This window comes from Melopsittacus undulatus, chromosome Z (assembly GCF_012275295.1).
Source record: "Melopsittacus undulatus isolate bMelUnd1 chromosome Z, bMelUnd1.mat.Z, whole genome shotgun sequence".
Classification (NCBI taxonomy): domain Eukaryota; kingdom Metazoa; phylum Chordata; class Aves; order Psittaciformes; family Psittaculidae; genus Melopsittacus; species Melopsittacus undulatus.
The window spans coordinates 100,225,345-100,367,342 of NC_047557.1; the positions used below are offsets into that span (position 1 = coordinate 100,225,345).

A 141,998-nucleotide genomic window follows, 5' to 3' on the forward strand; every position below is an offset into this window, starting at 1 on the left:
GGGGTGGACTTGCGGTTGACTGCAGCTTGGAAACTGGCCTCAAGGGGAAATGTGCTCAGCGTGCATTTGTGAGCTCGGCTTCTCCATTGTGTTTTAATTCAGCTCCTGGAGCAGAGCTCGGTCGCCCACTGTGTCCAGTATTAGCTGGGCTGTATTGGGGCTGGCCAGGCTGGGCAAGCTGCTTCCTTCCCATCCATCCCAGTCTCTGCTATTCCCATCTTGAGTTAAACATCTCCAGACATCACACTCCTGCACTGCAAACTCCTCTTTTGCTTCACCAATCACCCTGCAACCAGTTCTGCATCAGGAAGCAACCTCACTGAGCCCAAGTATCTGCTGAAGTCTTGATCGATCTATTCTCCTTCTTCCTGTCGCTTTTAGACCACATTTTCACTCAGCCTCCTCATCCCAAAGTGCACCCTGGCTGCATATATCCCTTTGGGTTTCAGCTGGGCAGCAGATGCGGATCCGGAGAGGACGGAGTCAGTTTGCTGCTCCCATAACGGGAACGGTGAAAGCAGTCCGTGATCCAAGCAGCCTGCTGGAGCCATGCTGAGGGAGACAGGGAATGCTGCTCTTAAGAACACCCGGTAGGTGGGCTGGGGGTAACGGGTAGCTCCGTGAGTGCTTCCAGGCAGCGCCGCACCGGCTGCAGCATGGCAGCACTTTAGCTGGATGCGGGCAGGATCGGTGCCAGGCATGTCCTGCTCTGCGCAGCATCAGCCCATGAGGGCCAAGAGAAACAGCACATCCCTTCCTAGAAATGTGCTCTGGAGCTTAAAGGATGCACCTAATTGAAAAACTGTACTGAGGTTGTACCAGGGGATAAAAGGGGAAAGCTGGGCTGAGATTAACCTGGAGCTCAGTGAGCCGAGAAGCACGGCAGCCACAGCCAGGTCCCTAAGCCAATTCCCAGATCCATGCCCGGCAGGGAGGTGGTTTCCTCTGGATGCAGGTCTGGCAGGAGGGCCCGGCACGCTCTGGTTTTGTGCTTCAGGTATGTGCTCGCTTCCTGCTTCGCTTCCTACTCCCTGCCACAGCAGCTCCTGCCTCGCTCTTGGGGCTGCTGACACAGCCTGATGGATTCTCTTTGGGGGTGTTTTCTAGCACAGTTCCTGCTGGTTTTCACTCTCCTGGTCCTGCCAAGAGCCTGTGCTTGGGAAATGTTGGAGCTGCTCCAGTTTCCCCACAGCCTGCATCTTCAGCTGCTTCCTCGTGACATCCTCCTCCCTTCCCACGCCTGGCAGCCCCTCTGGGTACCACTTGCCTGTCCTGGATGGCAGTGCAGCTCCATGCAGGGATGGGAGGGAGTTCCTTTGCCTCTCCCAGCACCCACTGCTTTGTTGCCACCTCCGGTTTCCACAAGGCCCATCAGTGGCCCTGCAGCCCCTTTTCAGGGTGATTTCTAAGCCAGGATGGGACTGGAAAACACCCAGTGCAGGAGTGGGGATCAGTGGCCTCATTGTGCTGTTAGCACACAGCCAGGCTGACGTGTCACCTGCATGAGCAGACCCTGGGACTCTGTGACCCAGAAAGCTGCTTCCCCTCCTTCCTTTCTAACACAAGCCCAGCTGGTGCGTGCAGGAGCAGCTCCTTTGGAGGCAGCCAACAGAGCAGCTCCAGTGCTCTCCAGCCAAAGCTTCTCTTGTGGCCAGTGTCTGCAAAACACATCCCTGTCCCTGTGGTTCTGCTGGCGTATGGGAAGCCTTGAGCTCACCCTTCCCCTTCCAGTGAAGTCACGAGCTGCCCTCCATCCTCACCCCATCACCACTGCTTCAGCCTCATACACCAGCGCAGGAAGGGGCTGGTGGGCTGGGAAGCACTGACCTTGGGAGAAGAACTGGGAACCAGTCACCAAAGGACAGTGCAGGGCTGGGGGCACTGGCTCCATACTGACCATCCAAGGAAGCTTTATGACCCCATCCTCTTCCTCCCCATGGCCAGCTGGCTGTTGGTGGTGCTTGGCCAGTGATCCCAATGTGATGCTCAGCAATCACCTCCTGGTAAGGATGTGAACCAGAGGGAGAACTGCATCCATGGAAAGGAGATATCTGACCCACTGTGATGCATCCAAGTTTGGGGCTTGGACCTGCCTGGTGCTGGTCAACTGCTAGCAAACAGGGCTGCACAGTGGAGGGGCCCTGGGCCATAACTTACCACCTTGAGGTGTCCAAACCTCATGCTATGAACCTGCCAAAGGGTTTCTTTGCTTCCCAGCCCATAGGGAGGACAGGAAGGGGTGTGTGATGCTGTGCTTGTGCCTATCTGTCACCACACTGTGCTGCAGCCCGCAGAGCTAACCACAGTTATTTTAGCAGGCTGATGTTTGTGTTTACCTCCCCTGCTGCAGCAAAGCGTCACTTTTGGTTGCTAATGGTTTCAGCAACAACTGCTCCTCCAGGTCAGGCTAATTCCAGCCCTCCTGTGTTTTGGAGCCGTTTGTTCTCACCCAAAAGCAGTAAACAGGTTGTTTTGGAGAGAGGCATCAAAATAGTTCATGTGAAGGGAGGGTTTCTGCTGCTCAGACTGGATTTGTGCTGCTGGTGAGGGGGTCCCTGGCCTCATGGGATGCTGCATGCTGTTGTGATGGGGTCTGGGAGGACCAGGCTTGCCAGGCTCTGTCTCAGACTTTATCCTTTAGCTATTTGCAGATGAACAGGCAAAACAAAGCAACACTTGAACCAATTTGTCTGTTTTCTGGGGCAAAACCGGAGCCTCAGGTTGCAAGTGTCTCTGCATCTGGGGCCTGGGGCTGCAGCCTTTCCCCTGTGCTGTTTGCCCAGCTCTCCACCCTGAAGCTTTGCAGTACTTGGTGAATCAGAGGAGCCAGACCAGGAACGAAATCAGCCCTTTGTGTGTTTTCCACCGAACACAACAGGACCAGACCAGCACAAACTGGAGCAAAACCACTTCCCCTCCCTGCTCCCCTCTATGCCCATCCCAGCAGGGCTTGGTCTCATCCATGATGCTCTGATCCCTCCGGAGACCTCCCAGGCTCCTGGGATCGGTTCTCTCCTATCTCCGGGTGAAGTTCAAAGCCTTCCCCTCGGTTCCTGTGCCCGCAGGCTCCGGGTGTTTGATGCTCGCTGGCATTCCCCACACGCCGGCGCCCTGCATGTGAACTGCTGCTTTTCAGCTCCGTCTGAAAAGGAACCGTCTCGGGGCCTCGCCTCTTAATTGCGGAGGAGGTGAACATGAAAAAGCCTCTGGCTCCTTTTAATGCAGGCAAAGGCGGCTGCTCCGGAGGCAGAGCCTTTGCCCGGGCATCCTGGCAGCGGGGTGGTACCCAACCCATTGGGATGCACTGGTCCCAGTGCTGGGCTGGTTCTGGGCATGGCAGGTTGGACTGGAAGGGGGACAGGCGCTTTCTGGAAGCTGGAGGAGGTGAGGATGCTCCCAGAGGCTGGAGCATCATTCCTCTCTTGACATTAGGATCTCAGGGATGCCGGAGCTGGGCACCTCACCCCAAACTGGTGCTTGCCTTTCTAAGCACTTAGTTGCCCCTCTGACTGTTTGTAGGGATGCTCAGTGGTCCAGGCAGTTCAGCTGCAGGCAAGGGGCACTCCTGCTCCTCCTTCTCTTGGCACCAGGCTGGATTGTGCAGCGGGGTGAGAGTAAAGCAGTGTTTCCTCATCACCCAAGGGCTTTGCTGGGCTTGGATGGGGCTGGAGCAGGGGATGGATGGGAGGAGCCGGGGCTCTGCTAACCTGATTAACCAGGTTAGAAACCAACCTTACAACAACCCCAAGCTGTCTCGCTGCAACCTGCTCCTGCCTCACTGGTCCTGAGTGGGAACCTCCCCACCCAGCCTCACGCTCCTGCATCCCAGAGCAGCCGGATGCTGTGGGAGGTGGGATGCAACTGTGGGCATCGTGTTTCCAGCTCCCAGGACCGGGTAAGTGTCATCCCCTCGGAGCACCATGGCTGGTTTTGGTCCCACTCCTCTTCCCGGTGCATCCCCAACCCTATATGTTGGGTGAGCATCCCACATCCATGCCTGAGCAGCGCGGCCACCGCTCAGTGATGCTTGTGATGAGCGTCTGGGGGTTTTTGGAGCGTGAACTCATCGGGAAAGCAAATACTCCTTGGCCTGATGCCGACACGAGAGTGATGCTGAAGCCATCAGCCACCAGCAATCCTGCTGGAATGCTGGCGGGTTGGGTTTCTCTATCCGAGCATCTCTCCCAGTGCCGTGGTGCGGATGCAGGGCTAAGAGCATGGGGAAGGGGATGCTTTGTCATGCAAGGGGGGTCTGGTCCAAGAGGAGACCCCTGGTGCCATGGGGCTGTGTCTCCTCAGCACAACCCTCCTCCAACCCTGAGCAGATGGGGATGGCTGGTTTTGATGGTGTCAAAAACTAGAGAATTCACCTCAAAACAGGTTTACTGATACTCGGGCTATAGCTACAAAGTGGGAGGCCCATGGGGGGCTTTATTTCCAGCCCTGGTGCAGCTCCTTGGCCAAAGGGGTGCCAAGACTCAGTGTGATTGTGGGGAGCTGATAAAAGAAGCAGAATTAATCCCAGTAATGATGAGCTCCCACTTCCTCTTGCTGTCTGCTGCCAGGCCACATCAGGCTGCTTGGAAAGGTGAAGTGAAGCTGTGGGTTAGGTCATGCAGAGGGAGCAGAGGGTTTGCTTGTGTCTATGAGGGCCATGGAGCTTGGAAGAACCAACTTGAGTGTCTGACCCTCATCCCAAGGAGCTTTTCCCAGCAGCTGTGGGCAGGAGGATGCAGATTTCCCATTAAAGGAGTTTTTGCACAGAATAGGTTTCAGCATCTGAAAGTGATGTCCCACAGTGGGAATTACCCACTTGAAAGCTCTTGGAGCATCAGTGATGCCAAGAGAGAGCAGGATGAAGCTCTCCTTGAAGCATCCCCACTGCTGCCCACTGCTTTGGCTCAGCACCAATGGATGCAATGCCACAGATCAGCATCCTCTGCACCAGTTACCTTCACAAATAACCTGATTCCATCATTCACCACCTTGTCACCTGCAGATGTTTGCAGCATTGATCCCAGGAGCAGAAAAGCCAGGATGGGACCGGATGGGATCCGTCCCTGCCTGGAAACAGGCTCCTTCTCTGCCCTCCCAAAACTCAGTGATTGAGTCACTGAGTCACTGTGACAACATTGGTGGTTTTGCTGCCATGCACCCATGCTTCCTGTTCTGCCCAGGCTCCTATAGATGCATACATACACACATACACACACACGCTGCATGCTTTTAGTGCACAACCCAGCTCACTCCTTCCTCCCAGCATCACTTCCAGCATCTCTCTTGCAGCTCCAGCAGCGAGGACCAGCGGCAGGGCTGGAGATCTGGGTCCTGCTGAGAGGATGAAAACATGGGGCTCAAGTTATCCTGCCTCAAAGGTAGGTTTGGGAGCGGGCTGGGGTCCCTCCTGCTCCATGAAGGCATCTGGGGATGGTTATACATGGAGGAGCTTAAAGTGGGCAGGACTGGTGTGGTTTAGTGTGCTGGTGGCATTTAAGGAGTCCCATGGGTGACATGATGCTCAGGCATCACCCTGATGTCCCCATCTGCTATCCCAGCCCTATAACAATATAAAGGTCTGGTCCTGTGCTCCATCCTGCATCCTTTACTCTGGAGCATCCTTAGCTGATGGCATCCCACAGTGGGTTTCCCTAGAGGTGGGAAACAACCAGCATGAATGAGATGCTCTGGGTACGGATGTGATGCTCGAGGTCAGCCCGGAGCATCCTTCATTGCTCTGCTCTCCCCAGGGATATTCCACCCTAGGAGCTTTCTACCCATCTGCTTTCCCCCTAACTTCAATTCTCTTAATGGAGTTAGGCTGGGGATGGCAGAAGTGATGTCTGCAGAGAGGGAGGTGGGAGCTTTTAATGCTCCTGGCCTCGCTGCGCTGGGTGAGCAGGGTAAAGGCTGGATATTGTCTCTCCCATTAGTGCTGCATCCCAGCTCTGACCCCTGAGCAGCTCATATTAATCATCCTATGGGTGGTTAGGGATGGGAGCTAATGAGCATCCCTCTCTAAGGAGCAGAGCTGCCTCTGCCCAAGCTCAAACCCCATGTGTGATGCTGGCTGTGATGGGATGCACTGCCCAAAGATGAGCTCTGCACCCATACACACTCTCCCTGTGTCGAGGATGCTGCAGCTTGAGGTTAAGGGATTAGTGTGTCCCACAGACCCTCCCTCAGCCCAATATGAGGTGACTGAAGAGGTAAAACTGAGGCATCCAGGGAGTCCCTGTCCAAATCCCCATATCCAGGGCAGAGCCTGGAAACATCCCCCTGTGCCTCCAGGTCCCTCGGATGAGCTTGGAGCCTGCAGTAAGAGACAAGACACCCCCTTCTTCAGCTGCCTTATGTAAGGCAGGGCTTTATCCTTAATTAAAAAGAGATTTAAAATATCAGTGTCTGTCCCCTCCGGGCATTTTCCTGCTTGGGAAGAGCAGAAACCTCCCCGGCCGCTGCCTGCTCCGCACGGGGCTTTTCTCATGATTAAAAAGGCAGATTAAAGTGATCCCTTTACCCAGCGGCAGGAGATCGGGGTGGGGGCTGGATGCTGCATCCACCCCTATGGGGCACCCCAAAACCAGGAGGTGCGAGGCGGAACCTGGCTGCTGGTGGTGGGTTCTCTGGTGGCTCGTAAGGGGGTTGAGCCATGGGGATAGGGAGGGAGGTGAGGGAACCGCATCCCCTTAAACCTGATCTTCCCTTTGGTTATCCCTTCAGGCTTGAAGATGTGTGTGAGCAGTGGGAATGGCAGCGACGAGGCAGGAGCAGCATCCCCAGGAGAGAAGCACTTACATGTGCCCTCCATCATCGTCACACCACCAACACCGACGGGGACCATGCTGGCCAGAGAGGCCCGGCGGGGCGGGGGGTCACCATCGTGCAGCCAATGCTGACCATGAGCATCCTGGGGATACCATCCCTGCTCCACAGGGATGCACGGAGCTCGGGTTCAGCTCCTTAGGGACACACGGGGTGAGTTTGGACACCGGTGACTGCGGTTTGGCTCTCCTAAAAGCACAGGGAATGGGGTGCACCGTGCGGGGCCCCCATGGTGAATAAAGCCCCCGAGGCTCCGCACCCCCAAACCAACCCTTGTCAGCATCACCCCGTGCAGCACAAAGGGATCTGCCCCCTACATTGTCCAAGCGGATCGGAGGAACCGGTTGCGGATGAGCTCGGACATCGCCTGCATCCGGCCCCGCCGGTCCCTCGGCATCGGCCGCATCCCGGAGGGAGCCGGGGGCGCTGGTTCCTGAGATGCGGAGGGAGTGTGAAAGCAGATGGAAATCTCGTTCCTTAATGACAGCAGCAGATGGCAAAAGACACGCGAGTGGAGCCGGTTACAGCGCGCCCGGTGGAGCTGCGGAGCCGTGGGGGCTGCTCCGTTAACGGGGGGGGGGAGGAGGGACACCCCCCCACACACACCCCAAAAACCCCTTCCTGCAGCCCCCCGTGTGGGGCAGCACCGAGGTTTAGCCCCATAGCCCAGGCTGGGGGTACCCCCGGGGTGATTTCACCCCAAGGGCTGGGGTTGAGCCCATGGGTGTCCTAAGGCTGAGCCTAAGGCAGCTGGGGAGGAGGATTGGGGGGAGCTGGAAGCATTTGGGGGGGGGGGGGGTGTTCGGTTTCCATGGCGACCTGCAGGGCAGATGGAGGGAGGGAGGAGGGGATGGATGGAGGGAAGGATGGGGGGAGGAATGGGTGAAGGGATGAAGGGGGGGGTAGATGGAGGGATGAATGGGGGATAGAGGGGGGGGATGGATGGTTGAATGGAGGGAGGGATGGAGGAATAGGGGAGGAGGATGAGTGGAGGAAGGGAAGGAGGGATGGACAATGTGGTGCATGGAAAGAGAGCCAGAGGGCTCATTGGTAAATAGAGGATGAATGGATAGATGGATAGATGGATGGATGGATGGATGGATGGATGGAAGAGAAAGGAATGGAGGTGGAATGGAGAGAAAGGAATGGAGGGATGGATGGATGCATGGATGGATGCATGGATGGATGAATGGATGGATGGATGGATGGGTGGGAGAGAAAGGAATGGAGGCATGGACGGATTGGTGCCCAGGTGGGTGCATGGATGTATGGATGGAGGTGGGCACGGAGGGGCTGGTGCATGGATGGTGTCTGCACAGGGACACCTGCTCTGATGGAGGCTGATGGGGGCGCGCACCCCCCCCCCCCCCCCGGTACCCCATGGTAACGGCCCCATGCGCGTCCCCGTGGGGCACTGCTCCTCCCGGCCGCCAGGGGGCGGCAGTGTCGGGGGCCGCGCACACGCTCAGAGGATGGGGGCGGGGCCTCCGCAGGCCCCGCAGCGCTCTGGCAACAAGTGCTGAGCGCTGATTGGTCAAGCGCCACCCGGAGGGCATCGCGATTGGTCCAACCGCGCAGACCCAGCCCTCCCCCCGCGGGGCCTTAGCGCGGAGCGAGCGCGCGCACGGTCTCTGTGTTAACCAATCACCGACCACCTACTGTCTGGGAGAGACCAATCAGCGTGCGCCGAGCTCCTCCAGGCTCCGCCCCTACGCTAAAACCGCGAAACGCATCGGGCGGCGGGAAACGGCGTTTAGTGGGCGGGGCCTCGGCGGCGCGCAGCCAATAGGGAGGGCGGGCGCGGAAGACGGTCGGGTCCTGGTCCTAGCGCCGGTTCTGTCCCGATCCCGGTCCCGATCCTGATCCTGATCCCGGTCCTTATCCCGATCCCGGTCCCGTCCCTGCTGCCCCCTCCATGGAGCCGGCCGAGGTGGAATTCTTGGCCGAGAAGGAGCTGGTGACGATCGTGCCCAACTTCAGCCTTGACCGGATCCATCTCATTGGGGTCTGTGGGGTCATGGACGGGGGGGCGGGCAGGGGCTGTGGGGCTGCAGACGGACCTATGGGGCTGGTTGGGGGGGGGGATTGGGGGTTGAGGGGATTGAGGACAGGACTTGGGGGTTGGGGATGGGGGGGAGGTTGGGGCAGGGTTTGGGGCGCTGATGGACGGGGGTTGGATGTGGGATAGGGTTTTGGGGTTGGGATTGAGGGGCAGGAGGTTGGGGACAGGGTTTGGGGTGTTTGGGAGCAGGGAGAGGGGTTGGGGGTCTGGGATGGAGGGATCGAGGGTTGGGATGAAGGGAGGAGCAGAGGGATGATGCACTGTGCCCATGTCTGGTGGGGGGCAGCACCCCCTGAGCCTTGGCTGGGGGTCACATCCTTGGGTGCTGAGCTCTGGCACTGGGTGCTCAGCCTGAGCCCAGGGGCTGTGTGCCAAGGGTGGCTATGGCCAAGGCCACGTTACCGGGTGAGTTCTGCCATGTCCGAGCCCTTATCGTTGTCTTTGGTTCATCTTACAGGGGGATCTGGGTCCTTTCAATCCCGGATTGCCGGTGGAAGTGCCTGTCTGGCTCGCCATCAACCTGAAGCAGAGGCAGAAGTGCCGGGTGATAGCTCCGGAATGGATGGATGTTGGTAAGGATGGGGCTTCGGGGCTGGGCTCCATTGGGTGCAGTGGAAAGAAGTTCAATGGGAATCTCTTTATCACCATTATAGAATCATGGAATGGTTTGGGTTGGAAAAGGGCCTTAAGATCACCCAGTTCCATGGGCAGTGCCATGGGCAGGGATGCCTCCCACTAGAGCAGGTTGACCCAAGCCCTGTCCAACACTGCCGGGGATGGGGCAGCCACAGCTCCTCTGGGTACCCTGTGCCATAGTAAAGAACATCTTCCTTATATCCAACCTGAGCTTCCCCTGTTTCATTGGGAAGCTGAATTCCACAAACACCAAGTAAGTCTGAGGGAGGATCTGATTCCCCACTGCTGGAATTCTTTATCCTGAGAGGAGATTTAATCTTCCCTGTAAAGTCATGTATTTACCTTCTGTTCCTCTGGTGCGGAGGAAGAACAGATTGGATCCCCATCCCTGACACTTGGCATTCCCCAGTGGTGACGGGGTGTTCTGAGCAGCACTTACAGATCCCACAGAGCTTCGGGGACCTCAGATGACCCTGTGTGAGGAGGGAGGCCCAAGAGAGCACACTTGTGTGTTAATCACCAGCTCATTCACTCCATGGAATGATCTTCCATCGGAAATGGGAGGTTCTCACTCTTAAAAGTGAGAATGATGACACCTTCCCTTTTGTAGTCTCAAGGGAAGCTGAAGGAGAAGTAAACACTCAACAGAGCTGCAGGAAGAGGGGGACTTGCATCAGGTGTTCCTGCTGTATTCATTTAAGGGTAGAAACACTCATTACTGACAGTGCCTTGTGGCTGTAGGGGACATCTCCTGACAGGCTCGGGGATGGAGCTGAGACAGATCCAGCCTTCTGGCATGGTGTGCGCTATGCACAGCTTCAACATCCGTGTCAGCATCCCTGTGTGCTTCATTCCAGAAGCCTTTTCCTGTCATCAGCGTCCTGCAGAAACAACACATGGGTTTGATGGGGCTAAAAACGAGCGTTGAAGCTGTGTCAGTGCCTGACCATTCCTGCTTGTATTGTTAGGGAAACTGGAGGAAATCCGGGACCAGGAACGCAAGGAGGACACCTTCACTCGCATGCCCAGCCCCTACTACATGGAGCTCACAAAGCTGCTGTTGAACTAGTGAGTAGGAAACGTCTTGTCACAGTTTCCACCCCAGCACACGCTCAGCACAGGCTTTGGTTGGCAGCAGCCCCAGAGGGCGGTGGGGAAGTGAGAGTTAATGGGGTTTCATTCCATGGTGTGCCAAGATCTCTCCGCAGCAGTTCTCTCCCGTGCCTCATGGATTTGCTTGTTCCCTGGCCTGATAATTGGGGTTGTGCCGCGCTATTGAGCGGCAGCTGAGCGTAGAGGCCTTGAGGATCAGCAACACGTTCCATGGCTGCAATCTGTTCGGCAGCCTCAAGCACACAGGCTTCTTGCTTGGCTCTCCTGCAGGAGGAAAGCTCTTTTGCTCAGCCTCAGAAGCAGGAGACCGAGGGCTATTCAGAGCCTGCACTCCTGCCTGCTGAGGCATTTCACTTGTGAAATGTGCTGGCTCCTATTCGCTCAGCGCAGGCTCTTCTGACTTTAAGCCCTCGATTATGGCAGGGTGGTCATTTAAGCACTGGCTTTTCCTCTGGAGATGACACTCTTGGCACGCAGCTCCTTCACTCACGCTACAATAACCCTGACAGCTCTGCCCGTGCGGATTGAGCTGATCTCTCAAGGTCCTTATGGCGGCGCTGAATTGCCTCGATGGGAGGATGTGGCACAACTCATAGAGCCCTTTCAACTTAATACTCCCTGATAGAGCCACGAGAGCACAGAGCCGGGGCTCTAACCACAGCTGAGTCCTTCCAGTTCCCCGTTGCTGGTGACTTTGGCCGGGTTATTGGCCCTCCTTGCACCTCGTACCAGCTGGGCAATTAAAGAGCAGAAGGATTCTAGTGAGAACCAGATGCTGCGTTAGAGCTGAGCATTCCTGGGTAAATAAACCATCCCGAAATCCCAGCAGCACAAGCACCAGGCTGGATTTGAGTGTTGACTTGCAGGGTGGTGTGTTCCCCCCCCCATAGCAAACTGTTCTGCTTATGCCTCAGAGGGCTGAAGAGCTGCCAACATCTCTTATACCGGTGACATAACATACGAGTCCCTCGCCTGTTCTGATGCTTCCCCTCCCTTCCTGTAGTGCCTCAGACAACATCCCCAAGGCCGACGAGATCCGCACGCTGGTGAAGGATACCTGGGACACCCGGATAGCCAAGCTGCGGCTGTCTGCAGACAGCTTCGTCAGGCAGCAGGAGGTTCATGCCAAGGTGCGGTGGGGACGCGCGGCGAAGGCTTTGCCAAGCGCGGTGCTTGGGAGCGTTCCAGATGCCGTGTGATTGTGTGGGCTTGTGACTGATGAGAGCTGCTCCTGGAAACGCTGGTTGGGGCATGTTTTTCCTTCTCCCTGGGCTGTGGGTATGGCAGTTGGGAGCTCAAGCCATATGCTGAAGCCTCCTTTATGGGCTGCTTGCAGCTCGCGGTGCCGTATGGAAACGGTGCTCTTGTACCCCGTGTGCTTGTGTTTGATGGGTTGGGGGGTGGCAGGTTGGAATAACCCAAATAACCAAAGGGAAAGCACAGGCTGTGGAGCTGCTGTGTGAGTTCCTTGTCCTCCCTTGTTGCCACAGATACCACTGTTCTTCCCTTCTAGCTGGACAACTTAACCTTAATGGAGATCAACACAACTGGTACCTTCCTCACACAAGCCTTAGATCGCATGTACAAGCTCCGGACTAACCTTCAGCCTGGCGAGGCTGCCCATTCCCAGGATTTCTGAGGTACCAGCCAGGCCATCCCCAAAACCCTGCAGGAGAGGGCAGAGGAAGGGAGCAGGCTCCACATCTTGCCCTTGGTCCTTCACCTGGCCAAGCCTCCATCTCCCTACACACATCCGAAGCCACCCGTCTCCATACAGCAGCCTGAACCCTCTTTGCAGGCAGCATTCCAGGTGGCTGGGAATGGCTCCAGAGCTGCCGATGGAACGGGAGCATCCCTGCACGGGAGCTCCTTGCTCAGAGGTGGGCCTCCTGGGGTTAAGAGATGTGCTTTAATGCAGGTGGTGGCTTGCCAGCACTACCCTGCTGCTGCCTAATGGGGCCGGGCGGATCTGTGCGCCCTCAAGAGTGGGTGTACTTCATAGAGGGAACTTCTGAGGGCAGCACAGGCCACACACTGGCTTGAAAGCAGTACATTTCCAGGCGTTGCTTTGCCATGGATCTTTCTCAGAGCCTTGGAAAAGGGGAAGAGATGGACAGGGCAATGAGAGGTGCCTGCTGGGGAGATCAGCTGGGAAGCAGACCCAGCTGCTCTTTGGAGGAGGACAAAAGAACAGGGTTTTCCCCTCTCCATACCTTGTAATACATCACTCCTGCCTTGTTTTAACCTGAAACCGTGTGTGTGTATGTGAAAAAAGGAATAAAAACGGTGATTTCAGCCAAGTGAATGGCATCATTCTGCGCACAGAGCATCCATGGGTTAACCCATGGAAAAACCCACGGCTCTCCTCCTTTGGCTCCAGCCCCATTCCCCCTGCGGCAGACCGACAGGCAAGGGCAGGATCCTCCCTGGCGTCAGGCTGTGTTGATGGCAGATGTAATTATTCCGGACGAAGGGGAAATGCCGGCTCCAACCCAAAGGGTGGCGAGCACTGCCCTTCCCCGAGCATCTGGGCAGCTCCTGCCTGCCATCTGTGCCCTGCCTGCAGCCAGGGCTGCCAGCAAAGGGCTACGATGACAAGGTGAGGATGCTCAGAGCTTCCCCATGGTGTAGATGGGAGTGAGGGAGAGAGAATCCTTTTGCCGTTGTTGTGGAAGAGTTTATTTTCTTTGTTTCTTTTGGATGTTTTCAGAAATTACAGCAATATATTCATAAATACCTAATTACTACATTCAACAAATAATATATTACATTACAATTAAGTCAAACAAGTACACTTAGAAACATGTTTAGGGGTTGTTTCTTTCTTTTTTTTCCTCCTTTTTTGGGTTTTTGTTTTCTTTCACAGCATCTGAACTGCCCCCAGCGGGCTCTGCCTTGCCTTTCCCTCCTCGCAGCCCTCCTGGGCTCTGGCACATCTGCTTGAGATCAATTCTGCATAGGGTAGGTACAAACACGACCGCTCACCATGGCCCTGGGGGAGTAATACTGAGGAATTGCTCCAAAAAACGTGATTTTTGGGCTGGTAAATGGTGTGTGTGGGGGGGAAAAAGCCTCAGTATGGGATCTGCTACGAATACAGGAGCTGCGATGCAGTGATGCTACAGCCCAGCCAGGCTCCTCGGTGGAGGAGAGGGATACATCGCCGATGGTTTCCCATCCCTGGCTTCCTCCCCATCGCAGCGCAGGGGAAAGGGAAGAAGCGAGTCGAGCAGCAGCGTTATTTTGCTGTGTTAAAATTCATTGTGAAGCCCGGAGTTGGCAGCAGCGAGGCCAGAGGCTGGCGACGCAACCGGGGGTTTAAGAAAGATTAAACTAATTTCTGTCACAAGGGCTTTTTATGTATTTTTTTCCTTTTTTTTTGCTTTTTAATCTCGCACAGCTTTCTTTTATTTGGTGAAGCCAATGGCAGACCAGGGAGCAGGGAGAGGGGGAATAAAAGCGGGGGGTGTTTTAATGCTTTCTTTGCGAGTGCAACAAGGGAATTTAAAGCAGAAAGCAGAGGTCACCTTTTTCCCGTCGACGTGAGCTTGTCTCGTGGTGAATTAAGAGAAAAAAATAATAAATAACTATTATTATATCTTACAAAAAGCCTCCTTGGGGAGCTGGGGCATGCGACGATGAGCAAGTGGCTGCAAATGGTGACAAAGGCTGAGCCTGCTGCCCCAGCCTGAGGAGGTTGGTGGTGCCACCAACACCATGGCAAGCCATAAGCCCCTATGGGCAAACCCCATCTCCCCATGGCCAAACTGCCTACTGATTGTCTTGGTGTTCTGGGGGGGATAAAGACACCCCAGTATCACCTATCCCCAACAATCCTCTTGGCGCAATTGATTTGTGTTATTGGTTTGATAAATGGAGCCTGCACCCGGAGCTGTGATACCCACAATGGAGCTATGACCAGAAACAGACCCAGGAAACAAAGAAAATGGGTAAAAAGACAAAGAAGCTAAACAAAAAAAGGTAAAAATATCCCCAAAATCAGGTGGGAGAAGGCATTGGAAGGGCTCAGCTCTGATTCCAGAGGGGCAGAACCTGCCCCCACTGGAAAAGGTGATTTGTTTTGCCTGCTTTTTAAATGCTTTTAAAACACTTCAGCATCTTTTCTGTCCTGACCAGCAGCAGTACAAACACTAAAAGCGGTTCAATCCTTTTGCAAAATAGAAAGATAATAAAAAGGGGCAAGGAAAAAAGCAAAAAGAAAAAAAAAAGGCAAAAACATTAAAAAAAAACCAAAAAGGCAAGCTTTTTATAACAATAATTAAAGTAATAAAAACATACAAAACTTTTCTTTAATATATATACACAGTATGAGGCTGAAGCACCTTTTTCCTCGGCTTCTAAACTCGGGGGGGGGGGGGTGATGGCTCGGACAAGGTTTAACCCCACCTTGGTGCCCCATTCCCCGCCAGACAGGAACAAAAAGGTACCTTCAACCAGTTTATTGACTTTATTGTTTGATAGCCAAGTGCATTTCCAATGGGAAGCCCCAGGAAAGGGGGGGGCTCTGGGGAATGGGGGGGGCCATCCCGCACCCAGCCCCATGGGGCTCCTCCGGCTTTAGTGTTGTCGGTGGAGTCTTGGAATTGTCATTTGGAAAAGGAAAACAACAAAAAATGAGCGCTATAAAGTGTGGGGTGGGTGGAAAAATAAAGGGGGGGGGGCTTGCAGTGCCCTGGCCCCCAAGAGGAGAGCCCGGTTCTTGCAGAGGGCAAGGGATGGGATGGGATCTGCTCTGCATCGGGTGGGCTCCCCGTGCTCCTTTGCTTCATGCATGGCACATTCTCCATTTTAGTTCTTTTTTTTTTATTATTGTTCTTTTTTTTTCTTTTTTAGTTTTTTTTTTTTAATTTTTTTTGCTTTTTTTTTTTTAGCTTCAAACCTCCCAGTGAAAAATATTAAATATTCAAGGTAATAAAATAGATTATTATTTCTAGACTATATGTTCGGTTTATCCCCAAAGGAGCGTCACCTGGGATACCCCTTGAAATAACCCCTAGACCACTGCATTGCAGGCAAGGCAAGGCACTTCCGCAGGTGATCCAGCTCAGCTTGCAGGCGCTCGCGCTCCGAGACCATCTTCTGCTTCTGGGTCCTTAATTCCTGCAGGAATTAAGGAGAATAAGGAGTCAGGGCAGGAAGGCACAGGAATGGGATCATTCATGAGGCGCTGGGCCCGCCTGGCTGCCCCGTGGGGGTGCTGGGTGCCGGCATGGGGATGTAGGGTGCCTATATGAGGATGCAGGGTGCCTGTATGGGGATGAAGGGTGCCTGTATGGGGATACTGGGTGCCTGCATCGAGATGCTGGGTGCCTGTATGGAGATGTAGGGTGCCTGTATGAGGATGCAGGGTGCCTGTATGGGGATGAAGGGTGCCTGTATGGTGATACTGGGTGCCTGTATGGGGATGCTGGGTGTCTGTATGGAGATGTAGGGTGCCTATGTGAGGATGCAGGGTGCCTGTATGGGGATGAAGAGTGCCTGTATGAGGATACTGGGTGCCTGTAGGGGGATGCTGGGTATCTGTATGGAGATGTAGGGTGCCTACATGAGGATGCAAGGTGCCTTTACGGGGATGAAGGGTGCCTGTATGGGGATACTCGGTGCCTGCATGGGGATGCTGGGTGCCTGTATAGGGATAGTTGGTGCCTGCATGGGGATGCTGGTGCCTGTATGGGGATGAAGGGTGCCTGTATGGGGATACTGGGTGCCTGTATGGGGATGCTGGGTGTCTGTATGGAGATGTAGGGTGCCTATATGAGGATGCAGGGTGCCTTCATGGGGATGAAGGGTGCCTGCATGGGGATGAAGGGTGCCTGCATGAGGATGCTGGGTACCTAAACGTGGATGTAGGATGCCTATATGAGGATGCAGAATGCCTGTATGGGGATGCTGGGTGTCTGTATGGAGATGTAGGGTGCCTATATGAGGATGCAAGGTGCCTGTATGGGGATGAAGGGTGCCTGCATGGGGACGAAGGGTGCCTGTATGGGGATGCTGGGTGTCTCTATGGGGACACAGAATGGTGGCACTGGAGAGAGGATACCACTGTGCTATGGGAGCTCCACTCACCGCCATGCTGTGCGAAAGCTGCTCTGCCGTCAGGCTCAGGCTGTAGTGCTGGGCCTCCAGCCGCCGGCACTGGGTCTGCAGCACTTGGCGCTCCAGGTTTTGTTCTGCAAAGCCCAAAGGACAAGGGGTGAGCGCTGATTCCTCTGGCTCCATGCACAGCACAGGACCAGGGTACCACAGAGGATGCCTCCAGCATCCCAGAGCATCCCTTGTCCTCACACAGCCCACAGGGAGCCTCAAGGTCCTGCAGGGAGGACGCTGGGCAGTGTGAATACATGAATTTTTCACATATATACATCAATTTTCAACAGTGCCTCATGTTTTCATGCTGCTCCTGCACTGCTGGGAGCCACCAGTGCTTCCCAGCCCATCCCAGCAGGAGCCGGAGCTGCCTGCTATGGGCATGGAATGATTTCACCCAAGGGGAAACTGAGGCACAAAGTGGGGTTTTACCCCCTATTCCCATGCCCTACCTTCTATATGTTCCTGGTAAGCTTCAAAAATTGCCTCGATCCCTTGCCACTTGGGCCTGGGGTACTCTTCCTCCTCTTCTTCCTGCTCCTCCTCCTCCTCCTCCTCCTCTTCCTCGGATGCTGAGTCATGGGGCAGCGGGGGCAATGCCCGGTGGGGCAGCAGCCCCTCTGCTGTGCCATTGTGTGAGGGAGCAGCCAGGCGGCTGGAGGCCTGCAGCTCAGGGATGTTGTAGTGGATGGAGGCATCGAGCTTGTGGTTCTGCTCCGCTGTTCCCCCTGTGGGTACCAAGGGTCAGCTCCAACCCATTCCCGGTATTCCCAACCTGATCCCTGTGTGTATCCCCCATTCCAGAGCTGTCCTCCACTGAGAAAGATGCTCCCCTCAGGGCTGCAGCATCTTCCATGGGTTTCCATCACCCCCTGCACACTGGAATAACTTTGACCAAAATGCATGATTTTGGGGCATGGAGCTGTATTACAGAACCATCAACTTGTTTGGGTTGGAAGGGACCTTAAAGCTCATCTCAGTCTCCCCTCTGGCAGGTTAAAGCCATTCCCCTTGTCCTGTCCCTAGTATAAAGTCCCCCTCCAGCTTTCCTGCAGGCCCCCTTCAGGCACTGGAAGCATACTGTCCTGCTGGGATCCCACTGCCTTATCCTTGGCTTCATCAGTGAGCTCCGGGGATGCTCCAGCAATGAGATTCCCAATGGATTTTGTGCCCTCAGCAGCGCCAAACCCCATCGGGAGGACAAAGCAGATCTCCCACCCCATAGGGATGTAACCCCAATGGTACCCAACCAGCTTCCCGCATCCCTGCCCTTACCTTTGTGCTTCTGCAACGCCTTCTGGGTGGACTGCAGCACGGATTCATGGAACTGATGGGCAAACTCCTCAGCAATGAATGGCTCCCAGGGCTTGCTCTTGCCATTCATGCTGTGGGACAGCGGCACCGGGATGTCCTTGGGTAGTGGACCCCTGACATAGCTGAGGATGCTCAGTCCCTTCTTCCCAGGGTGCCCATCACTCAGCCGCGGCTTCTCTGCCGGCACGGCACCCGTCTCCTTAGCCCTTGGTAGCTCCTGTGGTCTCAGCTGGTCTAACCTGCCCAGCTCTGCTGCCTTCTGCCCCTCCGGCACGGACACGGCGATGCCCACGGGTTTATCCGGATCCAGCAGCAGCGGCGGCACCGGCAGCTCTATGGGTACAGAAGGAGCAGTCAGAGCTCTGTGTCCCTCAACAAGGCAAAGCTGTGCCCATAGGGATGCTCCCATCCAGCCCAGACCCAGGGATAACACCAAGGATGCTCACCGGTGGCAGGGCCGCTGGGGCTGTCCCTTGGGGAGCTCTTCACCACCACCGCAGCCGGTGTCGTCTTCTGCTTCATGGCCTGGAGCATCTCCACCAGCTTCTCTTTGTCTGCGGCATGGGAGGCTGAGGTTTAGTGTAGCCTCTGCTCAGCAGAGCAAGCTCAAAGCCCCAGGTAGGACCCCCACCAACAGCACCCAACACCAGGCAATGGGGACCCCCTCAATCAGAATCGGTCCCCAGCATGCGCGGGGCATGGCTGTTACCTTTCCTCTTCTCGGCACTGATGTGCGTGAGGTTGAAGATGGTGAGGAAACGCTTCTTCTCCTCGAAGTTGGGGCTGTTGTTCATCTCGTCGGGGCTGTACCGGGTGGACAGCGGCAGGCGCGGTGAGGGTGTGCGGCGCTTGTTCTGCACCGTCGGAGGCGAGGGGCTCCTCTCCCGCAGCATCCGACGCCGTTTGCGCCGCTTCTGGCTCAGCAATTCCTCCTTCTGCTGCTGTGTGGTCAGCCCGAAGAGCTGCAGGAACTCCAGCTTCTGGGGCGCCGAGGGGGACAGCACAGCAGGGTCACCGCTGGAGCGGTACCCAGCCTCATCCCCACCTCCATCCCTGTCCTCATCCCTGTTCCCATCCCCATCCTCATCCCCATCCTTATCCCTGCCTCCATTCCTGTCCTCTTCTCCATCCTCATTCATGTCCTCATCCTCATCTCCATTCCTGTCTCCATTCCCATCCTCATCTTCATCCCTATCCTTATCCCCACCTCCATTCCTCTGCCCATCCTGATTCCTGTCCCCTTTCCCATCTCCATTCCTGTCTCCACTCCCATCCTCATCCTTATCCCCACCTCCATTTCTGTACCAGTCCTCATTCCTGTCCCTTTCCCATACTCATCCCTGTCCTGACTGCCATTCTCAACTCCATCCTCATTCCCATCCCCATCCCTGTCCCTATCCCCACCTCCATTTCTGCCCTCTTCCCCATCCTCATCCCTGTCCCTGTCCACATGTGCATTCCCAACTCCACCCTCATCCTCATCTCCATCCTCATCTTCATCCCCATCCTTGTCCCCACCTACATTCCTGTCTCCATCCTCATCCCTGTCCCCATTGCCATCCTCATCCCCATCTCCATTCCAGTCTCCATCCTCACCTCCATCCCTACCCTTATCCCCATCCCCACTCCCATCCCTATCCCCATCCTCATCCATAACCCCCTGCAGCCTCTGCAGCCGGCTGGGGATGGTGGCAGCACCACAGCACTGGTCAGTGATGCCCGAGGAGGGGCTGCCCCATGGGGGTCAGGAAGTGCCATCAGTACCTCGGAGGACGTGTCCAGCTTCAATGGGGGCTGCTCGGCCACACAGCGGAGATGGGCCCGCACCTCCTCCTCATCACTGTCATCACAGGAGTCATCCAGATCATAGTAGTAACCTGGGGATGGGGAGAGGCTGGTTTGAGACCACAGCATCCTGCCAGGACCCCGGGGAACCTACTGGGATCATGGGAACACATTGGGACCCCACTGGTGGGGCGGCACTACAGGATGCTGGGTGCATACAATGGGTTCCAATGTGGGTCCCGCAGGGCAGGGGGTGTAACCCAACAGACCCTGTCCCCCCTCCATCAGCTGTGGTACCCTGGAGGGCATCACCCACCCCTGTATCCCCACTCAGCATCGCTTTGGGACGGCTGCTGGGGTGCTCAACAGGCAGGTTAATGGGGCACAGCCGGAGGGATGCTCATCTTCCATCTCTTCCTCACCGCTGTTCTTATCCCCGCTCACACATTCCCATTAATATTTAAAGGCTGCTTATTAGCCTCAGTTCATCATTTATTAATTGGGCATGTCTAGAGCGGAGGATTTACCGCACCGCCCAGCTTGCCGGAGCATTCACATTGCGGGATGACGGCATTCCCGGGAGACCCCCCGGCTGCCCCATCACCACCACCAGATCCCAGTGCTGGTGGAGGGGGGTTCCCAGCATAATTCCAACCCGGCACACCTCACCTTTCTCCCTGGCCTCCCTCCGCCGGCGCTCCTCCAGGTCCAGTTTGCTGACCAGCCTGCGGTGCTGCTGCACGAACTCGTCATAGATGTACATGGGGTCCTGGGCACGGGGCTGGGGGGGTCTGTAGGGTGAGCTGGGCTTGGTGGCATCGGTGAAGGGGGTGGCCGGGGGTCTTTGCTGGCTCAGGATGCTCTGTGTGGACTTCTCCAGCTCAGCTAGGAAAGGGGCATGGGTGAAGCTCCCATGCTCTGCAGTGACAGGCTCCCGTCCTGGAGGGTACTTCTCCAGAGCATCCCTCTTCCTCGTTGCCTCCTCCAGTTTATCCGGGCAGAAAACCCTCTCCACCTTCACCAGTGGGATGCCCTGACGACTGGGCTCGAATGGGGCCGGGTGGCCATGGAGGGTGTGAGGCTCCGGGAGGCGCCGGGGGGGATCAGGGGGGCTCTCCATCAGTGAGACGGGATTCCAGAGGGATGTGGTGACCGGATGGTGCTGGGGCTTGGGAGAGATGAGTGGTGGGGGCCCACCGAAGTGCTGCCCTGGCTCCCGGCTGCTTGGCTCATGGCGGCTGGATCCTGACCTGTGGGGAGAGGAGAGGATGAGAGAGGTGATGGAGAGGCAGCCATACACCAACACTGAGCTGCTTTATGGGGGGGGAACATAAGTTAGGGCCACCCAAGAGGGGTTTGTGCATTGGAGCTGCCACACACATCCCCCTCCTGTGCCAGCTCCCAGAAGGATGGGGAACAGAGTTATGGCTGTGTGCGTTGAGCAGGGATGCGGCTGCATCCCCAGGATGCTGAGTGAGAGACCACAGGGCTGCCCACCATGGGGACAAGAGAGCCATAGGGGCCAGCACAGCCCTGTGCAGTGGCAGTGCCCTGGTGCAGCTGTCCTCCCACAGCCAGGATGGAGCCAGCCCATGAAGAGGATAAATATTTCATGTGCCCAAGCTGTGCATTTAACGCCTTTCCGCTCCAGCGCCCCGGACCTCTGTGCAGGGAGCAGCGGGATCAGCTCCATGCTGCCATCCGGCACCTTGTCACTGTGGTGGGAAGCATCGCCTGCCCTGCTGGGAATGGTCCTCATCAGCCCCAGGATGGGGATGGGGATGTGGGGATGGAGATAAGGATGAGGATGGGAATGAGGATGGGAATGGGGGTGGGGACATCCTCATGAGGATGGGGATGGGATGAGGATAAGGATGCAGTAACCCCATCTGCAGGTGTTTCAGGGTGACCTTACTCTCTCCTCTCCAATTTGGGATGAAAGGAGTGTATGGGGAAGGGATGCTGTGACAGGCACTCGCCTTTGTGCCGCCCCATGATCCGCTCCTTATTATCCTCCATGAGCCGCGCTAATCCCCTGGATACCCAAAAATAACAAAAGGAGCCAGTGACAGAGCTGGCTGGATGAGCCTGCACTGCTTAACAGTGCAGCCAACCAGGGGGTGCAGCCACATCACTCTGCCCCCCAACAACACCACATGGCTATGGGGCATGTCGTCCCCCCCCCAAAAACAGGGCATCCCATTGCCTGGGTCCACCACACAGTGGGGAGCTGCAATTAGCAGTGCCGGTGCCTGGGCAGCTCCTGGCCACTCGCTGCTGGCCCATGGCCACCTCCCGGGCTCGGTGCCTGCCGCCGCGCAGATGTCGGGCACCGGTGATGCCCGGTGCTGCCAGCACAGCCGGCCTGGCTGGCACCGTGCGGCAGGGACCTGCTGGCACCGGCTGAGCACAGCGGGGATGTGTGGGGGGCATGGCGATGGATGCTGGGTACTTAATGGTGGGGGGAGCTGGCTAATGGGGCAGGCACAGCAATGGGGTAACAGCAAAATACCCTATAGGTGTTATATAGATATGTTTGTAGATGTATAGGTTTTACAGAGGGTGGGAAAACACAGCTACGGTTTGGGGTTGGGAAGCTCCATCCCTGGTGCAGCATCCCTACCTGGGATGCTCGGGACGATGCTCGGGCTCAGGCTGGCTCGGTGCACGCCCCATGTCGAGGTGCTGCTCCAGCACTTGTTGCCGGAACTCTGAGACTTGGGATTGCCGATCTTCCTTCTCCTGGCGCAGCCGGCGCTGCCGCGCCAGCCACTTCTCCTCCTCGTTGGTGCGGTGGATGAGCAGCGCCGTGGCCGCGCTGCTTCCTGGTAGTGGGAACACGTTGTGGTTGGGGATGAGGCTGGGCACGGGGTGGTGTGAGGCTGGTGGTGGGTGCAGCGGGTGCTGGATAGGCTTTGGTGTCGGCAGCACCGAGTCCTTCAGTTTCTCTGTGTTGGAAAGGGGGTACCAGAAAGTCAGGGCATGGAAAGGGGGGACCACGCTGTTGGTTATCAGGGTGTTATGGGGTGTGCAGAGCATCCCCTGAGCATCAATATGGGCAGAGCTGTGGGGCAGGACCAGCCAAAGCCCAGTACTCCCTCCTGCCATCCCTGCTGCCGGGCATGCCCGGCACTGGGCTCACATCCACACCGGACCGAGTCAGATGGCACCGGCACCGCGCCGCCTGAGAGCCGCGGCAGCTGGGCTGTTGGCACAGGGAGCTGCCAGCCCGGCTCCATCCCCAGCCACCTCCCGGGGCCACCGACCCCCTCGGCTTTGCCATCTGGAGGGGAAGGAGCTGTGCCGATGTGGCATCCCCCCCAGTGTCACCCATAGGGATGCTGTACCTGGCCTGATGGGTACCAGTGGCTCTGCTGGCTTGCCCCGCTCCTCGGCCGGGTGTCCCCGCAGCCCATGCAGCTCAGCCACGGGGAGGAACGGCCCTTCCATGGCTTTCACCATGCTCAGCTCCTTCTCCCGGGCACGCTCCCGCTGCCTCTCCAGCTCCCGTTCTCGCTCCTTCTCCCGCTCCCTCTCCAGCTCCTTCTCACGTTCCCGTTCCCGTTCCCGTTCCTTCTCCCGTTCCCGGTCTGCTTCTCGCTCCCGCTCCTTCTCCCGCTCCCGTTCGCGCTCCCGCTCCCTCTGCCGCAGCTCCTCATCCATCTGCAGCCTGCAAACAGAAGCCCAACAGGGAAATCCCAACCCCAAACACCCCCCGATGGATGTCAGCATCCCTTGGAGCGCCCCATCCATCCCATCCCATCCATCACCCCTCCGTACCTCTCTGCGGCCAGGCTGGAGATGCGCTCGGACTGCAGGGCAGAGAGGGAAGAGTGCGAGAGCTCGGGGGGGTACCGTACCCCCGAGAGGTGCAGGTGCATGGCTGAGGGGTGCAGGGGGGGCAGCGAGCCCGGCGCTGGCAGTGGGTAGAAGGGGGACCTCAGCGCTGATAGGCAGTAGGACTCATCCATCCTGGGGAGACAGGGATGCTCAGAGGGATGCAGCACACAGGGGTAGGAAGAAACCCTCAATTCCCTTCCCATCAAGCCGGATGCCGCGCTAACCCTAACCCTAACCATTGTGCTTGGAGGAGAGCCCCAAGACACCCTTAAGTGCAACCCAACCATCCTTCCCAGAGCTGGCTCCAGCCTTCCCCAGTGATGCCCACCTGAAGGCAGGGTGAGGGAAGGGGTGATGTGTCAGGTAACTGGGGTGGTAGTAAGCAGCAGCAGCAGCCGGGTCCAGGCCGAGGGGCGGCAGGGAGGACATGCGGAGGTCCTCGGCGGTGTGGTAGGGACGGAAGCTGCGCAGGTAATCCTCGGTGACCGCGCTCGGAGGCACCACATGGTGGACCGGCCGCTGTAGGCTGGGGGGAGCAGGGAGATGGTCACATCCCAGCCTGTCCCCTATGGGGATGTGACCCCTTCAGGGTGCTCCATAGGGCCAGAGCTTGCAGGGGTACCTGCATCCCGCAGCCCCATCCCCATCCGTTGCCGCTGGACTCACTTGAGAGGTGGGAAGCGGGAGTCCTGGACCACGGAGCTGGGGGGCAGCCCGAAGGAGTAGGGTGTCCCCAGGAGATGGGAGGGGACTGTGGGGCCCCCCGCTTTCTCCTGAGAGAGGGGGGGCTCCGAGATGAGGCGCTCGCGGCCGCTGCTGCTGCTGCTGCCCCGAGACCCTGCTTCTTGCTGGAAGGCAAAGACAAACACCAAGACAGGCATTAGGGGATGGCAGGGAGCCCACAAAGGATGCAGGGGTCCCTGCTGTTTCCCCACCCCAAGACCCTTAGTGGGTACCATTGTGCCCCTAGGGTCCCAGCTGGCATCAGTATATGCAGGAGGATGCATCCACTGGAGCATCCTCCTGCATCCAGTGTGTCCAAAGATGGGCTGGAAAGAGTGAGGGTCTGCAGGAGGGGCACCAGTAGAGAGGGTGCTGAGGCTGGAGCAGTGCTGATAGGTTACCTATTAATTACCCATGGAGGATGCAGACACAGCCCATGGAAACCCAACAGGCCTTTGATAACGGCCATAAACCAGAGGTCAGCCCATGAGCATCCCAGCCTCCCCGCAGGCCCTCATCCATCTTCCATCAGCCCCCCATCCCGGCACTGGGATGAAGCTCGCTCCCTTCCATGGTGATGGACCCCATGGCAAGGCTGACAAGAAACCCCACAGGGTCTGGCAATTAGGGGTGTGACCTCCAGCAACCCAAGCTGGGTTTAAAAGCCATCATTTTCCATTGCATCTTCTCTGTTTAGCCGCTATAGGAGCAGGAAGGCAGCATCCCTTATCCCCCTGCATCCCTTCCCCATCCAGTCCCGGTCCATGTCCCTGGCTGCTGGGGACAGTCCCAAGGTCACCGTAGCCTGCACAAAGGGTGTTGTCATTCCCCCCAACCCCGTCCCCACCACCTCTGCCGCCTGTATTAAGGCTCATTGTGCGTGCCAGGCTCTGCTCTAATTACCTCCCTGTCTCGGGGCGTCACGCTGCGAGCGAGGCACTGCCAGACAATAACCCACGCTCGGTTAACCCCCGTGCTGTGGGGTCACAGTGGAGGGGGGACACAGTGAGGGGGGGGATGGCAATGGGGAGCACCTGGATACCCCCCCAGCATCCAGGGATCACGATTCCATCCCCCCCCCCCCGCCCTCGGCGTTCCTCATCCCCTCCCATTGCCTCTCTGCTTTGTGGTTTAATTAGTCTTTCCAAGTGGCATAATCCCCCCGGGAATCTGCTTGTAGCGTGTGGAGGAGAGGAGAACCACTAACGATGCTTCTTAATTAGCCACTCTCCCCCCCCCTCCCCTCTTCCTCATGCTCCTTCCCTCCGGATGGCAGCCTGGGGATGATGGAGAAGGGATAGAAAGGGGTGTGGGAGGGCAGCCCCGTGGCAGTGTGGATCCTGGCACTTTGGACCACGGTTGGCACTATTAGTGCTGTGCATCCCGCATCCTCCATCCTTTGGGGGGGGACCACAGTTAGCACTATCATCCCGCATCCTCCATCCTTTGAGGGGGGGACCACAGCACTATCATCCTGCATCCTCCATCCTTTGAGGGGGGGACCACAGTTAGCACTATCATCCCACATCCTTCATCCTTTGGGGGGGACCACAGCACTATCATCCCGCATCCTCCGTCCTTTGGGGGGGGACCATAGTTAGCACTATCATCCCGCATCCTCCATCCTTTGGGGGGGACCACAGTTAGCACTATCATCCCGCATCCTCCATCCTTTGGGGGGGACCACAGTTAGCACTATCATCCCACATCCTCCATCCTCTGGGGGGATCATGCACCCCTCAAACGCATCCATCCATACCTGTCTGCCCTCGCTCCTCCAGACCCCATTGACAGTCTTTGTGGGTGCAATGGTGACAACGGGTGGCGTGCTGGGCACGCTGTGCCCCCCTGGGGGCACGATGATGGGGCCCATGGGGCCACGTTTGGGCGTGCTGGCAGGGGAGCTGTGGTTGGTGGCTGGTGAGGAGACCGGGGATGACTCGCTGCTTATTGAAGACCCTGGAATTGAATCAAAGGTTAACGTAAATGGGGGGAAAAGGCAGTTTTTAACCAGCTAAAATCACTCTCCCAACAAGCTGAAGCTATTCCTGGTGGGATGCCCCTCTGCAGGGACCAGGGATGAGGCACAGGGATGCATACAGTGCGGTCAGCATCCCTCCATCCCACCAAGTTGGATCCCCATGCTCCCATCACCAAGGACCCTGTCCTAAGGGATCCCTAAATCCTAAGGGATTTAGCACTGTCCCTGCAGTGCTAAAAGGGTTGGTGGGACAGGCACCCTCAGCTCCCATCTAATAGGGTCTGTAAAGCCCTACATGGGTGCAGGAAGCCTGCCTGCGCAGCTCGCCTTGGCACGAGCAGCACCGATGCGATGCCAACCCCGGGCAGCAGTATCTTTTCCAGCCGAACCCACAGATTCCTTAATCCGTCTGTGAAAGTTGCCGTGTGCTTCCGTGCCAGGGCACTCGGAGGCAATGGGATGAAGGAAGGAGTCGCTCCCCATAACCCTTGGGCAAAGCTTTGGCTTTATTTGCATAATACATCTGTATTTTAAATTATAAACCACCCCGGGGATGCTGGATGTGTTTCCAAGGGAAAACACAAGAATGGAATTAAAGCAGAGAGCAGAGCTGGAGCAGGAATACAAATTCAATGAGAATTGGGGCATAGGCACATGGGCTGGTCCAAAAAGCCAGATGGGAAGTTTGGGGGCTCCTACCCTCCAAACCCTGCTCTCAGCATCCTGAAATACAGACTAAGGGAAGGTTTCCCACATCCCATTAGGGAACAGATACTGGTCACCTGTGGTCACCAGAGGATGCCAGCCGAGAGGTGAGGATGCTCCCCATTCCAGCACTGAGCTGGCACTGAGAGGAGCCTTCTCTACACTAAGTGTGCAAGCTGGCTCCATGCCCTGCAAGCATGCACACCAGCTCCCCATAGGGTATAAGGTGTCTCCTTGCCCTTCAAGTGTACAAGTCTTTGCCTAAGGAAGTTGTGGATGCTTCATCCCTGTCCAGGTTGGATGGGGCTTGGAGCAACCTTCTCCAGTGGAAGGAGTGGATGTGGATGAGCTTTAAAGTCCTTTCTACCCCTGCACAAGTTAACAACCCATCTCCATCCCCATCCAAAAGCCCCACGCTCTCCTCCCCACACTCAGCATAACACCAGGATGGAGCCGGGATGCGGCAGGGCCGGGAATGCCACAGGAAAACCCATCACACCCATGCATTGGGAAGGATGCTGGGAGCAGCGAGGCCAAGCGGAGCAGCCTGCTGCCATCCGTCCTGTCCTATTAATTATTCCCGAGTCGCTCCGAATCGCTTTCATTTCAAGAGCAGCGAGACTCAGGGCAAGAGAAAGGCTGCCCGTGACAAAGGAGGCCGCCGATACGGATTTGACACCCACTGAAGTCTATCTTGTCAGCGCAAGGCCAACAACAATTAGCAGCCTAATCCCCTCTGAGCTGGGAAGCCATTACTCACCACGCGATAGCGTTAACAATCAATACCATTACAATGAGCCCGGCAATTAATGAAGCTAAAGTCTTACTTCAGAACCTTAATTCTCGCTGTGTGGCTTTAAACGGGAGGGTTTGTGATCGTTATAATTAACTGGTGGTATTCAGCCAGGAGTTAGTCAATGAAACTAATCTGGATTGGAGATGACAAGAGGCACAGTGTGATGGTGTCACCTTTGTTTTCTGACCTCCCGCTTTCCGCTCCGCGATAGCAGATTAGCAGCCCAGGCTGACAGGCAAATGTAATTAACAGCTGAGACCCTGAAGGAGGAGAAGGGAGGGGGGGAATGAAAGGAAAGAGGGAGGGAATAAAACCCACCCTGCTGACAGCCTGGGGTAGGATGAGAGGCAGCAGCCCCCAGCCAGGCGACGGCTTCAATGGATTTGCTGGGATGGAATGGGTCGGGATGAGCCCCTGCAGGTGGGGATGCTCTGTGGGAGGAGAACATCCCTACAGATGTCACATAAACCCAGTGGAAAAGCTGGATGGACCCATTTGGCATCACCCCATCAGCTGCATCTGCCACAGTAGAGCATCTCCCGTTGTGGGAAGCGGGGTGAGGATTTGGGGGCAAAGCAATGTGTTTCCTAGGGCTAAAAACCACGGTGCGGAAAGAAACACCCTTCCCGACACGCACCCACACTCATGCCTATTAAAAACCCACTCTGGGCACCCAGATGGGCAAGTCGTTATGAGGAAATCCAAAGGGAACGCAGCTGCTTCCCTTCAGCACCATGAAATCCATGCCAAAGCCTGCTGATGTCCCTTCAGATGGGCTGAGCAGACAGGAGGGGACAGGAGCTGTGGGGCGTGGGGGAAGGAAAGGCAAAACAATCCCCTACCCACATCTGACCACCCAAAAGGAAGCAGATGGGCTCTGGAGGAGGCAGCCAGGATGAAGCATCACCAAGAACAGGTCCCATTGGCATCACAGGGACCTGGCATCCCCATCAGGAGCAGCTAATGCCAAAGGCTTTGGGCCATGGATGTGCTGGGACGTTTCAATCTGGTGGGGGGGCTGTGGGGAGGGTCCTGGAGGTGGTGTTTGCCAAAAGGGATCATCCATAAAGGACCTTGTAAAGGGTCAGCATCATCCCCATGTCCCAAAGTGTTTGGGAGGTGGGCAATGACCCAACAGGGAGCACCCACCAATGGTAACAACAGGGATAAATAATGATTTCATTGCAAACTGATGATGCCAGGAGTCTCCTGGTGAAACACTTGGCACTCTGGGGACATGCTGCCTCCTCCTGTGCATGTGGAACAGCCCTGGCTATTCCCATAGGATACACTCCCTGGAGCAGCACAGAACTCGGGATCAGCAGCACGTGACATTGAGAACTGCATCCCACATCCAAGCAGGATGGGTACGTGATGGAGGCCATCACCAAAGCCATCACACTGTGATGAGGGTTGGGGACCTCATAGGGGTGCCCAAGTTGGCTCTTTAACTGGGAAATTCAGCTGGATAAGGAACAGATTTGAGGCACCTCTGGATAAAACAGCATTGAAATGAAGCATAGGAGGAAAGAACAAGGCAGAAGGGGCAGAGAGGGACAGGTCCCACAATGCCACACACTCCCAGGCTTCCTCCCAGGGTATAACAAGTGATACAACATTAGGATTACTCCGGCTGAATTGAGTTTCTTAACTGCTCCCTGAAGACACAACGCAGGGAAAGACATTAGCTTGGGAAATGGGGGGGAAACACCACCGCGGGTGGCATCAGTGATGCTCAGCATCCCTGCATCCTCATCCTCATCCCCTACCTCTGGGCTCCTCGGCTTGCTTGGCGAGCTTGCGGAGCGCGGCGGCGAAGCTGGAGGAAGGTGCTGCCTGGACGGACAAAGTGCTGCTGGCTGCAGGGCTGCCATTGGGGACGATGGAGCCGTTGAGAGGCGATGGGGTGAGCGGGCTGACGGTGGCGGTGGTGCGGGTGGCGGTGGACAGCATTCCTAAGGACGGCGACTTCGGCTCATGGCTCATGCCTGCGGATGGGAGCAGTGTGTTAGAGAGGGATACAGGGATGGCAGCGGGGAGAGGAGGTCCCGGATCACCCTTGAAGCTGGAACAATGAGCAGGATAAGTGAGACCTTCCACCTGGTTTACCAGCTCATGCAGTAGGTGGGATGTGAGCAGGCACAAGCACTGCTTATGGGGCAGCAGCTTATCTAATGAAGTAAGTGTGCCCATGGAAAATGAGGTGATGTGGGGGACAGGAGCTGCCATCAGCATCTCACAGCCCCACCAGTCCCAAAGGCACAGCACATGGGGACTCAGCAGTGTTTTGGGGGCACATAGGGATATCAGCATCCTGATAGAGGTGATAGGGAAAGGGGCAGGTAGCCTCCTGACTTGCATGGTGCTGCCAAAACCCGAAGCATGGCAGCTGCACCCCTAATTGCCACCATTGCACCCCAAATCCCTGCCACTGCACCCTCAGATCTCCCATACTGCATCCCTGGGTCCTCACCACTGCTCCCTCTGATTCCCAATATTGCATCCCCCTATCCCTGCCACTGCTCTCCCAAACCCACACCATTGTACCTTCAATCCCCACTGTGTCACCTTCAAATCACCACTGCGACATCCCCAAACCCCTCACATCCCATCCACAGTCCCCCCCCCTTCATTCCCAAGCCCCCCCACTGCACCTTCAAATCCTCACCATTGCAGCCCCATTGCAGCCCCAAACCCCCACCACTGCCCCCCCCCCCCAACAAACCCTCCCCAGCACTGCCATGCTCCCCATCAATTCACCTTCAAACGCTCACCAAGTCCCCATCGGCGCACCCCATAGCATAGGAGCCCTATAGGGCACAGTGGTCCCTAAGGGTGAGGGTCTGGGTGCTGCTGAACAGGGGGGTGCCCCCCAGCTGTCACAACCAGGCTGCTCCAGGGCTCTCCACCTCCCAAAACAGCAACTGCTGATGTCAGGGCCCTTAAAATAGACCTCCAAACGAGCAGCTTCATTAACACCAGCCTAAAATTAGCCCTGCTCCCAGGTGGGGAGCAGAGAACAAGGGGGTGCCAAGGGGCAGCCCCCCCCCATGCCAGCTCCCAATGGAGGCCATGGCACAGACCCCAGAGCATCCCATGGCAGAGGGCTGGCCGTGCAGAGCATGGGGATGGGGGGGGCAGCAGTGCCACTCAGCATTGATTAATCTTTGCCCCCCGGCCCCAGGAGAGGCGGCCGGCGCGGCAGCACACGCTCCCCTCTGCCCTCATTATACAAGCATTTATTAACTCCGGTGCTCTCAGCCATTGACTGCAGCCTTGTCGACACGCTCGGCTCATGTAAATTCATTACCAGAACAGCTGGGGAAGCTAACGCACACACGGACGGGCCTTGGAATGGGCACCCCCCCCACCTCGAGCATTGCACTGGCATGGGGACCCCCATAGGAGTGAGTGGGTGTCCAACAGGGAGTGGGATCTGCACGCACTGTGCACTTATGTGCTGCCCCAGGGCACTGCCCTGCATCCCTTGGGTACAGCCCTGCATCCCTTTGACACTGCCATGCGTCCCCTGGCGCTGCCCTGTATTCCCTTAATGCAGCCCTGCATCTCTATAGCACTGCACTGCATTCCCTTAGCACAGCCCCATATGTCCATGGCACTGCCCTGTATCTCCTTAACACAGCTCTGAATCCCCATGGCACAGCCTCATGTCCCCATGGCACTGCTCTGCATCCCATTAACACAGCCCCACATCCCCATGGCACTGCCCTGCACCCCCATGGCACAGCCCTGCATCCCCTTAGCACTGTCCTGCACCCCCATGGCACTGCCCTATATCCCCTTAGCACTGTCCTCCACCCCCATGGCATAGCCCTGCACCCCCATGGCACAGCCCTGCATCCCCTTTTCAGAGCTCTGCACCCCTACAGCACTAACCTGCACCCCCATGGCACTGCCCTGTATTCCCATGGCACTGTCCTGCATCCCTTTAGCACTAACCTGCACCCCCATGGCACCACCCTACACCCCCATGGCACTGCCCTGTATCCCCATGGCACTGTCCTGCACCCCCATGGCACAGCCCTGCATCCCCATAGCACTGCCCTGCCTCCCCATGGCACAGCCCTGCATCCCCATAGCACTGCCCTGCCTCCCCATGGCACAGCCCTGTATCCCCATGTCACTGTCCTGCATCCCCATGGCACAGCTCTGCACCCCCATGGCACTGTCCTGCATCCCCTTAGCACTGTCCTGCATCCCCATAGCACTGCCCTGCCTCCCCATGGCACAGTCCTGCCTCCCCATGGCACAGCCCTGCCTCCCCGTGTCACTGCCCTGCACCCCCATGGCACAGCTCTGCACCCCCATGGCACTGTCCTGCATCCCCTTAGCACTGCCCTGCACCCCCACAGGACACTTTCCCATACCCCCCCCTCTCCCCAACCATTAACCCCCATGTAACCCCCCCAAGCCCCAACCCAAGTCTGGACCCGCTCTGCTATCAGCAGCCAGTGGGATTATCCCACCCGCACACGCTCACCGGGGCACGAGGGCTGGGGCACAGCGTCACCCGTGTGATGCTCAGCTGATCTCCGCAGCCCCAAACGCCTCCCAGCTACCTCATGATCCCGATGGGATTTGCCAGGCGAGCACAGGGCGAGCTCCAAGCTCATTGGAAACCATGCGGGGAACTCATCCCCCCCTCTGCCGGGCCTGGCTCGTACCGTGAGCTCTGCCGCTGCCCCAAACCAGTTCTGCCGCTCCTGCCCCATGATAAAATCAGTGCCTCCGCCCTGGCTGGGGCCCGCTCACCCGCCTTGCCCCGACCGAGCTGGCGTCCGTCTGTCCGGGCGTCCCTGTGCTGCTCCATGGGACAGCTGCCAGGTGGGGAAACTGAGGCACTCAGCATAGGGATGGGGATGCGGGACCAGCGGTGTCCCTCTCCCCATCCATCCATCCATCCATCCATCCATCCATGCATCCATGTATCCATGCATCCATCCCACCGGCACCGGTGCGGCATGGGTGCCACTCACCTGTGCGGGTGCCGCTGTCCCTGTGGTGGCTGGGGACGCGGTGCCACCCCACAGCGAGGTGGGGCTTCTTCCCTCCCCTGTCCCTCCCTGGCTGCTTCTCCCGACAGGCAGATCCATGCGGAAAAACAGGTCAAGTCCGCAGTCAGCGGATGCCTCACCAGGGTGGGGTGATGCACCCTGAAATGGGGCCCTATGGAGGTGCAGGCAGAGGGGCTGGCACCCCCTCATATCCCTGCCCTCGGGCATCACTTGCTGCCTTTGCCCCTGCATGCAGGCAGCTGCCTGTATATCCACCAACAATCAAAGGGAGGACGCTGCAGGGTGCCTGGATCCCCTGCTGAGGCCATGGGGAAGGCTTGGGATAGCAGACCAGGCAATGTGTCACCATGTCCTTGTCCCCTTCCCGAGGCATGTGCCGGGGCAGGGAGTGTCTGGCATTCCCAGTGCCTTCCTGGCTGCCTGCCCACAGGAGCAGGCATGTCCCTGCCTGGCAGCAAGAGAAGGGGACAGCAATGCCATCACTGTGTCCCCTTCCACCCTTCCTTATGGCACCCAGCATCCTGTCACCCTTCCCGTGGTACCATGGGGTTGGCATCCCTAACAGCGCACAACCCCAAGCCCCTCTCTGCTGATGGAGGGGGGGGATGTCCCTGTCCCCCTGTCCCCCAGCACCCGCTGTCCCCCCGCATCCCCGGCGCAGGGCTGGGAGCTGGGAATGTGCCATCTCCTCTCCATCTGCTCCTGATGATGCTGGCGGGTTTTTTGGCAGCGGGTGCCTCCTCCGGCAGCGAGAGCAGAACCAGTCTGGCTGCTTGGTGGGGATGGAGACAAATAAGACACGCCAGCAGCCGCACTGGGGCAGGGATGGGCTCCCAGCACCCCAAAACCCCAGGATCCTTCCCCTCGGCACCGCTGCCCTTCTGCATCCCCATTCCCACCGCAGGCAGCTGCCGGGAAATGCAGGTCTAGCACCTTGGTTTCAGCATCCTCTCCCCCACAGCACCTTGAAAGGCCCCTAATGAGCATGAAGTGCCCTTCAGAGCAGATTGCCATTGAACTCAACCTGCACCAGCTGCCCGCTTTAAAAGCAGCTATTTTGAGCTCCCGGGCTCCCGAGCACTGGAACTAATAATTTATTACCAAATACGATCAGGCAGCAGCTCCAGCCCTTGGCAAATGGAGCGGAAAAAAACCCAGCGCGGCAGGAGGCCGAGGGGGGAAAGGGGGAGATGAGCATCCTGCATCCGGATGCGCACCCACCACATAGGACCTCAACTCACACAGAGCCCACTCGGACAACCCCTCGGCAAGGACCCTCCAGGCTCGCTCTGGATGGGGCCCTAAAGGAATTAGGGGTGATGCTCTGCACCATGAGGCTCCCTCCTGTCTCAGCGCCTCGGCTCCCACTCCACAGCCGGATCCAGCTGCACGCTCCAAGCAGGAACAGCTGCTTTGCATGGATTTTCAATGCTAATGGCCTCACATTGTGGAGCATCCCCCCCCTCCCCTCCATTCCCTTCTCCCTTGTGCTGCCTGAATGCAGCAGGCAGGGCCCCGGTGTGCAGGCAAGGAGGGAGGGCAGGAGGCCAAGGGCAGCGTGTGCCCATGGTCCCTGTGTCACCCCATTGAGAGGCAGGGGGCAGGCACTGGGGACCACCTCCTCCACCAGTGATGTCACCCCTCATTAGTACAGCTCTACCTACAACACCCTCCATTAATTACTTAATTGGTCGATGGGAGCCCCACTTCTGCCCTCCCTCCCCATTGCCCTGCATGCAGCCAGCACAAAGGGCTTGGTGTCCCCAGCAGGGATGCAGGGATGCCCACACATCCTCCAGAACCCATCCCATGAGCACTGCCCACCTTGGCTGGCTCCCCAGCACCCTCACAGGGATCTGGATGGGTCTCCCCGGGGTGAGGAACACCCTGTGGTGCAGGGATGGGATTTGGGGGTCCCCAGAGAGCCTGGCACCGAGCGCCAAGCGCATGGTGCTATTAGACGGCTGCGTCTCCATCGATCGCTCCTCCATGGACCATTGATCTGGCAAATGACAACAAGCAAACTAATAAGAGCTCGTTTGGAGGGCGCAGCACTGGGGAGGGAACAGGGATGGTGTGATGGGGGTTATCTCTCTCCCTTCCTTACCCTCCTTTGCCCAGCATAACCACCCCTATCTTCCTGTTTAAGACCATAGGAAAGAGGCCAATAAAAGATTTGCTTCAAAGCAACTTTCTTCCCCATTTTTGCCCTGACAGAATGAGGCTTCCAGTGTAAAGTACCAGTGCCCAAAGGATGCTGCTGAACCCCTGAGCCCCATTCCACAGTGTCCAGGTCGGGAAGGCATCTCTTAGCTCCTGGTACCCAGCCTGGGTGCCAGCCATCCCTTGATCCCTTACCCCTGCTTTGGGAGAAGTAGGGTACAACCCTTACCCCTTCCCTTTGCATGAGCTATGGGTTTAATGGCTAAACGAGGTGCACATATAGGTACCAGGCATCACACAGATGGGCACTGCACGGTGCTGTGGGGCACCGCATGGTGCTGCCATACCCTGCACGGTGCCGCCAGGCATTGTTCGGTGCCGCTAGGCACCGCACGGTGCTGCCAGGCATTACACGGTGCTGCCAGGCACCGCGCAGTGCCGCCAGGCATCCAACGGTGCCACTGGGAATTGTGTGGGACAGGACTTGGCACCGCATGGTGCCATTGGGTAACACACCGCGGGTCAGAGCCAGGCAGTGCCAACCATCGCCCGGTGTCACCGTGCCGTGCCCGGTGCATGGGGGCTGCCCCGGTACCCACGTCCCTTGTCCCCACGCCGCGGGCAGCACAGGCTTTGCCGTCAGCAGCGCATTGTTCTCGGTGCGAGGAGCCCTTGCCCAGCAGATGGCAGGTATAACAAAGCAGCTTGCTGCGGCCAAGCCAATTATTTATCTAATTATGATTTACCACTTAACCACATGATCTTTCTGCAGAGTTGTAGGCAATTAAAACCAGGGTGATTATGTGGATTATGCAAATCGGCTGGAGCCCGGCGAATAGAATTGGGAGATTAGAGTTTCACGCAGGCTGGAGCTTGCACGGGGCAGGTCCGAGCGGGGCAGGGGGGGCTGCAGGCAGGGTCAGGAGGGGCCAGGGTGAAGGCAAAGCCAATGGGGTCCCATAGCCCTGCATCATCCTGCAGGGGATGGAAGCATCTGGTGACCCCCACCAGCACCAAGTGCTGCACCCCAAAAAGGTGGTGGTGGGGTTACACAACGCAGCCTCCCATCCCTCGCTCCATCCACAGGGAGGATATACTAACAGGTATTAATAGCGAGTATTAATAACACCACCTGGCAGATTACTCTGCCTGCCCGGCTTGATATGAGGTTTATACACGGCACAAACTCCGGAAATACATAAGTATTAATGGTAATACCTCGTGTCCTAGCAAAGGTCATGGGCAATCTCCATCAATCCCACTGTGCCGCTGGCAAAACCGGGGGTCTGGGTGGGAATAGGGGTCTCTGCTGTGCTCCCGGGGTGACCCCGCATGCACTGTGGTTTATGACTGTGCAGATGGCCCCGCACAGGCCACAGGAAAGGTTTTACCTTGGGATAAGAAATTAATACTGGCAAATGGGAAATGTACTCCGTGTATTTTCATTTTCCTAATACCACTGCCATCTGCTAGCAATCCATACCCTGTCTCACCTGCTTTTAGTTAAGATGCAGCAGAGGTGTTGGTGAGACCTTGGTGTGTTCATCACCTATGAGCTCTGCATCCCATTGCAGTGTCCCATAGGGACAAACCAGGGTCCCACCACTGCCTTGATGGGTGTCATCCTCTCCATGAAACCCTCCATGAAACAGGCATCAGCGATAAGGGTCTGAAGCAGGAGTGATGCCCATGGAGACTGGAGACACACCAATGGGACAGACCTGGCATGCTCATCATCACGGGCAAGCATCATCAAACCCCATGTCCAGGGGTTCGGCACCATAGGGATTCAGGGCGATTAGCAGCGGTGATCCCATGCGCGGTGCTGAGCAGGCTGGCCGGTGGCCCCGGTGCACACAGCATCTTCCCTGTTCGCCTACAGTAATCCTCAGCCTTTCGAGCAAATTATTAAAATTCACTTATATTTAATCTGCCTGCTGGAATTAATTGAATTTTTACGCTTGGTAAATGTCAGTGGGTGCACGCTGCCTCCCAACGGGGACCCGGCTGCAGGTGCAATGGGCGCAACCCCAGGCTTTTACCAGCTCTCCAGGGACAAAACCCATCATGGGACATGGGACAGGGAGCCCACAGCTCCTGTTTGGAATGGGTGCTGGGGTGAATGGGTGTCAGCACCCTCTATGGGGGATGCTCGATGGCACCGGGGATGTGGCTCCCAAGCCTGCCTCCATCCGAGTTAATAAACACTCCCCACATCCCTTTGGATTCCTATGGCAGGTCCCATCAGTGCCTTGATGGCTTTGGAGGGGACATGGAGAGCCCTTTGCTTCCCACCCCTTAGCCTTGGTGGAGAGTGCCAGCACCCTGCCTGTTGCTGGCAGGAGCCTTCCTCCCTCCCCATCATCCTCATCGAAAATTGTCAAAGTGCCCCTAATTTGCCCGCTGGGAAAGCCAAGGGAAAAGAGCCTCTATTTTGCCATAATAAGCCCTCCAGACAAAGGTGGAATGAGCCATTCAGTGGTGGGAAGGGGGAAGGGTCCAGCCCCATGCCCGAGCGGTGCTGGGGGCTTGCAGGAAGGGAGAATTCCCTCCTGCTTGGGGGAGCCAGCACTGCTACATGCATCCTGCCATGACCTCAACCCATGCATCCATGGGCTCCTGGATGGGCTCTGGGATGCTGAGCATCACCAGGACACTCCTGCTCCACAATGAGACCAATACCCAACTCCTACACTGCCCCACTCCCCATCCTATGGTGATGCTCTCCCCAGTCCCTTCCAGCATGGAGATGGAGAGGAGCTCATGGTTGTCTTGATCCACAGGGATCCTGGGCCCAGCAGACAACTTCCAAACTTGCCTGGCACTCGCCCCCCTCTGCCGCCCGCCCGGGATTATCATAAATTAAGACGTAATTACTCCATGGAAATTTACAGCACAAAGCTGTGGCGCTAACAAGTGTGTTTGGCGGCACCGGGGGAGACATACAAAGAGCTATTGTCTGGCGGGCGCCAAAAAATCTGCTCTGCCCCCAAAACGCAGTGAATCCCATGGATATGGGATGGGGATGGGGATGGAGCAGCTCCATCGCAGCTGCCCCAGTGCCGTGGTGAGCCACGTGTGTGCCCCACGCGTGTGGGGATGGAGAGGAACCAAGAGGATGGAGGGTGAAGGTTCAATGGCATCGATGGGTGCCCTCATGCCCCATGGCAAGCGGTGCTGTGGCTCTGCTCCCACCAGCGTCTTGTTGGTGATAACAAAGACAAGGTCTCCTTTATCCCCTTGGAGCCTGTTGGATACCCATGGGTGCTTCACCCATCAAACCCCCTTTCTCCAACTTCAGCACGCATGGAATTAAACATGAATTCCCTATGGATACGGGAAGGGGAGGAAAGCACAATATAAAAGGGGGGGGACCATTGCATAGCGTATGTGTGTGTGTCCCCCCGGTGCCTCCGCGCTCCCCCAGCTGCCGCCTGCATTAAAAGATCATAATCAACGTGGATAAAACCACCCCCAACAGCACAGCGCGAAAGAATCCAGGCGGCTAAAACAAACCCGGCAATAAAGGAGCCGGGGATCCTCGCAAAGCTGGCTGTGCAATTAAGCAGTTTTCTGCTGTACGCCGATAATCACCTAATTATACTATTAATGACAGTTCAACCTGCTCGGAAATAAAAGGACATTCTTCCATAACAGGGTGCCAGCTGTTTGTTACAGATGTCAAACATCTTTAAAGCATTTCCATTAAAACAAGAGGGGGAGGAAAGAGGAAGCTTGGGGATGCAGGAACGCAGACGCTCTACAGCCCCCCCCCCCCAAATCCCATATAGGGGTGGGTTGGGGTGTCACCCCCTCCCTCCTTTTAATGCTGATGAAATAGTCTATCAAGGGGGGTGTTGTGGTGGCGGAACAAGCTTCCCATCGATGTTAGGTGCAATAAATACCCCATGTTGGCTCGCGGCAAGAGGCGTCTGTGATTAATTAACCATAGGGAAATAAAGTTAATAATAAAAGGGGGGGTGTATATATGCACCCCATTGCCAGGCTCGGGGCAGGGCTGGCCCCATTCCCCCCCCCCCATAGCCACCGGCAGTGCCTGCGCACGTGCCACGGTGCCGTGCCAAGGAGGAGCGTCCCCAGCAGGTGCCATGAGCGTGTGCCAAGGACAGGGAAAGGGGGGGACACAAGGAAGCACCTGCTCCCCCCTTTGCCACCAAGCAAAGCCCCAGGGTGGGTTTGGAGGTTGAGCGATGCAGCAGCATCTTGGGTACCACTGGGTGCGGGATGAGGGATGCTGGGGATGACTGTGGTACCCTGCACCCATCACAGGCCAGACTCACACTCATCTCTCCTGCTCTGCCCCAGTGCAGGGGTCCGGGGGAGCAACTGGGTGCCCACCTGCCATGGGGTGATGCTGGTGCTTTACCCAGCTTTACACCCTGTTCTTATAGCTACAGGCAAATCTGCCTTTAAAACCATAGGGAACTGGGTTTAGCTCAGGAATAAAGGGATTATGGGATGGGGGAAGAAAAGAGGGAGGAAAAATGGGTGTTTGGGGATAATTCACCCCTCTCCAAGCTGTGTGGCCACTGATGTCCCAGTGCCTGGCACAAACAGGATGGCTACAGGAGGCATTTTGGGGTGCCCACCAACCAGCTTGGAGATGGGGGGCTCCAACTGAGCCCCCTCCCCATGGCAGGACCCCCAGCCCTGTCTCCTTGGCACTCACTGATGGGGCTGGCACAGGCCCCCGCTCACCAGACGGGACCCAGTGGGGAGAAACCATCTGGGAAGCGTCACCCCAAGCCCCTGATCCCAGGGTGATGCTCCCGGTCCCCCCCCCCGCCGTCAGCACACAGCCCTCGCCTGCCACCCCCCTTCCCCTGACTCCCCGCTTCCCTCCCCTCCTCAAACCATCGCAGGGAAGCTGGAAAGTGGTTGACATGGTTGCCATGGTGACCGAATTTAGGACTGGCAAGAGGAGGAGGAGGATGGTGGGGTGGGAAAGGAAGGAAAAAGCAGGAGGGCTTCCCCGCACCCCAACACTCAGACCCCTCTGGCATCACCCGGCACCCCCGTTACACCCGATAAGCATCACCCTCCACCACACACAGGGTGAGGATGAGGAAGGGGAAAACCCCCACAGGCAGCAATGTGGGGGGCTGCCAAGGACGGGGCTCAGCCCCCAGCACCCCAAACCCATCCCGGGGGTGCCTGTCCCCTTGCGGCGGTGCCAAAAGCAGCCGGTGACTCACGGCTGCGCCCGCGGTACCCGCCGGGCGGGTGTTTACGCGGCATCACCAGCTCCTCCATCTGCTTTGATCCAGGGGCTAAATATTACCGGCCCTGGCGTAAAAATAGGAACCATTTGGGAAGCTCCTGAGTCAGCAGCATCCACCACCCTCCTGGCACACTGAGGCACACAAGGGCCCCAGTACCACCCCATGGGGGATGCGATGGGGACCCCCAAGGTCCCTCTGGCACCCGGGGGCTGCTGGTGAATTGGGGACACCCATAGGGAAAGAAGGGACCCCAAAAGGCTGCGTGCATCCCCAAGGGTGCTGCTGTCCCCAGAGGATGCTGCTGTCCCCAAGGGACACCGGCACTGGACACAGGGTGACAACTGCACCCATGTATCTCAAAGCAAGCCAACATATGTACCAGCAAGGAATGGAGTCCCCTCCCTGGCCCCCCATTCCCAGTGATGCTTGATGCTGGGTCACAACTGTGCCCAGTGTCCCCTTGCAGCCAGCTGAGCCATGCTGTCTATCTCCAGCTCCATGACCAGTGGGGTAGAGGGGACAGACCGGAAGCATCAGTGACCAGAGGGATGCAGAGGACAGAACACTGGTTACCAGAGGGTAGAGGGGACAGGAACATCAGTGACCAGAAGGACACAGGGGACACAACACTGGTGACCAAGGGATGCAGGGGACAGGAGCATCAGTGACCAGAGGGTAGCAGGGACAAGAGTGTCGGTGACCAGAGGGATGCAGGGGCCACGAGCATCGGTGACCAGAGGAACAGAGGGGACAGGAGCATCAGTGATCAGAGGGATGCAGGGGAGAGGAGCATCAGTGCCCAGAGGGTAAGATGGGACAGGAGCATCGGTGACCAGAGGGATACAGGGGACAGGAATACCAGTGACTAGAAGGGCACAGGGGACACAGCACTGGTGACCACAGAGACACAGGGGAGAGGAGCATCAGTGACCAGAGGGAACACTGAGTAGCCGGCTGCATCCCATGCCAGCAGAGCCGTGCTATCCAGCCACAGAGGAGAGAGGAGTGTGTGACACGGTGCATGGCCAGGCAGCCCCTGAGGCGGTGACAGTCCCCAGCAGGACTCGAGCCGCTGAGTCACTGCCACCGAGCCCTCGGCAGGGGGAAGGTTCACGTCTCCATCTGCTCCCGCACGACCTGGCCCACCAGCATCTCCCAGTGCTGCCGCCGGCGATTCCTCCGCTTGCCAGCACCTCCAGCATCATTTCCCCCCTTAATTGCCTTAAATCTCGCAGCCTGACACTTCCATGCTCGTCTCCGTCTCGCTTTTCCCCCTCCAGCTTTTCGATTCCCCCTCCGAGCTCGCCGCAAAGCCAGGAGCCAGCCGGAACAGGGTTTTCCAGGGCACAGGAATTAGTGCATTAGCAACAAAGCCAGAAGTTTCACGCAACAGGAGCCGCCGCCAGGAACCCCCGCTCGATCGGAGCGTGCTAAATATGGAATTTAAGAGGGAAAAGAAAAAACCCCAACCCCAACGCATCTCCCTTGCACCTGCAGCCTACGGACGGGGATGGCACCAAAGCCAACCAGGCACTACCCGGGCAATGCTAAGGACCATGCAAGGAGGGGATGGGGTCTGTGGAAGGGGATGGGGAGCGGGACCCCCGTGAATGGCAGGGAGGAAGAGGGCGCCGGGTCGCAGCGCGCCGGGATGCTATGGATGAGCAGGTCACCCCTATCCCCACCGTGGCACAGCCCCGCAGGGCATGGAGACCCCATATCCTTCCCATAGGGAAAGGACACCCCAAGTTGAACCCCGGCGCCCCTCCGCCGCCCTTCCCGGCTCGCCCTCGCATGCTCTGGCGCAGGCGCGCTCGGTCAGAGCCGCTCGTTCCTCTAACAACTGCCACATGCAAAAGCCATTTCCTGAAACAAACAACCATCCGGGGGGGAGCCGACGTGGGGGGACACGGACCCCCAACAGCGGGGGGCCCCCCAGCACCACCACCCTGCACCCCGAGACCGCAGCCGGAGCCTGCATCCCCGACACAGCACCCAGAGCTCCTGCCCTCACTACACATCCGAAGCGTGCACCCCAAGTGTGCACCCCGGAACAGGCACCCCAAGCGTGCACCCCCAGATAGGGGCGCCCCCTGAGCATGCACCCCGGGCACCGGTGCTGTCAGAACACCCCAAAACTGCCCTTTCCGGGGGGTCCCCCTCTCTCAGGGCCGGCGCTGCTGGCTGGGGTGCCACAGCAAACTTTGGTGCCCCAAGTCCCCGCGCCCCAACAGCGGCGGGGCTGCCAATGGGGACCCCGCACCCCAAAACACAGCACACCCGGTGTGTGTCCCCATCCCTCCTCAGCCACCCCCCCCCCCTCGGGCTCCTTTGGGAGGGGAGAAACCCCCAGGGTGAGGGAGTGGCAGCAGGAGAAGAGGGGGGGATCCAAGCACTCCAAACCCCTGCAGAGCCTTGCCGGGGCCGCCTGCCCCCGTTCCTAAAGCTCGTCGGACCCCACAACCCCTATTAGGTGCTGGGAGAAAGTAACTTCAACCCCGCTGGCTGTGGGGGACGACAAAGGGGTGTCCCCAACCTAATGGGGGGAACACCGGGAGGGGAGGGAAGAGGGACCGGCAGCAGCATCGCTCGGTGCCTTACCTGGTAAGTAATAGAGAGGTGGTTTCAACCCAAACATGATTTATGTTACAGTTCCATTGCGGCCAGGGGGAAAAAAGAAAAATTAAAAATAAAACTAAAACAAACCCAAAAGGATGTGTCAGGAAGAGGCAAAAAAAAATTAAAAAAATAAGAAAAAATTAAAAAAATAACCCAAAAATTAGCACCAAACCACACGGAGGGGGTTGGAAAAATAAACCAGAGGCGAAAAAATACGGTGGAGCGGGGAGGGAGGAGGAGGAGGAGGAGGTGGGGAAGGAGGAGGAGGAGGAGCGGGGGGGAATCAAGTGCGCGGGGGGGAGGAGGAAAAATAGGAATTGAAATAGCAGCGAGCGCAGGGCGCCGGCGGAGGGGTGGCGGTGGTGGCTGTCACCCACGGGGCCAGGGCAGCAGCCCGGCTGCCATAGCGGGGCTCGTCCTGCCGCTGGAGCCTCGAACCGCACCGCGATACGAGGAGGAAGAGGAGGCGGTGCGGGAACGCACCCCCCGGAGCTGGACGGTGCGGTGGGGTTCGCTGCCCGCCCCGCAGAACGGGAGCGGGGCTGTCCCATAAAGGCCGGTGTCGCCCGAGGGCTGCGCTAAGGGAAGGAGGGAGGGAGGGAGGCGGACGTGCCCCTCGATCAATTTTCATGCAATAATCATTGTCGGTAAATTGGAAATCTGGCTCCTTGACAGCAGATTTGTCTCCCCTAATGAAGGGGAGCGGGCAGCAGAGCGGCAGGCAGCTGCTCGCACCAGCACCCTCCTCCCCGCTTCCCATGGGATTCAACCTTCCATCATTCCCCCCCGCCCCTCCTCCGTGTCTTCGGGGCGGCGAGCCCCGGGGTGCCGCGCCAGGCGGGGACGGGAGGGCAGGAGAAGCCGCCTTCCTCCTCAAACCCCGCTCCTCCTCCTCGCCTACGGGCAGAATCATCTCTATTTTTCCCTTCTTACTCCCCCCCCCTTTCCTCCCCGGTCTTTTCCAGGATGCTGTTTTCAAACAGCTGCCAATGGGAGGTAAGGGAAAGGAAAGGAAAGGGGGGGGGGGATATAAAATGAGGATAAAATAAACAAAAAATCAAGCCCCCCCCACTCGCTTCAGGAGCAAAATTAGGAAATCAAGCAATAAATAACCCAACTTTCCTGCCTGCAGGGAGCTGCCCGCTGCTTCACAAAAGGCAGGCTGCCTGCCCCATTCCCTGCGTGGGGGACACCCCCCCACTCTCCCACCTTGCACCTCCAAATCCCCCCTGCCCGGCCCTACGAGCCCGGCGGGGGCTGCAATCAGCCTCCCGATAGGATCTCCCCCATTCCCTCTCCGCTGATGCATTAGCAGATCCGGGAAGACATGCTTGCAGGCAAATAGGGCTAATAAATGCTATTACGGGGGAGAGCGAGGGAGGCTGGAGATCCTGGCTGCACCATAGTAACGAGGGCCCGGCTTAATTTGCTTTAAGCAAACGATCAGCCAAGGCGGGGTGGAAAAGGAGGGTGAAGGGGGGGGAGTGTTGCTCGCTCCAGGCACGCATGGACGCGCTTGCATGGGTACACGCTTGCACGGCGGCGCGCCTATGGGCACGAGCGTATCGGGGTGCATGTGTGCTGCCCCCCTTCCTCTGCATGTGTTGTGCCCCCCATCTCCGTCCCTTCTCTTCCCAAACTGCCGTCTGCTTTTAACACCAAAGTTCACGAAGGCGACGTGTGATATCTCGCCCCTGCAAGAGAAGCCACATCCTGTATGATAATGACCAGCCCTTCAAACAGCTTAAAGATACAGCCCATTCCCAGGCCCACGCTGCTTGCTTCTCATTGTGGGGCCAGAGGGGTTATGGGGGGGTCCTGGTGTCAACCCCAAACCCATCCATCCCCATGGTGGGGAGGCTGGATATGGTGGGTGCTGCGAATGAGCTTGAGGGTCTTGGATGCACGCACGCATGCACTTACCCATGCCTACATGCACATGTGCATGCACTCACATGTATGTGTGTGTGCATGCATGCAAGTTTATGTGCTCATGTGAGTCCATGCGTACATGCATGCACTCACACATACATGTGTGCACGCATACATGTACACACAACGCACCCTTTCAGCCCATTTGGCAAAGAGGGAGCCGGTGAGAAGCTGCACCCTCCTCTCCCCCCATTAAATATTGCTTTTCTCATTCCAGGTCGGGGGATTATTATTATGTCTTTTCTTCCTTCCTAACCTACATCTGTCAGGATCGGCGCTGGGAGTATTTCTGGCCTGTCCCCTGAGTCATCATCACTCTCGTCCCGCTCCCTCCGAGGCAGCTCCCCTGCGCCACTGTGCTCCCAGTGCAGGGTGCCGGATGCTGCTTCCCCCTTTCCCTGCACAAACCACCCCTGCACATCAGGAATGGTGCATGAGGAAGTGTCACAGCTCTGGGTGCTCCAAAGTCACCCATAGTGTGGGGTGCAAGAGGGACCCCCCACTCCCTGCACTGGAAAGGTGCTGGGGTCACCCAATTGCATCACCCCACCAATTCCAAGCTTTAATAGGGGTTGGATTTGCTGTATTGGGGGGAACCCCTCTTTTGCTCCCCCCTTCCCCCTCCATAGCATGAGCCGTAAAAATTAATTTGCAAACATGTCATTACACAATAGCTGTACAGGCAATAAACCTGTAATTACAGGCGGCTGGGGGAGCGGGCAGGCAGGGAGGGAGGGGAGGGCAGGCAGGGAGGGCAGGCAGGGCTGCCAGCTCCGGCTTTGGGGTTTCGCCTCCCCCCCCCCCCCCCCTTTGCTCCCTTTGTTCATTATGCAAACGAGAATTGCTTCACTCCTGGAAGTTGGGCTCCACTTCAAAGGGGCTCGCTTGCCTGCGCTCCCCACCCTTGCCAAGGACGCCTTTGCCAAGCAAACCCAGCACCCCACACCGGGACCCACCGTTGGGATGGGGGAAACGGAGGCGCAGCAGCCTGGCAGCCCCATTGGGAAACCAACCCTTTGCGACATCAACCCCAACCGAACTACCCGCCGCCAATCCCCTCCTCGCTGCCGCACCGGCATCGCCGGGCCCTGCCTCAGTTTACCCACTTACCACGCCGCCGGGGGGGGAGCCGGGACGCAGGGCAGCGGCGCAGACACCGGCCCGGCCACCCAGCAGCCGGCTCTGCCTCACCCCTCGTTAGCGGGAGAGCCTGACGAGCCTGACCCACTTCCCCGAGCGCCGGGAGGATTAATTGGTTCCTTGCTCGCGCGAAGCCGCCGGGAGCTGGGGCAGGTGCCAGGCGGGATTAGCAAAGCATGAGAGCACAGCTCGTGGGGCCGGACGGGCAAGAGCGCACACAGCCCTGCCCATGCTGGCCAAGGGAGAGATGGGGACGTGGGTATGGGGTGCTCCGGGTCATAACTGACCCCAACCCAGCATCCTTGGGCATGGGGATGCTCGGTTTCCCCGTGGGTATCACCGCAGAAGGGGATGCAGACGTGTGGTACCCAATGGGATGCACACCCCTAAGTAGGCGCGCTGTAGGGAAACTAAGGCATGGTTCCATCCGGGTCCACCGCACCCTGCGAGCATCCACAGTTGGGGATGCACAATCAAGAAGAGGAGCGAGCGGCTGCCTCTTGCTGTAAATAAGCGGCTCAGCGATGATTTCCTGCTCTTGTTGACCTTTGACTATGCAGAATAAAGACATAAATCCATATTTTAAACCCATCTGAGCGCCAGCCAGGCCCACAAAGCCATTTACAGCCTGCGATTTGGACGGGGCAGTGAGCAGGAAAGCGATGGTTTCTCGAGGTGACATTCCCCAGGAGGGAAATGAAGTGTTTTATTCGCAGATATATAGGGCACGGTCGTTCCTCCGCTTCCCCTTCCCTCCGCCCTCGGCTCATAAATAAAACATACGGCCGCGTAACCGGCTAATTACGGGAGGATGGCAAAGCCCCGCCGGTCGCTGGGAAAAGAAATCAGCTTTTTAATCAGCCCACTTTCCTCCCCATCTAACTTAAGCAGAAACGGGCATTTCGGGTGCCGGGATGGAGCCGAGACTCTCCGGTGGCTCATAGGCACCCCACGGGGTTGCGCACCCCGCTCCCTCGAGGCGCATTGGCATGGCAGGGGTTCAATCTCCTCGCTATGTATTTCCCCCCAGCTCCTTGTCTCTCCTCCCTGGCTGGGAAAAGGATGTCTTTGAAAAGTCTAATTGTTCCTTACACATTAGATACATTAATGAGGTCTCTGATCAAGCGGCTGGCGCTCTGGCAAGGAGGCTTCAAGTAGCAATTTTCCATTTGTGTTTCAAATTTTAATGAATGTTCCTGTCTCTCCGGCTGCGATGCGCGGTGATAATCCGCACGGTTCGGGTCAGCGCCGGAGCAGGGGCTGCCGCACGGGAGGGCTTGTACAAGGGTTTGATTTCTTTGGGGAATAGTTCATACAAAAAATGGTAATGGCAGAAGACAGTCTTCCTTCCCCCTCGGCTGCAAGGGCCCCACAGCTACAAATCAGAGGGTTATTATTTCTTTCCGATGTCCCTAAAGTATCCTATATCTTTAGAGGGAGAGTAAAGTTCAGCCCCGATAAGACTGCGGCGCTGGGTGAGACAACACTTTGCCTTTCCTCCTTTCCTTCTTTCCCTTCCTTTCTCTATGTCCCCCCCATCCCTGGTGTCCCCAGGGCCACCAGCCCCACCGCAGGGCCACCCGCAGGCTCATCCCACCCCATCCAAGGGCCAGATCCGGAACCCACCCCGCCAGGACAAGATTTTTATAACCTTGTTTTGGCATGCCTGCCATTAACTTAATTTAACATCCATATTGCCGCTACTTAATTAAATAGATGAACTCATTTTACATTTGCAAGTCTTAATTCATCCTGAACAAAATTGGCCGTGTTTCGTTCTTTCTACGCTACCAGCTCCCCGGAACAAATGACTGCCTTTTGTAGTTAACTGCTAGTACAGGTTAAAAGCTAATTAGCAGCCCGGGTTGGGTGTTAACTTCCTTATTTATCACCCGGCGCCACTCGGGGCTGGCACTTCCTTGTCCATGCGTGGGCCCCGTTTCTGCAGGGGTGGTGCTTGTGCTCCTCGGGCAACGGTGCTGCATGTGTGCGTGATGCATGGAGCTCGGCGCATGGTGCACGATGCATGGTCCATGGTGCACGGTGCTCAGTGCATCATGATCCCACAGCACCCAGCAGCATGGGAGTGTAAGCTTAGCAGCACCCAAGCACCCCTCCGACCTCGCCATGCTGCCTACCACAACATTCCTATGGGTGTTTACAGTAAGGACACCAAAAGCAAGCACCATGCCGTGCTTTCCAAGCGTTGCTCCCACCCAGCCAGCTCATGGGATGCCCACACCAACCGGTAACGCTTGGAAGCCGCTGGTGAGGAACCACATGGAGGATCCCTGCATCCCAGAGCTGGGGGATGCAGGGGGACCCCACCAGTGCGGCACAGGAGTGATGCTGATGCTGAGCCTGGCAGGAAGCTGCTCCAGGAAGGCTCATCTGGTTTGACTAACAAATCACTAACTGCTTCCCCCGAGGCAGGTGGAAGGAAACAAGCTCTGTGGATGTAAACACCAACCCCCCCCAACCCCCTGGCCCCCCATTTCCCACCCACAGCCCCCTATGGGCCCCCAGGGCACAGGCCAGAGGCAGGTTGAGACAGGAAAGCTGTTGTGAAACACCCTGACGCAAGCCCTGGCGAAGGGACGGGGTCCCCCCCCCAGCCCATGGCCGAGCCCTGGGGACGCTGGGGCCGCGGGCAGGGCGTGGGGTGACGCAGAGCTTGCACCAGCACCATGGGACAACACCTCACCAAGGGTGCCGGTGTGACTCAAGGGGACAAGCCGCTGCGGTGGTGACACTGCGGTCCCTCTGCCAGCATGAGCCAGCACAGGGATGGGTGCACCCCAATGGGCGAGGAGAGCCGGTGGCAGTCACCATCACCGGTGATGCCCAGCCCCGGTGCTGTGGCGGTGGCGCGGTGGTGCATGGGGACGATGCGGAGCGAGGGGACCGATAGGCATCTGCCTGGCCCCGTAAACTGATCTGCCCCCGGCTGCTGAAATAACAGCGAGGGGAGGCAGCTTTGGTTACCAGCAGTGCCGGAGGCCGGCTGGGTGCCAGGGCCCTTGGCTGCGGACCAGGCGGCTCCTTAGGGATGGAGCAGGGACCCCCCGTCCTGCCCTGTTCCCCACAGGCACACACGGAGCTGCTCGTCCCGCTCGCCGGCGTCACCACCCCACAAATACCGGGCTCCACACCCGGTATTTCAGGTCTGGTACCCAAGCCGGCGCCTTCGGGAGGGACATCACCCCAACCCGGGGCCACCGCCGGCACCGGCTGCATCGCGTAGGAGCAACAGTAATTCCCAACCCATGGTTATCCCGAGCGGTTTTGGCTGCATCCCCCCCTCCCCCCCCCCCCCCCCCCCCCCCCCCCCCCCCCCCCCCCCCCCCCCCCCAAAGCACAGCACCAGGACAAGGAGCCACCGCAGCCAAAAGCAAAGCCTGAAGCCCAGATCTGGCCCCTTTGGGAGGAGGGATAAGCACTACCGGGGCTCCTCTCTCCCCTGCAGACCTCATCAGGACCCCATCCCAAATCCCCTGCCATCAGCAGAAGGAGCAGGGCCGTAAGGAGCGAGGGTGATAGATAACAGCCCTCTGTGCTGGCGAGATAAATAGCCCCAGCAGCGCCAAGCTGTACTCGGCCAGAAGCTAATAGGGGCTGTCAGGGCGGTTTAGAGGAGCAGAGCATCGTTTCGGGGCCCGGCTGGGAGGACGCCAAGGGGAAGTGACAAGGAAGCTGAGCAGAAAGCGACAGGCAGTACACAAAGAGCATGTCCTCTGTAAGTGGCGATAAACCTTGGGAAAAAAAAAGAAAAGCTAAATCAGTTGTTTAGCCGATGTACCACATGCTGACAGGGCAAATGTGAAGGCTTTTATGGCCACATGGGTTTTCATTTGCAGTTATTCATAGCGGAGCCGGAGCGCTTTATCTCACTTTACATTATGTGCAACCACAATGCAGACACTTGCACCGCAACGCATTGCCTCCCTTGGAAAATATTAATATGTAAATGTCAGGCTCGGGAGGGCAGCGGGGGAACAGCGGCTGCGGGAGCCGAGGGGAGATAAAACCTGCCCTGAAAGGGGGGTGAGGGACCCCCACCCCGTACAGTGGGGTGCAGCAAAGGGGGAAGGCAATGGCACGCATGTGTGCGCACGCATGCTCACCTGGGATGAGATGCACATGGTGTCTGCAGAGTGGGATGCATGTGTGTGTGTGGATGTGTGTGTGCAACACACAGCCTCTGCAGAGAGGGATGCACATGTGTGTGCTCACATCTGTGCATTGCATATCCCCTCTGCACAGTGGGATGCACACATGTGTGCACACACATGGACTTCAACATGATATGCTCTGCACAGCAGCATGCAAGCAGGATGCACAGCAGGATGCACATGTATGCACACACATGCACTTGAGCACACACTACCCTCTACACAGTGGGATGCACATGTGTGCTCACACACATGCACTCAAGCACATGTGTTTGCAAACACATGCACCCAACACACAACATACACCTTCTGGATGCATACATGTGTGCACACACATGCACCCAAGTGCATGATACACACCCTCTGCACAGCATGATGCACACATGTGTGCACATACATATGCAGATATGCAATACTTCCCCTCTGCACAGCGGATGCACACATATGTGCACACATGCAGTTGAGCATGATATACACCTGCACAGCATAATGCACACGCATGCATATACATGATACACCTCTGAACAGAGGGATGCGCATGTATGTGCACACACATGTACTTGAGCACACCATACCCTCTGCACAGTGCGACGCACACCTGTGCCCCACGCAGACACACCACACATCCCCTCTTTACAGGGGGATGCACACACACATCCCCATCAGCACACTGATGGCCATGCCCCAACCATACAAGACCCGGGCGCACGCACACCCATGACGATGCCCACCACCCCTCGCAGCACCCACCCCGGCTCCCTGCGTGCCCGATGGGACGCGTGGCAAGGCCATGGGCCGTGTCGGGTGCTGCTGGTTCGGGAGGAAGCCGTGCCGGGGCCAAGCGCGGCGTGCCAGCGCCTGAAAAGCCCCGTCGGGCAGCGCTCCAGCCATGCCTGCTGTTCCTGGGCTCTGTTCCTCAACGAGAGCCTCCAGCCCCGGGGGTAGTGCCAGACTGACAGCCTGGAGGCTATTTATTCGCAGGCAGAGGCAGCGGGAGCTGCTGGCGGATGCAGGCGCCTTTGTCCTGCAGGGAAGTTTGCTCCCTGCCTCCCAGGCTGCCCCCGATCTCCTCCAACCTCTCTTTCTGCCTTCACATCCCAATGCGCCACCCAAACGCAGTGAAGCACCATGGGGATCCCAGCTCCAGAGCCTGCTGTGCCATGGCAGGACTCGGCACAAGGCCCCAGCATCACCCGAGGGTCTGGAGGTGGTACCCAAAGGTGGCGGAGGGCAGGCGGAGGGTGGGTACCCAACACTGAGCCTTGCCGCTCGGCACCATTCCAGGCAGGATGGGGGGCATCTCCCAAACACGGCCCCCTTGGCCGTTACCAGGAGAAGCGCTGGCAGCCAATGCTGGCACAGGGACAAGCCCGGAGGGAGGCTGCCCCCCAGCACCTCGGGGAAGGGAACAATCCCAGGGCATTTCTGTTTTGGCAGGCCCCGGGTGCCCCCCCCTCTGCTCCCCTCCTTCCTCCTCCCGCGCTCGGGCGCAGGGATACAATTAAATCAGTGTTCTGCTAACAATCTGCCAGCTAATAAGACATTTTCCTCCCTCTCCCTCCTCCCCCCCACTCCACCCCAATCCGTGTGTGATGGGAGCGCTTTGATATGAGAGTGGACTCTAATGGGTTCGGTGTAAGGGAGCCTTAATTTATTACGTGCCTGTAATTGATGTTTGTATAAAGTAGCTCTTACAGCTCCTCAGAGCGGGAGATGAAAAGCAATCAGTCAGCCATTTGCCTCGAAAGGAAGGAGAGAGGCGAAGACAGACAGCGAGAGAGAACCAGACATACTCATCAAGCCTGGAGAAAAACCCAGAAAGCAAAGGAACAAAACAAAACCCCCTCTTGTGCAGCCTTGCCAGCAGCTCCAGCACCGCTGGGTACCAACGTCAGCATCCCTGGGTACCACCACCAGCATCCCTGGGTATTACCGTCAGCATCCCTCAGTATTACTGCCAGCATCCCTGAGTACCACTGCCAGCATCCCTGGGTATTACCACTAGCATCCTTACGTACCACTGCCAGCATCCCTAGGTACCACCAGCATCCCTGTGTACCACTGGGTACCACTACCACCCCATCACCTCCATGCTCCAATCCTGCCAGGGTGCTGGGGGTGTGCAGGCTGGTGGAGCTGTGCCAGGGCAGGATACGGACCCCTCCCACGCCAGCACCATGTGTGGAGCTGATTAGGGCTGCAGCAGCCGGTGCTGAGCTGCTCTAATGACGGCGGGCGCTGGGGAGTCACGTGCTGCCCAGTGCCGGCTGGGGAGCCGTACGTCACCGGCCCCGGCAAAAAATCGGTGCTAAATTGAATCAATCCATCTTGGAAATGGCTCTTGTCAGCCGGTGTCAGGGAGAGCGTCTGCAGGAGAGGGATCAGGCAGGGGCAGGCCGGAGAGGGCCACGGCACTGCCACGGCTGTCTTGGCCCCACCGCGGCGCTGGCTGGCCCCACACTGTGGATATGGGGGTGTTCTCACTGCCATGGGGGACAGAACAGAATGGGATCCCTGTGCAGTCAGTGGGAAAAGCAGAGCTCAGAGCAGACTGCACTGTGCTGTGCCTCGGTTTCCCCATACAGGGCACCCACCTCACGTTTTCCCTATGGAAGGAGGGCAGCTCCAAAGGATGGAGACCCCTCCAGTGCCCATCTCCACCCCAACACTGTGCCCAGGGTGCAGTGTGCCAGGTTGGGAAGGATGATGCTGCTCTGAGGAGACAAAGACGCCGGCACTTGACACAAATATAGATGGATCCTCAATGCACGGACCCCGGAGCCTGGCAAATTAAAACATAGCATGAAAGGGGGGACGGAAATGGCCCCAGTGATTGATTTTCCATCCAGGCTTTCAAACCAACCGAATATGTCACCCAGACAAGCCCTCGGAAAGCCACAGCTAGACCAGATTTATCCTCCGCTTGGACCGAAGACTATCAATCCCTATCCATCCCTGAGAAATGGCTTAACGGCCCTGTCTTCCCACACCGCACAGTGCCTATCCCATTGCAATGCCAGAACTGTGTGTGGGATGGGCACCATGGTGGGAAGACAGGGCAACAGGAGCCATCACCACAGTGGGAAAGGAGATACGGGCAAGGGGACACATACCCAGGCTTGTAACGAAGGCAATTAGAGGTGAAAGCATCCCTTGCGCCGCTTCTCCTAATTAAGAACCAACCAATTCCCCAACCCGCCTGTTCTCCAGCTCCGGTACAGCCTGTTATTTACCTGCAGCTAATAGGCTGGGCGCAGCTAATGATAGTCTTGTATCAAATGGCTGGATCTTGGCTTCTGACAGCTTTAAAGACCCGTCTCGGGGACACGAGGGTTTCTAATTACGGGGTTCGTCACGGGAAGGCTGGGTTCAACGCCAGTCACTCTCCCCGGGTGACATTTCTGCCCGGATTGGAAATCTAAACACAGCCCAGCCAGTTAAGGTTAAAAATACGGTGCTCAACAAGACAAGGGATCATAATTTGGGTCACCGCCGGGTTTAATTAATTGGAATGGAGCAATCAAAGCACCGCGTGCGGTAATTACAGCCCAGGCTTGGGCAGGGCTGGGAGAGGCGGCGATGCCCAAGTGGAGGGATGCAGGGGGATGATCCCCACTATGGGAGGCATCACCCCACTCCAGGTGCAGGCAGGCGTTAAGTGCAAGGAAGGAGATGCTAAGGAAGCAATGAGCTCACAAGCACATTAATGCCCACCAAGCAAAGTGGGGTCTGTCCCCAGTGTTCCCATCCCCACAGTGCCATAGCCCCAGCTCCCAGTCACCACCACAGCTCTGCTGGGGCTGTGACGAGTGATTTATTTTCACCAATTACCAGGGCACTTTTCCCTTGCCAGGACCATGGTTAATTGATTGGAATGTATTGAAAACAAATTAACCAGCACTGGGGTGCATGGACTTGTTTACAGCTCCTCGGCAGGGAGGACATGTGAGTGATGCCAGCAAGGACCAGCACGGGATCAGGATGAGGAAGGTGGGACAGCCCAAATGTTGCTCATCAGCTCCTCTGCAATGGTTATGGATAGTGAAAAGGGAAACTGAGGTATACAGCAGCATGCCCAAACTGGTTCTTCCTTGCTGGATGATACCCACCATCCCTGGATATTACTGCCAGCATCCTTGGGTACCACCACCGCCGCCATCCCTGGGTACCACCACCAGCATCCCTAGGTACCACCCCCAGCATCCTTGGGTACCACCACTGGGTACCTAGGAACCCACCTCCTGGTGCTTCCTTGTTGGTAAAACACTCCATGGTATGGACAGACCTGAAACGCTCACCCCCCTAATGCTGCCCCAAGGAGGGATGCTAGCAAGGAGCCAGTGACAGTGACCCCATTAAGTGAACCCAGCTAGCATTAATTTGACCCCATCCGCCGCGCGCTAATCAGCTGTAACCGTGGCACCCAGCTCAATCCAAATTGATTTACCGAGGCTGGAAATGGATACAAATGTGATTAAAGGCTTTTTATTTTCCATAGGTCCTCTCTAAAATGATTTAAATCAATTGCTACGTGCAGGGTCCATTCCCCTTCCCTGCTCGACCCTGCGGCGCCGCAGATGAGGCCTCCACGGCGCCGTGGGGTCAGACGGGCAGCGAAGGACACCCCAATATCCACCACAGCACCCCAATATCCACCAATGACCCACCCATGCCCTTCTCTGGACCCTGAGCATCCTTCTCCGGTGGGATGCCGGCGCGCCAGAGGGCCCTGGCGAGTGATCAAAGCCCATTAGGCTGAGCGCCGATGCGCGCCCGTTGTTCGTCAATTATTCAAACAATAATTGCACCCTTATTTAAAGTCTAGTCTTGCGTGTGCAGCACTGCAGGCTGCCAAGGCCCACGTTAGATTTACACCCCCGGCGCGCTCCCGACGCCAATTAATTAAGCAAACACATTCCTACACACGCTCTCAGGTGTGCAACCTGCCCCGGTGATGCCACGGTGCATCCCTGTATCCCTGCTGCATTCCCACCTCACCGAGGGGTCCCTGGGCCCTGGGGTTATGGGGTTGTTATTAGGAGCCAAGCTCTCCCTGGGGATGAGGAAGGCTGCTCTCACCCTGTACTCCAAAGCTGATTAAAGATTAAGCAATCCCTTTATCCATGCTTCCCAACAGGTTTTCCCTTTGGAAAAAGGAGGAATAGAGAGGGGAAAAGGAGGTGGGGAGGAAGGGGGTGACACCAGCATCTGATATTAGGGGCTGGTTCATTCCCACTGGCCCCTAATGAAGGGGGAGAGGCTGGGAGTGACAGTCACCAGGAGGTCAATCCGTTCATGTGGCCGTGTTATTGCAAGTCCAAATTTATTGTCACCAGGCCACATTAGCACTGGCACCGAGGACATGGGGTTGCACCCCTCCTGAATAAGCAGATAAATGAAAGACATCTGGAGAGCAGAATGAAGGGGCAGATTATTAATGCTGAAATTTAGAAGCCAAGGTCTAAGCCACGAATCCATCAGCGCAAACCAGTTATGTCCAATAAATTAGGAGAGATAAGGATTGAAGGATGGTATATTAAAGGCAACATTCATTTCTGGACTGGCACGAGGGCTTGCAGGCATCCTTCCCCTCCGGTGTTAACCCTTCCTAGCCAGGGATGTGCTGGATGCAGTGGCCACTGCTGGTGATGGGGATGGATCCCTGTGCAGGGCCCATACTGCCACCCCCTAATTTGGGGTTGTCCTCAGTGGCCACAAGTGGATGTGATAAAGGAGAGTGCACAATGGAATGCACATACGATGGAGCATGTATGATGGAGCATGTAAAACAGAGCACGTGAAGACAGTGCACAGTGATGGAACGTGTGCGATAACGGCGTGTGTGATGGTGAACTGTGCAAGATGCAGCACACATGAAGCCAATGTGCACAATGATGGAGCTCGCACAACAGTGTGTGCATGATAATGAAGTGCCTCCAAAGATAGAGCTCACATGAAGATGGAATGTGTGAGGTGATGGAGTGCACACAGCCATGGAGCTCGCACCAAGATGGAGCATGCAAGATGATGGAGGATGCATGAAGACTGCGTGTGCACAATGATGGAGCTTGCACAATGGCATTTAGTGTGAGGTGTCTCTGCCCATGGCAGGGGGGTTGGAACTAGATGATCTTAAGGTCCTTTCCAACCCTAACTATTCTATGATTCTATGATTCTATATGTAGACAATGGAGTGCACACACATGTGGCAGAGGCTGACATGGGAGAGCAAGGCAGGGAAGGCAGCAGGTCCTGCAGCCCATCCATCCTGCCCAATTAAAAGGACCTAATGTGCTTGGGGGCCTGTGCAGCTCCTTGCAGCCACAGCATCTATGGGCTCACACCTCAGCCTCTCCTCCCTGTCCCCAGGCTGGGGTTTGGCCTGGATGGTCATTTGGGGACTTGTTACCAAGAAGGACAGGCAAGGTCCAAGGGCACAGAACCCATGTGGGCATCCCAGCAACAGGAATGGCAGGGTCTGGCTCCATGTTTGGTCCCCATCCTGCTGGTGCTGGAGAGATGCTGTATCCCAGCACCCCCCAGCATCCCCATACCCACAAGCCAGCACATTGGGTGCATCCCTCAGTGAAGGTGAGGGGACAGGGTGAGCTGAGGGCTCATGACCTGCTCTGTGGCATGGCAGTGCCATGGCCCCAGGGGCAAGTGAGCATCTCTGCAGCCTGATGCCTGGAAGGGACAAAATCAGCCTGGAAGGGGGAAAAATCAAGACCTTTTGCTCCCAAGCAAGCAGCTTGGGGAATGAGACTGTTCGGCAGTGAGGACACCCATGTGTGCCTGCCCTTGGCACCCCAAAACTGGCATTTGGGATGAGAAGTGGCTTAAGAAGAGCTCCCTGATGCTGGTCACTCCCGATCAAGCAGCAAAGAGATACATAGCAGGAAGGCCACCCCAATGCTAACCCGGCCCCTGCAGCATCACTGCAGCCCCCTGCCCAGCCCTATCACCCTCCCATCTCCAGCCTTCCCAATGCTCCCGGGGCTGCAGCATCCCTCCCCTCCCCACAGCATCTCCTGAGCAGGTCTCCAACAGCCTCATCTGGCATCCGAGGGACTTGGGATTTGTTTAAGCTCTTTTCACCCACCAGACTTTAATCACTGCGTTTGCCTGACCTCCACCCCGGCGAGACCACGTCCGTGCCGGCGGTGACGCCGGAGGGTCCCGGCTCCCAGCCATTCCCAGCGCCACAGCCCACGGCTGCCCCCGGGCCCTGGGCCTGGATTAGCTATCAAATAACTTTGCATTTAAACCCTTTTTAACAGGGCTGGAGGTCAGCAGGGAGAGGGCAGAGGTTAAGCCTGGCCATGGCCGGGCACTGACCCCGAGGAAGGGGATGGTGGGGATGGAGACGGGGCAGCACAAGGGGATGGAGGGGCACAGGACCCTCACCCCACCCCGCACAGTGGGACTGGGGAGGGGGTGACCCCCCACTTGGGGGTCCCCATCACTTACTGAGGCTCTGCAGCAAAGACGACCAGCTCTTCATCTCCAGCATCACGGGGGTCCCGTGGGCCCCCTTCCCCTATCCCAGTGCTCAGGCTGCTGATGGAGCCCGGCGCCATCCACATGCTCCAGCAGTGGGATGCACGGCACTGGGGATGCGCTGCTGGCAGGAGACAGCGACCATTTTATTCCCTTTTAAGTGTGCCTGCGTGTCTCCAGCACACTCATCCTCCCCCTCCCCATAGCCCAAGGCTGGTCCTGGGTTCGGGGAGCATTTGCTTTCCCCTCCCTTCCCTCCTCCTCCCTCCTTGCACTTGATAGCAGCCTTGTCAAGACTGCTGAGTTGCTGCTGACCCCTGCCCCTGCGCTGCTAATTAAGGCTGCACAGTGACAGTTCAAGTGCCTCGCCGCCAGTTTGCAGCACCGCTGCTTCTAATTGGAGACGCCGTGTCAGGGATGGGGAGACTGGGATGGGGGGGGGGGGTCTGCACCCATCCCAGGTGGTGTTGGTGCAAGGGGGTATGGGTGCAGCATCCCTGCCCGCACCCATCGGCACCCAAGACATCAAGCTCCCCATGTGTGGGCAGGAATTATTGCAATGGTTGATGCAGAACTGGGTTATAAAGACATTGAAGTCAGGAGGAAAGTGGGAAAAGGGAGGAAGGAGATGAGTGATTCCCTTGGGAATGTTGTGGGGCACCTCATGCTGTGTTTTCGGGTGGTGAAGAGGAGCGCAGGCAGCAGGGAGCCAAGACACGGGCCCATATCTCCCTGCAGCAGAGCAGGGTCTGGCTCCAGCATGGGTATGGGATATCACACATGGATATCACCCGGGACATCTGTGTTCTATCCCCATCCCTCCCTACCCCACTGCGGAGACCCTGCGGACACCACACCGCCTGCACGCACCCCATAAGAGGCAACACAACCACACCAGGGTGACCCCAGCACCCTCCCCACCGCAGTGCTCTGTGTGTCTGTGTGCCCCCCCCCGCTCGACGTGCCATCCGTGCCAGCAGCCTGACGGACCCATTGTGTCGTGACAGACGAGCGGCTTTATCGCGGGGAGGGAGCCAGCGCCAGCCATGGGGCTGACCCCGCCGGCGGGTGAGGAGAAACAGAAGAGGGTTTGTATCATCCCGGAGGGTCAGAGGGCAGCGGGGGCCCCCCCCGATCCTGAATTCCTGGGATGCGCGCCCAGGCAGGCAGCTGTGCACGGCCCCTGCCCCGCAGGTGGGGGGTGATGGGGTGTGGGGATGGACCCTGGTACCCCGAGTGACCACAGGGACAAACAGCACCCCATTGTCAATGCCTGCCATGGGGGTGATGCTTGAAAAGGGTGTCATCAGTCTGCCCCATCCTGCAGCATCCCCATGCTGATGTTCCCAGCCTGCTCCATCCCACAGCACCCCCAAACTGATGTTCGCAGCTTGCTCCATACCATAGCACCCACAAAATGATGTCCCCCACCTGCTCCATACCATAGCACCCCAAAACTGATGTCCCCTGCCTGCTCCATCCCATAGCACCCCCAAACTGATGTCCCCCACCTGCTCTATCCCATAGCACCCCCAAACTGATGTCTCAGGCCTGCTCCATAGCATAGCACCCCCAAACTGATGTCCCCAGCTTGCTCCATCCCATAGCACCCCCAAACTGATGTCTCCTGCCTGCTCCATACCATAGCACCTCTAAAACATTGTCCCCAACCTGCCCCATCCTACAACACCCCTGAATCAATGTCCCCAATCTGCCCCATCCCACAGCATCCTTGAGCTGATGTCCCCAACCCGCCTCATCCTGTACCACCCTCTTGTGTTCCTATGCTGGACACAAGCTGCCACCATGGGGGGACACAGAGAGGGACAGTGATGTTCACAACCACCCCAGTGCTCACCCACAAGAGCCACTCCAACACCCCCCACCCCAAACCAGTGAGCAGGGGCACCACCATCCTTCTTGTGCCACCCCCAGATCCAGCATCACCTCCATCCCTGGGGGACCGATCCCACTGGAACGGTGTCCTAAGCACCAGGCATGGCCAGGATGCAGGATCACAACAGTGCCAACCATGGGGATCAGAACACCAGGGGTCTGTCAAGGGGCAGGGGGAGAGCAAAGCCCCTTTGGAGCCTCACCAAATCCCCCCCCCCAGTCCTTTCCTCCCTTCCGGCAGCCTTTGTGCTGCCTTCGAGCCGGCACCTCCGGGATGGATGCATTAAGGCAACACAAAGCAGAGCTGAGAGGCATTTGGGCTGCAATTTTCCCTGCTCCATTATTGACAAACAAGCTGCTTGGCGCAGGTGACGGCGAGGCCAGCACGGCAGCTGTGGCACCACCGCGCACCAGCCCCGTGCCGTGCCAGCTGGCCTGTCCCACTCAGCCCCCCCTTGTCCCCATCACCTCCCATCCATCGCACCCCAAATCGCTTGCTCTGGGTCACACAGAGACATCACCCTTAAATAACAGGAGGGGAAAGAAGCATCCGGGCGCACTATGGGACGCATCCAAGATGCTGGCATCGCCACCGGGCAGCCCCTTTCCCCCGGCCGGGGCAGCCGGGTGCAGCGTGTGGCGAGTCTGTCGTTAGCGCGGTGCCAAACCCAAAGTGGCTGCTTCGAAACGGCAATCCAATAAAAGTGCTACTTGTCTATTTATCATCCTCAGGGCTTTTTATCACAGTGCAGATGGCTGCTACCTTCGCAAGGCACAGCAGTGTGCTGGCACGCGCCTCGCCGCACAGAAGCTCGAGCGACGCAGAGTCTGTGCTTACACCTGCGAGGAGCCACCGCGCTTGGTGAGCCGGGCACCGGCGCTTGGCAGCACCACAAACACCCCTCCACAAAGACCGGTACCAGAATGGGTTGGTGTTTGCTCCGTGGGCATCACGGATGCGCACCAGGCATTGGAGAGGGGTGTTTGCGCCATGCTTTTGCATTGGGTATGTTGCATGGGGCATCAGCATCCTGTAATTACTCCAGCCCTGGGGTCTGTGGGTAGCAGCAACAGCGGGCGCAGGGCAATGGGTGGGAGCGAAGGAGCCCGTGATTAAAGCTGTATTAAGTGCCTGTCTGCACGCGGGAGAAAACACACCTAATTATCCAGCCAGGGAGGAGCGGCACGATTGCAATCATGTAATGAAGTGGAACGCAGGGCCAGGCCTGGCAAGGGTGGTAATTAGGAGATGGCAAAGCCGGGATGGCAACGGCCGCGGGTCCCATGTGAAGACAGGGTGAGAAAGATGGTGCTGGAGACTCTGGAGTCTAAAGGGGGTACAAGGATGCTGGAGGGGGACTCTGTAGCAATAGGACAAGGGGTGATGGGCTCAAGCTTCAACAAGGGAAGTTCAGGTTGGATACAAGGCACAAGCTGTTCCCTATGAGGGTGCTGAGGCGCTGGCACAGGGTACCCAGAGAAGCTGTGGCTGCCCCATCCCTGGCAGTGCTCAAGGCCAGGTTGGACACAGGGGCTTGGAGCAGCTGCTCCAGTGGAAGGTGTCCCTGCCCATGACAGGAGTTGGAACTGGATGAGCTTTAAGGTCCCTTCCAACCCAAACCACCCTACAACACTGCGGGTGGTACCCAAACACCCCTTGAGAACCCCTCCTTGTCAAGCCCCTCAGACACGGCAGTCACATCCCAGTTCCGCAGCATCGTCCCATGTAACCTGCTTGCATCAAACACCCTTTTGCAACCCGTGTGCTACCGGCGTGACGCCGGCACAGCCTGTGGCTGACCCAGGTGCTTGGGGCACGCTACCAGCACACCCTGCCCTATCCGCGGGCGCCGGCGAGGCACCGTTGCATGGGCGTCAATGGAGATCCGCTGAGCGGAGAGAGGCGATGCCGGGACACGGAGGGCAGGCGCCGCTGGAAAAGGCGTCTGCAGGGCGGCGGGGGTGGCCCGACACACCTCTTGCACCGGAGCCAAAGCCAACAACCCACGCCAGCGCTCCCCAAGCGGGTCCGGCGGGTCCGCAGCGCCTTGGGGTGATGCTGAGCGTCCTGGCCGCGTCCGCAGCACCGCTGCAGGGACCCCACGCCTGCGTCTCTGTACCCCGCTCCCTGGTCCGGCTGCTCCAGCCGGTTGGAAAGCGGCCGGGCTTGCCCGGGAATGCCGCTTGCATCAGCTCCAGCCCAGCTGGCACCGCTCGCAGGCAGGTACGTGCAGTGCCGGCAGGCACGCTGGGGTCAGACCTCACTGTGTGCAGTGTGGTGTCCTTAACAGGAGAAGGACATGGAGATGTTGGGGCAAGGCCAGAGGAGGCCATGAGGATGATCAGGGACTGGAGCAGCTCCTGTATGGAGACAGGGTGGGAAAGTTGGGGCTGTTCAGCCTGGAGAAGAGAAGGCTGCGTGGAGACCTCATAGCAGCCTTCCAGTATCTGAATGGGGTCTACTGGGATGCTGGGGAGGGACTATTCATTAGGGGCTGTAGTGATAGGACAAGGGGGAACGTGTTCAAACTTAAACAGGGGAGGTTCAGGTTAGATATAAGGAGGAAGTTCTTTACTGTGAGGGTGGTGAGGCACTGGAACAGGCTGAGCAAAGGACATGGTAAATGCTTCATATCTGACAGTGTTTAAGGCTGAGCTGAGCACAGACTTGAGTGATATGGTTTAGTGCGAGGTGTCCCTGCCCATGACAGGGGGCTTGGAACTGGATGATTTTAAGGTCCTTTCCAACCCAAATCAGTCTGTGATTCTGTGATTCTATGACATTAGGAGTGATGCAGGGGGGGGGGTTAAGGCACCCCTGGCACCACATCCCCTGTGAACGGTGGCACAGATGCTCAGAGCATCCAGTGACCCCCACAGGAGCAGCTCCCAGCACCCATCCCATCTCCCCAGCATGCTCCACATTCCAGCATCCCCATCCCCATCCCTCACACTGCAACAACCTCAGCTCTCCACTACAAAGCAGCAGGGGGGTACGGACAGGGGGTTACAGGAGGACATCCCCTCCCTTCCCCTCTTCTCTCCCTGCCTTTCTCTCCTGTTCTCCCCCCTCCTCTCAAAGCTCTCCAGAACAAAGTACACACTCTACCTCTTCAAACCCACCACCATCTGCCCGTCCGTCTGAGCACCGCCGCCTCCGAGCAGATGGTGACAGGGGAAGGACAAGCCGCTGCCACGCAGGGCCTTGACGGCGGTGGGTCACACCGGTCCCATCGCCCCTGACCCCCCCCAAACCCTCCTTCCCCATGCATGGTAATTACCCATTGCACCGAGCAAACAGCCTGCACCGGGTCATTGTGTGGGACACCAACAAAGGGCAGCCGCCGGCGGGACCTCCCGACCCCTGCCAGCCCCTGCTGACCCCTGCCCTGCGCCAGCCCCTCTGCCAAAAGAGCAATCAATCAATGGGATGGATGGGGACAGGCGGGGATGGGGACTCCCTTCACCACCAGCACGTGGCCCTGCACCCAGGCATTGAACCCCCATTCCTTGGATGGTGAAGCATAAGGGGTGCATCCCGCTCCCCCGATGCCCTTAGGGGCAGGCAGGCAGCCTGTGCGTGCTCACAAGCAGGGATAGGGGGGGATGGAGGGGTGAAGGATGCTTCTCCCTGCGGTCACAGCCTGTTAATGAGGAATTTCATGGGTGCGGAATGGCGGATCCTGGCCGGGAGCGTGCCAGAGCCATCTGCTGCAGGACCCGGAGCTGTGGAGCTGCCCTGACCTCAACATGGCAAACAGTTTGCAGGAGCAGATGTCGCACCCTTCCTCCCCCCGGGGCCACCCGTGTGTGTGTGTCCCTCCCTATCCCAGGCTCAGCACCACTGCAAGTCCCTGGCACCCTCACTCTGAGCTGGGGACAAAACCAGGATGAGAGCAATGGTGCATTGCAAAGACCTGGAAAACTCACTGCAGGAGTGACACCCACAAAGATGGGGCTCCTTTGGGGATGCAGTGATGCAGAGGCTCCCTGGTCCTTCCCAGCATTCCAGGCACCACAGCCACTTGAGCCTGCTGCCACCCCTGGGTGCTGCTGGGACCTGGGATAACCACCTGCACCCCATTCCCAGCCTATGGAGCACTGCACAAAGGCAGCCTGGCTCCACTGCCACATGCACATAGCACAGCACAGGAGCAAAGGTGCAGGCGCTGCCTCTCCGGCTGTAGATCCCGGTTGGATCCAGGCTGGCTTCCCGCAGGTCGCTGGGAATGGCTATCACCGGTGTCTTTCGGACTGATTAGAATTCATTCTGCATGATTTAGGACCTAATCTCGGTGAAACTCCACAGCGCTTTATTAATAGCGCATTAGTGGATAATTCATGCATTTGGATGAAAAATCAGCCTGTGTTACACTCTAGCAGGGGGGAACACGGTGTTGGGGGGACTCACAGGCACGGGAAGGGGGGTACCCCACTCACCCAGCCTCCTGCACCTCCCCACCAGCACCGCATCCCACCGAGGCAGCAGCCCTTCTGACAACTGCCACCACTCATTAATCTTGACGAGTTTTCTGCTGAATATTCTTCCACAGGCTTTCAAACCGCTCACTAATTGCAATTAATCACTTACCGAAACAGATGTCAGGAACAATGGAATTGGGAAGTCTGGAGGCTTGATAAAGCTGTCAGAGGAGCGCGCTCGTGTGGCGGCGGGTGCCAAAAGGCGCTGGCAACACCTTCCCCCAGCCATGTGCTGGGGGGGACACGGTGACCCTGTGCTCCCCGCATGGCATCTGTCCACCCCAGCAAGGGAAAACACATAGGGAATGGATACGGGAGCTCTGTGTCGCCCAGGGGACGGGATGGGGACATGGGTACCAGGTTTTGGTGATGGGAGGTGATGGAGTCGGCTTTGCTGGGGATGCCACACCGATACCCATGCCTGCAGGGCATCCCCACAGACCCCATTGGTATGGCTTCACCCCATGCCTGGCACCAGGGCGGCTCAGTCTCTCTGCTCCATTTGGGAATGCCACAAGGAGCCCCAGCGGGGCGTCACGTCCGCCGTGCCTCGCGCAGGCGACGGCACGTTCCCCATCCCTGCCAGACGCCGCTTTAGCACCAGCAGGGATCCAACAGCCTTTCCCGGCAGGCGCGCCGCGCTGTTTACCCATCACACATGAAAGGTGCCGCGCTGACAGCTCCGGAGATGGGAGAGAGCTCCCAGAGACACTGATGAGGCCGAGGCCATCTGAGCGCCTCCACCTCCTGCCCCTTGCAGACCCCAAAGGCCACCCCATAGGTGACCCCAGCAAGGGGGACATCCTTTGGGAACATCATTGAGGACAGCATGGGAAAAATAAGGTTTCCCAGTCCCCAGGCCACCGAGCGCAATTAGCCCTGCATCCAGCCAGGATGGGGACGCCGCTGTTGGGGACGTGACACCATCCCAAAAGGCAGAGCCCAGGGGACCAGAGCATCCTTGTGGGGCTGACACGGTGCGAGCCAAGCCCGGGGCTTGTGACCGGCGCAGCCCCGACACATGTTACAATAAATATTCCGCACAGACACCGTTCCATATGTATGATCCGGTGGGGTGATGATTTTTCTACTGATCACTGGAAGTGACAGCTGTGCGGAGAGCACAAGAAACAAAGGCACCGACTGCTCTCCCCCGTTACACTCCGATAGCGACATGATGGTGTGACACAGAGCGGCGGCAGCTGGTGGCGCAGGGACCCACAACCGGGATGGGATGCCTGTTAGCACCGGGCACAATGGGGTGGCCATGGGGATGGGGTGGAAATGGGGATGGGGTGGCAACAGGGACAGGATTGCAATAGGAATAGGGTGGCAATAAAGATAGGGTGGCAATAGGAACAGGATGGCAATAGGAATGGGGTGGCAATAAGGATGGGTTGGCAATAGGAACAGGATGGCAATAGGAATGGGGTGGCAATTAGGATGGGTTGGCAATAGGAACAGGATGGCAATAGGAATGGGGTGGCGATAAGGATGGGTTGGCAATAGGAACAGGATGGCAATAGGAATGGGGTGGCAATTAGGATGGGTTGGCAATAGGAACAGGATGGCAATAGGAATGGGGTGGCGATAAGGATGGGTTGGCAATAGGAACAGGATGGCAATAGGAATGGGGTGGCAATAAGGATGGGTTGGCAATAGGAACAGGATGGCAATAGGAATGGGTGGCAATGAGGATGAGGTGGCAATAGGAACAGGATGGCAATAGGAATGGGGTGGCAGTAAGGTTGGCATGGCAATGGGAATGGGGTGGCCATGGGGTGGCCATGGGGATGTGGTGGAAGTAATGATGGGGTGGCAATGGGGACAAGATGGCCATGGAGACATAAGGATGGGGTCGCAATAGGGGCAGGATGGAAATAAGGATAGGGTGGCAACAGTGACAGGATGGCAATAGGAATGGGGTGGCCATGCGGATGGGGTGAAAATAGGGATAGGGTGGCCATGGGGCCACCTCATTCTTATTGCCATACTATCAGAATGGAAATAAGGGTGGGATGGCAATGGATACAGGGTGGCCATGGAGATGGGGTGGCAATGGAGACAGCATAGAAGCAAGGATGGGGTGGCCATGGGGATGGGGTAGAAATGATGGGGTGGTAACGGAGACAGGGTGGCCATAAGGACAGCTCCCATCATGCCTCTTGTGAGCATACGAGCACCCAGCCCTCATCCTGCCCCGGAGCAGCCATGGGACAGCGTGCTGGGGAGCACGGGGCCATCGCAGCGCCCAGCCCAAGCACGGTCAATATTTGCATTTGATTTGCAAGCGTTTCCTCCCCGCAGGTACCAGCGGGGCCACGGCACGTACAGGAGGGAGAAGCTCCGGGTTCGGTTAATTATTAGCGAACATGCAAATTGCCCCTACATGAGATAACAATAAACACCGTGATTTCAGCGAGATAAACAGCGCTTTAAATTTCCAGCAGCCTTTACTGGTGTAAAAATAAGCGTCCCTTATTTATTTAGCTCCTTTGAGAAACCACATCAGTCCCCAAACACAGTCTTTTACTGTCAAGCTACAGTAGAAGCCTTTATAGGCGGCGAAGATCCTGACAGCTACCCCTAGCACAACCATCTTTTATTCATGCTCATAATATAAACTGTATTGCCTCGGAAACAAAAGGATTTAACTCGCTGATGGCCGGGTGGCAGCGGACGAGCATAGGTCTCCAATGGGGGCACGTGGCTGGGATGACTTTGCTCCAAATGGGGACATCCCATAGGGCCACCACCTCATCCAAGGGCCAGCTCCAGGACAATCCCCACTGCATTGGCACATCCAGGGCTCAAACACAGCCGAAATAGCAATCCCCGACCCCCAACCTTGAGCCATTAGGCAAAGCCTCCTTGCTCTGCGGCTCCAAATCCCGCCCTGCCTGCACAGAAACAGGCAGAGCAGCGGTTACAAGAGTGGTTTGTATTTAATAATGCAATTTATATTCCACTCTCAACATAAACTATTGTAAAGGCACACTAATGTAAAAATACATCTGGCTTGTCAATAGTTTATCTTCTGGATCTGCATCTAAATCCCTGGGCATTCTTGACTTATGGCTGCACCAGTGTCTAATGAATAAAAAGGTGCAAATTATAGGCCTTGCTTTAATGCTCATCATAAAATTAGATGATAGTTGCAAAAGCTGCATTCTCCTGCCCACAGTGCAGCAATGGTAAGCTATAAATAAAGTGTATTTAATGTATCCCAGTGCTGCGCAGAGCCAGGAAACAGTATGTTACTGCACAGCCTTCAATGGATCCGCCACAAGTTCAATGAAGTGATAACTGATCCATCATGTGAATTTATGTTAACTGTCTGCTCGCAAAGTCACGGCCCCAGCACTGTAAATAGCCGACAATCCTTCCAGCCCGGCCTGCCTGCCAATAAACCTGTCACCGGCAGCTTGGGAGCAGCCACCTTAGGACACCGCAGACAAACCATTACACTTCCTGGGTTTCCTCTTGGCTTCTCCATCCCTCGGTCCATGCGGCACATCACCACCGTGCCTTGGTTTACACACAGGCCAACCCTGTGTGATGCTCTTCCACCTCCATGAGCTGTCACATCAGGGATGCGGGAAGCCCAGATGGGATCCAGGGGGCTGGAGGGCATGTAGGTGGGATGGGTCCTGCTTGGGGGACAGGCACATGGTGGGAGGATGGAGGACAGGCTGGATGCGGAGCTAGCTCCCTCTGGTCCAGTGCTGTGCTGGGATGAGGAGCCAAGTGGTACATGGAGGGGGATGCATCACTGCTGGGTGGGGAAAGACTAAATGCACTATGGAAAGCATCCCCCTTTGTCAGAGATGTGTGTCCCAGAGCTGACACCCAGGAAAGAGATGTCCCTAGGAAGATGTGGTCCCCGGGAAGGGGATGATCCCAAGAAGATGTCCCCAGCAAGCAGATGTCTTTGGGAAGGAGATGTTCCCAGGAAGAACAGATCCCTAGGAGGATGTCATCCCCATGAAGGACACGTCCCTGGGAAGGTGTCATCCACAGGGAGGTATCCCAGGGAAGAAGACATTTACAGGAATGCGGCATCCCTCTTCCAAGCAGCGCAAATCCAGTGGGATCCTCACCCCTCCATGTTCCTGAAGGAACCTCAGCCAAACAACACAGCCACCCATGGGGAGCGAGGTGGCAGCCAGGGAGGGCGCAGGGATACCGAGCCCACGGGAAGCAGCGTCTGCCATCACCCATCTCTCATTAACGTGGTGCTGAGCAGCCCCTAATAATAGCAACAGTAAATTCTCCTAACCAATTCGGGTCCATTTCTATAAATAATGTAGAATCTTTTTATTTACTGACAGGTTGTAAAAGTATCAGTGAGAATAATGTGAAATCAGGCGCTGCTGAATAATTCATGGCAGCAGCTCCGCTCTCCCGTCCCCTGTGCTCCCCTGGCCCTGGCGTTTACACCACAGCACCTTGAGCCCGGGTTTATCTCATAAAGCCCAGGACTAACGACCTGGCACTAATTCTTTATCAACCACAGCGAGGGAAGGAGGGAGGGAAATAGAAAGGAATAAAAATAACCCTGTGTGCACCCTATAAAAGATGCATGGGCCCATGTGCGCGCCTCCGCACGGAGCCGGTGATCCCCGGCGCGTTGGCAACTCCCACCAGTAATTCCCTACAGCCCTCCAAAAACTGGTATTAATTAGCATTGCCTGCAGCTCTGTGCTGGCATCCTGGCTGCTCGAGGGGTGGCACAACCCTACTGGGACCTGGGGATATCGATGAGATCTATAGGGATGAAGGCAGGACCCATAGGGATGAAGGCAGGACCCATAGGGATGAAGGCAGGACCCATAGGGATGCAGGCAGGATGCTCGCTGTCCCTGTGCCACCCCCTGTGCTGCCGTCTTGGGCCATCAAAGGGCAGATGGGTTAAATTTAGGCAGAAAACCCAGATCACTGGAGCAGCTAATCCCTGTAACAACCTGATCCGGTGTCTCTCATCCCTGCTGCCACGCTGAGGGTGATGGAGATGACGGGGACCCCCCTGCAGCATTCCCCCCATCACCTCCCCAGAACAATACCTATCCACCGCTGTTTTGATGTGCGGCACAAAGCCGGGAGAGCTTTCCATGTAACATGATAAAAGCAAGTCCCCAGCCAGCACAATTATTTGATAATTCTCCCTTAACACCCATCAAATTAAAGCAATGTCCAAGGGCTGCCTGAAGTGGCACTGATAGGTATTAAACTTTAATGAGATTTAATGGCACTGCCCTACTTTTTAAGCGCTCGGGCCTACATTTATGAACATTTAATTTCCCGGGCCCTGACCTCTTTTCCCCCCCCCCTCTTTTCCCTGCGGCCCCCCTGCCCACACAGCTGGTTTCTGTTAGCACTGGCAGCCGGCCCCAAACCGGGATGCTCGGGATGCTCGGACGGCCCCGAGCCGATGGAAACCTCCAGGGATGAGATGTTGACTCTAGAGATGGAGTGGGAAAGGGGGGAGCCTGCAGGAGAAGGGGGGGCAGATGCAATTCACCAATGGCCAAATCTATGGAATGACTTAATTAACTTGCTTCCAATGTGACACCATGGGTCGGGCTGCTTTGAGGGCTCTCACTATGATGCTCCATTGCACAACCCTTGCTGCAAACCCACTGGACTGGGGCAGATTTGGGGGCGAGACCCCTCAAAGTACCAAACACAGCCCCAAGGCTCCAGTTTGCTGCTGCCCTCTAGTGTGTATGGGACAAGTCAGCCCCCGCTGTCACTTATCACCCTCCTGTGTCCCATAGGATACTCAGCCATGGAGGATGCTGCATCTCAAGTGGGGATGGCTGTTAAGAGCTCACAGCCAAGACAACCAGGGTACCAGAGAGCATCACCCCCACCTGGAGCTCAACCAGATCCCTAAAACCCTGACAATGGGGCTGCAGGATCAGCACCTCGACACAGACCAGCACCAGTGAGCACCATGCATCACCTCCTGCCCTGCAGCACGGCCCTGGTGGGATATGGGATGCCACATTCCCATCCACACTGGGATGCAGGTTGGAATCAGCATCCTCCATGAGGGACTGCTGGCCTAGGTGCCACTAAGCCTGGGGTTAGGGAAACTGAGACACACACCACTGCAGCCACATTCCATGCTGGGAACATCCCTCTCCCACCTCCCAGCACCCACACCGACCGCAGGGAGGCCAGCGGCAGGAATGCAAAGGCAGGGCAATAAAAGGGAGCGTTATCAAGCCCCAGCAGAGCCGGTGGTGAGCAGGAGGGAGGGAAAGGAAGAGAAAGAAGACAAAACCCCCACCCTTAACCCCGAGATCAGTTATCATTCAGGCTGCATCACGCATCCAGAAAGTGCAGACACAAAAATGTAATGTCATAACATTCGCAGTTCAATAACCTTTGCTTCACGAGACGGCTTGAACTGTCAGAGGAGCTGGAAGGTAAATATTTCAGCGCACAGGCACTGAATGCAAAGGCATGGGGAAAAGGGGGGGGGGGTTTCGGCCTCGTCTTCCCCAGCGCGCCTCGACACGTTCCAATATCCCCCACCATAAATCCCGGCCGGCGCTGGGGAAAGGCCGTGGAGCGGATAAAATACGAGCAGATATAAAGCCAGACACCTTTATTGTTCGGGAAAGGCTTCCAACAAGTTATGAACCCGCAGCTTGACCCTAACCCATCATCTTGTTATACGGCGGAAACAAAGCCAGTGCCGGGAGCCAGGGTGGGAAGGGGCAGGATGCGGGTGGGAAGGAGTGAAACCCATCCTGCCTCATCCAGGAGGCATATTGGGGTATGATTCAGCCCTCCCTGCACCCCACATTGTGCTACAGCCTGATAGGAAGAGGCCCTGGGTGTCCTTTGGGAGCAGACCCATGTTAGCCCCTACCAATGAACCTCCCTGCCCGGTTACTGTGGGGCAGGATTCCTGGAGCCAGGGTTAACAGGAGCAGGACCCTGGTAAATGCCACCACAACACTGGGTTAATGGGGATGGCTGTGGTGAGCAGCGCAGGAGGAAGGAGATTGCATAGCCAGGGTGGGAGCAACGGTTGCAGGAGGGCTGGCATGCCAAGAGGGTGAGCAGAGATAACCCTCGATGTGGAAACCCCCCCTAAAACCTGGGAACAGGCTGTGGATCCGAGGGGGTTGGATGGCAGAGCGGAAAACACCATGTGCATACAAGAGGGCTGCATGGCACAGTGGGAAACACCATATGCATCCGAGAGGGCTGCATAGAACAGCAGGAAATGCCATGTGCATCCAAAGGAGCTGCACGGCACAGGCAGCAGTGAAAAGCAGCTTGCACAGCCCATAGAATCACAGCATGGTTTGGGATGGGAAAGACCTTCACAGCACCCAGAACCAACCCCCTGCCATGGGAAGGGATGCTTCACCCTAAACCATGCCACTGTCCAACCTGGCCTTGAACACTGACAGCAACAGAGCATTCACCACTCCATAGGTGTGATCCAACAGCACACCCACACCCAACCATGGTACACCCCCAGACACCGCATTGCTCTGGCTGTGCCCCCCAAACCCCACACAGGAGAGAACCCAGCACCCCTGCTGCGTATCCCAACGCAGCACCAAGCCCTGGCATCACCGCTACACCCCAGGGGGAGGCACGGAGGGGATGGATCCAACATGCAGCAACAGGCAGCATCGCTCCCTGCCCGAAACACCTGCTAACGCCGCGCTGGCACCGAGCGAGCGCCCGCGGCGAGCAGGAGGAGCGGCGGCGGCAGCGGGGAGCACGCCAGGGCCCGCAGCAAGAAGCGGCATGTCTGCAGCTTGGCAGCACAACAGAGAGCAGGTGACAAGCGCGCTGGCGGTCGCGTTAGTACAGGAAGAGAGCACACAAGCATCTGACGCTGTTGCGCCTCCAGGAACACACGCGCTTGGCATTAACCATCAATGCAGTGCGGGAGGGGGACCCTGGGATGGGATGTGGGAAAGGGACCTTCAGGGACCGGTGCGATGGGTGAATCCCGATGGAGCACACACACACACACACACATACACACACACACACATACACACACACACGTGTGCGTGCACAAACAGTGCAGGGGCAACAGTATGAGCGCTGACCCACTCCCTCTGACACTGCAATTAGAGGCAGGCATTAATATTTAAGGGTTGCTGGCTCTGGAGAAGGGAAATCAAATAGAAACGCTGGTGTGCTGGTGTTAAGATCCCGCTGCAGCAGCCTCAAACCTCGCTGCTTTTGGGGCATTGATGCAATGGGGAGAACCCCCCTTTCTGGGCCACAAGCAAGCAGCAAACAAGCAGCAAGCAAGCAACGATGCTCTCAGCTCAGTGAGCATGGGGCGGCTTCAAAGGGGACCCTGACCCCACACTTTTGGGGGTGTCTCCAACCCCTCCCAGTCATAAAAGCACCCGCAGGGGAATGCTGGTTGGGGGGCACACACACATCCACACAGCCCGGCCCCACCGCCCCAGGAGTCACCGGTTGGCCCCGCAGGCACTAAGAGGCAGCGCCGGCACAGCAAAGAGGATTTACTGCTCAGCACAAGGGGCTTTGGAGGCAATAACTTTCCCTCCTCTTGACTTAAATGGATTTCAAACTTCAAACAGCACAGAGGGGGCAGGCTGCCAAGCGGCTGCCCCCCCCCATACACACACACAAGGGACCGACCCCAGGTTATGGGGTGGGGGGGGCTGTGAGCCCAACGGCTAAGGCAGATAAGGGTTATGGGGCCGTGCTGCCTGCCCTCCCTTGCAGCAGGCCCTGTGATAAGGCGGTTGCTGTTATCAGAGGGCTGGGGCACGCTTCCTCCTGCACAGCGCGGCAACCGCCAGCGGCACCGGGCTGGGGGGACATGGGGACACCATGGGGGGCACAGACCCACACACACATATGGGGAGGCCCCAGGTCCCAGCGGCCAAAGCACGAGGCACGGCAAGGGCTGTTTCAAGGGCAATCCCACTGGCAGCCTGCCCGGGTGGCTGTGCAGTGCCAAACACCATCCCGGTGGCCCCTTCCTAAGGATAGGACCCCATCATGATGCACTTGGGTAATGCTGGTGTACTGGGGTCTAGGATGGGTATTCCCACCAGGATGTGAAGGGAAAGGCTGTTTTCCCCTGCCCACACTGTGACCCCAAACCTTGCACCCAGGGCTGGCATCCGTGCCAGGGCTTGGGAACAGAGGTGTGACCTATGGCACGGAGCCCTGTAGTGTGGGGTGGGTGCACTAGCACCTTGCACCCCAATAGAGCACAGTGGCAAACACCCCCCTCAAGCATCCCCTTCCCAACCTCCCGGCTGCGACCAGACGCCAGGGTGAGGGGCAGCACCCCAGAGGGGAGCCAGAGGAAGGAACAGGCGAGCGCAGATTAAACCTAACGCTTCCCCCTTGCCTCGAGCTGCCCTCAACCTGCAGCCCTGCGCTGTCAGGAAGCCATCAACCACCCTGCACCCCACAGCCCCCCCCACCGGCAGCCTGGCCCCCTTCCAAAGCCACTGTCTCCGCTGTAATGCTGCCTTGCCCTGCAGCCAACACACACACACACACATACACACACACACACGCGCGCGCTCACCCCCAGCTCCCCCTTGCACACATGCCCCGGGTGTGCACACACGTGCAACAGGGCCTATGGGATGCACACACACACACGTACACCCTACAAGGGGGATGAGCACAATCAGCGCCCGCACCAGCGCACACTTGGGTTGTGCAACACACACCACGCGTGTGCGTGCGGATGGGGCCCCCCCATACACACACACACCCCAGTGTCACACCCAGCACCTCCCCACCGGTGCCAAGCGCACACTCGCACACCCACAAACCACACGGGCTCACCCCGGAGCGCACGCGCGCGCTCGCAGGAAGAGACATGGGCTTCCCGCTGCCTTCTCCCTCCATTAACTCCCTCCGTGGATCCCAATGGGCACGCACATGGCACCAAGCACCCACCCCTGTGCCATGGATCAAGGATGGAGCAGGAGGAAGGGAGCCGGGTGCTCACCCTCGCTGCTCCAAGGGCTGGCAATGGGTTGTCCCCATGGGTTGGGGACAGCAGCAGGGCGCTGGCAAAGGCTCCACCATGCAAAGCAGTGCGTTGGACAAGGTGAACCAGCAGGCCCCAGGGCGAAGGGCAAGGCAGGGGTGGAAGAGCCAGGATGGAGCACAGCAATAAACACGGTGGTGGATGATGGGCCAGCAACACACCGAGGCCGCAGCATCACCCCAGTGCAGTGCCAGGGGGATGCATCTTGGAGTGGGGAGCAATATGGATCCTTATGGGTATCCAGGAGCATGGGTTAATATGAGAGCTGCCTGCTCAGGGGGAGCAGTGTGTGGGTAAACTGAGGCACAGCCCTGCGGTGCTTGGCTTGGGATGTGCACCATGCCAAGGTCATTGCTGAGCCCCCTGCACCCCAGTGCCCTGCCAGCCCATGGGATGGGATCCCCTGCAGGTAACAACCCAAAGGGTGTTGGTGGTGGTGTGGAACACAGGGATCAAGCACCTCAACACCGGACCCTGAGTCTGCAGCACCCAGTGGGTCTCATCTCCCACTGCCATCAGCCTGCTGGATCCCAGCTCTAGGGGAACCACCATCCTCATGCTGTGAGGCCCCACAACCACCCCATCCTAAGGTGACCTCTGTCCCCACACAACAATGTCCCCATCCTTCAGCCTTCCCACACTGGGTCCCCCAAACCAAAGGCTACCCCCAGGCCACACACTGCAGGGTCCCCCAAGCTCAGGGTGACCTCCATCCCCTAAACAACAGCATTGCTCAAGCCCAGGGTGACCTCAAGGGGAACCCCAACTACAGGGTGACCTCAAACCCCAGACAATGAGGTCCCCAGGCCCAGGGTGACCTTGTCCCTTACACCACACCACCCCCCCCCCCCCCGTGCCTAGTGTGACCTCTGCCCCACACACAACGATACCCCAACTCCAGGGTGACCTCCATCCCCACACCATGGGGTCCCCCAAACCCAGCACGACCTCCATTCCCTACACCACGGGGGCCCCTACCTCAAAGGTCACCTCCATCCCTGCACCATGGGGTCCCCAAACCCCGGCAGTGACCTCCGCCCCCCATACATAACCCTCCCACCCAGCAACAGAGGGAAGGCGCTGAGCCGGAGCCTGCGGGCCGCCCATCAGCCCCATCGCACCTCCCAAGCACAGCCCCAACGGGGGGCGACCCCCGTTCCCCCCCCTGTGCCGGTATGGGGGTACCGGGGATGGGGGGTGCCAGCACTCACCCGCGGGCCGCGCCGTCCAGCGGGGGCTGCGCTCGTCCATGGGCAGAGCGGAGCGGGGCTCGGAGCCGAGCCGAGCCGAGCCGAGCCTAACCCGCCGCTTCCTGCTTCCCTCGGCGCCCCGGGAGCCGCACGGCTGGAGCGTGACTCACCGGGGGCCGGGCCGGGCAGGGCAGGGCCCCGACGGGGCGGGAGAGGGGGGGGGACGGGACGGGAGCACAATGGGAGGGAGCAAAGGGGGACGGGACCTAAATGGGATGAGGGGGAAGGAAAGGGGGGACCGCACCTGAGGGGGGGGTGTGGTGAGGAGAGAGTGGAGGAACCTCTGCTATGGGGTGGGGGGGAAAGGAAAGCGTTGTCACGAATTGGGGTGAAGGGGTGACAGTGCTGACCACAATGCACAGGAATCACTTCGGTGGGGGTGTCTGTGTCAGGCGTCCATGGGGGTTAAGAGACTGGGGTGGCATCTGGCCCTGTGACTCCCATCCCAAACCTCCTTCACACTCCAAATAGGGTTTGGGACACAGGGTCCTGGTGTCCGGACCCTGATCCTTAGTCCAGACCCTGCAGATATTAAGGGGAGACAGTCCCCTCCATGCACCCCAATACCCCACGCACCCCCTGCACCAGGAATGGTCAGGAATGTCCCATCCAGTGTGGAATGTGGTGGTCACCCCTGTGCCACTCCAGCAGCACCCCATGGGCTTCAGTGTTGGAGGCAGCAGTGAAAGCAGCAGGGTAGGGCTCATCCCAGCTGCAAGCAGAGGAGGTTGCCAACCATGTACCGGCCATAAGGATCCATTCCATGCGCCGGACAGGCTCCAACACGCTGGACCCCGACCATCCCCAGGCAGAGGGGAGGAATGTGATCCCGGCGCTGCTGGCCATGAACTTGCCTCTCCGTGGGAGGAGATGCAGCCACAACAGGGACACCCAGGCATTCCCAAGCAAGCTGCCACTCACATCCACACACAAACCCACCCATCCGAGCCCCTTCCCGGCTCACCCTCGCCTCTCCATCCTCCTCCTCCTCTTCCTCCCTGCCATCAGTGTGTTCTCTCCCCCCTCCATCTCCCTTTTCCCGTTCTATTTTAAATTTTTATTGCATTCTTTTTAAGGAATACGGAGGAACAAATGCCCTTATCAGCAATTCTCACAAGGTATAAAGAGACGCTTTTATCTCCCTGCCTTTACTAATCTAGAGCGAGCCAATGCCTGTTAATTTTTTAATTTTCCTAGTGAATGCATTTGTGGCTTTGTCAGCATCCACATGCACGCTTCCCCTCCGCATCCCAACCCGCTGACCATGGCATGGGATCGCCGCCGTGCATGGCAAGCGTGGCTCATGGGTTTTCCAACCACGAAGGAGTTTGGGAGCCGGTTCATCCGTGTGTGTCACACAAGGCTCGCAGGGACACCCTGGGATGTGCCACAGGATGGAGAGACCCTATATAGAGTGGTACCCAAGGGGTGACAGCCCCGCTCTGCCTGGCCATAGCACAGGAAGGGGCCATACAAGAGCGGGTCTCCATCCTCAGCATGGGGATGGATTCCTGCACCAAACCACCACCATCACCCACTGTAATGAGGTCCCTATGGGGGACAAAGAGGGTTTCACCCCCGTCCCCCCTCCCAGGAAGGCAGGGCAGGCACAGGCTGCTCGCACACCGGGGCTGGGAGCGCCGGCAGCGGCCACGGTGCGCAGATGAGATGTGGCAGGCGTGTAACAAGCCATTAGTCACTGTCACCTTTGCCCGGCAGCCACTGGCAGGGTAATAAATCCCGAGCCGACTCCGGCAGGCCCGTTCCAGGCCACGGCTCCCAGCTTGCCTCCGTGACGCTGTGAGCAGCTTGCAAATGCATCCCAGCCCCCTGACCCCCATCAACCCTATGGCAGTGGGGGGGGGGACGGGATGGGGATGGGGCACACAGCGCCTTGCAGGGTCCCAAACCCTATGGGGCTGATCGATGGTCACCATAGGGCACCGTGTCCCCGGGTAGTGCCCTTCCTTATGGACACAGGGAGTCACAAATCACCCCACTCATGCATGCCCCAGTTCCCTGCACGCCCCGGTTCCTGCACGCCCCAGCTCCCTGCCCGCTGCACCTTGCGGCTCCGGCTCTGCACCCAATGCCAAGATCTGTATTCGGCGGCTGGTGCCGGATCAAAGCAGCCTGGCGTGGCACGGCACGGCACGGCGCGCCCGCCGGGAAGGGCTGGCAAACCAGCCGGGCCGGGGAGGCAGCAGGAGGGAAGCACGCATGATACCTCTCCCAAAAATGCTGCCGCTCCTGATGGACGGGGCGGCCGAGTCCTGGCAGCCGCGGCACAGCCCAGCCTTGGGGCCACCCCTCAGCTCCCCGCTGCGGACAGCACAGCACCATGGTTGTCACCAGCACCCATGGCCTGACTCACAGCCCCGGGGATGATGGGCAGGGATGGAGGTGCTGTCGGGGTCACCTCTCTCATAGGGGTTTTGGAGCCCCAAACACCATGGCGCACAGTGGGATTGATGCGCACCAAGGGACAGCCCTTGGGGATGACACCCCCATAACCCCCAGCATCACCTACTTGTGGTTCCGACGTCGATGCCCTCCGCATCCAAAGCCGTCCGCTGGCCGACGTCCAGGGCAGTGCCACCACCGGTGCCTGGGCTCTCCCCAGTGCTGCTCACCCGGTGCCGGGGCTCACCAGCCACAGGCTTGATGGTGACTGTCTCAAGGGATGACGAGGACGCCTGGAATAGAAGCAGGACAGACACTGAGCTCCTTTCCCTTCCCTTGGGGGGCACAGGGAATCACAGAGCACACACACAAGATGCTTTTGTTTTGCTGCCGGACGGTGCACGTGGCCGGCGCTGGGAGCCGCACACCAGCCCACACCACGGGGCTACAGCTGGATCCGACCGGTGGCTCCCAGACAAGGAAGGCTGGAGCAGGGAAGGGAAGAGGACATGAATCAAAGCGCGTCCCCTTGCTCGCCGGCAGCAGCTGGCCGGTTAGGCAGCTCCTGATTACTCAACTGGGCAGTGTTTATATTCCAGATCAACACCCCCCCCCCATTGCCTTCCCTAAGGGAAGAGGGGAGGAAAAACGTGCTCCAGGGATGGGGATGGTGTTGGCATCGCTTTGAGGTTGAGTGGTCCCCAGTGCCCTAACCCCCCGGGTGCTGCTGTGGTTTTGTGTTTAGTTGTACCTGTCACCGCTCAGGTACACAGCGTGGGCTGTCACCTTTAATAAAGCAACAATCAGCATCCCAGCATCACCACGCTGCTCTGGGACAGGCACAGGGACAAGCCTGCCCCAGGCATAGCAGGAAGAGGGTGACCTCCCCTCCTACCATAGGGGACATCCATAGGATACACCACGCTCCTGATTGCAGGGCATTAGCACCAGGGCTGCAGCACGGTAAGGACTTTATGTTGATCCCATTTTCCTGTGGGATTAGTCCTCTAAATGCAGAGAGCCAAAGCGAGATGGATGGTAGGTGCGTTTTGTGCTGGGAAGCCCTTTAGACTCAATGAGCCACGCACAAGAGCGGACGTATAAATTTGCCATTTGCTTCCTGGAAAGGTTTAATTTATGGAGTCCATATGGCAGCGCCGCACAACCGCGAGCGCTCGGCACATCCCGCGAGTCCTCGAGTGCCACCAGGTCCCAGCTCCAACTGGCGAGGTGCCACCAGCTGCCCCGGACATGGCAGGATGCTCTTCTCTTCCCCAGTGATGAACACAAGGGGACAGCAAGCAGGGGACAACCACAGGGATCAGTCCCCATCCCCAAATGCTTAGCATGGCATCCTTGGAGATGGCAGGGTCCCATTGGGAATGCTGTGCCAAGGGTGATGCCACCGGCAGCAGCAGGCAGCAATCCCCTACCTGTGGGCATGGGAAAGGGCTGGGGCACACTTTGATACCCAGAGCAACTAATCATTAATTAGTGTTAATCATCCCCCATCATGCACCACGGCAGCACTGGGCAAGTCAGCAAGCAATGGGGTTGTGGTGGGGAAGGTGGATTATTGTTCCCCATGGAGACCCCCAACCCACCCATCAGCCCCATGGTGGTGGCCCCCTGTTTTCCTTCTGGGGGATGCTGAGCTGGGTCCTACCAGCCCAAGGAGCAGCCAGGATCCATCCCCCCTCCCTGCTTGTATCCCCCAGGAACCCCCCAGGCAGCAGCCGGAGCCAGCTCCGAGCACCGGCCACCTCCTTGCTTTAACTTCATCCTGCGCTATCTGTCAGCAAATCATCCCCGGTTACACAGATAAGGAATAATTGATGCAAAGGAGCCATCTGTTTGCGAACACGGAATATCTGCTCAATTAGGAGGGATCTGTCCACCCAGATAAAGCATTGCAGCAGCCTCTCAGAGCTGGGGGGGGTCGGGGGGGGGTCTTCTTCCCCAATTGCATCCTCAAAGACTCACCCCCAATTAGAGGTGCGTGGGTTGATTTGGGTGCTAATTTGCTAAGCAGCACCCCAAAGGGCTCGGGCAGAGGCCAGGAGGGAAGGGTGCTCTGCCACCAAGCACTGAAATTGAATGGGAGGGATGGCAGCACCCCCGTGTCCATCCCAGCCCATCCCAGGCTGATGCATCCCCATGGATGGAGAGAGGGGACAAGCAAATGTGCCTGGGAATGGCACTGAGCTGAGCCCATCCTGCTCACTGCATGGTGGCTGCCTGTAGAGACAGGCACAGGGAGCCTGCACACAGGCAGAAGGACTCAAGGACAAGCCTACAACAGCTCACAGCACACACCGGCATGCACAGCCCTGACAGGGACCAGGGCCACAGGGCACAGCCCCGAGCAGCATCCAGGGTGCAGCAAGGTGACATCAGTGTGACATCGCTCTATGCTGTTATTAACAGGGGGAAAAACGAGCTGGCATGCAGGGCAGGATGGCAACACAGGGGAGGAGGGCAGGGAGGGCAGGGAAGCCCCAAAGGTGACAGAAACAAGGGAGAAAAGGCTCCAACCGGAGCTGCCCCACAGCACGGCGCTCCCTCCAACCCCACTATGTGGCATCTGCCTCTGTCTACCCCTTCAGGCCCTTGGTATGGATGTGGAGAGCTCGAGCTGGGTCAGAACACAGATGGTGGCCTTAAGGGACAGGCATAGAGGCGCTGCCAGACTGTGTGTCACCCGTGCCCCCCATCACTGGCACAGCAGCACCATGGTGCCCCATGTGCCCTCGGCTCAGTGCCCAGGGCAGCAGCTTGCAGTCAGGGGACACGATGGCGGCAAGGGCAGGGAACAGTGTCCCCAGGTCTGTCCTTCCCTGCCAAGGGCACATTCCTTCTGCTCCCATCACTGGGATAATACCTGCTGTGGAACTCGGCTTGGCTCTCCCCCCTGGCCCTGGCTTTGGGACGGTGGTGACGGAGCAGGAAAGCAAAAGGCTGTGGCAGGTCTCTGGTGAGGGATCCGGCACGCAGGCAACCACACCGGTGTGTTTCCTGTGCCTTCGGGACACCAGAAAACACGCTTCCCCATTCCACCTCCCCTGCGCCTCGCCTGACGCTGGGGCAGGCTGCAGCGTGCACAGCAGCAGTGCTGCCCATGGGGATGCTGCCCACGATAAAGCCCCCTCTGCTCCAGCAGCATCATGCCCGTGCAGCCCAAACCTCCACCCTTCCAGGTGGCAGCAGCCTGGAAAACCCCCAAGCTCCCAGCAGCCAGGCACTGAAATGGATGTGGTCATGGTTCTTCACCTCTTGGCTGGCATCACCCCAGCAAGCACCGGCACAGCTGCACCAAGCAATGGGTTTTGGCACAGCCACACCTCCAATACACAAGCAAGGGATGAGGTGGGGAGGGTGTTCAGCACAGAGGGGCCGCATCCTGCACCTCAGGGGGATGCAGAGAGCCTCAGCACGGGGGCAGCAGCACACCCCAGCACCCAGCTGCAAGGCTTGTGCGGGGATGAACCATCCCTGCCTTCCAACTCCGGCATTCCCCAGGCCTCTGAGGCAGCACTTGAAATAAAAGGTGGTTTTGGAGTGCTTTGGGCTGCAGGGAGCAGGCTCCCCCCGGCTCCCTTTGTTGCTGAGGCCACCGAGCCCCCTGGCTCCCGCTGGGGCTTTATCACCATTACCGCAGGCACAGCGCCTGCTGTGTGTTCACCCAAGTGCTTTCAGCTGCTCTTCCCTCCAGGAATCGTTTGCTTTCCCTCTCCTCACCCTCATCCTCCTCCAGGTGGCCTGAATCCAGAGGGTTTTCCCCCCAAAAGCGGGCTGTTCCCAGTGCCTGGCACGACGGGGGTCTGTGCCACCGCAATGGGAGCCCACAGGAGGGGTGGTGGCTGCATCTGCGCATCCCGACCGCTGCCACCGTGTTTAAAAGTTTCTCAGCCGTGTTTGCAGGCGGAAAGTTGGAACCTGCAATTACAGCTGTGCTAACCCCTCATTAAAAACAGGAGGGGGGGAGAGCAAAAATGGGAAAGAAACAAAAGCCTCCAGAGACACACACGCACACGGTGCCGTTAACCCTTCCTAAACTGGGGATGCGCCCAACGCAGGTGGCCCCACGCAAAACCGATAACGGCACCAAGGATGCTCCGCAGCGGGGCCGGGGTCTCCCATCCATGTCAGCCCCATGGAGCACCACTGCCCGTCCAGCTCCGTGCCCCGGGTGCCGTCGGCGCCCGCGTGGGCAGGGATGCGGCGGTGCCGGAGCCGTTTGTCACGGCGGGGCTGCGGTTGTTCTGGCTCTCCAGCAGCGACACCGTGACGCCTGCTGCAGGAGCCCACACAATATGTTCGCACTCATCTCGCAGCTGCCCCCAGACAGCCCGAGGTGCCGCGGGGGCCGCGCTGTTGCCGGCACTGCCGCGGCGAGCCCAGGCAGGCAGGCGGGCACCGGCAGCGGCGGAGGGGGCTGAACAGGCAGCGGAGGCTGTGGTCGGACCGGGTGCCACATGGGGAGGCCACAGGGCAAACACCGCCGGCACTGGGGTGGGATGTGCTGATCCCCATGTGTGTGTGTGTGTCCCCATTCCCGAGCCTGGGGAACACAAGGAGCCCACCCTACACCGCACCGCTCAACGCAGCTTTAGGGATGGAGTGTGGCAGCCCCCTGGAGCCCATCCCCAGCAAGGGCCTGACCCATATTTCCCCTCCTTGTGCCCCTATCCCTGAGGAGCAGCGGGTTCTGCGTTGCCCCCCTGCCTTCCCCCCCCCCCCCCCCCCGGCGACATCATCTCACCCACCGCGGCCGCAGTGGCTCTGACAGCCAGCTAACGAGCTGCAGGCAGCAATTTGGGTTATATATAGCCCCAAAGTGACTGCATCTAATTGCTCCAGCACACACCGGCCACGCAGCGGGGTCCGGGTGATGGGCACAGGGGGCCGGGGCGGGTGGCACAGGCTCACCCCTCCCGCACACCCCTTGTGACACCCCAGGGGCCGCTGCGGTGCGAGCAGGGCTCCATCCCATGCCAGCCCCAAGCAGCAGCGCTGCTCTCAACAGCTTTGTGCCGCACCATAAGCAGCTTTGCCTAAAGCCGCCGTCCCAACTCGTCCCAGCCAGGGACCCTAAGGAGCTTTTGTCCCCTCTCATTAATAGGTTTTGTCCGACGGGGGGGGGGGGGGGGTGTGCAGCACCCAGCACCCCTCTCCACATCCCGCAGGCTCCAACCAGCTGCTCCGGCATCCCCGGGAGAAAGGGCTGGATGGAAGGAGGGATGGATCGGTCCTGCCACCGGCCCCCAGCCCTTTGTGGCAGCGCCGTCCCCTCGCAGCAGCTGCCAGGCGAGGCGGCGGACGCGCAGATGCAGCCGCGGTGCGTGTGTGTGTGCCTGTGTCTGCCTTGTGTGATGGTGTTTTACAGACGGGGGGGTCCCCGCAGCGGCTCCCCACGCCGCAGGCAGGGCGAGAGGCGTCCCCCCCGTCGGGGAGGGGGGAGCCGGAGCCCGAATTGTTTGCCAGCTTCCTCGAGACGGCACAATGGAGGGCGCGCAGGCGGATCTGGGGTCAGGGGTGAGAGCAGCAATAAGTGGTTTATGCCTTTTGTGAAGAGGCTGAACTGACAGCTCGCTGGATTAACAAAGACGTCCTCTGTTCCCGGGCAGGTCATGTGGAAAGCGCTGCGCCGACCCCTGTCACTTCTTTTTCTTGCCAGAACAGACATTTGTTCGCCGGCGAACAGGGAGGTGATGGAGGGGGAGGCGGGGGGCACGCAGCCGCTCGATCCCGTCTTCCCTGCGGCTCCTCGGGGGCTCGGAGCGCAGGGGACGGGCGGCTGATGGCGTGCACCGATCCACCCGTGCGGTGGGATGAGCCCTGCGTGGTGCTGGGGGGGATGCCAGCACCTCCAAGCATCATTGCTTGGGCTGTGAGGGCTCACACGTCACCCCAGTTGCACAATGAGAGCCCCCCATGCTCGCCACACGATCGCCCCAGGTTGGATGGGCAGGATGGGACCCTCAGTATGCTCGGTGCCAAAGCAGCTTCTGTCCCATTGTAGGGACACACAGCCCTTTCTTATGACTGCCGACCCCTGCCAGGCTGGGAAATGGTCCCCCCGTCCTGATTTCAAGGCAGGGAAACTGAGGCAGGGGAGGATGTGAGCATCCCATCCATGCACAGACAGCTCCTGGCACTCTGCAAGGAACAACCAGCCCTCTCAAATCCACCAGGATACCCCCAAGGCTGTGCAGCACAGAGCCTTCACTGTCATCATTGGACTCCAAAGGGAACAGCTGAAATGGTGCCATCTACACCGAGACAAACCATCCTGGCCAGACCAGAGACCCTCCTTGTCCTCTATTGTCCCTATAGCTCCCACCATGCCATAGCCCCAGCTCTGCACCAGCACTACCTGTGTCCTGCCGGGACCATGGCGTGCTAGGATGGGATGGGAGGGATACAGCTCACTGTGGGTGCCAGACACCCTATAGGACACGCTGCTTCTCACCCCTGGGACCCTGCTCCACCCCATGCGCTCCCCATCCCAGGTACTCCACAGCACCCAGCTCACGTACCTCCAGCTCCGGAGCTGTCAGGTAGTCAGTGGCCTCTGCCCTCTCCCCATCACCATAAATACCTGCCATGGGGAGAGGAGGCTGCCCCAAGTGGCTTTTCCCTCTGGAAAACCCCAACCTCCCCAGACCAGCTCATGTTTTCGGGGCATTCCCACACGTGCACAACCCAACGGCACTCCCGAAGGTAAACTGAGGCAGGGAGAAGCAGCCGGACCCCATCCAACTCAAGGGGTGCACATCACAGCACTCACACACCCGCCTTGTCCAGGGCCACACACCATCCAGGCAATCAGCTTGTGCTGAGGCATTAAAGCCTCAATCCTCACCGTGTCCCCCCCTCTTCCTCATCCAGCGGGCAGCTTAGCGCCGGTTCTCAGCTCCCTCCTGCCATCTAAAGACGGACTTACCGCCAAGTCCAGCGCTTCGTTAAGCCGCAGATTAAACACACACCATCTGCAAGGGGAAACTTCAATGCAGGGTGATACCTGCAGCACACGCTGTGCCGTGTCACCATGCACCCCGGCCAAAGACAAAGCCCTGTGGTGTCACCGAGCCCCTGCATGGCATCAGAAGGGATGCCGAGGGCTTTGCATACCCACACTGGATACCCACATTGTTCCTCTTGTCCCTTCCTAGCACATACCCACAAAGACCCATGTCTGGCACCCCCAGGCTGGGGACACCCAAGCACTTGGGGCAGAACAGCCATCACCCCGCATGGTTGATTAAATGATTACAGCTCTTCATCAGGATGGATTAGACCCTGCAGCCGGGTCTAATTCCCCCACATCCTTCTTCCCCTAAGGGGCCCTGCCTTGTCCCCATTTTTAGGAGCAAATCCCATCTCTCCAACCCCACAAAGGTGGCCTGGGTCCCCCCAGCTCAACAAAGCTCCCAGGGACACCCAGGCCAGCAGCATCACCCAGGTTGTCCCTAATGAGGTGGGGACAGAGGTAGGATGAGGGTCGTGCAGAGGCAGGAAGGATGTCGGGTTCCATTGGGCAGGGAGGAGGGATGCTGCCAGGGGACAGCGCACCCCAAAGCACATGGGGGAGGACGAGCCATTCTTCTGCCGACTCAGCACCCCGATGAATTACACTGGATTAGAGGTCCCTGCTCAGGTCACCAGGGAAAGGAGCCAAGGAGGCTTTCTGCTTCCCAGCTTGCTCCCAGCGGAGAATTTACAGCCAGGACTCCATGACGGGCTGAGTAATTAGTGCCGGGAGGGAGATGGCTGAATTAGAACCCAGTAATCGGTGCTGAAGGGATGGAGCTGGAGGGGCACAGCAGCTCCCTGGGATACAGGGGGCAATGGGCAACACAGTAGTGTGTGCCAGTAGGGGTCATCCCTATGGCTGTGAGCACTGGGGACAGCCGGGCATCCCATCCCTGACATGCTGTGCCGGGATAAGGATCTTTGAGCTGGTCTCTTGAGGAGTCACTTTGGGAACACCCCAGGATCCAGCATTGGCACACAAGAACCCCCCATTCCTGCTCGCTTAACCAGGAACATCGCTCTGGTCCTCCCTTCATGGCCTGGATGCTGGCCATCCCAAGATGCATCCCAAGATGCTCAAGCCACGGGATGCCTGAACATCTGCCCAGCCTTACCCAGGCAACCCTCTGGCCTTCATGGCTGCACATCAATTTCCTGGGGTTGGGAATGGCAAGGCTGGCTGCCCTGAAGAACCGGCCCCTGCTCTGCAGCTGATTACAGCCATTTCCCTGCCTGTTCCCCCTCCCTGCTGTCTGCCTCCTGCCTCCGTCTGCTGCCTGGTTTTATGAGGGCCATTTCCAAGAGGTCGCTGGAAATAGATTTTTATCACCTCGTGATAAATATCGTTTACGGTGACATTCCTGCTTGGAGCAGCCTGCAGAGGAGGGAGGAGAGGCGGACAGGCAGACACCCACTTGCAGCCCCCAGCTCCATAGGGCACCGCCTGGGCCCCTTCTCATCCCTGCCCTCATCCCCACAGGTTCATGCAGCGCCAAGCCCTGACACCATCCATCTATCCAGGCGGCAGGAACAGAGGGAACCACATCATTAGCCCCGCGCGCCATTAAGCACTTAAAAAGCCATAGGAATAAGCCGCGCCATTAGCTGACAAGCGAGCTGGGAGGGGAGGGATGCTCAGTGGTGGCGCGGGGGAACCGAGCATGGGCTGGGGGATCCCATCACCAGCAGGCCCAAAATCCCCTAGGAGAGAAGCTCTGATCGCCTGGGAGCTCCAGTGCACTCGGGAATGGGGTGGGGGGAAGAACAGCTTCCTCCTGCACTTAGCACCGGGGTGGAAAACCAGGGGCTTTCAGGGCTGACACATCACTTCCATAGGGATGAAGGCTCCGGGCACCTCTCCAGAGGGACTTTACAGCAGGGCAAAGGAGAAGCAGCTCCCTCTGAGCCAGAGATCTGTGTTAGGGATGGAGCTGGCACAGAAACCCAGCAGGAAAAGCCACCGTTGGGCTGAGAACTGCCAGCTCATGACAGTGGTGGCCCCGACCCCGGCTGCTATAACCCATGCAGGGGTGACCCGGCAGCAAAGGGGAGCGCGGGTCCTGCCCCTGGCTGAGCCCGCAGGCAGCAATGGGTGCCAAGCATGCCCACAGGCAGCTGCCTGTGGAAAAGGGCACGGCAACAGGCAGGGGGCCAAGGCCAACGCGCTGCCTGCGCCAGCCCTGCCACACACAGCGCCGGGGGGAACAATTGCCCCTTTCACCAGCACAGAGATGGGGGTGTCACCTATGGGGACAGAGCCATGGTCCCCTTCCCCTGTGCAGAAACAGGGTGAAGCAGAGCCAGCCTCTAACAGCAACCCAAGCCTGCAGGCGATGCCAAGAATCCTGTTTTCTCTCCCCATTCCTGGCACTGATTCCCCTTGGGAAAGCCGCCTCCTGCCTCAGTTTCCCTACCACCCCAGAGCTGGCAGGGACATGGGGGTGCAGCCATAGCGGGGAGCCCAGCCCCATGTTCTGGCTGCTTCTTGTGACACACAGAGCTTGGCAGGCAGCCCCTCGGCATGGGGCCCGGAGGGAGGGACAGGAATGGGGCTTTGTATGGGGACAGGCCCCGGCGAGACAGTGGCAGAGGCCACCTGCAGCGAGCCACTGCGGCCATGGGGCCCCTCCTCTGCTCCCCATAGCCGGGGGGTGGAAAACAACCCCAAATGGGACACACAGGTCACCATGGCACAGGGGCAGCCAGCCCTACATGCAAGGGCACTGGGTGCTGGCAGTGTCCATGCTGTCCGCAATAGGGACATTGCATCACAGCCAGCGCACGTGTGTGGGTCACCCAGGGCTGCCCCTGTGCCACCGCACCCCAATGCCATGTCCCAGCTGCATCCCCTCACAGCCCCCCGGGGATGATGGAACCCTCACCCATGCCAAGGACCCACGCAGCTGCCTCCAGTGCAATGAAAGGGGGTTTGTTCACCTGGTGAGCACCATGGTGGCCCCATGGCCAGCTCCCGGCATGCCGGAGCCAGCACAGCCCTTGGCAATGTCACGTCCCCGGCGGTCCCGGTGACCTTACGTGTTGCTGCGGGCAGAGCCTGTGTGCTGCTGCCAGCACCGTGCTTGGCCGGGCACACTGCCCCTGTGGCTTGGCACCCATCCTGCCTGCCCACTGAGCATCCCAACCCTCTGGCATGGGGCTGAGGAGGTGCAGATAGAACAGACATAAGGACATAGACCCCTATGACCACTGCCCCAAGCGCTGGGGTGCGGGTTAGGGCAGTCCTGCCTGCACCAGGACCTGGCAAAGCCCAGGATAAGGAGGCTGGAGGAGAACAGGACAGTCCCATAGGGATGCCCTGTGCTCCCAGGGATGCCCACCCCAAGTATCCCTTGGGACACCAACTCCAGCCTCAGCTGAGCACCCAAGGGGAGCTCTGCCCCATATCACCCACAAACAGAGCCTCACACTACAGCAGCCACATGGAGCAAACCCCTTCACCCCAATCCCAAGCATCACCCTCCTTTCCCCCCCCACAAAGCCAGACCCAAACCCCCCCAAGGATGAGTGCATGTGCTGCAGTCCCTCAGGTTGGGGTAACCCCCTGTGTGTACCCCAGGATAGCAGCACACAGGCCTGTTGGGGTGCACAAACCAATTTTACCACTTTTTTGTGGTTTTTTGGCAAATCCAATAAACTCCTTCAGCGGGGGGGGGAGCAGAGCCCGGCCCCACCACCGAAGTTTGCAGCAAGTTACACACAGCCCCCCACGATGCACCCACCACACATCGGGGTGCGCAGGAGTCCCACCGTACCCCCCCCCCCATACACTCACACCCACCACAACACTTACAACCTCCATCCTCCCCCCACCATACACCCCCCCCATATGGGGTGCACGCAACAAGTCTGGGGTCACACACACACATCCCCATAGAGCACCCTGCTCTCCCTCACCCCACAAGGGCCGCCGCGGTGCCCCCCCCCCCCAGTGCAGCGCTATGGTTGCGGTGTTGTGGGGTGATGATGATGATGATGATGCTGCCCCACACCTACCGTTGCGGCAGCACCGGAGCCGGGGTGCGGGAGGGAGCGGTGACCCCGCGGGCGGAAGGAGCAGCGCTGCGCTCACGCACCATCAAATCCCGGAGCCGAGAGGCAGCGATATGGGGGGGGGGGGGGGGGGGGGGGCAGAGAAGAGGATGGAAGGAAACGGGGGGGGGGGGGGGGTCAGGGAATTAATAACCGAGAAAAAGGCACTTACCCCCTCGCCGTGCCGTGGGGGAGGCTGCAGGGAGGAGATGGGGAGGATGGGGGGGGATCAAAGGCTGGCGGAGGATTGGGGAAGGGGCGGGAGGTTGGCTGAGGATGGGGGGGTTAAGGGGGGGGGTCCTCGCCAGCCCCCGCTGCCTGCCACAACAAAGAGCCAGACACAACAAAAGCAGCATATGGCCAGAGCCGCGCGGGGCCGTAAATTAAACATAAAGGGAAGATTAGATAATTAATGAGCGCTCCCGGGCCGGCCTCAAGGGGAGGGGGCTGCCTGCTGCGGGGAGCCCCTTCGCACTGCGCGGGGGGGGACACACACACAAGGGCCCCCGGGCACTTGGGAGGAGAGGGGGGTATTGGGGGGCACCTGTTGGGAGGGGAGGATGGGCAGGGGCCGGGCTCGCCAGCTGCTGCAGGACCCCAGCGCATAAGAGGATTAGCGGGGGCATCCCCCGTCCCCCCCCTCGGACACAGGCCTGGAGCTGAAGGGTTGGGGGGGGTAATGGGGGGTGATCTTTATCCCCCCCTCTGTGGTGTCACCTCTGCCTTCAGCATCACCAGGGGGTGTGTTTCTTGTGTCCCCCCCCTCCTCCCGTGGTCCCCGGGGGGGGGGGGGGGCAAGCATCCCTGCTCCCCATCACCTCGAGGACCAGAGCCGAGGGCCACACAGGGATGCGGTGCATGGAGGCATGGATCAGAGTGACCCCCCCGTCCCTCCGAGCCCTGTGTGTGTCCCCCCCCGCGATACAGGCAAAGCGGGTCCTGCACTGATAGATCTGCAATGCCCAAACCCACCCTGCTTGGCAAGAGGGGAAACTGAGGCAGGGAGTCCATAACGTGCACTGGGGGACATCACCCTCGGCATGGCCCAGGGGGCTGGGCCCCCACCTCGGGCAGGCAGGAAGAGGGGGTACCCTGGGAAGGGGGTGCCAGAAACGCCGTGAGGCTCGTCCCCGGCCAGGGGAAGGAGTTAATCCCATTATTGGCAGGCTCACAGATGGCGACTGCACCGATTCCCCTGCTTAGCAGATTTAACAGATAAGGAGGGAGGGAGGGAAGGAGGAGGGGGATCCTCCGCCCGAAAACACACACAGCAGGGGCATAGGGGAGGCGATAAACACCCAGCAATGAGCCCCTGAGCACCCAGGGGTGCATAGCCCCTCCGCAATGCCACGGGGTGCAGAGCATCCTGGATGCGGTCGATGTGCAGACACCATGGCCGTGGACATGGGGTGGCAGACGAGGCTTGGGGACACCCAGGCGGTATCCTGTCCCGCTGCCAAACCCACTGCCCCCCGGGGTTCTTGGGGAGGTCAGGGGCCAGGTCCCGCTTCCCTGGCTCGGGATATTTAAGCAGCTGCTCCCAACACTTGGGAGGCGGCATCAACAGCCGGGGCTGGAGCCTGGGATTAAGGAGGTTGGGAAAAGACTGGCAGGAGGCCAGGGATGGAGAGGGGGGAGCATAGGACAGCCCAAAAGGGATGGAGGGAGGGAAGGATGGATGCATGGAGCAAACAATTCCCCATCACTGCAAAACCACCGCATACTCCCACTTCACCCTCCATCCATGCCACGAGCTGGGCAGGGCTCAGCGACATTCCCATTTCCCACCGCGGTCCCCTCTCTCCTCCAGCCCCCTGGAGCCCCGGGATAACCCCAGCCGCAGCATCCCGGCGGCGCCCAGCGGGCAGGATGAGGCCAGCAGCATCCAAGCCAAACCTGCCCGCTCTGCTTTCAAGCTGCAGGAAAACACTGCGCCTTTGATTCTGCGGCCGGCTCGGGGCGAGCAGCGATGCCGAACCAACCCCCCCGGCCACCCGCACCAGCCCCATGCAGCCCCCTCCTTCCCCCCTGGGGGGGGACCCCAAGGATGGGGAGGGCATATGCGAGACATCCCCTTGAGAAGGCGCCGAGTTTCCATGCCCGAGGTTGCCACGGCAATGGGAAAGCAGGAATCTGCGTGGAAAAGGGGGGGGAATGCGATCCCTGCAGGGTGCGGGGGCACTGCATAGTGCTGGGGGCACTCCCTCCAGAGGCCCAGTGTGCGATGGGAGATGGGATGCGGGGTAGCAGCAACCCCCCCATCTGCTGCAGGGAATGAGGCTGTGCCCAGCCTGGCCCCACTGCTCATGCCTGGGTGCCTCTGTGCCACCCTCCTCTCACTGGCATCGCCTCATTTGGGGGTCGCTGGCAGGTTTGGGGGTGCAGGAACATGGGCACAGAGAAAGCACAGCTCAGACACCCTGACATGGCTTGTGCGGTCGAACTGACACCAAGGCAAGTGTTTGACCCCAACAAAAGGGGACAGCCCCAACGCCTTGGGGACACGATGCATTAGGGGGTAGGGGCACCAGGGGAAGCCCCACTGGGCACCCTATCCATGCTACAGTGCAGGATGGGGCCCAGGACAAGACCCCGTGCAGGATGGAGGGTAGGCTGCTGCCCCTGCCCCACGGTGCCTCAGTTTCCCCTGGCATGAAGGCTTTACTGGCTGCAGGCAGGAACTCCACAGGCAGTTTTCCTGGCAGACACCCAGCCCCATGGCTCACCCGGCTGGGACCAAGACGCCAGCACTGCTTCCAAACCTGCCCATCCGGGAGCTCCGGCACAGATCCCGCACACCCACCCCATCCGCTGGTGCGGATCCCGATGGTGCCCAGTGACCGGAATGCAGGCGTCCCTCTCCTTGCTCCAGGCACCAACCGGCCTGTTTGTGCCTCAAGAGCCCTCCCAAAGCCTTTGGAAACCCACCCTGTGGAGCTCCTGCCTCCATCCCACGTTATCACAGAGCATCCTCAACCCATCTGCTCCCACAAACCATCCGGGATGCTCGGCCATCCCCAGGCTCTCAAGTAAAGGGTCCCTTTCCATGCCTGTCCAGGCAGCAAACACAGGGACACCCCCCCCTGCTGCCCTCCCTGCTGCAGCACAGCAATTTCCATACATTATGGATCTGATGATCCATCAGCTGGGAGCAGACAGGTTGAGGCTGGGAGCTGCCTTCCCTGTGCCAGCCCAGACAGCGCTCCCCGGGGACTAATACCGGCATGTAAATATTAGATACTTTTGTCTCCTCCGAGGCCAATTACACAAATCGTGGCAGCTCCCGCAGGACTCTCGGCTCCTACTTACTGTATCATCATTAACAGCTTATTAGAGAACAGCTGCTCAAAAGAAGGGGGAACAAAAAGAAACCAACAGCAGGAGAGATGCAAAGAGATGTGCATGTAGGAGGGGAAGAGGGACCTACACCCTGCCCTGGTACCCAGGACCCTCTCTGCGGTCCCAGACCATGCTGGGATCTGCTTGCCAGGAGGGAAAGGGGCAAAGGGATGGACCCTGGGGTACTGCAGGCTTCCAGGATGAGCAGGAGATGGAGCAGGGCAACCAAAGCAGTGTGGCACCCCCAGACCGGGGTCATATTGGGGTGGGAGGTCCTTTCATGCATAGGAGGAAGGGTATTCCTCAGCCTTCCTGTGCTTGTCACCCATCCAAGGACAGCAAGTCCTCCCCAGGTGGCAGGGATAGGTCTTACAGAGAGGGCAAGCAGTGGATATTGAGGAGGGGGATCAGCTCCTGCCTGCGGCAATGCTGTCCAGTGCATATTCAGTGCTGGAATAGGGGGACACAAGGTTTGGGATGAGGCCCCGAGCACAGCACAGACACCCTGAGGATGGGATGCACTCCCTACGCCAACAACAGCATGGAAAGATGCAGCTAACTGGGAGCCGGTTGCTCCTTGCCCCTATCCTGGTCCCCCATGGGTGGCGCTGTTGGGAAAGAGGCGCAGGGATGTGTCTTGGGATGCCGCATCCCTCCATCCCTCCCACCTCCTCCATAGGGCGAACCCCCACGTACAATTAAGCATCATCAATCACAACCCTGACATCCACTAACGATGTCCCCCGCGGCCACCGAGGGCAGATGGGGTTCCCGGGGGGCACCCCCGGATGCCGGTGGGCATGTGGCCGGGGCAGGTGGCCCCGATGGCTGCTGTGTCCCCAGGAGGATGCCACAGCATGCTTGTGGTGCGCTCTAGCGTCAGCCAGCATTAATGCAGCAGCACGGATGGACACACACACAGGCATTGGCACTGACACCGGGACCCCCTCGGAGGTGGGGGGGGGGGACACAGCCATAAGCTGCTCATAAGCCCTACACGGGTGGCTTTGTAGGGTTGATGCCCCATGGTGGGAATAGGGGGCAGATATCCCATGCTGGGGGGATAAAAGCAATGCATCCACGCCATGCAGGAGGAGATGCTTGGAGAGTGGGGTCCTGAGAGGCAGAGGGGGAACAGGGCCCCCCCCCGGGGCTTCGGGGGATGGTGCACGAGTGGGGAGCAGCAGCTTCCCATCTGATTGCTAATTATCCTCGTTATTCCGTGTCAGACACTTTATAAAGCACCGGAGTGATTTGCTCTTTCCCTGTAATTAGGCGCATTGCAATTACCATCTAATTCAAGTTCAAGCTCCGTGTCCTCATGACCTTCCCAGCCCTGACACCATGTCCCTGCTCATCTCACCAGGGAGCCCCCCAGTGCCCCTTCATGTACACCCCATGCCTTGCTCTTCTGTGTGCAGGAAGGGAGAGGGGTACCACGTACAGGGCACAAAGCATCCCCACATCCCCCATCAAATCCCCCGAGCCAAATGGGATGCCAAAAGCCCCAGGCCAGTCTGGGTTCCCATCTGCAGGGATGGGAAAGTGACAGTCCCCAGCACAACCCTCTCGAGCATCCTTGAACCCTATGGATTTTGTTCCGGCCACAGCAGAATCCGGCCCGGGCACAGCTCCAGGCCAGCTGCCACCTTGTCCCCTTTATGGTCATTTTAGACCCCACAGGATATATTTAAGCATTCCTACCACATCCAGGTCACACCCTCCGCTCCCCTTCCCAAGAGGACAACAGCACAGGAACAACCACGCAGCAAGAAACCTCCCACAAGGCTTTTTCTCACAGCTTCCCAGCGTGGTGCTGGCTTGTTTGGGGATTTCCTCTCCTCACGGCAGCCTTTGCTTCAGGAAGAGCTGCAGCTCCTTTTGGAGCATCCTCTCCCTTCATCCCTCAGCCCCGAGCCAAAGCACCGCAGGTACCACAGCACCGTGCAGTGCCAAGCTCCTCCACTGCACCCAGCATCACCGCACAAGGATGCCCTCCTCCTCCTAGCAGCTAATTAATCCTTCTGATCAGGCACAGCTCATTAGCACTGGTGCAGCACACAGGGCTGCTCCAGCTCCTCGCCCTTCCCAGCGGAGAGCAAGGTCAACATGAGGGGCTGTCAGGCATTGGCATCACCACACTCGATCTGGGATCTGCCTCCTGTCCCCCTCGGTCTTCCCTGCAGGATGGTGATGTTTTTCCAAGCTTATACCATAGGAAAAAGAGTCAGGAATAGGGAAAAAAGAGGGGGAAGAGGTAAAGAAAAGCCCCTTCCCCCCAAGCACGAAGGCGATGGAGAAGGAGCCAAGGAAAGCAGAGGAGTCAGCCAAGTGCCTCGCTCCGTGGCAGGCAGGGCGCGAGTGGGCCGCCCTGTAAATGTTTTCAGTTTCCAAAACAGGAGGGAGAAGCCAAGAGCTGCCGAGTTCCCCACACGCCAAGAAGGACAAAGGGCATCCCTGCGAGCATCCTGGCTCCCCCGCATCCCATCGCATCCCAGCTCCCAACGCGGTACCCTGGGATGCGCAGTGATGGGGGATGCGGTGTGGGTACCCCCATCTGCTCAGCCTTAATTACAGCCAGGAGGAAGTGCAATGGTGCTGAGTGAGGGTAGATCATGCAATGGGACCATGGGTGGCTGAGTTTGGGATGTGAACCATTGGGAAAGCCTGGAGCAGGGTGATGGAGCACGTGGCAAAGCTCCCCCCTGCTCTCCATCCTGGCAGAGCAGGAGCCTCCAGCTCTGGAATCTGCCCCCTTCCAGGGCCAAATCTGCTGGAAAAGCCCAGAGGCAGCACACTGGAGGCTGTCGTTGCTGTGGGATGCTCCAACACTGATCCCTGCCACATGCCAGGGGGAAATCCCAATGCCCACCCCAGCTGCTGGCAGGGATGCGAGGATGCTGCATGGGTGGTCCAGCCCCTCAGAGCAAGCCCCTGTGCCAAGGGGTGATGCTGCACCCCAAAATCCAGACTGTGCCCCATAGGAAAGAAGAAGAAAGGGAGATGGGGTAGCATCCATGGGAATGCCAGCAGCACAGCCCCCATAGTGGGGGGGCAGCACACCCCCCCATCAGATGTTATAACTTTGCAAGATCATAAACTTAAATTACAACCTACAACACATCCGAGCCCCATTTCCTTAATCCTGACCCCCCCATCACAACCCCCCCTAATGTTCAAACCCTGTATGGGGGGAGCAGGGAGACAGAGGAAGGGGTGAGATCATCATGGGGGGGACCCCCCCCCCACCCCAAAGCAACGCACCGCCTGGTTAGGAGCAGGCAGGGAGACAATATAGTGCCTATGCGGCCTCCTCGCCGCCAGATGTGTGTTAATAAGGCAGCTGCCCCCTAAGCTAATAAGGTCACTTACTGGCTCCAGCAAGACGAGAAAACAAGCAGGGGCTTGGCTGCGGTACAGCCTGACTTGGCACTCGCCGCACGCCGGCTTCCTGAATTCTTGCCGCTTCCAGAACAGCACAACGGGGTGGAAAAAAGGCAGATATAAACACCCCAAATCCACCCCCCCATTCCCAACATAACCCACCCCTCCAGTGCTCCCCTGCACCCCCCGGATGCTGCCTCCTGCACGCGCTTTATTCCCTATGGAAAACATCATGGAAAAGGGATTTGGGAATGGGGGGGGGGGGTTCATGCAGACTTTCCCAGCATAGTGAGCAGAGCAGAACCCCCCCCTCTTCTGCTCCCTCCCTCCCTCGGCTGCCCCCGATCATGGCGCCTACAACTCCCTTTGTTTTAACGTTATAAAGCGACCCAGATGCCGGCTTTAATCCCCTCAGCTGGTGAGGATTTGCAAACACATCAGGAGGCAGAGCTGCTCCCCAGCCCCACGCCCCAGCTGCTGCCTCCGAAAGGGGATCCCAGCCCCTAATTGCCTCCTCGTGTCCACATGAGGAGCTGACAAGGTGTATGACAAGGGGGGACATGGACATCCCCTGTGCTTGGGGGATGCTGGGGAGGACCTTTTGCTTCCTTTGCAAAGCCCTAGTGTGGGGTTTGGAGGCTTTGCCATGGGGGGTGGGATGCTAGGGTGAGGGGTGCAGCAGGGATGAATCCAGTGTGGATGCACATGGGGTTGTGGGCTGAGCATCCTTCCTAGTGCAATGATGATGGATGGTGTCTATCCCAGTGGACAACACTGGACCAGAGCACGAGCTGGCTCTCCCACATCCCTGGCAGACACAAGATGCTTCAGGCAAAGCTCTGTGAGTCCTCCCTGCAGCGCTAGCAGGGGAAAGGATTTTCATCCCAACCTCCATCGTTGCCAGCTCCTGCTCTCCAGGATCCGCTGCATCCTTTCCCCTGGGTTCCAGCACGCAAGGCTGAGATTAAACAGGTACCAGCAGCAAGAGGAGTCGCTCCAATATCACATCCCATTGCCTTCTCTCCCACCAGGGGACCGTGTTCATCCCATGAGGCTGACAGCATCCAGGCCAGCTCCCAGGCAGACATGGACCATCAACACAGTTGGGAAGGGAGGAACTGAGCTCTGCAAAGCAGGGAGAGGTGGCTCCAGAGCCACAGGAGCTGGAGGGCAAAGGGGATGCGACAGCAGAGCAACATCCCTATTCTGCAGCATCCCAACAGGGGAAATAGTGAGGCCAAGATGCTCACAAACCCTCTCCTCACCCAAGGACTGGCTCATGGACACCATCCCAAAGGATGGGGTTTACCTCCAGGCTGGACCGTGGTGGGGGGACCAAGTCATCTATTCCAGGGGATCCCAACATCCTCCCTAGCACTGTGGTCATTCCCAACCAGGGAAGCACGATGGGTGCACTGAGCCAGGCCTCTGATGGGAGGCTGCTGCTCTGGCTCCCCAAAGCAAACAGCTCCCAGATCACACACACAGAATCTCCCTGAGCAACCCCAAAACTGCCCTGCAAAGGCAGTTGGGCTTTTTGGACCCTGTGTTTCTCGGGGTGTTGGTTTTGCTCCTGGTGGTTGTTTATTCCTCAAGGCCAGGATCCCCTATGTACCACAGAGCAGCCAGGAGTTCAGAGGGAGCAGAGCTCTGTGCTTTGAAACCGTGCCTCGTTTGCCAAGAAATAATCCCAAAGAACAAGGAAAAAAGCCCCAAAAACCCCCAGCACCAAAAAATCCAGACTCAGAAGATAATTAACTCCACAAAGCAGCTTAAATCTCTGCTCTAACTACCAAGCCTCTTCTCCAAGGGCTTATTTCTTGCTGTCTGCAACACCACGGCACCAGCGCTTGGAGGCCTGGGGATTTTATTAGCAGGACCCCCCCCAAACCCTGCTGACAGATTTGTGTCCCCCCCACAACAGGCTCAGTTCACTGCCAGGCACAGTGGGGGGCCCAGCCCCACATGAGATTCTGCATCTCTGAGTGGGGTTGCAATAGATTCACTCTCCATCCCTATGGGGAGCTGCAACCTGGAGGATGCTGCAGGAGGGGATACAGGAGCTGGAGAGGGGGCAGAGATGCTGCTGCCCTGGGACCCATCAGCATCCCTTGGCAAGGAAGGAGCTGCCCTTCATGGTCCCCCCTGGGGACGAACAGCAACAGAAGGCAGCAGGGCAATACAACCATAGGGGTGCATTCCAGCTCCCCCCCCATTCCCTATCCCACCTTTAGGGCCCACCAAAGGGATGCACCACCAGGAGCTGGCACAAGCGACCATCACCAGCAGCATCCTCCCCCTGCAGCATCACCCCCTGCCCCTTCCTGCTGCTCGACAGGGAAGGGAATAAAAGAAAGAAGAGCCGAGAAAAAGCTCTTTGGAGCCAGCCCTTCCTGCTGCCGCCCCCCCCGGCATCCCCCTTCCCCTCCTGACCGCAGAAAGCCAACATCTCCCCGCGCCCCTCCAGCCAGGGGATGGGAATGTGGAAGCAATTGCACTTGGCAAGGCAGCAACAGTGAGTCAAAAACAGTTGTTTGGCTTGTCAGCCACCCAGGCCCTGCAGCACTCTTGTTTTCCTTCGCCTGCTTTAACCCCTTCCAGCCCCAGCCCCTTTTCCCAATGAGACCCGCAGCCTCCACTATGGAGACAGGTTGGGTGCTGGGATAAAGCCTCATTCCAACGCCTGGCTGCCCTGCTCCTGGAAATGGGATCAGGGGCAATTCCCCATAATGAAAACCTGTAGGAAGAAGGTGCACTGACCTGTGCTGACTCTCCCAGCATGGGGCAAAGGGACATCCTGTGGCCACCATAGAGCTATAGGGTACCCAGTGCTCCTGGAGCATCCTGCTTGCTCACCCCAGGAGATGCAAAGGGGTCTTTGCCCCTGCTACAGAGGGCATCCAAGATGCCCCTTGGTAAAGCAAAGGGACATGGCCATGTGTGCTGGGAGCCCCACATCACCCTGGGGTGGCCAGACCCCCCCACGGAGCCAGGCTGGTGGCACAGAGCTATTGCAAGCCCTGAGCACAGGCTCCCCATCCCGTTTACAACATCCCAGGCTGCTTCCCACTGGCTCCTCCAGCTCCTTCACTGCTGGCCATATGTTGACAAGACCAGAAACACATCCAGAGCCAACACATGCTGCATCAGGGTCTCTTCTCCATCCCCAAGTCACCCTTCACACCTCAGGCTGAGCACTTAATGTCATCCCCATCTGGCATCACATGCTGCTGGGACCCCATCTCCATTCAGGCCAGCACCAACTCGGGGCAGGGTAGGGGGTCACCAGATGGGTTTGGGTTAGAAGGGACCTTAAAGCTCATCCAGTTCCAACCCCCCTGCCATGAGCAGGGGCACCTTCCATTAGAGCAGCTGCTCCAATCCCTGTCCAAACTGCCACAGCTTCCCTGTGCCAGGACCCATCCCTACTGTGGAAGGATGGTCAAGCAGGGCAGGGCATCCCCAGCCAGGACCTCAGCCCATCCATACCCACACCCCAAACCCCACACCAACAAGCAGGATGTGAGGATGGAGCACACAAAAGGGGGCTGCTCCATTCAGGGTCAGCCCTCCCTCCATCCCCACAACACAGGGGGAAAGAGGATGGATGCGGAAGAGTTAAACCCCAACGAGTGGATGAGGAGGAAAAGCGGAGGGCAAGCCTGCACACCCGCCTGGGAGAGACAAAGCAAGATGCTGGAGCCAAGAGATGAAGGCGAGGATGCGATAAGAGGGGGAGCCAGGCTCTGTGTGTGTGTGTGTGTGTGCTGGAGCGAGGGAAAGAGGAGGAGGAGGAGGAGGAGAGGTGGGTGATGACCAAAGTCATTGAGCATTTTTTGGCACGCCTCCCCTTTCCCCCCCCTTTCCCAGTATCCTGGCCGTTGGCCCAGCTCGGAGCTGAACTTAAACAAACTCCTGTTGCAGCCATCTGCTTGATTTTAAAATAAATCAAACAATCTGTTGAGCCGTGGGTGATCAAGTTTCCATCTGTGCGGACGCCTGCTCGCCTCCTCGGAGCCTCCGCTTGCCTCTACCAGCCAAACACTCCTGGCAGCATGTGGCCTCCCCTTAATTCCTCCAGGAAAGGGAGAAACCGGACCTCCCCCCCCCCCTCCTCAACACCACCACCATCACCACCACCCTGCCTTCCCTGCATCCCGGCCCTTCGCCACCCTCCGCACTCAAAGCAAGGGCTATTTTTACAGCCACCCACCAAACAGGATGGGTTTAAATGGGAGGGGAACAGTGCTGTGTGATGGGGGAGTTCCAAAGGTTCTGAGATTCCCCATTGCTGCCCACACTGGGGGGGGATTCCTCATCCCGTCCTCATCCATCCCATGTGTCCAAGACAGCAGCAATCACAGACCCTGCACTGGTGACCGCAGCACAGAGGCCAGAAATAGCAGCTGTGAATAGCATCATGTGGCTGTCTGAAGGAGCAGGGCATTGGGAGCACATCACCTTCAGGTGCCCAGCTCCTCCAAGCCAGTGCACTGGCCTTCAAGCCCACCTAAAATCATCCCATCCTGAGGGTTCCCCCCATCCAATGGGAGCAGGAAACCCAATGGGAGGCAGTGCAGCACCTTTCCCCAAGGCCCTCAAAGTGCCAAAGAGGGGTGGCATCTCCCTCCCTCTTTGGGTGCTGCAAGACCCCAGCTAACCCCTGGCTGCAACCCAGACACCAGCTCCACACATGGGGACCCATGAGGGAGACATCACCCAGCACATCCATGGTCCCAAATGTGCTCGGATCAGTTGGTCCTTCCTCCAGTCTCTGCTGGCATCACCCAGGCTGTGCCCTCCTTCCCTTGGAGCCCTTCCTTCCGCCCCGAGCAGAGGGCACCGGGCATGGGGCCAGTGCAGACAGAAATAGGGCAGCACAGCAAAGGCACAAAGAGCAAAGAAGGGAGAAGAAGGCTGTAAATGAAGCAGAAAGGGTGTGATGAAGAACAGAGCAGGATTAGGGCTCACCAGACCCCACCAGCTTGGGTGCAGGATGGTCAGGCTGCTGAGAGCAAGGGTTGCCAATGCATAGGATGAGACACAGCAGGATTTACCCCTTGGGCTCTGCAGATAGGCACTGCTGAGGGTGCCCATGGCACTGTGGAAGCAGCAGTGAGGAAGAGGAGGTGCTGGGACGCCCAGCACCCAAGCACAGCCCTGCCAGGAGCCGGAGCCAGCCGCAGGATGCAGAACAAACCTCACCCACAAGGGATGCTGCCAAGCCAAGAGCTGTCCTGGCCAGCCCAGGAACAGGCTCGCCAAGCCATTCCCTGCTGGAAATAATGGGGATCCAAAGAGGGAGGGATTGGGATAAGGGTGGCCCCATATGCTTCCCAATGCAAGCTCTTGGGAGGGAGCTATGGGCAGCAAAGGGGTTGAACACTCCAAGAAGTGCCCAGGCTCTGGAATTCAGGATCAGACCCAAAAGCATGGGAATAGCAAGGGAAGATGTGTGGAACAAGTGATGTAGCAGCTTGAGAGACCCCAGTGCATTCCCATGCCATCGACCACCCACTCTGGGGACAATCCCATGGGATAATCTGCTCCCAGGGGAATCCACATTCCCAACCCTATTCCAGAGGGTGGCTGAGACAGGGGGACCCCCCAAAAGCCACCCTGCTTCACAGTGGCTGCATGGAGTAAAACCCTGGCACGGCCCCAGCAGGATACAGAGCAGGGAGCAGGTTACAGGGGAAAAAGGAGGAAAAAAAGGGACCAAAATCCCAACCACCAGAACTCCTATTTGGAAGAGGAAAGGACTGACAGGACCTGGCGGAGGCACAGGAGAAAGCCCAGATTTCCCAGTTACTGTGCAGATGTTCTGGACTGAAAACAGAAGACGGCAGAAGCGAATCCATCTCCCCCTCCAGAGACACCACAGCCAGGGCATCTGGACTCTGTCTGCAGGCAGCAGAAGCGGCTTCCCCCCGGCTCCCCATGGAGCCCTGAGCACCAGGGCATGGGGAGCCCCTTGAGGTGCCCACCCTGGGGCAGCAGCAGCAGCCAGGGCTCCATCCCTGTGCTGGGTTGACCTTGGCACGGTTTCCTCACGGGGAAACTGAAGGGCCTTGTCTTTGCCATGTTTTCACTTTGGGATAACTCATGCTGCCTGCTCTGAGTCTGGGGGGAGAGATGGAGAGAAGGGAATGCAGCTGTTTTAGCAGCGAAGACAAGGAGGGAGGGCAGGAGACACACATACACATACATATATATATATATATTCCCAGCCAGGGTAATAACTGGAATCACTAGCACTTGATCCCCACTCGATGAAAAGCTTCACAGCCAACCAAAGCCAGCCTGCTTCCAGAAACATGCTGCAAGCAGATGGGAGGTGATGGTGGCAATTTGCTGCTCACCCCACACTCAGGCCCTGAGGTGCCTTGGATAGCTGTCTGTCCATCCATCCCTCCATAGGTCTGTCCATCCTCCTGTGGATGCAAAGCATCAAGGCTGATGCCCTGGATGTGATCCTGCCAGTGATGCAGCATCTTTGTGTCCAGCTCTCTGGGCACCAAGGTGACTTCCAGTGACCCCAAGGAGCCATTGGCCATGGAGCCATCCACAGTTCCAACGAGGGCAAAGGAACTGTGGGATAACCAAAACCCATGGGAAACCACCCTGCACAGGGCTGCAGTGGGTCCTGCAGGGCCAGGACTGAGCCATGGATGGGCAGGATGCACCCACAATGGAGTCCCCAGTCCCACAGGCAGCAGGTGCCAGGGACACTGTGGGTTCCAGCATTCCTCATCCCTGGAAACAGCCTGGGCTATGTGCTAAGTGTCCCTGGCTGGAAGCTACCACAGCTCCTGCTCTGCAGGCTCAGCAGGCAGCTGCCCTTTCCTATGGCAAAGGGGGGATGCTCCTGGCTGCAGGATCACCACCACCTGCCTCCCCTAATGTCCTTCCCTGGTATTCCAGCTGGGTCTCAGCCTTGCTTTAGCTCTAAACTAGAACCCAAAATATCACCAGGAGGAGCACGGAGAGAACACAGGGGTCAAACCGGCCCCTGTGAACCCTCCTGTTCCCCCTGCATCCCTCATAGGGGTACCAGAAACATCCCCATGCATCCCCAGTTGAAGCCAGCCCCAAGACCCATCACCCCACTGCTCAACCCCTGCCAGCCACAGTACCACTGGCCTCTCCCTGGGTACCAGGATGGGCATCCCTCAATAAATCCTGTTGTGGGTCCTCATTGGAACAGGAACAGCCCATCCATCACAAGTGCTTATGTACAGACACCAAAATGCAGCATCTCAGCACCTCTCTAGCTGGAAGAAGCTCCTACATGGATACCCTTAGCCCCATATTGCATGTGCTGAGAGCATCCAAGCCAGCCTGGTGTAGCCATAGTGCTCATGGTGCCCCATTGTGGGTCACAGCATGCTCAGTACCGGCTCCTCACCACAGCCATCAGGTTAGAGAAGGAAAACCAGGGCAGCTGCTGCTGGAGCATGGGTAAACAGATGACTTCAGCCCCCTGAGAGCTACTAAAGCCCAGCAGCACTTGCACCAATGGAGGCAAATAAAGAGGGAGAGCAGCAGCATATTCACACCAAGCTGCAAAGCGCACCCAGGTGATGTCCTCCTCCTCCTCCAAACCCAAACTCCCTCCTGGATCAAACCCCTTCCTCCTGCTCTGCTACTGAAGATCCAAGGGGAGGAACAGAGTCATGCTACAGCCAGACCAGCTGCATGAGGCTGTTTATCCAGCAAGGCTCACGCGTGCCGGGATGGATGGGGAGCAAACCACAACCTGACCGGGGCTCCAGCATCCTCACTGCAGCACAGGGATGCGCACCAAGCTCTGATGGCCATGGAGCGATGCCTTTGGCAAACAGGGGTGCGTGCAGGGAGCAGTTCTGCATCCCAAAGGCTGCCTGTCACCTGCAGGCGCGTGGCCCTGGTTCTGCAAGGAGCCAAGGCACGCTCGGGGCACCGCTGCTGCCCACCTTGGCAGCGGGGGCACCCGGAGCTGCCGGAGCCCTTGGGCCCCAGCCCAAGGGAGGATTGTGCCGCTGGAAGGGCTCCCATCACCGGCTGCTCACAGCCTGGCATGGCTGGGAGCCTACCACTGATGAGTTCCAGTGCTCCTCATGTACTGGGATGATCCCACCCCACCATCCTACTGGATCTGCCCCAAGTCCCCAACGGGGGCAGTGATCTCCCAGCACACTATAGGGGGATGTTTCCACATCATCCCTTCAAGCCCAGACTGCCTTTTGCTGCAGGGAGGGACAGCAGCATCTGTCCAGAAGCTGCCCAGCAGGATGGAACCAGCAGGAGCTGTTTGGCTGTCTGTCCTTCCTGGGGAGCCAGGGAGCATCCTGCTGCGAGCAGCACATGCCGGGAGCTAACTGAGTCCCTGCCACCAAACCCAGCACCGGAACAGATCCAGGGCACAGCAGGCGCCCATTGCAGCGAGGTGCAAACAGGCTCCTGGCAAACCAGTTGTGCCCAGAAACTTCACAAGTCCCCAGAACCTGCTTGGATAGAAGACACCTCCTGGCTCCAGCTCAGCCCCCAGGGACGACAACAGTGGGGATGCTGGCACAGCACCAAGGTTCATCAGGATGGTGAAAGGCAGCTCTTCCCATTACCAGGGTAGCTGCAGCACCAGGCATACACACAACTACAGTGGGGAGGTTCCTTCTCGCTGGGAAGCAGCTGAAGAGCATCCCATGCTGCCCTCTGCAACCGCACTTCCCAGCCGGCTGAGAAAGGCCAAGTATCCGGATAAAACATCTGTCCATCCGCAACAGCCAGAGCCGGCCGTCCCTCTGCCCCATCTCCCGACTTGGCTCCAAAGACATGGAGCCTGTTCCAAGGTGCTCCAGCGGTTGCAAAAGCATCCTCACTGCAGGAGACCAGAAGGGAGCCAGTTCCTCTCCCCAAGGAGCTGCAAGGGATACTTTGGGATGTGTGGGGGGGTCAAAGCAGGGATTCCTGGGCAGCATCCGTCTCAGGCCAGCATCCTTGGGCAGGTGCCCAAGGGAAGAAGGGAAGCAGGGCCGGAGCTGCTGCTTTTGGGAAAGGCAGGGAGAAGGCAAGGGGTGGGTGAGGAATAAATATATAGCAGCCAGCTGGTGAGCTGTGGAGTCAGCACAAGGTCTGGGGAACGCGGCGGCTGGCAGCAGCGAGGGAGCCCTGGTATTTCAGACAGCTGGTACAGCAAGGTCAGCCCGGCCAAAGCAAAAGGCCCCTTTGCTGTTCCCCCACACTGGGGTTGAAGGACGGACACCCCCGACTGAGGACCCCAAAGGGGAAAAGACACCCATGAGTGGCACTGAAACAACGGGTGAGGATGAGGAGGGAGGGAGCGCGGTTGGGGACAGACCAAACACTCCCTGACCTCATCGGCAGGAACAAGCGAGCAGCACATTTCCCTCGTGTTGTTTCTTTGTTTGCCATCTGGGAACACGATCCCGCAGGAGGCCGTGCCCCGAGACATGAAGTCATATCATGATTATATTGCCACCTCCGTGCTGGGATTGAGAGCTCATCCGAAAATGCCAGACCCGGACGGTGTTAGCCTGCGGAGGAAGATCGCTTTGCTGAGAGGCAATGGAAGAAGCCTCGCTAAAAACATCTTTACATAGACATATGCTACAAACCAAAACAGGTTTATCCCAATAAAGTTGGCTCAAAATACCTTGGCCTGATTTTGCTCTGTCTCTGCTAGAATTAGCGATGGCAAAAACGGGCACGAGCACAGAGAGAACCACAGAAGCCAACCCGAGCTGGAAGCCAAAAAAACTGGGATGAGCGAGACCAGTTCTGCTTTTCCCTTAGGTTTAAGGGACAAGCGGAAGCTCAGCTCAGCCCATTCCATCCCTCTGAAGCCTATACATGAAGCCTGTGCTCGGGACATGCAAAGGAGCTATCAGCAACCATCCAAAACGCTGCCAGTCTACAGAAGGGTCTTGGTTTGATCCAAAATGAACAGAAGATGAGAACAAACCTTCCTGCACAGGTTGATGGTCTCTCATGCTGTGACACATCCCAGCACCAGTATTCCCACTGGGAATTCAGCTGGTGCAATGCGGGAGGAGGGTCAGATGTCACCTCCCACCTCCTGGGTTTGCCTTACGCAGCACCCAGGAGTTTCAGCTGCTGCTCAGCATCAGTGGGATGCAGTCTAGTTAATAGCATAAGAACTGTTTGATGCTGGCCCAAAACCCTAAGAGTCTGTGCCCTCTGTCAGGCACAGCCCCATGCAACAAGACCCAGGTATCCCCATAAAGCAGGAAAGGGACATGGAATAAACCAGAGGATGCTCAGACACCAACCTGGCAGCAAACTCTGGGTGCTCCCACCAAGTGGGATGGCAAACGCATCCAAAGCAAACTCGAACAGCTTTGCTTGAGTTATGGTGGGATTTGAGAGCCTTCCAACCTGAATATACTTGCAGAAAGTTGCATGGAGGGACAAAACACCAACAAAAACCCTGCAAACCAATGGAGGTCACTTTTACAGGTAGGTAACTGCAGCAAGAGCAGTGACAGGCAAAGATGGGATGAGTCAGAAAAGCAGGGAAGCTTTTCCCAGTGCTGGCAGAGAGAGAAAGGATTGAGCAAGCACAAACACGAGCCAGGTCAAGCACAATCAGCACTTGACCTTGGAAGAGCAGTGACACAGACCTGTGCCCTATAGAGAGGGCAGCAGAGCCTAATGGGTGACTGAAACTCTTCAGCAGGTACTGTTGGCCAGGAACACGGGTCAGCATCACCTCTGGACAACAGCCAACACTGGTTGTTTTATGGCCTCTTCAATACAACCAGACTCAACACCTGCCCTGCTCACAACCACTGCCTGTTCTGCAGCACCATGGGAACAGCAATTCCCACCTGGCAAAGGGGAATCAACCACCAGGCAGTTCTGGATCAGGAGGATGAGACATCATAGTGGTGGCAGCAGCCACCCCAAAGCCAGGAGCTTGGCACCCATAGATCAGCATAGGCCTCCCCTTGCAAGGGGCACAGCTGGAAAGATGCATTCTCACAGTGCACACCTGCATGCCTTGGAGGGTACCAAGGATGACAAGCTATTTGGTGAGGTACTGTTACCAAAGCTCAGCATTACCTTTATTTCTCAGTGGGAGAACCCAATCCTACCCCACACAAGCCAACAGCAGCAGGGTTTCTGCAGGTAGGATCACAGACACCACAGAGCATCTCCTGCCCCACTGGTCCCCAAGGCTAAACCAGCAGCAGAGGCACCATCCCACCCAAAATACCCAGATCTCCACTCTGATGACCCTCAGATGTGAGGTTCCCTTGTTAGCACCTCCAAACTGCTACAGACAGGACCTGAGCCCCATCCTGCTCTTGCTACCCTGCTAAGAGAGGGGGTATGGGACTGCCTGGTGGCACTGGGCTCATTTATCAGGTGCCTCAAACTTAAGCTACCTCAGGACAGCAGCAAACCCCCAGTCCTATGTGCAGGGGGATGTCAATCCTGGGCATGGAGAAAAGCACTTGTGCTCAATAGATGAAGTTGCAGAGATACAAGGAGGAACGGGGAGATGGCTTTAACCCCTGGTCCCATCTGAAAGGGGTCCTGGGTGTCACACCAGAGTGAAAGGCCTGTCCAGGGTGACTTTCAGCAGCAGGCGTGGCTGAAAGAGGGTACAGTTAAATTAGCCAGGCACCCTACCCAAGCATTAAGCCATGTTTTAAATAACCTTGACATCTGCGATGGGAAGCATGTGCAGACAGGGAGGGGAAAAAGTAAGAGGACCTTATGGGCAGCCAAAGAGTCACCACCAGGACACAGCAGAGCCCATCAAAGGGAGACGGTCCCTGGATCAGCTGTACCCTCCCCAGGCAGCTCTGCCTTGACTCCTTTGCTCTGCCCATTGTAACAGCCCCTTCATTTGCTCATTCCCAAGCCCAGAACAAGAGGGAGGAGCTGAATAGCATCCCTTCCCCTGGACACCCTCCGTGTCCCAATGGGAGCACAGGAGGAGGACTGGTGTGATGAGAAATGCAGGTTCCAGGGGGGCTCACTAAGGAACACCATGGAAGAACTGCAAAGCACACATCCAAGCTGGGACAGGACTGCTGTTCAGCATGTCCCTATGACATGGCCTAGGGACACAAACAGGGCAGAGGTGTGAAACACCAGCTGTGGACATGCTCTGCTGAAGCATCACCCCCAGGGTCAGCACCGCAGGATGTTCACCTGACTCCCAGACCTTCTGCAGCCACCCATGAAGGGTTCCAGCACCTCTCAAGTACCCCAAGACCAAGGGACAGACAGATGGACAGCGTGACCCACATGGGCATCACAACCCATGCAGCCCCACACCAGCTCCGACATCCATAAAGTCTCCACCGTCTCAGAGCAAGTTGTGCATCCAGGAATGACCTACAATGATGTCCGGACCGGGATGACAACAGACTGGGGGAAACCACCCGTAAGCAACAGCATCCAGAGGATTCCCATCGCCGATGCCAACCCATCCTCCCGTGCCATGCTGGCACTGTCCACACCGGCACTGCTCCGGTGCGTGCAGCTCCTTCCCGGTGGCTTCCCAAGCTCCGGAGCCGGCTGAACGGAAAACTCTATTTGTAAGCAGCCAAGGGAGAGTGAACAGGGAGAAAAGGAGCCTGTCTTGGAAGGGCTGGTTTACATTTCTAAAGAAAATGCCAGCGCTCCGGAGAGCCGCAGGGTTCTGGCTACAAACGGAGCCGAAAGGCTTTGAAAATGAACTCTGGGATTTAGGATGCTGGCATTTTACAGAACCTGGCCTGGGGCCTGGTTTGCAGATACAGAGCAGCGGCTCTCCAGCATGTTCCTGCAAGATGGGAATTGGAGGGTGAGGGGATGCAGTTGTTTCCCCATCCCATGGGAAAGGAAAGCTTGTGAGTAGTAAACCTCTGTTCTGATGTGCTGATGCCCCCAAAACACCCTGTGTATACCCAGGGAAGAGCAACATGGGGACCTGGCAGCACTGGGCCTATGGATGGAACACAGGACACCCTTCAAGGCAGCAGGGCTGCACCATGGTGGCTCAGGGATGCTGCATGGGAGTCCCTTGCTGGAGGACAACCAGAGCAGCACAGGTTGGGTACCCCAGCAGCACATCAGCTCCCTGGCTGCAGGAAGGGCTGGGGCTTCTCCAAGGGGAAACCCTTTGATGAAAGCTTATAAAACTGGAGATAACTTGGGAAGTTTCCTACAGCACTGGAGGCCTTGTGCTCCTTTGAGCTTCCTAAGGATGCTGCTGCGGAGGGTAACACCTCTGGCACCTCTGACCGCCCTTGATGGCCAGTGTTACGGGATCAGGATTTCCTCCCTCGTGCTGGGCTGCAAGCAAGCAGGCGCCAGTAACACAGATACTTCTGCAACAAGACAGGTCTTGGCTCTCCCCACCTCCTGGAAGGATTTTTATCTGCTCTTTCACAGCTTGACAGCTCCAAAAGTTCATTGCTAAAGGCACGCCATCCATTAGCGTTCTCCCCTAGGGACCAGACCCAAAAGGAGAGCATCCATCTATGTCACCGCTCCACCTCCTCCTCCATGCCAGAGATGGGAAGTGCTGGCTGGGGAGAGATGGAGGGATGGAGTCTGTGCCAACCGCCTTACCTTGGGGATGAGAGCCGGGGGTACCACCACCAGTGGCTCCGCTGGGGTCATGCTCTTGCCGGCCAGCACCACGGCACCGCATTCGGCACAAGCACCGATGGTCAGCTGCTTCCCGTCATCCACCAGCAGGCTGTTGGGCACACGGAGGGTGTAGAGGAAGACCGGCAGCCTGGCCACCTGAACCGCTTTTAATCCAAGGCATCGCTTCTTCTCCTGCCGGCAGAAGAAGCAGACGAAGGTCTCCACTTTGTACTGCCGGGACCAGGCGCTGCTGGGATGGTGGGAATTCCTGCCCTCGTGCTGCAGCCATTGCCCCAGCAGGTCATGGTAGCACAGGATGCAAGTGGACACCAGCCCGGTTGAGTCGGCTGGTCTGGCCCTTGGGGCAGGTGGGTAGACTGTCAGGAAGGGGAAAAAGGGCTCTTTCTCCCCAAATCGTCCCGGTGGGTTGACATTGAGCTGGAACTCTTTGCCGGCTCCCAGCTCCGCACCACAGATGTAGCAGACAGAGGTGGGACCAGGCTTGATGGCAGGGTGGGCGGCCAAGCCACTGGGATCACCGGCAGAGAAGACCTGGTGGTACCTCCCCAGGAAGCTCTGCACCGAGGTGATGAGCTCCTCGTTGTGGCAGGCCCTGTACATGGCCCAGAGGTCCTGCAAGACGATGAAGCACTTGCGGCAGCTGCTCACCTCCCAGTGCTTGTTCAGTCCCTTGGCACTGGGTGGGCAAGGCAGGAGGCTGATGAAGGGGAAATGCATGGTGCTCTTCGCATTGCCATTGATGACCTTGGCCGCCACCAGCCTTGCCTCCTTGCTGCACTCCTCCCCGCACAGGTAGCAAGCCTCGGGTACCAGCGGGACGCCTGCCCCATCCTCCTTCAGCACTCGACGGCCCTTGGCAGGCATGGCCCCGGCGTTGAGGGGCACCACGTAGAGCCGCTGCAGCACGGGCACGTTGGCCAGCTCGAAGCTTTGCCACTGCTGCATGAGGGAGGCGAAGCAGCAGGGACACACGAGGGTGCTGCCGGCAGGCGACAGGGGCTGGGCACCTGGCGGGGGGCTGTGAAGCCAAAGGAAGGGGAAGAAGGGAGCTGGGGATGTCTTCTCCTGCTTCTGCACGTGGACGCGGTGCTGGCCGGTGGGTGACAAGGGGCTGCCGCAGATATAGCAGGCGGTGCCCGATGCCCAAGCGGGCCGCTCGCTGCCTTCCTCCTCCTCTTCCTCCTCCTCGCTGGTGATGTTGATCTCGCTGTCCTCCGACGAGCAGCAGGGCCCCCCCCTCTTGCCCGCTGCCGCCGCCGGGGGGGTCCGCGCAGTGCCGCCCGCCCCTTCGGGCTCCGAGAGGGGCTCGGCGTCGGAGAGCTCCGAGAGGTCGGAGCCGGCTGCCGGCCCTTCCTCCCCCTCCTCCTCCTCCTCTTCTTCCTCCTCCTCCTCCTCCTCCTGGCCGGTGGGGCGGCGCGGCGGCGCGGTGGGGTCCCAGCCCGCCGCCCCCCGCCGCAGCCCGGCTCCCCCCGCCGCCGCCGCCGCCGCCGCCTCGCACTGATGGGGCCGCTTGAGCCAGTACATGCGCTTCTCCACCGGCGTGCGGCTGCGCTCGAAGGAGTCCCACTGCTCGCCCAGGAAACAGCGGCAGACGGCGCAGACCAAGGCGCAGCCCTCCGCCGAGACGGCGCGGGCGCCGGGCGCCGGTTCCTGGTGCTGGAGGAACGGAAAGAAGGGCCGGTGGTCGCGGGGGGGTCGCACTTGAAGCTTCAGCTCCTTGCCACGGCTGATGCCGCCGCCGCAGATGAAGCAGCAGAGCGGAGGCGCCGGGGGCTGCGGAGCCCCGGGGCCGTTCGCCGCCGCATCGCCGTTCGTTAACGCGGCCATCAGCCGCTGCTTGCGGGAGAGCGGCGCCGGCGCCCCCGGCCCCGCCGCGCTCATCGCCGCCCCCGGCTCATCCCGCGGCTCCGCCGGACACGCAGGCTCGGGGGGCGGGTTTGCCGGAGCGCTCCCCCCCCAAGACACCACCAACCGCCCGCCTCCTCCCGCCGCAGGGAAGGCAACGGGAACGGAGAAAATGAAATAATAAAAAGAAATTAAAGACAAAAAAAACCACCCAAAACACAAATTAAAAGCTCCAAAAAACGACGGGAAACGCAAAAATCTCTTCCCCCACAAACAACAACAACAAAAGTTCGGTGCTAAAGTTTGGGTGCCGCTGGCGGCGCGGAGGAAGGGCGGCTGCTGGCCGCCTCCCGGCCCCGGCGCCCCCGGCCCGGCTCCTCCCCGGCCCCCCCGCTGCGACCTGCCTGCGAACGGGGGGGGCCCGGGGGGAGGAACGAGCGCCGCAACACCCCCCTCACCGGCAGCGCGGAGGGACCCCAAGGGGGGCAATGGAATAAAGGGGGTTTAGGGGGGGGATTGAGCAGCCCACCCCACAGAGGGGGTTTATCGGGGGCGGCCCGCACGCGTTGCTCCCTCCCACCCCATCATTGCCGTCCCTTCGGCACTGCACGGCCTTTTGTGCGGTTCCCCCTCCCCTGGGCGGTGTGATCCAGCACCGCCGTCCGCACGGGCAGGACGGAGCCCGCAGGACTCTGCCCTTCACAGCGCTGCCCACCAGCCCTGAACTCAGCGTCCCGGCCGGACCGTGATTTATTTCGCGTTTAAAAAGCCCTGCTGCTGTTCCAGTTCAATACCAGATTCTATTTCCCGCTCGGTCCTAAAATGCTGCATCGCTTTGCCACTCACTGGTAAATAGCTGATGTGTTCCCAGCCGGAGTTGGCTGCGTTTCAGCGACGCATGCAATAATCCCGGTATATCCTTACCTGCCTTGCAGCCTGTGATAAGATTTAATGCTTGTAAAGCACTTTGCTGTCCTTGGACAATAGGCACCACGGAAGTGCAAACTGTACTGAGGTCCAGCCACAATTAAACCTGACTTATTAACCACCCGAGCATCTAAGTCAGCATGCCCACCGGCTCGGCGCAGCTCTCCCAATAAAAACAATATATTGGTAGCTGTAAGGATATATTTAAGCAGTCATTTTAGGAGGAAGCCTGCACACAGCAGTACTGTTGAGTCTGAGTTCATGGAAAGTCACTGCAACATCCCTTGTCCTGCCCTTGCAAAGCCCTGAGCCTGTGTCCTGGCTCCTGTGTTACCAGATGGGCTTAAAAACTCACAACAGCCTGTCCTGTTGAAGGTGCTGTGAAGGGTTAAACCCAAAGAGACAAGGTTGGTCATTGCAGTAGGACACAGGGACATAGGGACAGGGGACCGAGAGCCTAAGCCATGCGCGGAAAAGCCGCATCATCCCCATTCCTCTTCCTCATCACCCCCAGTGTGAGCACAACCCTCACCCTTGGGGCACCCCAACTACCCCCATCTTGGGTTGACCAGCCCCTCATGTCATCTCCCACCCGGACCACGGGTGACGGCGTCCGGAGCTCCCCGGCAACTGGCCATGAGATCAAGCAGATTGTGTGACATCAGCTGGAGCGCGGGCAGGGGCCAGGAGGGCTCTTCGGGGACCCGGATCCAGTTTCCACGCAGATGGCTCCAGCAGTAAAGAACCAAGGGGGGGGGCTGGGAGGTGATACACAAAGCGGGGAACACGATACCTTGGGGAGAACGGACCCGATGGGGCTGGGGTTCATTTTCCAGGGGTTTCCAGAAGACAGCGAGGCCTCGTTTGTTTTCCCTTTATTTATAGGCCTGATGTGGTGGCTGCTCTATGCACCGAGGGCACGGGGAGCGCGGCATGCGCCGGGGTGGCCATGACTCAGATGTTCTTTAGAGGTGCACGTGGTCCCTCAGTGTCACCCCCCTTTTGCCCAGATGGGAAGGGGCAACCCGGGTGGGATGGGGTCCTGGACCCCAGGCAGCAGCACCCCTGGATCAGGGAATGCTTGTGTTTCCTTTGGGTTTCCCTGGAGCACGGCTGCCCATCCGGAGCTCCCCATGGGACACGCGGCCACCGGCTCAGCCCACCCTTCAAGCGCAGCCGACAGATGCTCCCCCGCCTGCTCCACAGATGGGCGAGGAAACAACGCGCTGCATTCAAGGACCGGAGCTCGGCAAGGGCCAGACCCCTCCTTCCCCTCCCCTTCCCCACAACACCAACCCTCCGGAGGCGCCGTGAGCCCCCGGCTCCCCCCTTAGGGATGCAGCAGCATCCCGGGCCTTGGCTGCGCAGGGACAGAGCAGTTCATTTATCATCCCCTGCCCTGCGGTTGCTGTTTGCAACAGAGGAGCTGGGAGGGAGAGAAGATTTCTCAAGTCAGGCTCGGCAAGAACTGAAAACATATGCCCTGGCGGCGAGCGCATCCCCTGGGGCTCGCAGGGATCCAGGCGAGCCTAGCACAGGATTTTCCACCGCGGCTCCCTCCGGCTCGCAGCCCTCCTGCCGGAGACGCCGTTTTAAAGCAGCCCCAGGGCTGGGGATGGTGACAGCTCGGGCTCCTCTTCCAAGCCCAGCACGGTGGGGACAGTGGGATGCGATGCAGACGGAGCGGGATGCGGGGCAGGATGGGTCCTCTCTCAAGCTGGATGGCTGCGGGCCAGGTTCAGGAGGCAAACATCCTCTCTGTGCCCAGCCTAGACCTCCTTGCTGGCTTGGCACGTACAATTGTCCCCTTGCACAAAGTCAAGCCCCAGGGACAGATGTCCCTTCGAGGCAGGGGTTGGACGGCTGCTGCGTGACTGTGTTGCGTCAGGACACGGTGCTGGTTGTGCAAGGTGTTGTACAAACAGCCCTGAGCGACCTCATGGTGTGGAGCTCCATTGGCTTACATCGGGTTGGGATGGATTGACAAGCAGCTTGCCCAGTGCTGTGGTCATCTCTACTCCATCCCCATCCCCATCCGCATTCCCTCCTCCATCCCCAGCACTGCAGGACGGTGCCCAGCAGCATCCCATTCACAGCACACAAGCAAGGTGCCACTGTGCCCTCTGGAGCAGGCACGTGCTGCAGATCCCCCCCATCCCCAGGACCGGGAGGTTAATATGGAAATTACCAACTGCTTATTCCTTCCAGCTGTTGCTGTGAGTCATCAAGTGCCTTAAAGAGCATTTCAAACAACACAGTGCCTTCGAGACAGCGTGACTGTTCCCCCAGCCGCCCCCTCCGGATAATCCTCCACAAGGTCTGCTGCTTGAAAAGGGAATATTTCTCCAAGGAAGCAATTCCCAGCCGTGCGTGGACAGGGAGGAAGAACAGCCGCTTCCTCACCATAGCGCCTGATGAGGTTTCCACCTCTGCCCATTGGCTCCCAGCATCCCGCAGAGCAAACCTTGGCACCATTCCTCACTATCATCTGTGTTCTAAACCCAGCATGGACACATAAATGCCACCACATACAGGCGTAGGTGACAATGCCCTCTGTGCCACATGGGGAAACTGAGGCACGGGGCAGCCAGCCTGAGGGTCACAGTGTCAGCTGGTGAGGATGACACTGTGACCACTGTGTGATCCCTGCGGGACACTGGGGCATTGACCTGGGGCTCAGGAACCTGAACTCTGCACTGCACAGCTGTATTTTTCTCTGCCAGTTTACTTTAGTCTTTGTTTCGTTTTAAAAGGCTGATCTCTGCACTCGGAGCTGATATTTCAGATGGAAAAGATAGGGCTGGCTCATGGAAGTAGCTGGGATACATCCTTTATCCACTGCTTTAACCTTCCTTTGAACTTTTGGGCTTTCTTAATTGATTGCTCTTTTCCCATTCATTTCTGCTTGGGAAAGCCCAGCCAGGTTTTCTCCTGCTTGTAAACTCTTATTTCCCCCCCGTCCTTTGCATGCTCATGCAGGTGAGTCAGGGATCCTCTCAGCCAAGATCACACTGGTGTGAGCAGGAACATCTGCCCCTGTGTGGGCTGGAGCCTGAAATAACAAAACCGACCCAAAATAAGCTGCACACAGGGACAAGGAGCTGTGGGGTGAGTGGATGGGAAGGGGACACAGCCCCAAAACCTGCCCCAAAAGCATAGCCATGGACTGGAGCACAGGGTCTGCAGTGAGGGTGGTCCATGGCTGGGAAGGAGGGAGGGATGCTGCTGGGACGGTCCCCATGGAGAAAGGTGAATATGGGGAGAGGAGAGGGTCACTGATGGCCACTGCAGCCTGAGCTGCTCTGCTCCACCAAGTGCTTTTGGAGATGCTGCAGCAAGCAAAACTGCTGCTCCTGCGGCAGCCAGGGGATAAAGGCATTAAAGGGATGTGCTCAGTGCCTGGACCCGGTGGCTGGGTCCAACCGGGAGCCTTAGGGCCAGCCCAGAGGTGCACACAAGCATGAATATACATGGAATAGAACACCCTGCACCGAGTCTCTGCTTGGCCATCGGGTGGTGTTAACCCCATCCTGCACCTCCCGTCTCAGCCTGGCCGGGCCCAGGCACTGATTCACCCTATGGCACTGTGCCCGGCGAGGCAGGAGGGAGCCACGTCCCCTGCGAGGCACAAGGGCCGAGTTGCTGGGGTGTTTTTAAGAGGTTTTCTTTCTTGCTTTTCCTTTCCAGAACGAGCTGCTCTGCAAATGCCAAGTGCTGGTGCCAAAGGGCCGTGTCAACAAAGAAGAATGAGAGTGGCTGTTAGAGGCTGCTATTAAAAAAGGGTGGAGAGGAGAGCAAGAAGGAGGTGGGGAGAAAGAAAGGAAGAAGAGGTTTGTCAGTGCGAATAGCTTGCACAGGAGGAAGGATTCAGGAGCACCATGCAGTGCCCTTAGGGTCTCACACCAAATAGGGACTCTGCGCCCTGTGTCCTGTGGGGTCCTGGGGCACAAACCTGTGCCAAGGCCTTGGCATCCCCCCTGGAGGCAGCACAAAGTGATTTCCAAGCTCCAAGTGTTTTCCCATCGCGCTCAGCTCCTGCTTGGCCACCGAGCCCCAATGCAGGGCTATGCATGGCATCGGCCCCATGGCACGCGGCAGGGCAGGTCGAGGTCCTGCCCTGTGAGAGCCAGGAGCTATTTCTAGGCAAGGCCTGGCCGCTGCTGAGTGGGATGGGAGGGAAGGAGCCTCTCACATGACGCTGAAGATGCAACGGGAAGACACGGGCTCTGGTTTCAGTGTTCTATTCCCAGCCCATTATTCACCAGTGGAAGATGCCATCTGCCCCACCGGGCAGCCACGGGAGCCAGGGCTGGATCTGCAGTTGGTGGAGCTCCAATAGAGCCCAAGGGAGTTAGGTGCCATCATCACCCTGGGCACAATGAGCTCCTGCTCAGCCAAAACTCCTCCTCAGCATCACATTGCCCCTGCCAATACCTGGTACCCGGGATGTCAAACCCGGGATGCAGCAGTGCCTGCGATGCTCAGGTAGCACGGCATGGGAAAAGGCAAAGTTAGCTGTATAAATACAGAGGGAAAGATAACCAAAGGTTGGATCTTCCTCTGGAATCCAGATTGAAAGTTGTCCTGAGGTTCCTATGCCAGTTTATTCCATTTTGACTTTTAGAGATATTCTAGCTTACTATGTTTGAAGCACACCTCAGGCTTTCCTTAGCCCTGATTTTACTCCTACCCCTGTGTGCTCCACAACCCACCCCCTCCTGCCCATCTCCAAACCAGTGTTAGGAGGAAGCCAAACCTCCCTCAAAGGCCTGCTTTTTAAGTATTCTCGCCCCCGAAAATTTGGTCAAAATTGAGATGTTCCCACAGAAATTGGTATTTCCCGATGGAAAAACATTCCATCAGCAAAACGCTGACCCGCTCCGGTTACAGCCTGGTCATGGCGATGAGGCAACACAGCTGGGAAAGGAATTAAAAGGGAGCTGGAGAGCTGCACGGCTTCACCACATCCCACAACCCCGGCTGTGAGCCGGCAGCAAGGACCATGCTCCTCCTTGGTGCTTCCCGATATCAGGATGCGGATCAGCCATGAGGATCCAAGCTGTTAGCACAGCACCCAGCCAGCAGCACCCTGGGGTCCTGGCAATGGTGTCTGTGACCCAAACCCATCATCACCCCAACCCTGTGATGTCTCAATGGGGTGTGAACACCCACAGCCTCTGTTATACTGAAGCCAACTGCTGAAGCTTATGTGAACCAAGGGTACCAGATGTCCCCAAGGATGAAGCTCTGCAAACAAACTGATCCAGGCCTGTGCTTGTTATTGGGATCGTCTTGCAGGATTTAGTGAGCTGTGGGAGGAGATTAGCAGACCAAGGACTGGGAGCTCACCAGGTTCGCTACCAGGACTGGAACTGAAGGGCTGCCATCAGTGTCTTTGCTCTAAGAATCGGTGTGAATGCTTGTTTGGGAGGCTCTCCTGTGCTTTCAGGTGGACAAGTGATGGACAGGCTTTGTTTCCCCTCTTTTCTGAAGGTAAAATGCAAGATGGAGTGGATCAGGAATCAGTTGTCCCATCTGCAGCCAAAGGGTGAGGAACTTCTGTATTGGAATGATTTCTGTGGACAAAAATGGGGCAGAAGCCTACAGCTGAGCAAGGTCTGGCCCCACTGTGGCAAGCACCAATATATGAGGAAGGTACCGGCCATACAGGAGAAGCAAGCACTCATCCCTGCTGCTGCAGGCTCAGCTTCCCTGCATGGCACTGGATCCTATCATCCGTGACAGACACATCCCTTCGGATGTCATGCCTGGGGGTACTGAGGCAAAGGGGCCAATCTGCAGTAGTGTGAGCCCAGACCTCCCAAATTCCTATAACCACCAGCTCATCCCTTCCCTGTACCAAGCCCCTCTCCTGCTGTGCCTGTAAAGAGGCATCACAAGCCCCCAGAGCCCCGTTCCCAGCTTTGCAGGTACCTCTGTGGCTGTGAATCCCTTCCATCCTCCTCCAGCTTCCATGTGGGCCAGGCATTTCCTCCTCTGCTAGCTGCTGTCTGATCTGCCCTGTTAAACTGTGTCCTTGTGTCCTGCTAATGCCTTTCCCAACCACACATGGGTTTCCAGAGGGATTTGTCCCCTCCAGCCATGTGGATGCTGTCAACACACAGCGGTCCCTGGGACCTTCCCATGCCTCCAGCCACGGAGGCAGCACAGTCAGGGTGAGGAGCACCAGCTATGATGGGGACACTGAACCTCTTGACCTGTGTCCAGGTTGTGTCCCAGGCAAACAATGTCCCCTTCCCATGAGGAATTGCTCCTGCATGTCTCCCTCTGACTTGTGCATCCCAAGGGATGCGCTCACTGCAATCAGCAGAGATGAACCTTGATCCCATTGGGGCAAATGTGCCTCCATCCGAGGGGACTCTTTGCACTCCCGGCCTCAAATCCGGGTGCACCAGGGATTCCCCATTCCTGGCCTCTCCCCATTCCTCCCCACTCTTACCCCTGCTGTAAATCAACACCAGCAGCATGAACCAAAAGCAAGTTTATCTTAAAGGGTTTTTTTTTTAAATATAAAAAATATATATTTATATAAAATTGCAGATCCATCGGAAAAGGCTTTTTTCTTTTTTCTCCTTTTCTCTCCTTATTTTTTTTCGGGGGAAGGTTTATGCCTCCTTGGAGACCTCTTCAATAAAACGCATTCTGGCTCTCGGAGCGTCTGACTGCAAATCAGGTTCCAGCCGTTCCCTTCCTGTGCCGACCTGCTGGAGTCGGCTGTTATTCTTGGCAAGGAGCCCTGAAGGAAGAAAAGCCTTCCCCCCCCAGCTCCCAGCGGCTGGGAAATGCTGATGACATGACACCTTCCAGCATTCCTCAAGGTCAAGAGGGGAGGGAGGGAAATGAAAGGGGAGAGGGGTTTTTGTTGTTGTTAGCGTGGGTTATTGCTTCGCTCAGGCATTTCCCTTTGATGCTCTATCCTTGTTACACAAGAGGTTCCAGGCTCGCTGTGGGTACCAGCTCACCCCCTTTGCTGCTCCATAATGGTGAGGGGCTGTGCTCCCAAGGGCGTTTTAGCATCAGCATCCTATGGGCTTCATTTAAAGCCAAGCTGTACTCTCCTGTGCATCTCAAGGAGCATCATGTTTGTTCCATCTTACACAGAGCTCCATCCTCCAGGACTGCAGGGACACGAACACCCCCATGGCCCTGGCTGTACCACTGAGGAGCCTGTGGTACCTATTCAAAACCATGCAAGCCAATAGCTGCATCCATGGCATCTCCCCATGGCACTGACCCAGGCAGAAAGCCCTGGTACCCCGCAGCAGGGCCCAGGCACTGGAGTGAGCTGATACAGGCACACAGCATCCTTCGGGGTCCCCTGCTGCAGGACTTCTACTCCAGCAAATCAAACTTGGCACTTCTGTCCTTGAGATCCAGCAAATCTCTGCTAATCTCCCTGCTCCCAGCTGCCAAATCCTTCTTCTCCTTTCCCCGGCCAAGGTGCAGAGCTCTTCAAGGCAAGTTGCACACAGCCATTAATCCTCGCAACAGGGAATCGTCCTTCTTGGTGCAGCCGGTACAGAGGGAGCAGGCGCAAAGGAGAAGCACCAATGTCATGCATGGACAGCATCGGTGACAGGGGAGGATGCTGCAGCCCTCAGACTGGTTCCAGTTGATGCCCCAGCTCTGGACTGATGTGGTGCTGCTGGAGCAGAAGGCTCTGGCTGCTGTGTCCCAGTGGATGGATGCTTTTGCTCTCCTGCTTTCCCAGTAGGCACTGGAAGGAACACGAGAAATGATCCAAGGACAGTGATGAAGGGAAGCAAAGCAGATGCCAGCAATGGTGGCTGGGGACAAGGAAACCAGCCAGGGACAGTGACAGGGCACTCCCTGTGTCTGCACACAGGCTCGGACTGGGGTGATGTCCTGGTACCATGGGAGCGCCAGTGCATAGCTCACATCCTCATTGCAGTGCCTGTGGTTCAGGATCTATCCTGGAGGACCATGCTCCTCCTGCCTCATGTCTGTCCAAGCTCCTGCTGGAATGCTGGTCTATGGGACTGTTAAGGATCACCTTTAGGGGCAGATAAGAGGTGAACTGTCTGCAGTGAGGACCTCATTGCCCCCTTCACCCATCAGTTTTGAGCCAGAGTTATGAATGAGCATGGTGGCTGTGCTGGATCAGGCCAAAACTGATGGGGCTCCCATGTCTTTGCCAGCCCTCAACCTTCCCTTTTGCCATAGGGACTGGCCCATGCTTTGCAAAGCCCCATTGGGATCACCCTATGTCTGGCTTGAATAGGAGCAGTAGTGGGTCCCCAGACCACCACAGCATCCCTGCAGGTTCCCCTGGCAGCCGATGCACGGCCGCATCCTGCTCCAAGGGTTGCCGGAGGATATCCTGGAAGGCTGTCTTACAATGCAGCCCTTCCTGTCCCCGAAGGACCGCGGAGCACGGAAAAGGCACCGCGGGCTGACGGCACCGGCTGGCCCCGGGGGGAACGTGGTCCTACCCCACGGCACCTCTCTGTCCAGCCCACCTGGGGCCTGCTTCCCCCCGGGCTCCCGGCCAGCAGAGCTGCTTTGGATTAAAACACACAAACACAACCGGAGCTGAGGGTTCATTGCTCATTCCTATAACAACCGGCTCATCCCTTCCCTGTACTGAGCCCTTCTCCTGCTGTCAAGGAGCATCATCAGCCTCCAGAGCCCCCTCCCCAGCTTGGCAGGTATCTCTTTGGCTGTGGAACCCTTCATCCTCCCCAGGCACAGACATGGGTACAGTCAGTGCAGGGTGGGTTTGATGGTAGTGCTGGGGATGCTCCTCTGTGTGCCTCAGCCCCACAGTGCTGGCGCCTCTGTTTCCCCTCCTGGCATAGATGGATTCATCAAACCATTGCAATATTGGGATGTGATTTTCCCACATGGCCAATCCTTGGCTTTGGGGAGTCCTGCTTCTGTTCAGTTGGCCATTAACTCCTTTATTTTCATGTTATAATTAGCTTACATCAGATTGATCTTTGATCAGCTGTGTTCCAAGCTGAGTTCCTATCACCCAGACAACCCCATTAGGCTGTTGAGTGGCAATAATACTGGAGTTAACATCCATCCCCTCTTACCTCCCAAGCCTTCACAGCGATAACACCTTCACAGCACAACACCCCACAAAGGGAGATACCCCCTTATAGCCCCCGATTTACCCCTCCTTGTACCACAGGCAGCCCTCCAGCTCCCTCCATCCCCATGCATGGTGGTGCAGGGTGGCAGTGGGTCACGTCTCAGCGCCGCGGTGACAGGCTCGGCGTGGGGCTCCCGTGTTATTGTTCCCGGTTGTTTTCCAGCGGGGAGGCTGTGGGGCCAGCTGGCTGCTGCCGGCCTGGAACAGTGTGGCCTATTTTAAACCGCTTGCACAAGGAGTCAGCAGCTCCAGCTCGGATTTTTTCCGAACTTTATTTGTCCAAATGCTCTCCGCAGGGAAGAGGAGGAGGAGGAGGAGGGAGAGCATGGAAAGGGGGGGAGCAGCTCCCGGCTTGCTCTGGTGCCAGCAGCTCACCTGCATCAGTGGTGGTCCAGCAGCAGTGAGGATGCTGAGTGTGATACCTGCCCCCCTGGGTATAGAGTAGACCCCAAACCCTATAGAGTAAACACACATGGAGGAGCTGCAGGCAACGAGGACAGAGCATCAAAGCAGTATCCTGCCAGTAAAAGGCAGCAAATACCTGTCTAGGAGCCAAGCTACAGCTCTTGGAAGCATCCAGAGGGCAGGCAACTCCACTCTGTGCAGGGGTTTATGCCAAGCAAACACACATACGGAAAGACCCACTGGAAAGGCAGGAAAAATCCCAGGCAGACCCTGCTGCAAATAACCAGCAATGCTCAAACAAGCAGATAAAGGGGCTGGAAAACCATCCCACAATGTCCCAGCCCCATCCCACTGAGGCTGCTGTGACCTGTAGATGGAAACAATGGGTTTGCAGTGATTAAATATTGGCAAGTTTGGTTTAAAATCCCCCATTTGCTCTTTTCCACATTGCAAACTGGAGGGGTGACCCTTCCCTGAGGGTCCTGAAGGACCCAGTGTCCCTGAAACACAGAACAGCAGCAACCACAGGGATGGATTCTCCCCAGCAGAACACTTCGGATTCCACAATGCAATGAGGGCATCCATCACCCAGGAATTGTTTCCATGCCATGCTCTTTAGACCAAGCTGCTTAACTAAACCTCTTTATGAAGCTGCTCCTCCTGCCCTGGGCTGAGGTGAGCTCAGAAGAGCCTTTCCAGCTCTTTTGTCTGAAATCCAGCATCCCTCATAAGGATCATCAGCCAAAGTGATGTAAAACATGATTCCTGGTAGGAAAACACTGGAGAGCAGAGGGGGATGACTATGGCTTAAAAAATCTAATTGTGCTCAAGGATTTTTATTGTTTTTTACCTTTTTTTCCCCCAAAGAAGTGGGAGGCATTGTGGCCAGTAGAAATAAATCACCTCATCCAGAGTTACCAGACCCTTCACTCCCTGGGGGAGGGACCATGGGGGTCCTGGCCCATGTTGGGGGTCCCAGAGCAGCCTGGATACCAGCTCGTATGGTCTGTAACCACTAAACCACCCAGCTCACTCAACCTACATCTTGGGCTTTAAGCTGTTGGCTGGAGGCCCTCGAGAGCTTTGTAGCTCGAAGAACAGCTCAACTCTTGGAAGGAAAGGGGAGGGGAGGGAAAAGTTATCAGCTGTTGAGTGCTAGCTGGATGCGAGAGCGGCTCTGAGCTCCATGCTGCCGGGTGGATGGCCGGGGAGCTCCGCGGATGTCACATTGGCCCAAGGCAATATGTTTATGGCCTTGGCTGGAAGCCCTTCTGAGGAGCCCATCGCAGTGATTTACAGCGCTTCCGATGTATATGGAGCCGTTCCTCTTACACTGACCGGCCTGAAGAGCAAACATCTGCGATCCATCAAAGTCACTGAGAGGGGTGAGGGCATAAACAGGCTGCAGGGCAGGGCGACACGAGTCCCAGCACGTCCCAGTCCTGCCCGCTGCCATCGCAGCGCTTCCCCATCCAGCCCAGAGGTACCGAACCATGCTTTAAAGATACAGGCTTCCCTTTGCACCACAGCTCATTAGGGAGGATGGGGCACAGCTCTGGTTTATGCTGGATTTACCCTGGCAAGGCTGGAGCATGGATGGGAGCGTACCCAGAGAGCCTATCTCATAGCTACAGCTCCACTGAGCCCTCCTCTCCCAGCCAAATCCCATACCTACAGCAGCATCCCAATGTTGAGAGCAGGTTGGAAGCACCTTGGCTATACCCACACCTTTTTGGTGTTGGTACTGGGCAGGTACTGGTAGTGGCTGGGTCTGGTTCCCCTTGGTGGCATGGCTTTCCATCCATCGTGGTCCACAGGGAGCGGGATGCAGGAGACACATGGGATCACTTCACACCAGTGATGGAGCTGTGGAATGGGCAGAGCTGTGGCTCCAGGGCAGCCACCACTCTGAGGAGCAAACAGCAAATCGCACATGGAAGTGGAATTCCCTGTTCAAGCAGATCAGAAAAGCACCGGAAGCAGTGTTCCAGAACAAAGGCACCTGTGTCCCAGGCTGGGGACAACGTCTTGGACCCAAATGACAGCTGTGCAAACACACCTTTTTCTCCGTTGTTAACAGTGCATGCAAGCACCTTGTACAAATGGCTATAGCCCAAGCGAGCACTCACCCATGACCCACCACACTGTGGGCATTGCTAAGGACAAATGTGGGCCCAGGACACTGCGGGATCTACTGTCCAGGTCAGCCAGCTCCTATTGCACCCCTTGATCCCAGGCAATGAGCTTCATCCCTCCTCCACATCCTCAGCAAAATGGTTTGGACCCAACTGCCTCCAAAGCAGCATCTTGCCAGGTTATGGGGATCTCCCTGCAGCATCACCACAACTCTGCTTGGACCACTCCTGCCTGGGAGGTGACATCTTCAGCTTCATCCCAGGACTCCTTGGCAGGGCCAGCATCTTGGCACCCATGGTAAAGGTGACCCTATGCAGAAGATCCAGAGCTCTCCCAGTATGTGTGAACATGGTTACAAGAGCCAAAAGAGACCCTGGAGAGGGCAATCTGCTCCCACTCAGACCTGCTCCATGAGCAGGCAGCTCCTTCTCCATGGGATGAAGGAGGGATGGGGAGCAAAGCCCATCTCTGCCATCTTACAAGATGCTGAAAGCTGGGTGTGCATCCATAGCAAAATCCCCACTGGGGCTTCTGGGGTGTATTCCCCTGCTCCAGCATCCCTCCCTACATCCCTGTTTCTTTCCCCCATGCCAGCAGGACAGTCATGATGGGAACAGACTCAGGTCACAGAGGGTCTTGGCAGCAGCCCCAGTGCTGGGCCACAGATGTGGCTGTAATGACTGATTTCCTCTAGAGTTCACTTCAGCTCCTTGTGGGGCAGCAGGAGTATGGGTTCAAGTCCACTTCTGGGTACCAGAAGTGAAACAGCAGCATAGAAAATGGACTGCAATCCTCCCACATGCCCCATTGCACCCATTGAGCCATTCTCACTGCCTCAAAAGGAGATGTGGGGTTGATGCTGCCAGTCATGAGACCCCCCAAACCCATACAGGTTTTCACACCCACCTCAGGTCAGCAGAGCAGTGAGGCCCCATTGCACCAAAGCATAGCTCTGTTCTGGCTGCTGCCAAATTTTGGGTCTTTTTTGCTTTTATGAGCCTAATTTCATAGGAGGAAAAGAGCTTTTAATGCAAGTGGGTGATGGGCAGCTGGCTCCTGGGAGCCTCTGTGTTGGGGATGCTCCTCCTTGGCATCCCCTAGCCCCTTTCCCTGCTTCAGCTCCCCATCCAACCACTGCAGGCTCAGCCAGGCTGCAAATCCTTCATGGCAGAGGCCGAGAAATGCAAGTGGGGACATTGCCCAAGCAAACAGCTCCTCCTCTTTCAACCCCCCTGGAGAAAAGGAACCCAATAACCCACACACATGGAAAGAGCCGGATCCCGCAGGGATGCAGGCAAATTGCATCCCCAGGACCTCACAGACACAGAAGAGGAATGGGCAGTTGATGTCTGCTTGAGCTTGTGCCAAGAGCTGCCCTTCTTGCCTGGTTTGGTGCTTGGATGCTCCAAGACACTGTAAGGTGCTTGGAGGGGAGCAGCAGCATCGCCCTTGGCTCTGTCCTTACCGGTAAGCCCAGCACCTTCCCACGCAGCATCACCCAGAGCCTTGCAAGGCAAACACCCATGCAAAGCCATGCCTTGACATTCCAAGCCTGTGCATGGGTGGATATGACCTGGGTGCTCCATCTTCATACAAGGGCAGGGAGATTTGTATGTGGGTGAGAGGCAGATGCTGCTGGCTCTGCAACCCCCTGCTAGACACAGCCCTCAACTTCCCCCATCCCAGCTGGTTCCCAGCACAGGATGCATTAAGCCCCCTCACTGCAAATACAAGCAGCCCCCAAGTGATGCCCACCAGTAAACAGGTCTCATTGCTCGCTCCCAAGGGCCAACCTGCGGCAATCCCAGCCCTACAGCCCTCAGGTTGGGTACAGTCAATCCCCCTAACAACAACCATCTGGATACAGGCGTACAACCAGCTCCTACACCATCAAATGACTAACTGCGAGCAGGCAGGAAGACTCCCAGGGGCCATAAGGCAGCCCCCAGCATGGCCTTTGAGCAGTAAATAGCTATATTCTCTTCCCAGCACTCACACCATTAAACACGCATGTGTTCCTGCCGCCACTTGAAGTGATAAGTCAGATTGGAAGTGGGGGGTGATGGATATAAGAGCATCCCCAGGGAAGAAATGCCAGCAATTCCCTAATCCCTCCCGTTGTCCCCCCCCTCCCTGCCCCGGATTTATGAATGAGAACACGCTTCACTTTGGCACTGCAGATTTCCTCGATGCACAAGGGCAAGGAGGGGGGTGTGGGGGGGAAATCCTGGAATTATGAGGCTCCAGCACCAATTAGGGCTGTTTACATTGACGTAAAGTCTGGGTGAAGTCCCCACCCCTGCTCCCAGCATATTTATGGAATTACTCCTGCTGACACTGACAAATGCAGGAGGGAAAGTCCCAGAGAACACGGATCCAGACTGGAGCTACGTGAGGCTTTTCAAACCAGTGCTGAGACAGCCAGTTCCCATCAATATCAGCCACGCTCATTCACCCCAATTGGGACACCCAGATCTCTTCCACTGGGAACCTTCAGCATCCCCGCAAGGCCTGGGAGTCCCGAAGAAGGAGGAAAAGGCAGCAGCACACCCAGGGTGTCCATAGGCAGCCCCTGCATGGCTTGGAAGCACTTGGATAAAGGCACCTTCCCCCTTTAGGCACTTCGAGTCACCCTCATCAGCTGGGAGAGGGTGCTTGGGTGGATGCAGAAAAGGGGATACCCCATTCTCCCTTATCCCATGGATGTCCCAGGCTCCATGTGGAGCATCGGTGTGAAAGAAATAGCAGTTTTATAGCTGAAAACGCCCCAGGAAAGCCTGTTTTCCCCCTCTGCCATAAAGGGAAACCATCTGAACCTGCTCCCCACCACCCACAGAGCAGCCTAGACGCAGCGCTGGGCGCCAACACGGGCGCGTTGGATGCGAACCTCGGAATTAGGGATGTTGGCCAAGCCAAGATGTTCCCACTAACGGCTCCTGGCACAGGAGCTCGCCAGGAGCCGAGCAGGATGCGTGCATGAAGGGAGATGCCGCAGCCGGTGCATGGCAGGGGGCACAGGGGGTGGGATGCTGCATGGGAAGTGGGTGGAAGGATGCAGAGCGCTGCCAGATGCTGCCACAGCATCCACGGAGGTCAGCAACATCAGGAGGGATGCAAATAGCTCCAGAGGGAAGGAATTGAGGCCCGATCCAGCATGCCGGAGGGGGCCGTGGGGCCGGCACCGAGCGTGTTGTGGGGGGGTTTGGGGAAGGGCTTTGGGCGAGATGAGTTTTGGCAGTGAGGAAGGGACATGAAAGATGGAGCGAGCAATTCCTGCGTGCTCCAAACGGGCTGGAATCCCTTGGGAAGGAGATGCAAGCCTGGTGGCAGACGGATCAATGCTAACCGCTCTGCTCGCTGCGTGCCAGCGGGGAGAGGCACAACCAGAAAGGAAGCAAAGGCGATGGAGGAGGAGGAGCTGGAGCAGCCCTTCCACCCAGTGCTGCAGGCTGCTCCTTCCTGCAGGGAAACCAGGCAGAAGAGAGGGAAAGGAGGAAACACCCCTGGGCAATGGGATGAGGAGGGACCGGGAGGGCTGCAGAGGAAACAATTAAGCAGGGGGAGCCAGCCTATGGGAAGAAAATTACTTCCCTTTTGCCCCCTAAACAGAGCTCAGTGTTAACCCTGGGAACTCCTATAGCTCTATGGCAAAGCTAGAAGCTCAATAGGATTAAAGTCATGGATTAAATCCTTTTCGACAAATAGATATCTATTAGGCAGTTATATGGACAGTAAGAGTATCTGTGGGTGCATTTATTGTGACAAAAAGCATGGACATAAGAGGAAATCTCAGGCTGTAGAGCCATAATCCAGTCAGATCTGAAGCTAAATTTCCCTGCTGCCATCCTGGTGCCCAGCCACTGGAAAAACAGCAGGTTTGTTCAATCTGATAAGAAAAGAAGATGCTCAAGCAGGTTTGTGCAGCCTGCGGGTACACTGCAATGCACAAGTGATGCTCAGCAGAGCAGCGCCCATGCGGCTCCAGATGCGGCACCTGGAGCATCGCCTTACCCTGTACCACAGAGCTCTTATTTGTTAACAGATTATAGGTTAGGAATTATTTAACATGGGCTGCAAAACGACACGCTTCCCATCTGCAAGAACTGCTCTCTTTTGCTAAGGCAGCTCCACGTGCATGATGCCCACACCAAGCCAAAGCAATAGCCCTGCACCAGGGGGGATAATGGGACCTGCCTCCCATTGCACTGCCCTGTCAAGATGCCAGAAAACAGAACTTCCAGCGGTTAAACTGAACATGGCAAATCCCCTTGCATCCTCCCAGCATTATCTCTACCGGTGTCCCAGCACAGGGACAGCGCTGTCATTTCAAAGCTTAGACTTGAGCTTAAAGAGCTGGGGAAAGCTCAGCGGTGTCTGTGAGCTGTCTTGGGGTGAAAACAGCAGAAATTGGCTTTAATTTTGTCATGAATAACCCCCCTCTCAGGGATGGAGCTTCTGGTGTTGGTGTAGCCAGAGTTCCTGCTGCAGGTAAGCTCTTAGGTGTTATCTTGGATAGAATAATGCAGCTTTTTCCAGCAGCAGCAAAACAAGCCCCCAGCAGGGAAAGGAGCCTTCCCCATTGCCACTCCCCTGCCTTATCCACTGAGATTTGTGCTCTGATTCAGGCTATTGAGGATCAGCAGCACCAGGGATGGATATAAGGGGAAAAGCCACATCCTCATCCTGACAACCAGGGGCAAACCTCCATGATGGAGAGAGGAAGGGAAGCCTGTGATCAAGGGAGATGGGGACTTCAGGAGCTGGAACCTAAGCAGGCTGACAACATCTGCCTGACAGGGCTTTGAGCCGGCGCACTCGGTATTCCCACAACAATAAAGCCATGGGGGGAAAAAGAATCCCTTTTGTTTCCGAGGCCAGCAGCTGGAGGAGTTCCTGTTCCAGGGATGACATGAGTGGTTTTGCTGTAACACTGATTATGCAGCAGTGGCAAAGGGGGCAGGGCTCGGCCCTTGTTTCACTTCTTTTTTCCCCTTAAATATCTCAAAGCAAATAAGGAGCATGCAACAATGGAGCAGGGAAGTTGTGGCACACATGCCCCGTTAGCTGCTGGTAATGATCTTATTTGTCTTAAAGCCTGGCCTGTGGCTTAAAGCAGCCCAGGCAGACCTCAGCTTTGATGTGGAGGGGAGGCAGGGGAAGAGGCTGGGATGATGCTGTAAGCTGCAGCATCAGGAAGGGGAGGAATATGTATTCCCTCTTCCACATTCCCCTGCAGGCACTGGAAAATTAGGTGTCTTTTCTCCCTAGAGGTGCATATAATCTCAGCCCCTTCACCCTGAATGCAATAGCACAGTTCCTCCACCCTGGGAGCTCTGTCATGTTGTGAAACCTCACTCAGACCCTACTGTAATGACTACCATGGTCCCCATCCAAGCCATTGGAACAGCTAGTGGGGAAAAGTACCTTTTGGGGACTGCCACCCGGACCCAGAAGCTCTAAGCAGCACCCTAAGCTCCCTAAGCTCCCATAGAAGGAAGGGGCTGCCTTATTTTGCCAGCGCTGCTCCCTGTTATCCAGAGGATAATGGGTAACATGGATAATTTGCCTGCTGACCTTGGATTTGCTCTCCAACCCCACTGGGCAGCCTGGAGGTGCAACAACAAACAAACCCCATTGTTTTAAGGCTATTCCCATTACATGGCTGCAGGTGAAAGATCTGCTGTTATAAACTCCATGGAAAAGGATCAAGGAAGCTTCGAGTCCTATCTCCCAGATGAAGGGGAGGGAAACGAACCATGGAAAGGAGAAACATGGGAGCTGAAATGAATGGCAGCAACCCAGACTTTCTGTGGGCAGGTCGGCACCACCCGTGATGCTCTGGGTGATTGTGAACCCTATCAGGAGTGGAACAGGCTGGGGAGAACTGGCTGTGCCTCCAGGACTGACCTGGCTCCAGCCTGTATGGAAAACAAAGCCCCAAAGCTCCCATGTCTCTGTCAATGTGCCCCAGCCCTGGATTTCATGCCTGGATGGAATTTGGAATAGCAAAGAGCTCTAATAACTGGGTCAGAGCATCCATCCGTGCAGGCGGAGCTGGAGAGGCTGGGGCAGGAGGACCTGCTCAGGGCCTGGTTCACCAGCCTGGGCATGGATCTGGGAGTGCAAATCACAGCCACTCACAGACAAAGGGTCTCTGATTCATCCCCACAGAGGCCCTGCACTTTGCACAGCTCCATTTCCTTCCCCTGGCCCTCATCTGCTGATGATGCTGGGACCAGGAAGACCCAGATACTTCAGCATGGAGCCAAGTCACAACAGTTCCCACCAAGCATCCTTGGGGCAGTGCTACTGTGGGCACACAGTGTACTGGGGGCATCTGTCCTCTTTTGGCCCCTAAATCCCTGCAAAGGCTCCAGCAGGCCGTTCCTAGCATGGAGCAGATGGCATGGCACAGAGAGGCAGCACAAGCAGCACCAGCTCCATCCCAAGCCTCTCTGCTGAATGCATTTCACCCTCAGAGCAGGGAATACACTTTGCCTACTGCTGCAAGTGCAGTGGTGAGGGGATGGAGTGCTGCAACCCCCTTTTATGGGTGTTTTCCCCATTTATAGGGGGTTTTGTGGCTCTTTCCTTCCTCCCCTCATCCACAACCTGGGGTGGTTTTGTGAATGGGCTATCGTAACTGGACTGGGGAGAGGGAAGGGAGCAGATGGGGAGCCAGCTCCTCCTTGTCACTCCGGTAGCATCCCTGAGCAATACACCCAGGTGCTGGAGGCCAGCCTGGCTTGAGGCTTCCCCCCATCAGAGAAACCTGAGATGCAAAGGACCTTGCAAAAGGGCAGATGCAGCCCTCGCCTCTGCTAAAGGAGCTTTGCAATCCTCCTCCGCCACTCACTACTGCCATACCCCAGGAGATGCGGTTGAGCAGGCAGGGCAGCGGCTCCTGCTCTCAGTGCATTCCAGGGCAGGAGCAGCCTTGAACATCCTCCTTGGCTCAGTTTTGCTCCACACACCCTGGACCAAGCTCTGACCCCGAATACAGAGGCACTTTAGCCACTGTTCCCTTCCTGGAGCACCTCTGAGCCTGCTCTTGCCCTGGCAACAGGTTCCAGTTCATCACCACAAGCAGCCAAGGGGATGAAAGCAAGGGCAGGATTGCACCCCAGCTCTTCCACCCCTGACATACATGTACAGACACCCTTAGGCATCATCTCTCCATCCCTCCTGCCTCTTGCTGCTCCCCCAGCAGCCCCCTCCTCTTGCAGGAGGACCTCAGAAGGGGACAGAGCAGAACCCCTGCCTCAACACACACACACATTCCAGTGGCTTTACCCTTTGGAGCTGCGGCAGCTGGAGAATTCCAGCTATTCCAACATCTTTATCTTTTTTGGCTATAATTCCTCTTTCGGCCACGTTATAAATTAAAAGCTGCTTCACTTTTAACCTCCTCCAAGCTGCACCTTTTAACCTCCCTCCTTCAGCTCCTGGCAAGAAGGGGGCTGCTCCTTGCTGGGGCCAATGCTCTCGCCTTGGAGGTCTGCCTCAAGCCAGCGAGCCTGGTTTTCCCCCACTCCCTCCTTCTTTCCTGGCTCGACACAGGGTGCCAACAAAGGCTCCTTGCAAAAGGAGCTTGTCATCACTGATGGATGACGTGGCTGCGTGCGGCTGGAGCCAGGGAGCCGGGATGTGTCTGCGCAGGGGCTCAGCCAACCACCTGGATGGCACTGACAGACTGCCCGCCAACAGCGTGGTGGCTGCCGAGGCTCCATGGTGCTTCCCGGGCATGGGGACAACCCGGATCCATGTGTCCATGATGTGTCCTTAAGGACACATCGACCTGGGGTCCCACTTCCCAAGGAACCAAGGAGGGAAGGACCACCCTCGTTTGGTTAGGAATACATCACTTGGGATGCAGGGTGGCACGCTGACATCCCAAGCGGCATCCCAGCTTCAGTGGTACCCAGTGGGTTCAGAGGGGCCGGATGGCAGATAGGGAATGACAGACAGGCAGCTCTACTTGCTGAGCTCCCAGAAATAATTCTCTCCATCCTATGTGGCTTCCTACATAAGGTATCAGTGCTGCTCTTGATTAGAGAAAAGCTTCCCATATTACAGGCTTTTGGCTCCGGGGAGGAACGAGTCGGCCAATTGCAATTATTAAGACATTTAAAGTGCATTTAACCCAGGAGCCCTCATTTTCCCCTTTCAATGTAACCACTAATTCCTCCTAAATGGTCTGCTCCAAGCTCCCAACCAGACAAAGGCTTTAATGTTCGCCTGAAAAGGCTTATGGCACAACCACTGCAAGTCCAAGGGGAGTGAAATGAAAGGGTGGTACAGCCTCCGAGGGGAAATCAAAGGTGGTGACTGGAGCTGAGCAGGGCTTGGAGCCCATGGAAGGGTGCAAGGAGCAGGTTGGGTCTGACCAGGCTGGAGGCATGAGGTGAAGCTCAGTGGGACAAGGAGAGGCATGGAGAAAGGTTTGCACTGCTTGGAGCATCACAGCCACAGGAGGGCCTGGCCAAGGCCACCACTGGCTTAATGCAGCAGGAAAGAGGCATCCCAGGGAGCCAAAAGAGCCAGAAGGGACATTACTCCATTGACCATGCCTTGATAACCAGCTGCTGGAGCCAAAGGAGCTCATCCTGCTTTCCTCAAGGCTCCCAGTCCACAGCCAGCAATCCCTCAGGATACCAGCTCCTGGCATTGCAGCTCAAGAACAGCCCCCAGCCACAGGAATCCAGGACTTGCCTGGGAGCTTTGTGCTTTAATCCAGGCCCAGGGATTTGTTTGCCTTTTTGCTAGCTGCTATAGATCCCCCTCGGGATAGATACACACAGAGGCAGAGCCTGGAAGCGATGGATTTGTACCAGGGATGAACCTGGGGCTGCAGTCTGCGATAACATCACCGCATCCTCCCGAGCCAAACAGCCCAGCAGCATCCCCAATGCTCCACATCCAAATCAAAGCGATGCTCTAGAGGGATCATGGTTCTGCGTGATCGGCATCCCTATATTATAGAATCATAGGATAGCTACGGTTGGAAAGGACCTTAAGATCGTCTAATTCCAACCCCTGCCATGGACAGGGATGCCTCACACTAGACCCTGGCATATCCCCTCCTCTCTGCCTAAAATCCCAGGATGGATTCATCACCCCCAAAGGGTTCCAAGCCCCAATGGGACACTCAGCCTCTCACATACCCCACATTTCTTTGCTCTTAATTCCTTACAGAGCAACTCACACTCAGAGGAAGTTTCCCCCCCCCCAGCCTTGTGTTGCCTGTGGGCTCCCATTCCCTGCTGAAGTTATCATCACACTCGTACCCGATGGGTAAACCAGATGCGGCAGCAGATGCGAAAGTCATCGTCTCCTTTGGGGTGCGGGAGAGACAGGCCAAGAAAAGCAGAGCAGGATGGGCAAAGGGAAAACAGATTCCTGGCGCTGGGATAACCAGGAGGCGGCACAGCAAGAGCCAGAGCGAGCCCGGCTGCGCCGGATCCAGACTTTGTCCCTGGGGTTTGTTTCCCAAACAACAACAACAAATTGGTTGCAGATTCCAAGCTGGGTGGGGAAATAAAAGGAAATCAAACCAAAATCCTTTGACTGCAGAGATTAAAGGGGATCAGAGGCCAAACACACAGTCAGCACCCAGCTCCTACCACTCACATGATGGAGGCTGCTCTGCATTCAGGCTGTAATTAAACAGCTGTGTTTTCTTTAAAGTACAATTTAGAGTTTGTTCAAACACCATTTTCTGTTTTTTTTTCAGTGTCATGGGATTTTGAATGAATACTTTAAAAAACATATTTTGGAGGGGTGGCCTTGGGTTTGTGACTGGGGAAGGAGGTGAAAACTGCCTGCAGAGTGAATGCAACTGAGCAGCAAGGATGCTCAGAGCAGGGCCAGCACTGCCATCCCTATGAGAGGAGAGGCAGATGATCAGCAGCTGCCAGCAAGCGCAGGGTTAAAGCTCCAACCGGTCCCTCTGTTAAGAGCTGAACACATTTAATGGTTTAATATTAACCGAAGCATGACCGCAGGATCTCAGCCCAACTGTCTCACACTGAGCTCCGGCTCCCCAGCGAGCAGGTCCAGAAGGCAATGGAAAAACTGATACCTGCCTCAGCATCCCTCTGTGCCATAAGATGAGATGCCAGCAGCCCCTTGCCACAGGCAGTGTGGTCCAGCCACCCCTTGCACACACACAGAGCAATGGGGAGCATGGCTGCTTACAGCAGGTAGCGCTGCCCAGCTCGGCAGATAGTCAATACCTAATTTGAGGTTTAGCCTTTCAACCATTTCCCATTCATTTCAGCAAATGGATTGACTCCCACGTCTGTGGGAAGATCGAAGGGCCCCCCCCTGCCCACCGTCCCTTGGTCAGGGTGGCAGGGCTGCGGCTGACACACTCCCCCTCTCAGCAGCTCAAGGGTGTTAATGGGAAGTCGATTCCATGGCTAATGACCATTCCTGGTTTGACCTTCGAGGGGGACCAAGGTACTGAGCTATTTCATAGGAAAAACGAGGTTTCAGCCTGCTGGCTGGTTCAGGAGGCTAATTGCAGAGGGGCTGCCAACTAAGAACTGAGGATGCTGGTTCACATCCAGTCTGGGTTTCAGGTTCCTCGGCACTCATCCTGCTCCAGCATCCACAATAGAGCTGAGGTGGGTCTGGCTATGACCACCTCTCACATTCCAGCCCTCCTCCAGCACCCATGCAAGGGCTGTTCCAGCACTCATCACATCCCTGCACAAGTGGACACCCACAAGCTGTGCCCTTCCAAAGCATCATGGTGGCAACTTGGGCTTCTTTCATATGTATTATAGTGGTATTTACTTGAAATCATCTCCATTTGGACCATGTATAGTGCATGAAGCCAGAGTCTCTGCTAACAGCAACACCATCACCCCCCAAGGCAGTGCCAGGAGCAGAACCAGCCCTGCTTAGGACCAGTGTATAGGCAGAGAGGAGCTCCCCTGCTTTGTAGCCCACGTAGGAACACACCAACAGGGTGAGGACTCCCACCTTGCAGCCCATCAACAGATGGGGTTACCAGGGCACGTCAAGCATGAACCCCACCAGGTTCCACAGCAGATGATGTGAAAAGCCTGTGTGTCATGGGGAAGGACCAGTGCACCCACCCTTGCCATGGGACCCCGCTATCCCCTGCAGCTGGGATGCTCTGGCCGCGCAGCCCCAGTGCAAAGAGGGTGTCTGTTTTGGGGACCGCCGGTTGCAAAGGTCACTGTTGCCCTCTGCTGGTCCAGGGACAGCGGGGACAGCCCGGCTTACACCCCACATCCCTGCTGTGCCTGGATGCCGTACGTGCGCTGAATGAGGCCGTGCTCAGCCCGGCTGCCGTCACATCGGCAGCGTGTGCACTGCTCGATCCCCATCATCTTCTGGTCCTTCCGGTCCCAGGTCCGTTCCGTTTCTTCATTAAGGCTTTTCCTCGCAGTCACCACTATGGGCTGAGCCTGCAGAGACACTCAGATGAGGTGTGGGACAGGTCCCATGTGGGAAATACATCAGAGAGGGGCTCTTCATTAGCTAAAGGACAAGGGGAAGGGGTGTTTTAAACAGGGGAAGTTCAGGTTGGATATGAGGAGTAAGTTCTTTACTGTGAGGATGCTGAGACACTGGCACAGGGTGCCCAGAGAACTGGTAAATGCTCCATCCCTGGTAGTGTTCAAGGCCAGGGCTTGGAGCACCCTGCTCTAGTGGAAGGTGTCCCTGCCCATGGCAGGGGTTGGAACTGAATGATCTTAAGGTCATTTCCAACCCAAACCATTCTATGATTCTATGAAATAAATCAAATCTCCATCCCCAGGGAACTGCAGCATCTCCTCCCTCCCACTCCCATCTCTATCCATCCCCAGGCAGCGCGTCTCCATCCCAACAGGTAACCCTCTCCCCTTGCTCCAAGCTCAGTACTTTTCCCTCTCCTAAACTGATCAATAGGAGGCTCTTGGAGGCTGGTGACCAGAAGGCAAAGTCCACAGCTTGCTAAATTCAAAGCTGTCGCTGCAGTCCCAGTGCTGGCAGAGGGCCTGGCTGAAGCTGCTCTGCCTGCAGGTCCCTGCTTGGCACCATGGATGCTGAGCCAGACCTTGCCCTGCAGATCCTGGCCTGGAAATGCCCAAAGCACACAGGGGGATGCTCTGGGAGTGGTGGGAAGGGGAGAGGTCTCATGAGCCACAGGGAAAGGGAATACCTTTGGAGCTTGGTTATGTGGCAGCAGCATCAGATGTAGGTGCTGGGGACGGGCACATCCATGTGTGAGGTGAGGGTCTTGTGTGTGTTTGGTACCTTCTGATATTGATCCCCTGGGCATGGGGCAGGGCCAACTGTATAGGGAGATGCTCCAAATAACCTTCCCTGAGATGGGAACAAGGACCACCATATAGCTTCCTGCATGTCCTACACCTGTCTCCTCTATCACGCTTGCAAAACCCTGTCAATAAGCATTAAGAAAGCATCCAGCTCACTAGGGAGGGAAGAAATCTGTAGGGTTCAGATAAAGACATGATGACAGAGCAAGGCTGGGTGTTATCTTGGGCACAGTGAAAGGAAACAAGAGCTGGAAAGGAGGGAGGTGGAGAGCAGGGCTGTTTCTCCCTGCAAAACAGCAGCCTGCCAAGATGAAGGTCAGCAGAGGTCTGTAGCAAATCAGCTTTTAATTGGAAACGAGCACAGCAATCACTCCCATCCGTGGCTACCTGAGTGATGATGCTGCGAGCTGGCTGCCTGCATCTTCACTCCCCAAACACAGAGCTTTTCTCTTCTCCCATCAGTGTCAGTGATAGCACATCCATAGGGAAACCATGTATATGGGTGTGCAAACCCCTCCTGCAAGGGAGGAAAGCAGAGATGCACACAGCCTGCTGTCCTGCTACCTCCCAGCAAGAGCGAGAGGTGGGACAGAAAGACCCTCTTTGGGTTTGGCATTTCAAGACATGCAGAAACCACAGTTTCCTAGAAACTTTGCATCTGCTGGAGCCCGGAGGCTGCTCTGACAAACGTGGCTTGTGCTATATTGGATCCATACGCTGTGCTGTGCAACTGGAGCCAAGGATCTCGCTGTGGGAGCTGTGGGGCCTCATCAGGAAAAAGCACCAGAGCCTGAGAGATTCCCAGGCAGCTACAACCAGGATGCAGATCCCTTCATCCTCCTCCTAGCTCTTTTCAGCCCCACCAGCCTGCTGTGGGGCAGGTACCCATGGGGGGGAGATGCTAGGCCTGGCGGTGGTTCCCTAAGCAATATGGGATCATGCCCATTCACCTGGATGAGCTGGGGACCAGAGAGAAGGAACTGGGAACAATAAGGGAGAGGTAGGAAGAGCTGAAATGCAAGTGAAGGCTGAGGGAAAGCTGGGAGGGCTGAGGGCAGATCTGGGAGATGCTCTTGTCTCCAGAGATGAGGGATGTTCCTGCCATAGCATGAAGATGCTGAGTGGCTTGGGTACTGATGGAACTCCAGAGCTTGAGATATGTAAGGTCCTGTGAGTTATTAACCCACAGCCCATCAGCACCATGCACTGGGAAGGGCAGTGGGGAGCCCGGAGGAGTGAGCATGGCCAGGCATGGGTTGGTTGAACTCATGGCTTTGCAGCTTCAGCATCCTCTGATGGATGGACATTGCTGCTGGGGAAGCAAGTGGTCAAGGAGAATGTAGCTTGGTCATTTGGGGGTTGGAAAAGAGAGTTCTTTGCCTGCACTGAGGAGCATCATGGAATGGTTTGGATTGGAAATGACCTTAAGATCATCCAGTTCCAACCCCTACCATGGGCAGGGACACCTCACAGTAAACCGTATCACCCAAGGCTTCATCCAACCTGGCCTTGAACACTGCCAGGGATGGAGCATTCACAGCTTCTCTGGGCACCCTGTGCCAGTGCCTCAGCAGCCTCACAGGGAACAGCTTCTTCCTTGTATCCAACCTGAACTGCCTCTGTTTCAGTTTAAAACTGGCTCAAATTCACAGCCCTGACCAGTGTCAATAGCAATTCCATCCAGCCCCCATGTGTGTCCCCCAGGATCAGCTCATGGAGTGAACAGTGTCCAGCACAGAGTGGTCCTTGTCCAGTTCTGCATCCCGACAGCTTCCTACATGCAGAAGGTGGCCAGTCTCCATAATGAGATGGATCTCCTGGGAAAGGCAGCCTGCAGACCATGCCACACCAAGAGCCTTGTGCTGCAAAGGGGCTTGCTATGGAGTTAGAATGCAGGATTACAAGGTAAAGAGCAGTTGAGACCACAACCCCCTAACAAGGTCCTGAGCAAATAGATCCCAGATGTGGGCCTCCCCATCAGGAAGCAATAAACACACACCTGCAATAAAGTGAGCTGCGAGTACTCCACACTGTGATAGCCACTGGCTTTGCTGAGGATGGATGTGCTCCCTCCTGCCCTCACCATCTGCCAAGGGCTGGACCATGCCCCAACACTGCTCCTCAGAGCATTTTGGCTTGGGAAAGGGGGAAATGACACCTCCTCTGTGCTGCCTTCCTGCAGGAAGTGGTACCTGGATGGAAGTGGATCCTTCAGATGCTCTGGTTGGCATCACCAGCTGGGAGACCTCCAGGTCTGGATCTGGTCCAACCATGCTGGCTGTTGGCCTGCTCCAGTTCATAGTTGTTCTGCCTGTCTCCCTGGCAGACCAACATCCCCTTTCCTTGTAGGTGGAGAGGCTGGATGTGAAGGTCATTGGGGCCCTGGGGCACCATGGCACACATCTGAAGACCCAGGTATGCCCTAAGAAGGCTGCTCTGTCCAGGCCTGGCCAAGACCCGGCTCAATGTGATGGAAAGCTGGTCTGGGAAGAGCATGGATGAGACCAGGACAGGGGGGATAGGCCCAAAATGGGCTTTATCCTTCAGTATCCTTGTGGTCCAGGACACAGCCAGGAGGTGCTGTGACCTGAATGGTTCCTGAACCTGAATGGTGGTTACAGAGATGAGTCCCCATCTGAAAACACTTCCCCTGAATGAATACCCATGTTTTCCCACTAGGACTTCTGGCAGAGCTGCTGCCTGCAGGGATTCAGAAACCAAAGCCCAATAGCTGGGAACAGGGGGGTGCCTCTCTCCCCAAAGTTCTGTACAGTTTAACAAAACCTGATTATTCCGATCAGCCCTGCATTCCCGCATGGAGCATCCATGTGTCTAAGAGCCGGGAGTTGCTGACTCCCTGCCACTGCCTTTAAGGGAGTTAGTCCTGGTTTACACCAGCGCCAAGCATCAGCTCTGAACATCCCTAGCAAGCAGCAGGATGCTCAGGGATTAAGACTGACATGTATCACCCCTGAGGGACAAGGAGAAGCTGTCTCTGCAGTTTCCTATGGGAAGCAGGGGGGGGAGAAGGGGGAGAGCCATTAAGCAAGCTCCTTACCCTGGGAATAATTAATCTGCAAAGCCCTCGAGGAGGGAACGGCTGTGATGCCCTCTCCACGCTCCCACTTCCAGTGTGGACCCTTGAAAGCAAATCCCTGTCTATTGGCAGGGGGGTCACTGTGTGGTCTCCAAGTGCATGCTGAGGACCACTGTGTCCCTGCAGAACCAGCACCTGGAGCAAGCTGAGCCCATGCTGGTGCCTTGGTGGGCAGCCGGAGTGTGCCATGCCCTGGGAATGCTGAGCCCCCCCCAGCCTTTGCAAGCTGGTGTGTTTGTAATCTGGTGCTGTAGATGCTTGGGCTCCTCTCCAGCCCTCTGAGCTGTTTTGCATTTCGGCTCGGTTGGCTTTTAGCTACTGCATCCAGGGCAGAGGCAGGAGCACGGCTGCCATCCCCACCGGCTCTGCCCCACACCAGCACATCTCCCTGCTTCCCTTAGGGCTGCTGAGCAAACATCATCAGGAGGCTACAACCCACCATTGTCCATGGGCAGCCCCCCATTCCACAGCATTCCCAGGGCAGTATTTTAGTCTTGGAGGCAAATCCCAGTCCAATCCTTATTGCTCAGGAGGCAGTTCCCAGAGCATCCCAGTTCAGTGGGGTGGAGGACAATGGATGGGGAGGGAATAAGTATCCTCTAGAAGACTCTTTTGGGGACAAAGCACAGGTCCAGAAGGTGCTGGGAGATGCTGGTCTGTAGCTCTGCAGAAGCAGGAGGGTTTGGTGTAATGGTGCCTTTGGGATGTGCTCTCCTTGCTGGCTCCTGCCACCTGCAGCAGCCCCTTCCCCAGCCCCAGCCTTTGATCCACCTCCAGCTCCCGGCTCTCCTCGGCATTCCCTGCCCTGGTTTCCCTGTCGGGATTTTCCAGACCACCTGAGTAGAAGCGTTCCTGCATTCCCTCATGCAGCCCGGTGCTGGCATGGGAACCCACAGCAGCTCCTGCAGCCAGCCTTGTCTCTGCCTCCATCACTGCCTTGCTGTCCTGTGCCAAACCAGGCCCTTAAAATCAGCTGGGTTTCCAAAGCAATCCCTTTTCCCCAGCTCTTCCAGGCTGCCGGCTCCAGTGGGGCCCACGGGCAGGGATTGCAAAAGGTTTTTACCCTGATGTGTGAACATCAGCAGGTTTAAGCTGCTCTTTAGCAGGGCTTAATCAACCCATGGGTTCAGGAGGGTTCACCAGCCTGACCTGCCTTGTTTACCGGGAATACATTGACCAGGAACACATTTACCAGGGATACCAGACTGTACAATAGCACATCCAGATCTGGAATATCCCCACATGTACCCCCCAAAACCAAGGGGCTTGCTGTTGGGTTTCAATCCAGTGGGAATGCAGAATTCCTCCATTGATACTTGCAGGATTGCAGGCTGCTCCCCATCGGATGGGGCTGTTAGGTCTACGCTGGCCTCTATGACCCACTCCAGCATCCCCTATAGCATGAACCCCCCATCTCCATCATCAAAGCCAAGCCCCGGGGGTGTCTCTGCCATCCCATCACCTGCCAGTGACAGACACTGAGCAGGGAGGACCCAGCCTGCAGGATACGGCCCCGTGTGTCCATGGAGAAACAGCCCTCGGTGGTTTCGCCCCCCTCCTCCTTCCCTTGCAGGCTGTTTCTCTCCCCCTCTCCTCCTTCCATCAAGCAGCAAATATGCTTTCAGAGCAATAAGACGGCTGTTCAGCCTTTGGAACAAATGTTCTCTGCCAGGCTTCGAGCACAGGGGCGGAGGGGGGACTCACACTGATTTAATGACAGTGATTTAAGCAATTTGATCCATTTTTATGGCACATTTACAGTTAGGGGAAAGGGAAAAAAAAGAAAAGGGAAAAACTGGAGAGAGAGGGAAAGACAGGAGTGGAACGGAGGCAGGAAAGGTTAGGGAACGCACCCCAGCAGGCGCTCAGAGGGGGAGAGATGCTGCTGCAAGCTGTTACCCTCGCTGCTATGCCAAGGCCAGCCCTTGCCAGCCTCCTGCACCGTGTTCCCAAAGCTGTCTCCTGTCAGTGCCGGCTCCCTGCAGAGCCCATGGGATGGGAATGGCTGCGGGATGGGGAGACCCATGGAAAGGTTGATCCTGCAGCAAAGGTTGGGGTGCAGTGTGTGCTGTGTGAGAGCTTCCTGGTCCTTTTGCAGCTCCCTGTGTCCAATGGATCTTGGGGCTGTGGAATAAGGGCTGCACCCACCTTTCATCAGGGAAATGCGGCAAGGGTTTATCCAAGCCCCAGCTCTCATCCTCCTGCCTCCATGGAAGAGGTCCTGGTTTCCCATCAGTCCAAAATCCCATCCGCTTCTCAATGCCATCAGCTACAGAGGCTGCAGATGCTCCTTTGGGGCGCTGAGGGATGAGCTGCCCATGTTAAAAGCACCGCATCCACTTGCAGCAGAGGCAGGAACAGAGCTCCCAGCACAGCCAGCTCAGCACAACACCAGCCCCAGTGAACCTTTCCCATCGCTGTGCTGAGACCTGGACTCCTCATTGCACGTGCTCTGCACAGCTTCATCCCGGCCCCATTCCCAGCATGGGGAGCACAGCTGCTTGCTAAGGACGGCAGCATTCCCTGTGTCTCAGCTGGTTCCCAGCACTCACAGGAATGCTGGCCAGGGAAGGGTGATGCTGGTGCATCCCTCTATGTACTGAACCTGGTACCCCATGGGGCTCTCTGCAGGGAGCTGCTGCCCCTGCTGCCAACCCCGACTGCCCCATCCTGCCCTGTCCTTCACCTCCAGTCTGGAATGATCCCTATTAATTCAAGGATGCACCAGTACAGACATCCCTGCCATTCAGCATAGCTCCAGAGCAGTGGAATCGATGGGCAAATGCCATCAGGAAGAGACCATGGAGATGCCCACATTTGGCATGACAACAGCCAGCTTGGCTCCTGTGGGAAAACAGAGATATCCCATGTAAATTATATGGGATCCCTTCTTTCGGGCTCCCCTTTGCTGCAATTGGTGGCTTTGTGGGACTGGAGCTGGCTTTGG

The 141,998-nt window shown here is 57.4% G+C and overlaps 2 protein-coding genes and 1 long non-coding RNA gene across 3 annotated transcripts; 2 read left to right on the plus strand and 1 right to left on the minus strand.

The window, feature by feature from the left end:
- Nucleotides 1-3,753: 3,753 nt before the first annotated feature.
- Nucleotides 3,754-7,125, plus strand: LOC115947025 (uncharacterized). Its single transcript, XR_004081013.2, has 3 exons — nucleotides 3,754-3,895; nucleotides 5,287-5,375; nucleotides 6,721-7,125. It is a non-coding gene; the product is annotated as an uncharacterized lncRNA (long non-coding RNA).
- Nucleotides 7,126-8,697: 1,572 nt separating this feature from the next.
- GINS2 (GINS complex subunit 2) lies at nucleotides 8,698-13,029 on the plus strand. Its single transcript, XM_034072967.1, has 5 exons — nucleotides 8,698-8,827; nucleotides 9,342-9,456; nucleotides 10,489-10,588; nucleotides 11,637-11,763; nucleotides 12,147-13,029. Exons 1-5 carry the CDS (start codon nucleotides 8,738-8,740, stop codon nucleotides 12,270-12,272), a joined length of 558 nt encoding a protein of 185 aa, XP_033928858.1. The 5' UTR covers nucleotides 8,698-8,737; the 3' UTR covers nucleotides 12,273-13,029.
- Nucleotides 13,030-13,288: 259 nt separating this feature from the next.
- On the minus strand, nucleotides 13,289-110,522 carry GSE1 (Gse1 coiled-coil protein). Its single transcript, XM_034072617.1, has 17 exons — nucleotides 109,165-110,522; nucleotides 77,891-78,056; nucleotides 29,658-29,876; nucleotides 26,166-26,365; nucleotides 24,350-24,531; nucleotides 24,012-24,209; nucleotides 23,624-23,815; nucleotides 23,191-23,513; nucleotides 22,467-22,791; nucleotides 20,513-21,093; nucleotides 19,823-19,935; nucleotides 18,768-19,038; nucleotides 18,505-18,612; nucleotides 18,020-18,460; nucleotides 17,197-17,472; nucleotides 16,724-16,827; nucleotides 13,289-15,754 (listed from the first exon to the last, which is right to left on the minus strand). The coding sequence occupies exons 1-17, from the start codon at nucleotides 110,149-110,151 to the stop codon at nucleotides 15,620-15,622; spliced, it is 4,821 nt and encodes a 1,606-aa protein (XP_033928508.1). The 5' UTR covers nucleotides 110,152-110,522; the 3' UTR covers nucleotides 13,289-15,619.
- Between the last annotated feature and the right edge of the window lie 31,476 nt (nucleotides 110,523-141,998).

Coding starts and splice junctions, on each gene's coding strand:
- GINS2 (XM_034072967.1), top strand. CDS start 8,738: ATGGAGCCGGCCGAGGTGGAATTCTTGGCCGAGAAGGAGCTGGTGACG. Junction 9,457..10,488: donor TCCGGAATGGATGGATGTTG/GTAAGGATGGGG, acceptor TTGTATTGTTAG/GGAAACTGGAGGAAATCCGG. Junction 10,589..11,636: donor ACAAAGCTGCTGTTGAACTA/GTGAGTAGGAAA, acceptor CCCTTCCTGTAG/TGCCTCAGACAACATCCCCA.
- GSE1 (XM_034072617.1), bottom strand. CDS start 110,151: ATGCAGCAGTGGCAAAGCTTCGAGCTGGCCAACGTGCCCGTGCTGCAG. Junction 23,514..23,623: donor TCCAGCCTGGCCGCAGAGAG/GTACGGAGGGGT, acceptor TTCTGTTTGCAG/GCTGCAGATGGATGAGGAGC. Junction 19,039..19,822: donor AGCTGGACACGTCCTCCGAG/GTACTGATGGCA, acceptor TCGGCGCCCCAG/AAGCTGGAGTTCCTGCAGCT.